We start from the raw sequence: 127,892 nt of genomic DNA on the forward strand, positions 1-127,892 counted from the left end.
ATTAGTTATAAAATTAAATATAATATATAATAAATATAATAAAATTAAAGAACTATTCTTTTTGATATATTTTAGTTTCTTAACAATATATTTTTATATTTTTTGTGTATTTTTGGGTATAAGTGTTTTTGTTGTTGTTGTATTTTTAGTGCTGTCAAATCAATGAATCATAAATACATGTATATATTTAAATATTTAAATATTTAAACTCTTTGGCAATTCCCCCTCTTTGTAGAAGCATTCTTAGCATTTTATATATTATACTACAGGGCCCTTGAATGCTTGAATCTGATTGGCTGATGAACGTTCTGAGGTGTGCAACGCATGGTGAACGTAGTTCCAGGCAGCTCTCTTGACAGCATTACAGTTCCATATCACTTCGTGTAGTAAAACTGTAATAACGGACATTACAGGACTAACAAAAACAATAACATGACAGACAATTTTCCGAAAGTAAATACACATGACATTTCTCACTAGCGAGGTAATAACAGTGCTGTTTAGAGACGCTGCTGCAGAACACTGTTGAGGGACGCACAGATAGCCTCATTCAAGCTCTCTCTCTCTCTCTCTCTCTCTCTCTCTCTCTCTCTCTTTCTCTTTCTCTGTGTTTCTCTGTCTCTCTCGCTCTCTTTCTAATAAATTAATTAATAACCCATTAATCAATGGCTCAAGCCTCCATATCCAGCTTTAATTCTAATAATTTTTCTAATAATTTAACACCCCGTAGTCAATTATTCCTTACTTGAGTTACTCCATGAAGCTCTGACTGGCTGTTGTCTTCCTCTCCTACACAAGTATTTTGTTTTACATTTCCCCCCCATTCTCTCTTTTTTTTCGTATGCAGCAGTTCAAAGTTTAGTATTTCAAAGCAGCTTCCTTTTGAAGGGAAGAGAATCTTTGAATTATGCATTGGCTGTTTAGAGCGAGCTAAAGTAGACTGGTTCCAACCAGGGGGAAACTGAGGCTTCAAAAATCAGGCGGTTAATGAAAAGAACCACGTTCTCTCTCTTACGCTCTCTCTCTCTCTGTCTCTCTCTCTCTCCCCGCTTTCGCCTTCCTCCGAGCTTAACTAGGCCGGGGGTTGCTGAATCTTTTCTCTCATCACTCGCTTTTCCAGGCAGCTCCGCAGGAGCTTGAGACTGTGTTTGTCACACTTTCCACCCATTCACTATTTGAACTGAGGGTATACGTGAGATATGTGAATCTAGCGTGCTTCCTAACCTGTGAGTGTGCATCCGCATTGAAGAAATAACTAACTTTAAGTAGCCGCACTGCTACGTAACTTGACTTGATTTTTCAGTAGAGTAACAGCAGCTCAGCTGTTTACAGCATAGTAACTCCCCCTCCCTTTCATTGCTATGTGTTACAAAACATTACATCACTGTTTTTTCAATGTTTTTATTTCTTTAATATGTTGGACATTTTAATTTGCTTTAGTGAATTGGCTTGATTCATTCATTTCATTTTTTCATCAAAACAGAAAGTTTTTTTCTGAGGAAGTCCTTGCATGGCATTGCAGTCTCTCTTTTTCTATGCTGCCATTCATTATTGTTTTTAACCCATTTTTAGCTCATAAATAAATAAATAAATCTGTGAAATCTATGATAAACATCTTAGGTTTTACGGATTGAACTTAAACGCACATTTATGTTACTTTAACTAATATAAGGTTATTATAATATAATATCATCCACAACATAGTAAATGTGTTTATAACAGATATTATTATTATAATTGATATCCACCAAAAACACAGGTCGCATTGAGAAAGCTCATCACAACTTAAGTTCATACTAATATATAAAACACCATCATAATAATAAACATGAAACTAAAATAACTAAAGTTAATAAGATGGAACAAAACCCTAGAAAAAAAAATGTTATTTCAATGAAAAACCATTAAGTGTCACCCATGGAAATTATGGGAATGACAGTTTACATTTTTCCAAAAGCTGTAAATTTGATAGTGTGTTATTGTAAAATTACATTAAATATCCCATTATTTTTATTACAGTTTTCCATACAGGGAACACTGTTAACTGATTAACCATTATTTCTGTTATATCATCAGGTAAACTGTAGTGCTGCCTTTGTAGCTTGTTGTTTTTTGTTAGTAGTACTTTGTAATTCTTGTAGAAACATGCAGCTTGTTTCCAAATAAGTAGCTTGACTGTACTACTCTTAAACTTGGTCAGCCTAGAAGCTACTCATGATTTGAAGTAGCTTTTGTGCATAATGCTTTGGTGAAGCATGTGGATGTGAATGTCTGTGAAAGTGGCGATTATTGCTCGCTCTGAGAGGGATGAGCTATAGAAGCTGGAGGAGAGATGAGGGAAGGATGGGAATGAACTCCAGCTGAGGGTGGAACAGGTCTGTGGGATGTGGCATTTTGGGGGGATAGGATTGTTTGATGGCACCTCCACCTGGTGATGGGATGGTACTACAACCAACTTTTTCTGTAAAGCTTGTACTGCCTCTTGACTAGGGTTGGTGGGGTCTTGTTAAACGGGTTTAAGTGAGTGATTTTTGTCATGTTCGGTTCGATTACTTGCATACAGTCAAAATACAATAAAATACTCTGACAGTGTGTGTTTCTGAACTACAAAACAAATGATGTTTTAGAATTGTGAGCTTGCAGTCTGAAATGAATGTGCTCAGAGAGAAAGAACTGAATGTGATGGATACTGTGAGATGATACTAAGACAATAAACAGGCAAACAATCTATGTGTTCTTGCTGTATGTCCGATTCACCTATAAATGACTTATGTGTACTGAATTATTTTAATGAATCTGCTCCCAACCCCCCCATAATCTCATGAGTTACTGGAATTGGCTTAATGACTCGCTCAATTACTGAATCGTTTAAAACAGTTAACTCAGTGAAGTGCACTGTCTTACTGGAGAAAGTTATTTTGTTCCTTATAAACATGGCGTATGTATACAGTATATCAATGAATCGACCAAAAAGATTCACAAATTCATCTCATTTGTTATAGGAACTGGCTTGATGACTCGCTCAATTACTGAATCGTTCAGAACAGTTCTTGACTCACTCACTGAACTTCACTTGCTTACTGGAGAAAGTTATGTTTAGATCTATTAATGAATTGACCAAAACGATTCACAAATTAATTTCATGAGTTTTTGGAATTGGATTAATGACTCACTCAATGAGTCACTCAGAACAGTTCTTGTTTCACTCGTTGAACTGCACTGATTTACTAGAGCAAGTTATTGTGTTCCTTCCAAGCAAGGTGTATATATTAATGAACTGATTAAAAATATTCACAAATTAATCTCACAGGTTCTTGGAATTGGCGTAATGACTTGCTCAATTACTGAATTGATCAGAATAGTTTTTGACTCACTCGTTGAACTGCACTACCTTACTGAAGCAAGTTATTTTGTTCCTTGAAAGCAAGGTGTATATTAATGAACTGATTAAAAATATTGACAAATTAATCTCACGCATTGTAGGAATTGGCTAAATGACTCGCTCAGTTACTGAATAGTTCAGAACAGTTCTTGACTCACTCACTGATCTGCACTTACTTAATTGAGCATATTTGAAGTTGAAGTATTTTAACTTGAAGGTATTTTATTCTATAAAAGCACAAAATCATTATTGGAATCATTAAAAAAAAACTAGAATTGTTAAGCAGAATTAAAATCAGAATTATTAAATGTCCTTCAGACAAAGGACCAGATTTACTAAACAGGGCAAATTAGCATTGGAGCACAATTTCATAAAAGTGCCGATGGGAGAGGAAAATTCTGTGTGTGATTTACTGACAATGCGCACATTAAAGAACACAGGCGCACCCAGATCATTTCCATAATGACCTGCACAATCTACTAAGAGCAGCACAAGTAACTGCCTGCTTTAAGACATGCTTTTTTGGGGGCGTTTGATAATGGCGCAAATACCAGTAATTTGGCGAGCCCAAACGTTAGTAAATCATGTTGCATGATTCATTTTAATACTCTACTCCGATACATTTTGCGTCTAAAAGGGAAACTCCTACAAATGCATATTCAATAAGGTCAGGTGCAAAAATAACTGTCCACGCCTTTTCAGCACAGTGCGTCTTTAGTAAATCCTGACAGTACTATTTTAACACCAAAAGATGGTTTGCACTGGTGCAAGCTGTTAGTAAATCTGGCCCAAAGTGCGTTCAGAGTCATGGCACAGCAGTTTTCCTAACTAAATGGGCCATTGAGTTCAAAAACAGGTTTAAATCTGTGCTAGCAGCACCAAGGTTGTAGGGTTGATTCTTAAGGAACATGTACTGAAAAAAAATATATAGCCTACCTTGAATGCACTTTAAGTCAATTTTAATGAACCTGTCCACCAGATTCATAAATGTAAAAAAAAAATGGGTTCTTCATATACACAACTACATGAAGTCACCCCATCACACTGATTCTGTTTAATCACCACCAGAGAAACGTAACCTTCAAAGCACACGCCAACAGTCTCTCAAACTGGGTTATGTCTTTATCATTAATAAACAGACTTCAAAAGGCTGTGAATGATAGGCTGGGGGTTGGGGAGCGGGGCACATTAATTATTCTCTGTTACTGACAGAGTAACAGAAGTGTAATGGTCTCCCTCCCCGACAAAATGACTAAGGGTCTATTTCAGCAGGGAGAAGCGTTTACATCTTGGGGTTAATGTGTGATTTAGATGGGAGAGGTGTTTTAGTATTGGGGTTAAGCCCGGCGGGGGGTCTTTTTCCTCTTTCTTTCCTCCATTTTCCCCTTTTCCATCTCCCACTATCTTCCTGAATTCTCTTTTCAGGCTCATGCTTCATTATCCACACATTATTAATCGGAGATTTTTCTTGCTGTGTTGGTTTGAGCGAAGGAAAAAAGCGCCGATCGATAATTTGCAAGAAAAAAAAATCGTTTCAGTTCTAAATGTGTTGCTCAGATCAGTCATCGCTCCTTTGCTGCGAACTTGAGACGCAGATGCTAACTACTCACCTGCGGTGGCAATCGATGACCAAGCGCGGTACGCGAGTGGAAGAAAATGGGATCGGTCTCCTTCTCCCTCTCATTTTCTCTCAGCCTGTCTCACTTTGTTTGAGGTTTCGATTCATTGGATTTCAGGGCTGTGATATGTGGAGAAATAATGGGTGAGGCAGTTCATAATGGTGACGACTCCTGAGGAACCCATGGAGATACAGATTTTTGATTGATAATGGACTAGTTCATATAAAAATGTAAAAAATGTGATTGTTTACACACCCTCAAGTCATTCCAAACCTGTTTCGCTTTTTCTTTTATGCACCACAAAAGGACAGTGTCTGAGCTCCAAACTCAAAAAAAAAAAAAATTAATTAAAAGCAGTATCAAATCATTATAACAGTCTTCTAAAGTGAGCAACAGTCCAAAATTTTAATGATATTCACTAACGATCACTCGCAAATCACATTACTACTTCTTTTCGACTAAAGTGCCCCTATTATGCAATTTTAAGGTTCCTAATATTGTTTTAGGAGTCTTCTACAATAGGTTTAAATGCATACAAGGTCAAACAATATCATCTCATTTTCCAACGATTCTCAAACGGATCATTTGAAGCAGTTCTAAGATTCAGTCTTTTTAAACCCCTCCTTTCCATGAGCCTACTTCTAGTCTGTTGTGATTGGTACAGCCTTCGTCAGAAACGATACGCCCATTGCCATAGTTCTATCGTTTGAATGCTCAGTAGAACATATAAACATCTATTATTTTTCATACTTACAGTTTGAGATTCAGTGGAGCCAGCTGGTCCAAATAAACTGGGTACTGAGCCATCTTTCAAGAGCAAGCGTTTTATGAATCCCGTGATGAACTCCCAGATATTAGAGAAGCAGTTGTCAGTAAAATGACGTGTATTAGGGCAGGTCAAATTGTTTGCGGCCAGCCAACGTAAAACATAGACAAACATTATGCAAATGTGTTACCCGTAACGTGTAGCCATCACAGAAGTGGAATTCGAATTACTAACAACTCGTTTACACTGTTCTGAATCAATGCTTTCTTTTGGGACACAATAACTTTATTTATCATGCAATTTCAGCTTTACAACTGTGTAGATTGTTTGCATTCACATACAGCTACGTTACACATTCCGTGAAAGGCAATTTTTGAAATGACATGATAGGTGCATTTTAACAGTGGTGGCTTTAGACACATGGCACCAGTTTTGACATCATAAAAGTTGCAGTATGTGATTTCTGAGAAACGCTGTTTGAAATCACAAAAACAAACTCTACCCAAAAGGATATCTTGATCACTCTGCCCCCAAATTCACAAGTATGCTATGCAACACAGGCATTTCTGCCATCATGAGTGCACACACCCCTCACTGGTGATTGCCTGTAAGTGTGTTTCGGTACTTTGTCCGATCCGCTTTCAACAGAGTTTCTCCGAAATCACTTTATGCATCTTTAATGGTAACCACTACTTTTTTTTTCTTTTTTTTTTTTCTCGCATATCTTGTGAAAAAACAATTCATGCATTCATTTTTGGGTGAACTAGCAGTTATACCATAAAACATTCCTACTGCAGGCTGTTTCAATTATAAATGATGGTATCATTTCCATATTTTCATTTCAAATGCTTAAGAAAGTTATATTTTTTAAAGTCTCTTAAAGACCATGAAATCAAAAACAGTTGCTGTTTGCTCTGCCTTGCTATACTACACAAGTCAGTTACTTATTAATATTTGGCATTTTAATTTAGCACTGACTTTCAATTTAATTATTGGCTTATTTCAGTTAAAACCAATTTGACAGAACATATCATACTGGTCATATCACTCACTGACATGTCAAATGTGAAATTAAAGCATTGTGTAAATGGGTTTAAATAATAATAAAAGTGTCGCAGGAAAGAATTTAAAGTAATGAATTGACTTTCCTGACTTTCTGGTTTATGTCAACAAGAAATACAGAATCTCCTTAATTAAATTCATGACAGAATGGCTCCCGCAGCAATTAATTAAATTGCCAGAGCTCAATAACTGAGTGGCAAACATTTTGAAATGGACAAAATGGACATGGTTACAAATATAATCAGTGCTGCTGTCATCTCACGCCATCTAGTTTCAGTAAAATCCCAGATGTAAGATCCTAGAATTACTTATCCTCCATGATAACCCTCATCTTCTCAACACTTGTAGTTTCAGGGCCACTGATCCGCCACGGCGCAGTCACTGTTTAACAGGCAAATGGCCGTGCACGTCTGGCGGGCAGAAAGGTCAGGGTTATTGAATATCTCACTTCCTGCCCTTTCCCCACGCCACTGCACAGCCAACAAGATGGAAACATTAAAGAAGATTTCAGCGCTCTGACAGGCACGGGTCACGTCACCCGAGAGCGGCTGCAAATTTTCCATTTCAAGAAATCCTCAGTGCCTTCATTTGCCTTTGAGGGTGTGAAAGCATGCAGCTCTGTGATGATGTGCGTCCCAAGGTGAGCCTGCGTCTTCAAAACCGGGAGGTGTGTTGACATGTTTGGCCAGGTGGATGGAAATGAGTGTTTGGATCAGGGATGAATTTCTTATTTTACTGTAGTGCTGCAAAATAGGGTTTTAATTATTAGCAGTCGAAGAGGCTGGATACTGATGACTTTAAGAGGAATATTATATACATAAAGTAAAGTTAAAGGGTTAGTTCATCAAAAAAAATTAAATTTTTTGAGATTTTAATTTATTTTATGTCTCGGCAAGAAGTCTCTTATGCTCACAAAGCCTGCATTTATTTGATCAAAAATACAGTAAAAATTTTGAAATATTATTATCAATTAAAATAACTGTTTTCTCTTTTAATATATTTTAAAATGTAATTTATTTCTGCAATAGCAAAGCTAAATTTGTTCCAGTCTTCAGAACTCATTGGGCTATGCTGATTTGGTGCGCAATAAATATTTCTTCTTATTATCAGTTGAAAACAGTGATACATACTTGCTTACTTATTTATTTATTAGGATGCTTTGATGAATAGTACATTTAAAAGAACGTTATTTATTTGGAATAGAAATCTTTTGTAACATTATGAACTAATTTACTGTGACTTTTGATGAATAATGCTGAATAAAAGTATTAATTTCTTTAAAACAAAACTTTTTTAAAAAAATAAGAGGCCAAGCTTTTTGAACAGCAGTACATTTAGTATAGAGCATCACAGCATACTGACATTTAGCAAATATACTAAGATTTAGCTAATGATGAGATTTGCCTATGGTTATGCCAATAGAAGTTTACCATTTTTTCAAGAAGTTTTTTTATTAATTGATTATTGTTGTTTCTTAAAAGTGTGTTTTTTATTTTTTTTTTTTACTATGAGATATATTTTTATATATTATATTTTTACATTGCCGTAGAAATTTTCTGTTCGTCCTCTTATTAACCTTTAAACTCCATATCCCATTTTAAACGCTGTAAATACCTCCGTTTAGTTCAATAAAACTGTCATCAAAAGACTTAACTAGCATTCATTTGTTGTTTTTCTGTAGATGAATGAGAATCTAATCATGCATTTTCCTTTAAAGATAGCAAAGTGAGGTCTGTGGATCTATAGATGTGTTTTATTCAAATTCAGATCAGATGAAGTGCTAGTTAGATAAGAGGATGGTCTAAAAAAGAGCGTTTGCTAATGAGACTGGTCTCATTTAGGTGGCTCTCACAGTTAGCAATTCACAACAGTGTTTGTTTCACTCTTGAGTGTCAATTAGATGGCGCGAGGAGAACTTCTGAAAAGCAGTAATTTTCTCTCCTGGATTAGCTGATAAGGAACTTTTCACAATGGCTACACTTAGCCGTTTATAGTCTAATTCAGAAATATAGTCAAACAATTGCAGCTATAAGGGTTTTTCATGTTTTTCCATCAAAGCTTTTTCATTTAAACTAATCTTCAAAGCATATTCCTGTTTATTTGTGTTATTTGAGTTGTGACACAGAGAGCTTTGGTTTGTTCGGCTTAAACAGCCAATCATAAGGTTGGTTGGGTTTCTGATAACGGTTCAGTTGTATTGCAGCTATTTTTCACCTTTAGTTTTGTTGTGGTTCTTCAGTTCTGCAATTCATCATTGGCTGTAATCCGTCATATCATGTGTATTACTTATATTTTTTCTTTGGTTCTACTGTCTTCTTGTGAGAATGCTTTGTTGTCTCCATCTCCTTGATAGGTGTTTTGACCCTTGTGTGACTCCTTTTCAGATCTCAGCAGCCTTCAAACCCCAGACAATGTGGGCGAGCTGAGCACTGACCCAAGACCAATGGTACCTGCATGTGTCTAATAAGGCCTATTGGGGGTTTGCTGCAAACCCTACAATGAACCTGAGATGTACAAATGGAAAAGTCTGAGCAGGTATCCTTGCACAACCTTGTCGGAATTAAAAATGATGCAATGATTTGTCATTTATGAGGTTACGAGGAGTTTGGAACTTCTGAATTTATACAAAAATGTATCACATAACCTTCATACATGTCAGCACAAATACAAACACACAAGAGCACACACACACACACCCTCCCACCACACAATCATGCACAAACATATCTGCACTCATACAGTTATACATGTATACATGCCTACACTTTCATATGACCTAATAAATAAATATAGACTATAAGCATTGAAATAAATGATCAAATCTGAAGACTATTTAATATTTCTGTTCAATAAAACCATTTAATTGAAATTATATCATAATTGTAATTGTAAAAAATACAAAATAAAGCAGAATCTATATATAGGCCAATAGGCAGAATTACACCCTTTGGTGTATTATGTCCACTGTAGTGGACAGATATATTTTCTGTCACAGAAAAAAATGTATAAGAAAAATATTGTTAAAATCTGGATGAAAGTATTTCTGACATCCTATTTAGCTAAAAAAAAAAAAAAAAAAAAAAAAAAAAAAAAAATCTTTGTACCTGTCTGGTTTTCTGGGAATAAAAGAATTGAAAACTTATTTCTGAGGTACTTGGGGCATCTCCTCTTTCCTCTGCCCTTTTTAAATATATTATGCAATATCTCAAAAAAAAGAGAGACAATAATTAAATGTAATTGTAGACATCACTCTGGGGGTTTGCCAAATAGTGGTTCGGACATGGTGCTACAAACTTAAATGGTTCAAACTGGCTTCCAAATATCTGTCCACTGTGGACACCATGCATGAAAGGGTTAATAAAATAATAGGTATAATACTATCTGTCTATCATTCTAATGTCCTATCTAAAGTTATTTTGTTCTATCTATCTATCTATCTATCTATCTATCTATCTATCTATCTATCTATCTATCTATCTGTCTGTCTGTCTGTCTGTCTGTCTGTCTATCTATTTGTCTAAAGTTATGCCTGCCTGCCCGCCCACCCATCCATTTATCTAAAGTTATGTCTGTCTGTCTGTCTATCTGTCTCTCTCTCTGTCTGTCTGCCTCTCCATTTATCTAATGTCTATCTATCTATCTATCTATCTATCTATCTATCTATCTATCTATCTATCTATCTATCTATCTATCTATCTATCTATCTATCTGTCTGTCTGTCTGTCTATCTATCATTCTGTTGTTCAATCTATTATATACATTTTTATTATCTGTATGATTTGTATTCAATAGTATTTGCTAATTATATTAAAATTATTTATTAATAATGTAGGATTTACACTGAATTTTGACACAGAAATAGTTTTTTTATACTCCGTATGTGTTTATACTCCGTATGGCCCAATGTCTTAGCAAGACTAAAGGTAATTTGATTTATTAAATTGGTAATCTCAAACTAGGACTGATAATTGGTATGACTAATGTTACTGATATGTTCATTCTAGTATAGAGTCATCTTTGACCTCAGTGGTAATGATGCAGAAACCCCGAATAATGCACTTGCTTGGTATCAAACACTCCCTAAAGTCTTTAGTTAGTCTTTAGCCTCGAGAACAGATAAGTTAGAAGGGTCATCGTTCTTCTGAAAACCTCCATCCATTTTCATCCCTTGCCATTTCAGGAGATGCCATCACAGACACTTACTTTAACCACCTGTGTTGCTAACCGCTGGCCCGTACTTGATAGAGGTGAAAAAAGAGAGCGAGGTCAGGAAAAACGGAAAGAGAAAATGAGAGGAAAGGAAGGATTCGCAGCAGAAAGTTATTTGGGCATTCACCTCTAAGCACTCCGGGCTCTTCTGTGTCCTTCCCATTTCTGCATTTCATATTCCACATCCACATGCCTTTCAAACACGCACAAGAGCCCCAGAATCATAAGTTAACAGTTGCCATGGCACTGAGCTCGAATTTCGGGTCTTTTCCCACAGGCACAATGATAATTCTCACAGTGAAAATGGATGAATAGCTTGTCCAGCTGCTGTTTGGATGTACTGGATGCATGATAAATCCCTAGCACAGTGGTGTAAGCTGTACGGATTGCTGTGGCATTTGAGGTGCCGCTCATCCTGGATTTGTGGTCACTACACGGAGAGTGGAAAGCACCAGACCTCTCTGCTGTGAGAAATGGATTTTCAACACCTTGCAACCACAATGTCAAATTCACGTGCTTTTGTCATCGGAAAAAATGTTATTCACTTAATATGTGTGAGCTCCTCAGGTGGTGTGAAAGCTCTCCACTCTGTTTTTGAAGTGTGTCCATAACATGAACATGAGGGACATGGAGGACCACAATGGTTTTTCTGACTTGTTGTCACTTATTTGACAGGTCCAGTAGAGAGAAGACAGAGAAGTGGGGATAAAGTAGTCAAAGTCCTTTTGAGGCAAGTTCATTCACTATATTTGTAGTTATGCAAGTACAGCTCTCAGGAAAGGCCAAAACTTTGAGTAAGCTTACATAAACTCTTATTTTTTGGAATACAGTTCCATAAAGAACTTTTTACATCCATGGAATCTTTCCATTGAACAAAATAGTCTTTATAGTGATTTTTTTTCTTTTTTCTTTTGCTACGGTTACGCCTGTCATTTAAACTACTCTGGCATTTTTTATCCTTGAAAACAGAGACTTTTGAAAATGCTGCAGACCTTGTTTTAGTTTAAAAACTCCAGGGTTGCGTTTTAGTGTAAACGTACCAAACGTAGTGTGGACGGAGATCGTTTCTGAAACGCAGTGAAAACACCAGTGCCGTTTTAAAATGAAAATGCACTAGTGTAAACGGGGCCTTAGATTATTCAAATTTTATTTTAAGAACTGTTCACTTCACTGAAAAGGTTCTTTAAGGAACCCAAAATGGTTTTTCTATGTATCACTGCAAAACCCTTTTGGAATCTTTATTTATCAAATCTGAGAATACTGTTTTTGGAAATGTAGCTTCTTTAGTTCAAAACAGGTTAAATACACAACAAAGTAAATTGATCCACATAGGACAGCCTCTGTACTTGGTCAATACTAATCTTATTAATAACTTACGTTTCTTCCCCACCACAGAAACCACCACAGGTTCATCAATGCCGTCAAAATTATTCATTTTTTTTAAGGCTGCACGATAAATCACATGTGATTGTCATGTGCAGATCGTCAGTAAAGCTGGTTCTGTGATTAGTAGTAAATCTCCATCACGTGCTTTCAGATGGAGCGGCATTTAATACACAGAGCCATAGATCACTGACAAGCTACGCAATATTGTGTTCATAGGCGATTATGAACAGGATATTGCGTAGCTTGTCAGTTAGGCCTGCTGTTTACACTACGTGTAATGGTGCGCTGTGATTGGTTGACCAGATGTATCGCATTCTGCAGAGAAGGGACTGGTGTTTGTTGTGCTTTGGAAAGATAGGGAGAAAACATGACAGAATAATGGTGGATAACAAGGCAGATATTGCATTTTGAGTACAATCAAAAACTGACTTTTCATTACCGACCAGATACAATACTGATTTTGGCAGGAACCAAATATTTGGAACCAAACTCTTCATATTTACATAAGAAACAACTACAAAAAACAAAGAAACAACTAAAAAAAAAAAGAGATTATGTAGCATTAAACACATTGCTTTGTTTGTTTGAGTGGCACAATACAGCATCTTTGGTTTATACGTTTGAGGCAGAACTGCCTGTTTGCTTGGAAATGGTTTTTATTTTTCAAAGTATATTCAAAGTATACATTTTGTCAGTTGATATGTTCACAGGGAATCAGTCCCATGACTGAACTGTTGCTAGCATCACTGTTATAGCCATAAGAATCAGAATGTATTTTGTCCTGTGCTTACATACACCCTTTTTAATCATTGGTTTTAAAGAACAGAATGTAGACAAAACTGTGTGACAGAACTCTGCCATGTTGAGAAATCATGTCACAAAAAAGCATAAACATTTACAACGCACGCAATTAGGATGAGCCTTTTATGTGAAGCAGACAGCTAATGTCTCTCTGCCTGCCCTGAGCTTCTCACATTTAACCATCTCCAGAGATCAGCTATAACTAGCGACTCATTTTCATTCTCCAGCTAAACGAAGCACTGTAACAATGTTTTTCTGTTTAAAAAATGTCGTTATCACAGCAGGTAGACGTATTTTACAGGCCAATTATTTTGGAGAGACAGAGAGGATACAATCTTACGGCTGAGCAGACATCAATTTGAGCTATGAAAATGCAGTAAATCAAAATAAAAAGAAAATGTTTGTATTTGCGTGTGGAAAGGAATGTTGTGGAGGAGCAAGAGAGATCGGGGAAGAAAAACACTGTTTTTGTGAGGACAGACTGAACATTTTCTGAAAGTTGAGAAAAGTGGAGGAATATTTCAATGCAAAGTAAAAAATCAATACAGAAAAGCTCTTGTAATTTTGCAAGCACAAATGGGAATGATTGTGACCTTGACAATGTTTCTATGAATAATTTGTTTCTCAAACATATGAGGGAATTGGTATATTGAAGTGGTAGTCCCTGAAACTCCTTCAAAAATCTCTACTTGTTAGAATATTCTTTCTGAATTGGGTGAACATTTTCACAAAGCTTACAATAAAAGCAATCACAGACCTTGAATACAATATAAATGAATAGTTAAGCTCTTTACCAAAAACGTAGGTGGGAAGTTCATGACAGACATGATGTGTAAACACTTCTTTCAGTGAACATTCTTGCGCACTTACCTTTTTGTAATAATTTTATTTTAATGGCCAAGTTATGTTCAGTCTTGTTTGCACAGATTGCTTTTGTGTGAAACTCCATTCAAACTTAGTCAAACTTAATTTACTAAAGTAAAAAAAAAAAAAAAAATTCACAGAAATCTTAGTCAAAAAATGTGGTATGGCATATGACTTCTTTTAAACAGCACTGAGAGCTGACTGGGAGAACTATGTTTATGCATATTTATGAATAAAAAGGAAACCAATTCAAAATTGTAAGTAGGTATAAGAAAAACTCTGGTTTCTGGGATTTTTTGAGCAAGCAGAATTCTCAGCAAGGTCGTGGCTCTATCCACCAAAATATTTTCAATGTTTATGGAGAGCAATGAGAATCCCTATTGAAAAGTGAAGAATGGAATAAAATTTACAATTCAAAAAAATACTGTAAGGCATGCTTTAAATCCACAGCGTGTTTGGGGATCTAACATAGCGAGGCCTTGACTGCCTGTTTCTCATAAGCTACTCATCCAGCGTAAAAGTTTTTTTTTTTTGCACATTTTTAAGCTGTCACAGTGACCATGACTGTTAAGTTACAAAACGAACACCAAAGAAAATGGAAGAAGAAAAAAGACCCATTTTGGTTTAAGCATTAAAACCAAATCTGAATGCAATCGACAATTCTTTTTCTTCACAGTTACTTTCAGGTTTTTTTTTTTTTTTTTTAATGGTTCACATCTTGTCTTTTTTGTAAATTGACAGGTCACTGTGAACTTTCGTATGAAAAAGAGCTGAAGCTTTCTACATAAAATTTCAACAGCATACAGGACTGGAACAAAATGAGGGTGAGTAAAAGACAAATTTTATTTCTATATGAATTTGTCAAGAGTTGATTTTTAAATAACTAATAGACTAGCCTTTAATATATATATACACACATTAGTTTACTCTTGTTCCAAATCCAGAACTTCAATTTTAAAATATGAAAATTATGGCGAGACACTGCAGGTGAATAGGCTAAAAAAAATTAACTAATAGTTATCACCTTACTTACCAAGTTGATTGATTACATTGATAATTGCAAACATTTTTTGTATTACAAGTTTTCTAAAATGTTATATTTAAATATGCAAATGAGGCATTATTTAATGAAATATGTGCTAATTTGCATAAATTTCTAGTACAAAAATCTAAACACAGGATGAAGTCAGTTTCAAAATTCTTGTTTAATTTTTTTTTTTTGACATATTAGAGTTAAATGTTTTTACAGAAGGAATTCTGGGTATCTCTTTTTGTCACTCCATAATTCAGAAAATACTTTGAACAGCTAAAAAACAATATATTTTCACCATTTTTTGGGGAATAAAATGTAGTATATATTCAAGAAAATTATATACGAACAAATCCCTCTGTAAAAACCTTCAGAATATAGACAGGAATAAATATGTAAGGTTTGGTGTGTGTAAGTGCCACTGAAGTGGAGATTTATGGCTCAGAGTTGGAGAAAAAACTCATTTGAGAAAACGGCCTTTAAAAATATGTATTGTAATAGAAATCTATTGACACAAATAGATAAAGTCCTATAAAAGAAACACTTAACAGTGTCTTTTGGATGTTTTCTTTCCATAAGTCTGAAAAAACACTTTATGAAAAGCCAAAAAGCCCAAAATCTGAATATTGACAGGTGCATGAAAAAACTGTTTTTGCCTGAAGTGTCTCCCCTTAAAATAAATAAAGATTAAAATAATTATCAATGCTGTCTGAGAACTTTATCATTTTTACACAAATTGTGAATACCCTTTTTTGCCATTCACAGCACAACAAATAAATTCTGTGTAATTAATTTTTTGAAAGGTAATGCACTTGTTTAAAGTGGAGACAGAGTGTCAATGAAGAGCTTGAGATGAAGTATAAGACGTGATGTGAGAAGGAAATAAAAACAAATCACTGTAAACATAACATACAGTATTAGCAGAATATTTATATTATCCATAATTTCCAATCAAGCTGATGTCTAATTTTGTAAAATGATGGAAAAAATGTGAAAATAATATTCAATGTACACTTAAAATAAAGGTTCTTTATTTGCATATTTGGTTCCATGGAGAACCTAAAACATCAACAAAAGGTTCTTTATAGTGGACAAAGGTTCATTAGATTTTTAAAAGTGTTCTTCAAACTGAGAGAAAAAAAAAAGGATGTTCACTGAAAGGTTCTTTGGGGAACTACAAAAGGTTATTCTATTCTAGTAGGCTAGTTGAAAAAATAAAAAAATAAGGCCCTGTGGACTTTTAGAAATTAAACACTCCTAAAAGGCCACATATTCTTCTCAGACATTTGATACTTCAATCTAAATGTAGAAGTATAGAAGTTCAGTAGAACTTTCCTTAACTGTTGAGCTTATTTTACCTCCACTTGACATCCCAATTATGAGTCTTCCAGATAGGTCAGCCTTGTCAGAGCAACGTGACACATTTGGCAAACCTCTAATTGCCTTCATCAGCCAGTGTGACCGGCAGTTCACGCCTCAGAACCCCGCTTGCGACTCGATCTCAGTGACTCTACACATCCGTTTCAACTTCTGACAGCATACACACTCCTCCAGCTGAACCACTGCATATGAATGCCACATAAAACAACAAATCTGTTGTGTTGAATTTGTTTGATGTGTCACAGATGCCCGTTTTCAGACGCTTGCATCATTCTGTCATTACCAGAACAGCAACTGAAAAAGAATGAGTTGAGTTGTTTACCTTTGTGGCATCGTCATCGTTGTTGTTTACATTGAGGAGGCTGGTGTTTTTGGATTGACGCTCGTCTATGAGATTCCAGATGCGTCCAATGGCGAAAATAACTCTTTTCGTGGTTTTAGTACAGAATTAAACGGGGGAAAAGTGTCTTTGACTTGTTGAGGACGGAGGAGTCGGGAACTGTGCGCGGAATATACAATAAACTGCCTCGGCCCGGTTGCTGTGGTAACTAGAGCACACCGCCACGTGAATGTGCGCTCGCGACTTTCCACAGAAGAGCGAGAGACCTTTGGGAATGTGGGAGGGCTGATGTCAGTGAATACTGAGAGTGCACATCTTAAATTATACCTGGATCTGTCTGCGCAGCATACCAATATGTGATATTTTTATAACTCCGGATTCCCAGGACTCCGGAACGAGCCGGTGAGTGAGCTCGCGCTTCACTGCACAAGCTTCGTTTGATTCGCCGTCTAATGAATTGTGACGCGATTTGATTCAAAGCAAAACACACGCACAACGTTTAGCAGATAAACCTCTTTTTAAGCCTTGAACGTCGACAGATGTTTTCTCTGGAATCTTCTTTGGATTAGTTGAACATTTCACTCATGTTTTGTTTGTCTCTCACACGCATAAAAAACAAAGGGGCCGCTGACAATGTGAATTCAACATGTTTCTCTCTCAGTAGCAGGCTGTGAATAATTAAAAACTCAATTCAGACACATAAAGCTTACTAATTCCAGCCCTGTTCACTTCAGACTCATTCACTATGCCTTTTATCTGCTGTGCAACACAAAAAACATAGACATCATAGATTTAGATAGTGGACACTACAGGGAATGATTTTCTCACAGGCTTAATAGGAATATTTTCAAAGAGAATCGCAGATAAATGTCTTTATAAGAGTTGCTAAGACAATCAGACTCTCTTTGGCTCAGTGCTAATGTATTATCTAAATCAATGCAGCAACTTTTTCTTTCTTTACACAGAGTTTTCGATAAATATTTGACAACGATCGCTTTCTTTTGTAGCTGATGAAAAACATTCCGTAAACAAGTTAAAATGAAATTGGTCCATTTTTTTCTGTGAAAACAAACAACAGCAACATTGAGCTTTAGATTGTAGAAGAACAGTCTTTCAAAGATTTTGATGCAGTCATATTTGAGGTCATTAAAATATGACAGTGGTGGGATAGACAGGGGCCCTTTATAGCTGGATAGTTGTTTGTGTATGCTGAAATCTCTGTAGCCCTGATTTCTCAGATTTCTTTGTTTTTGCAGTTAAAGGAATAATTTGTCTAAAAATGAAAATTGGCTGAAAATAAATGTAGATGAGTTGATCCTCTGAAGTGAATGGGTGCCATCAGAATTCTAAACTTAAGATATATATATATATTTTTTTTTGCAAATCTGTTTTGATGATGAAACAAACTCATTCTGCATTCTGGATAGCCTGAGGGTGTGAGTCAATATTCATGAAATGTTCATTTTTGGATTAACTATTCTATTTTAAATTACTTTTGAAGAAAACATTACTTTTGACTTGTGATTTGTAATTCACACCATTATTTTTATTTATTATTTTCTTTATTGACAAATTGCAATGGAATAGAAATTAGGAATAACACAATGTACTGTAATGTGTTATTTTTAACTATACTATTTCTCATCACTCTCAGTGTGGCAGGATTGATCCATGCAATTCAGTCCATCCATCCACACTGTTCCTGCATCTCTGGCTTCAGCCATCACCACACTAGATGATCTGGATTGAGTTCTGATGAGATAAGCTGCTAAAGCTGATTTTAGATCAGCATCATCACACAAACTGATGTAAGTAGGGGGTCTAATCCTTGATGTTTGCTTGTGTGATACTGTTCCAAAACTACCTTCATGTATAGTTCAGCCCAAACATGAACATTCATCATTTATTCACTCTTAAGTCATTCCAAACATGTATGAATTCCAAAATTTTACATTGTACGTCATCTGTAATTCATTTTTTAATCTATAATTACCCCTTAAACCTAACCATACCACCAAACCTGCCCCTAACCTTACCCATATCCCACCACAATATTCCAGAATATCATAATTGAGCAAGGAAATAAGAACAATTAACTTATTTTGCTTAAATGAACATGAATATGAATAATATATATATATATATATATATATATATATATATATATATATATATATATATATATATATATATATACTATCCTTTTTTCACCACTGATTTGATGCATTATGTACTCATGGTTTCAAAAATGTTTTACATAGACTGTTACTGGCAAACACAGACTGCTTTCCTCTATATCCCACTGAACTGAACGTCTTTCATCTGCTGGCATGAGCAAGTCAAACTTTTCTTGCATCAAAAGCATACATTTGCCACTGAGATCTCTAGTCACGTCCACTATATGTATATGGAAGTTCAAACCAAGACGGCAAAGAAAAACATACTTTTTTGATCTTCAAACACTAGTGAAGGAACTATCTGAGAAATAGAGGCTACAAAGATTTCAGTATACACAAATGACCATCCAGCCATAGAAGGCCCCTGTCTATCCCACCGCTGTCATCGCTAGATGAAGGTCATGGACAATAACAATCAAGTGTATGTCATTATTTTATTCAACAAACAAGGAGAAGATAAAGAAGTAAAGTGAAAGAGAGAAAGAGTGAGATGCATGTAAAAAGGGTCCCACCTCCTCCTTTCCCCCAACCTCTCAGACCAGCGGCCTCCCCCACCACCTTTTCTGCACTCTCATTTATTTCAATTTGTCATGCTTGCTCCCCCCTCTGCGGGAGAAGCAGTCGGCAGCAGGGAGAGATGGGGAGAGAAATTGGTATCTCCGCTCACGCCATAATGAAACACTTAGATGCGAGCAGAGCTATGCCTCCGCATTAGCAGCGGCGATGAAGGGAGATGGCTCGCGGCACACAGCCCACTCCACCTAATACCTCTCTAATCCAGGTCAAAGTGGGACACTTCTTCTCCTTAATCAGTATTGGCACCTTCTTTTGGAGGATGTATTTATGGTATGAAAGGTCCAGCTGTGGAGCCACTGCAGCTGATGCCACAAGCAGCTCTTTTTCTGACAGGGAATGGAAAAATAAATCATGGCTTTGCATTTGTATAGTGCTGGAGATCAAGGACAGGTGCTGAGATTGAAAATCCTATTGGTATTTCAGAGCTAGTGTGTTTTATTGAAGACTGAAGATATAAAATGTTTGTGAGAAAAACACTGGGGTAAATAGCCATCAGACGTTAATAACTTCATCTATTACGATTGTTTTCAGGCTTGGAACAGTTTTATACCCATCATAATAAGTGTTGTAAGTGGTGCCCTAACCTGGAATGGAAATGTTACAGGGTGTTTTGCTGGCTGTGGTTGTCAGATGGCCTATACAGCAAGTCTTTCAGAGTACTAAGTTAGATTTCTCACAAGTGGAAGTCATCATAGTTGAGTAAACCTCTATAGGTGTGAGTGGAAATTACAACAAATAGAATTGATGCATTCACATTTGCTCCAATAGTAAAACATTATCGCATTTCTATGACCGTACAAAAAAGAAAAGGGTCGGGGATATAGGATTAATTTGGTCAGAAGATAAAAAAGATGTCAACTTTTCTGTCACTCCCTCAGTTGTTGTATTAAACCACTCACACAGCAGTGCAAACTACTTTTCTGTCATTTCATTTCAGGGTAATTTATCACAAAGTATAGTGTTAAATGTACATTAGTCTAAAAATAATAGAAATGAAAAAATTTTTAACTTATATATATATATATATATATAATATATATATATTTATATATATATATATATATATATATAGGATGTTAATATCTGTTGAAATGCATCATCATAGTCTGTACAGAAAAAAGGGTCCATGATGTTTCAGTCTTTAATTCACTATTTTATTATAAAAACAAACTTATTTAAATAAAATTTAAGATGATGCTTTTATCCAAAGTTGACATTCAAATAAAGAACATTTTTTTATTGTTGTTTTATTTTATTCATGCATTTAATTTTTTGCTGTGATTATACACTTGTTAATTATGAATTGACTTGTATATTGTAAGAAATATGCCATGATAGGTTGTGAATTACAGTAAGTTACCTTAGTTACCTTACTAAGTACCTTAGATTTTACCTTAGAAATGTAATGTAATGCAGTCACTGTATTGTCTGTGGCCTTGTGTGGCCTATATTTGTAATAAAACTGTATAGCAATATAAGATTTTTATTTGTTAAGATGGATGGATGGATAATTTAATAATGAATAAAAAAGTTAATTAGCTAAAAGTATAAGCTATTTATGATTGTCACTTTCTGAAGAAAAGGTCATTTGTACATGTTAAGCTATTATCCAAATGTTAATGAAAAGAAGAAAATAAAGCTTTTAGATGTTAAACAGCATATGGGATTGACATAGATCAAACTCATCTTTGGTAGCTCCTTTTAAGACATTTTGAGTAAAACAGCTTTGTATTTAAAGACATTTGTTTTACTGAATACAGAAATTTGTGCATCAACCATACTGGCCTAAGTCTAAGAAGGCATTTTGGTCCCCTAACTATGCCTCAAATCTGTCTTTCAGATGTTTTTCATCTGTTTTGCCAGGCAGATCACATAGGAAACTAATTGCATACCTCTCCTCAACAAGCTACGTGATTTGAGGAATCATTCATGTCTGTAGCAGATTAAGTTTGATAAAGATGCATACTATGAATAGAAAATCTTTTTCACATTCTTACCAGTTCACATCAGCTGCTGTTTTGCTGGATATGACTCCCAGCTAGTTGTGTTTTTCTGAAGCTTTATCAGTATTTTTAAAGCATGATGAAACTAATGCTTTACTTTTGGCATGCATTGATTTTACTCGACCTTCAAGACTGAATTAAACCCCACTGCTCTGCAAAAAATAAAAAATGACTTTAGACTTAAAGTATTACTTAAAAAAAAAGAGCAATATGACTTCTAATAGCATGCTGTCAAGCTGAACAGAAAATTATATACAAGTTTCATGGATTTTGTCACAATAAAGGCACATGGGTGTGGTTGACTGAAAATAAAGCCTTACGTTTGGTTTGATTCATCATCCAGATATGTAATAAACTTCAGTTCCACAAAAGATTCACTGAAATAAATGGTCAGATGTGCATTAAACATTAAAGTTTTGACAAAGTTCAATTAGATTTGGGGTGAAATCAAACAATGGTCCGAACGCTTGTAAAACAGCGTTTGTGTAAATTGTTTTTTAATGAATGCCTTTTTAACAGCTTGAATCCTTTATTCTGTCATCACTGGACACACTTTATCTCTAGTCTAATAGCCACGAGTGCAAAGTGCTCAATAAAATTCCTCTGAAGCTGCCACGGCTCTGTCAGCGCTGACTGGACCTTCATTAATTCCACTCTGAAATCGATGGCTTCTCTTGTCACGGCTTTGCAATCAGTGCCATTTTTCCCTTTTTCTCCCCTCTCAGTGGTCTATATGGTCTGCAAGTTGGTGAGAGGAAGAGCAGAGAAGTGACAGAGGGGTCGGTCAGCCATAAGCAATACGGTCGTGAGTGAAGTGTGTGTCCAAAATGGGAATACACCTCATGTTACCTTCAGCTATCTGACCCCCACCATTTCTCATTACTGTCACAGTTGTTTTGTCACAGGAAAGGCTGGACAAAACAACTGTGGATGTACACTACTGTGCAAAAGTTTGAGGTCAGTAAAATAATAATAAAAATAATAATAATAGTACTTTTATTCAGCAATTATGCATTGATCAAAGGTGACAATAAAGACGTGCATTTATAATGTTACAAAAGATTTCTATTTCAATTAAATGTTATTATTTCGAACATTCTATTCAAAGAATCCTGAGAAAATGTTTTAAAATGTTACTTGAGCACCAAATCAGCATATTAGAATGATTTTTTTTTAATGTATTTTATTTATTTATTGTTATTTTTATGTGACACTGAAGATTGGCTGCTGAAAATTCAGTTTTGGCATGACAGAAATAAAATATATTAAAATAGAAATCATTTTAAATTGGAACAATAATATTACTATTTTACCTGTATTTTTGATCAAATAAATGCAAAATTGATGATCAAGAGACTTTTTTCAAAAACAATGAAAAGTGAATAAAAAAAACATTATTAAATCTTTTAAAAATGCTTGAAACTTGATAATACAGTAAGTTGTAAAAAAGTAAGATAAGTAATCAGATGTTTTCAAAAATAATGTAATTTTGCATAGTTACAGTACTTAGGCTGGCAGAATAAATTCAACTTTTAAAATATTTATGCTGAGTTTGAATTTACACCTGATGCTCAATTTTAGGAGAACCTCTGATTTAAAAGATGAACAAAATGTGAAGTTGTAAGGTGCAATGAAAGAGATGAAAAGGGTAAAAGAGAAAAAGGAGGAGGTTAAAAAGCGAGAGAGAGCCCTAAGTGTAATTTGTCAGCTGTCGTGCTCTCATTTCGGTTTGATGTCACCCCATTACAGTATTTGTCAGTGGTATTGTCTGCTCATGACAGATCCATAATTTCAAAAGAATGATCACACAGAATGCTTAATCGTTCTCTCTCCTCTGCCGTTTCTCCGTACCAAACGGACAAACTTCTGTGGCATTAGCATCTCTGTGTGTCACTGATCATTCATTAGGACGGTATTATTCCAATGCAGGGTCAATCTAACTCTCACCACAGGCTGTCAGGAGACTCGATCAATGTATAATTATATCTGACCACCGTCATAAATAACCCAGCTTGCAAGTTCAAGGTTGTGCTTAATTGTGTCATTCACATTGCTCATGCGCTATTATGCTCCTGTTGTATTAAGCTTCAAAAGCTGGTCTTGAGTGTGATGTTTAGCATGCGAGCAATGGATAGATGTATGAATGGGATTTGTAGCCTGAGGACTAAAAAATAATCTTAGAGGTAGTTTGATTAGTCACATATATTATGGATACTTATAAGTAGCTTAGAGACAGAATGACAAAGTTGTCTGTCTATCATGCAACAAAGCTATTGGGTCAACCGATAGTGTGAGCTGGGGGGCGGGAACCTTCTGAAGTATGTGACCAATGGCAGACGGCATATTTTTTTTTTGTTGTTGTTGTTTTTTTTGAATCTGTTTTTGTTTTCATATATGTGGATGTCGGAATTCTTCTTTTTTATTTTCCACATTGCATTAACTAGAATAAATCAAGCACAATAGTATAAAAATGAGTCAAAATGACATTTTTATACAGCGCATCATTGTTGCCATGGAGCCTTATGCTGACCAAGGACACAGGCTCAGGTACTTCCAAAAGCCTCTGCCACTGTAGTGCACTTCTGCAAAGAAATGAATCCTGAAATTTGGTTAGCAAAAAAGTCACTGCAATTGTGTGGTTTGTGAGGTGAATTACGCTTTTCACAAATGATTGAATGTATGATTTTCTCCAGGTTTATGATAAAACAACTGCATTGAGAGCTGAACATGACAGAGACCCACAACACCTTGTTTTTATATAAACATAAAAATCTCTGTCTACAATATACAACATAATTGATGTAATGCTAATATACCAACTTTTAAGATACAAAAATCTGCCTTGTACAATTATAATAATACACTGACAGCCACTATAAAAAAAAAAACACAAGTGGTAAAGGGAAAGCCACGTGATGAATCAAAGCTTGTCATAAGTCACTTTTACACACTCTGAGGTAAATACAGTACATATGAAAGACTGTTTCCTCCACTGAATAAAAATAAATAAATAAATAAATAAAAAAATTAATTGTGACTTTTTTTCTCACAGTTGTGGTTTTACATCTTATAATCCTGACATTATAACTTCCAATTGTGAGGGAAAAAAGTAAGAATTGTGAGATATAAAGACAGAATGCGAAGGAATGTCAGAATTGTGTGACATAAAGTTACAATTGGGAGAAGAAAAGTTAGAATTGCGTGATATAAAATTGCAATTCTGCGGAAAAAAGTGAAGTTTTTTTTTTCTTGCAAATGCAACTATTTCTCGCAATTCAGACTTTTTTCTCACAATTGCGAGTTTATATCATGCAATTCATACTTTATAACTCACAGTTCTGACTTTATATCATGCAGTTCTGAGAAAAAAAGCACAGAATTGCAAAATGTAAACTCTCAGTTGCAAGGAAAAAGTCAGAATTGCGAGATAAAGACACAATTATTTTATTTATTTTTTATTCAGTGGCAGAAACGGGCTTCCATAAATTAATATATAGAAGCTGCACACAAATACAAAACACCATCATAGTAACAAACATGACACTTAAATAATGCCATAAACATTAATTTAACACCATAGGATGTAACACAAAACCGTAATGTACTTAAATGATAAGAAATAATTATTTCAATCAATAATCTTAAAATCTGAAACACAGGGGATTCAGTTTATGGTTTTTCGCTGTAAGATGACTTATTCTTTTTCACCTCCAGAAACAGTTTTTTTTTTTCTTTTCATATTATGGAAGTAATTGGTTGTTATTATAATGTGTGTTTTTCATCATTATTCTTATTATTATCTTTTTTTGTGAGCAGAAGAAAGAAACTCATACAGCTCTGGTACAACTTGAGGGTGAGTAAAGGATGACAGAATTTTTATTTTTGGGTGAACTATCCCAAACAGGTCTTTACCGTAGCATTTTTTTTTGTTTGTTTGTTTGTTTTTTTAATTTTCACTTTTAAGATTGCAATCATGCTTTACAGTGCAGTTTATGTTTACAGTCTGACTTTTGCTGTTGCTATGACCTGTACTATAAGTTCTCTTATGGTGTCAACATGTCAGCTGGGATTACTGGAGCATACTAGAAGGTTCACATTATAATCGCCAGTGTTCCCGCTTATAGTCTTTCTTTCTTAATGAGACAATTGTGTAATTGCCTAGTGATTTCAGAGGGTAATAGATTAAACTAATCCTCTCAACAAAATATCTGTGTTTCCTTCTTGCCAAGAAACTTTCCTATTACCAGCTAAAGCCCATTAAATTGCACTGTTGGATTTACAAATGTAATCAATAGATAATTGTCTGGGGCTTCTTTCAACCGCATACTGATGGCAGACCACCCGCTGCTTTTGTATTTTCTAATCTAAAGTCATTTTTTCTCCTATATTACCACTTATGCATCTCCTGTCAAACACGGACAGGTGTGTGTTTCTGCGTGTGTGCTATACAGTCCATATTAATGAAGAAAACTTCAGTGTTGGTCCATTGCGAGCACTGATTTTTCCTGCTCATTTACTGCGCTCATTTACGGTTCATTGAAATACATTAAACACACCAGTGCTGCTGGATTGAACTGGGTCAATTCGATTTTTATTTCGCCAGTTGAAACGATGAACCCAAATTCTATTGCTTCTCTAAAATGAGGTTATTTAATTCATCTCTCGAGCCCACTGAAGATGCAGTCCTCCTCATCAGATAGATCTATCGATGGACGTCCCACCCCAGAGATTTATAATGACTGTGAAATGTGTCAGTCGTGCTGTGACCTGATCTGGTACTCCAGCACAAGGGGGGTCAGGCAGCAGCGTGGAACCGGCCGCTCTGCTTGATTGGGGGTAAAATGAAATCAGAGAGAGTTGCAGTGACACGGTTAGCCTGGCCTAACTGACTGTGATTAACTCTTTCTAACCTCAGACCTCCAGTTCTTGGACTTGACCTTTGACCTCCTGGGGCTGTAGGGGGAAAAAAAATCACAGATGGAGTCTCTTACACAAAAGATTAGCTGATCACAAATTTGACAAATCTTAAAGAGCAGGTCAAATGGGTTTTCGAAAAATATCTGTAACATGTCACTCGGTGGTAGAGCATTGTGTTAGCAGCGCAAAAGGTTGTGGGTTCAATTCCCATGGAACACATGTTAGGTAAAAAACCCTGGATGCACTGTAAGTCACTTTGGATAAAAGCGTCTGCTAAATGCAAAAATGTAATTTGCATAATCCCCGCCTGCTCGTGAAATACGAACACTCTGACCTGCCCACAAACACTAGTTAACTAAATTCCTCTAGTTAGTGTGTTTACATCATGCCGAGAAGGCGCTGTGTTCTGCGCTGTGAAAGCACGTTTCTTTTGTTTTCATTGCCGAAAGATGATGATGTGAAGAATCAGTCTTTAAAATATTTTTTTTTCCACAATACCACAGCAATACAATTCAAACCTTTTGTTGTGTGCTCATAGGACTGTTTTTTTAATCTTGCCGAGTTCAACGCATGATTCGCTAAACGCTTGTCCATGAAAGATAAGTCTGTACCCTCTTTATTTGGACCAACAAGTGTCTCGCAACCACAACATGTCAGTTTGATTTCTAAACTATATATATATATATATATATATATATATATATATATTAATATTTTAATATATATATATATATATATATATATATATATATATATATATATATATATATATATATATATTAGGGGTGGAATGGTACAAAGATGTCATGGTTCGGTACATACCTTGGTTCGGGGGGCACGGTTTGATATGATTTCGGTACAACAGGGGAAAAAAAAACTTTCTTTTCATTTGTTTTGAACAGACAGTAGTGCAAATTACTATTTGTTCCACCTAGATGTGAAAATATTAAATATTATTACATTGATGTATATATATATAAAATCTGCAGTACATACATACATACAAGGAATAAATTCTTGAAATATATTTGATTTAGTTTACAGTTAAAAAAGGGGGGAAAAAAACAGTGTGACACGTAACAAAGCCTATATATGCTGAGTTTCAGTTGATTTTTTTTTTGACAGGCTTAATTTGTTCACAGAAAGTAAACTCAAATGGCAAAAATTTAAATCCAATTTGTTTTCTTTATTTTACAAAAGCACAATGTTTTGTTTTCATTGTGAGTGTACACAAATAAAATATTAATATGAATATGTTTAAAGTTAATTCTGCTGGAATACGGAAACGCGCGCACACACACACACACTCACACACACCAAAAACACATCAGTTCTAACACTGCTAACTTGACAGCACAGTTGGTAATTTATCAAAATAAAATACAGAGAACCAAACATAAGCGCGCCCGCCTCTGTGTCACCATTGGAACGCGACTGAAGTACAAAGCCTATAATTTACTAATAATAAATAATAAAAAATAGTTTAGCATTCAGATACATTACATCGCAAATATTTACTATCTAAATAGTTACCATATTTCCTATTTTCACATTTATATATATTATAAACATTACATGCATGTTAGCATTTTATGTTTCTCAATTGTTTTTCTTTGACAGCAGTGAGACTCCCACAGCAGAGACAACCAAACTGAAGCTTTTTCTCCTGAGAAGTGAGTAATCTTACATTGCTCTTAAAGAGCTCTCATATGTTTTCTCATTAATTGTGCAAGTTCGTAATGAATAGTCTGGGATCTCAATATGAAGTCAAATATTTCTCATTAGACTCGTCTGAAACCTGTTAGAGCTACATTTTTTAAATCTTTATGGATTTGTGCTCTCATCTGTGTTTTAACTATGCATTTTTTAATTTATTTCTCCTAAGGCCTTTTAAAATAAACAACCAAGTCAAAATAATACTTATATGAAACATACTTGAACAAGTCCATTAAGTCTCTGTAAAAGACAATAACATTTTATCCTGGGTACCATTGTAAGATTGAATGTGTTTTATTTGAAAGGGTTGATTGGCGTGAATATGAATAAATGATCAGGTGTTGTTGTTTTCAAAACTCCTGACATTGTTTCACTCTTTTGACATCTCTCCTATGTGCAGCTGCTGTTTTCTAGCGCTTTTAAAGGACAGCAGAAACCCATTTTAAATGCACTCTCAACACAATCATTTAGCGCTGTGATTTGGTAGCATCTTTGAAGTGCACCGCTGTGTCCTTCAGACTGTAAATCGAAAATAATGCATCAATAACATTGTGCCTATTGTGAGGAGACTGGTGTGGTGCAAATTAGTAAAGATGTTCTATATGAGCACTTCACATACAATACTTGCACACAATTTCTCCTAAACACACAGAGACACTGTCATTTTACTGTGGGCCTGGTTGCCATGGTGATGCATTGGTTTAGAGGTCTGCATGGACACTTGCAGTTTTCAATACATTTAAGACGTAATGGCAGAGCCCGTGCTGGATACGGCAATTTGTGCCTGTGCAGCTCGGGCTTATTGTTGCACTCTTCTCTTGTTATTTTCTCTCGCCCGCTCATTTCTTTTCTCCCTTGATTCATCCTCCTTATTTACACACACACACGCAACACTATTATCCTTCCAAGTACCTTGAAAACAGTACTGGGAACGTTTTCGTATAGCGTAGGCATGTTTTCATTTTCATTTTTTCAGGGAATTGCATGGTAATGTCACTTTCCCTAAATAACAATACAGTGTGCAAAGCCAAATAATATGGTCTGAAAAAGCACACCAACACAGGTAAGGGGTTTTGAAGCATTTCTAGAAAATGGTTTTGCATGGTTTCCAGCTGGTCCACCCTGGTCATTTGTTTATCAACTGGTTCAAGCTTGTCTGTATCACTGATCACCAAATCCTATCAAGATGGGCTCGGCTGGTTTAGCTAGTTGCCAGCTGATATCCAAGTTTCCTAAGTACCATTAAAACCCTTTCAAAACCATCAAGACAGACTAGCTTGAGAAACTAGATGGCAATCTTGGCAGCTATTCAAGACTAACACACCAGACTAAGGTGGTTTGCTGGTATAGTTGGCCACCAAACCCCATCAAGTTGGATTCAGCTGGTTTAGCTAGATGCCAGCTGGTCTCCAAGCTTTCCAAGTCCTACAACCCCCTATAAAGCATCAAACCAGACCAACTTGAGCATTAGATAGCATTTTGGTGGCCATTCAAAGCCAACACACCAGCCTAAGTTGCTTTGCTGCTATATATGGCCACCAAACCAGGTCAGGTTTAGGTTGAGCTGGTTTACCTAGTTGCCAGCTGCTCTCCAAGCCTTCAAAGTCCCAAAAACCCCTCTAAACCATCGAACCAGACCAACTTGAGCATTAGAGAGCATCTAGGTGGCTATTCAAGACCAACAGACCAGAATAAGGTAGTTTGCTGGTATATTTGGCCATCAAACCTGTTCAAGTTGGTGTTCAGCTGGTTTAGCTAGTTTGCCAGCTGGTCTCCAAGTCTCCTAAGTGGCATTAAAACCCCTTCTAAACTATCAGACCAGACCAACTTGAGCACTGGATTGTAACTTGGTGGGTATTCAAAACCAACACACCAGACTAAGTTGGTTTGCTGCTATATTTGGTCACCAAACCTGGTCAAGTTTAAGTTCAACTGGTTTAGCTAGTTGCTAGTTGGTCTCCAAGTCTCCTAAGTGCTCCAAATCCTTTCTAAACCATCAAAACAGACCCAACACTACACTACAAAGTATTTTGGTGGCCATTCAAGACCAACACACCAGCCTATGGTGGTCTGCTGATGTATTTGGCCACATTTTGGTAGTTGAACAGCTGGTCAAAATCCCTCTAATCAATCAAATTTGCTTTTGTTCCTTTTTCGTAAGTCACTTTGGATTAAAAAGCGTCTTCTAATAAATGTAAATCAGTCTAACTTGAGCAGTGTAAACCAGCTTTGTGGACCAACAGACCAACTTTAAGATGTGTTTGTGGTATGGATGTACACAAAACAAGCTTGACCACAGAATATATTAGGAGCTGGTTTATGCAGCTGGTGCAATTGCTGCAGACTGACAATATCATCATAGTTTCAGCGTCCTATATTTTATTCTCCATGAATTATCAGAATTATGAGTCATATAACCATGAAAAAACCTCTTCCAGGTGTATGTCTGTACCAAGATGCACCATTAAGATGTGAACGACTTTCTTTTTGGTTCCAGGTCACTGGAATGACCGATATGAAGACTTGGATGGTTGAAAGTCACACATTCTCTTCCCGTTAATGACTTTGAGCCTCGAGGCCTCAGACAGGAGCCTGCAGACCTTCGGATTGATCCCCTCCCGTCTCCTTCAGGTTAGCCCTCCAGGAACCCTATCCAATCACATCAAATCACAGGCGCCAAGTGGTGCAGTCCCGTCCAATCACACTGATTGCTTTGGAAAGTCCTGGCCATCCCTTAAGCTAACAGTGCAATTACTGGAAGTGTCTCATAAAGGGAAAGAGGAGGTGGAGGGATGGATGGGTGAAGGTGATTAATTGAGGTGGGAGCTGTTTAAGGGAGAAGAAAGGAAGTAGGAGATAGAGGAAGTGAGAGACTAAGGTTTGAGAGGGGGCAACAATCAGACGAATCATGTGAAAAGAGTTCATTGAGGGATCAGGTGGAATAATGGATGGAGGGGTTGGAGAAAGGGGATCAATCAGCTCCACAGCTCATGTGAAAGAGACTGAAAACATGTTCAAGAGTAAACTAACCAACTGGACAACTGCTACAGCAAAAAAAAGAGTGGCTTTTATGCATTTCTTAGAGAGTAAATTGGAATAAAACATGGTTAATGGATACTTGAATAATGTGTTCAGGCAATTTGACATAACTTAGTAAAAGTACTGTATGTTGTGATGCTTTAAGGTCCACATGAAAAACAATGCAGACAGATGATGTATTATTTTTTATATGATTGTTTTTATTATTATAATTTCTTATTATTAGTATTAAGAACAACAACATCAATAATAATTAATAATTTTATTATTTTATTATTTTTATTATTATTATTATTATTATAGTATTGTATGCAAAGCACTTTTAGCTCCATTTTATGAAAGATGAAATTTAATACTGATATTAATATTAATTAAATTTTAAATATTAACCTTAATTTTCACCTTTCATGCATAAATTAGAGCTGATTGTGCTTATGTTTCATTGTGCTGTGTTGTAAATATAAGACGTTTGGTTGTAAAATAATTAAAAATAATACATTTTTATTTAAATATCTTTGCATAGAAGGCCTGATGTCATAAACATTTACCAGAATTTGTTTTTGAAAGAAAACATGAGTCTGTAAATATGTTATTGGCTTGCTTGATACACTGATGTTTTCACTGAGACTGCATGTGCAAAATATAAACACATAAAGATAACTCTGATCCAAATATCAAAATAGATTCAAAGATTTACACATTCACCATGTGAGCACACAAAGTGCTTCACATTCTCTGCCAAGTCTGGTATATTCAGCTTCACGAGAGCACAGGAATAGTACAAAATCACTACACATGACTGTGATTAAACAGAATCTGCTGCAGACTAAAAAAAAAAAAAAAAAAACACAAACAAAATGAAATAAGATTTGTACATAGTTTGCCTATTACTGAAGCGGAATGTCATTGCAGCAGAAAGTGCTGCTGATATTTTCCTGCGTTTTCTCAGGGTAGTTTGTGAAATGCTGTAAGACTGTGACATCCACTGAGTAAATTGCATGGCGGGACGCTGCTGCTCCCCGTGTGCCACTGAATATGCTGCTGTTGTCGTTTTCAATAGCCATCACAATAAAGAGAATTCCTTTAAGATTTTTCCTTCCAAATGTCATGGCCATCTTCAAAGGCCTTGAAGGGCAGCTGTATTTTAAAAGCAATATTGGCAGTAAACACACGCTTACTCTATCTGCCTCTATCATCAGCGTGTGTAGGGGTGATAATCGTAATGGGGAAATGGCACCTGAAACGTTTGAACTTTACTTTCCTCATCCATATGGGCCTGCTTTGCCCTGTCATTGTCCTCCCTCAGCTTTCTTCAGCTGCCACCGCACATCCTCACTTCCCGGCCATCAACGCAACCTTATCATCCAAAGCCATTTCCTGTTCGCCTGAATGCATAGCCAAACTTAGCCAAATGCATCCAGGAGAATAGAAGTGGCTCAGGGAGAGTTCAACGCTATAAGGTCTTTGAAGTTTATTTTTTTTTTCGAGAAAGAAATGAGGCACAACTGCCTGCAGGTAAATGCTAGCATGTAAAGCAGCCTGGGGCTCATTGTTATTTAAGGGTTTCTCTAGCAATGATTTTCTTGTATGGTTGGTTTTAAACATCTACAGTAGTTGAGAACTGCCTTAATTTACTACAGACAGGCAGATAACACTTTGGAATAAGGTCGTTTGTTAACACTAGTTAACTGTCAAAGGGGTCATATGATGTGATTTTAAGTTTTCCTTTCTCTTTGGAGTGTTACAAGCTGTTCATGAATAGATAGGATCCCTAAAGTTGCAAAGACTAAAGTCTCAAACCAAAAGAGATATTCTTTATAAAAGTTAAGACTCATCCACGCCCTCCTGAAACACCTCGTTTAAACATGCCCCCACATGTCTACGTCACTGTGTGGGAAGATTTGCATAAGGCCACCCAAATCTTCACTTAAAGAAAGAAGGTGTAACTTTGATTCTTGCTGTAGTATTGTTGCTGCCGCCACCGCCATGTCATAGAGAGTCTGTTGTTTCATTGTGAACGTGAAAATACGTTTGGCCTTCCAAAAGAGGACACAACTAGAAATCAGTGGTTAAGTTGTATTTACAACACTGTTCAAGAACAGTTCAACTCAAATATTCATGTGTGTGCAACACATTTTATGGTGGACTGTTCCCTGAACCTGGGAAAGTAGCCTGCAATGCCGGCTGTTCTGACTCACAGCCTGTAAGTACTTTTTCATATTTAAAGAATTTGCCACTGATAATTCAAACGTGAGTTTTGAGCAGTGTATAGTAGCACTTGTTGTTTGTCCTTTCTCCGAACACAAATGCAGACATGGTTTTATGTTTATGCGATGCGCAATGCAAACCATAAAAAGACAGTATAATTCATTATAATCATTAAATATGTCCCCGCTGGATGCAACAAATGGCTTGTTTGTAATGGGTTTTGTTTTTTTCTCGTTGCGCTGGGACACGGCATCACAGTGGGGACATAACAGTAAGGGACATAACATTTACCTCGTCACACGCTTGAGGTATTCAGCCAATCACAACGCGCTGGATAGCTGGCCAATCAGAGCACACCTCACTTTTCAGAACGATGAACTTTGTAAAAATCGACTCATTTCAGAAAGGCAGGGCATAGAGGAGAAACAATAATGTACAATATGTGGAAAATAATGTTGTTGTTTTTTTAACCTTAAACCATAAACCATAACCTTAAACTATAAACACATTGCACCAAATACACAAAATAATGTTCTTTTAGCAACTTCATATGACCCCTTTAAGTAATTTTAATTAACAATGAGCACTATAGTATCTTTAAGATAAGTTAATAAAAAAATCATAATTTCCATGTTAGCTGAGGTCCAGTAAATAATATTAACAGATACAAAGTTTGATTAGTAATAATGTGTAATTTTACTAAACTTTATTTCATTATGTTTGTCCTTGGATTTGATTCAGGAATGAATCAAATATATTGTTTATATATATTTTTGGCTCTGAAAATATGTAAATGTGCATGCCCAGTAACCGCAGCTTTTATCCCTTTTAGCCTTAACCACAAATTAGACAGGAGATAAGATTAACTTTGCTGGACTTAAACTTAAAATGGTGTGTTCAGCGGTTGAAATAAAATACTTTCAGATGTTTATTTATGTTCATTTCGTGCTTTAAGTAAATATGAAAAGACGATTGGTTCACGTGTTTGAACTGAGGCAATACAGAGATCTGTCACGAGTGACGACACATCAAAGAGCCACAAAGTGGTATTTATTGTTTGATTTTTTTTTTTTTTTTTTATTTATTGTTTTTAAAAGCTGAGAGTCCTGAGATCTTGTTTCATACCAGAAGTAACCTACTCTGTCTTGTCTGTCTCTGTGTTGTGTGTTTAATTAATTTGTATGGTGTTTAAATTTAGCTACAGTATAATATGCCTATTCCATTGTGACTACTTATTCAATATCGTGCGACAACATGCCCCATTTAATAACGGCAGACATGTTTGATTTTTTTATATGCTTATTAATTAAAATAAACTCAACCTGAGAAATATTCACTAGTGTGACGACTATCCACATTCTCTCCTGTAGCATACAAATGCATTTTTAATGTCATTTTCTACACCAGTGTTATGAAAAGTATCACTTTTCATCTGCCACTAACTTTCACGTTTTGCAACAAATTAACTTTTTTCTGTAAAACAGCACAGCTTTCTGTACATGCCATAGAGAGTTGCCATGGTAACTAAATAAATTAAGCAGCGCTCAAAGCAGGTGTTTTTATAGCTGTCATAGTCACTTTTTCTTACTGTACAACCTAATGAAACAGAGATGAAAAGAAGAAAGAAGGTTGCAGCATATCAAGGAGGCGTTTGGTTTAAGCACATGCTTTTTATAGTCCTCAAATAAGTGTTGAAGAGAGAGTTTGAGTGGTTTTTATCAGCGTTTTAGCAAACACTCAACGTAACTTGACATGTTGCATTTTAAATGCACACTCAATGTTACAAAGACCTGGAGAGTTTGTCCAAAAATAAATGTTCTGTCAGTATTCATTCACTGTCATGTCATTCTAAACCTGCATCCCATGTATGAATGTTTTTCAGATTTTTCCTTTCGTGAAAGAAAGTTCAGTGGGTTTGGATCTACATGAATGTGAGTAAATGATAATTTGATGTTTCTTCTTATATGAACCGTTTCTTTAAATATTTGCAATGTTACACTAAACCAACCCTAATCTTTGTATAGAACCTGACAAAAAAATAATTTAATGAGAATGAAAAACAAACTAACAAAAAGACAAGAGTCTTTTTGCACAAAAAAGACTTTTGTGCATTGCACAAAAGATGGGTCATTTGTAACTACAGAGAGAAATCGGTGATATTTAAAATAAAGCGTCCTCGCCGTTTCTAAACGCTGTCCCCCTCAGTCATTACCATTGTCAACATAATTATCATTGTTATCACCATCACCATGATTATTCTCATCATCTCTCTTTTAGCTAATTGACTCTGAGCCATTCTTGCCACTCAGACAACTCAGCAGACGGGCGAGGAGAGTCAACATCTGCGTACTGAGGTTGACTCGTCTGTCAGCGTAATAACCGCATCTTAACAACTGCGCACCATTATTGGAGAGAAATGACGGTTGCTGGAGGCCTCAAGGCCTTTTGTGAGATTTAGTTCTCTGGTTGGGTCAAAGGATTGGGTGATAATGGCCAACCTTTAAAAGAAATAGAGGAAAGAAGAACATATTGGCAGTTTGAATGTCAACAATTTGTATACGGAGTGAGATAGATTGCCACATGATGGGATCAAATGCAATTAAGGCAATTAACTTAATTCAGGGCTAACAGAATTAGCTTTTCTTATTCTAAAGAGTAATTAGCACATGTTGCTGAGAAGAAATCGGCTGAGGTAAACAAACTGTGAGATACTGAATGTAGAATTTGAGGTTAAGCAACAGACCAGCAGAAACATTTATGAATGAATCTCACAGAACAATGTCCAGGTCACATTTCACATCAAAATCTAAAGAAAAAAATGAAAAAGTAATATATATATATATATATATACATACACATATGTATATATGTATATATATATATATATATATATATACATACACATATGTATATATGTATGTATATATATATATATATATATATATATATATATATATATATATATATATATATATATATATATGTATATATATATATATATATATATATATATATATATATATATATATACATATATATATATATATATATATATATATATATATGCATAAACAAGTGTGTTTTTTTAGAACCGCTGTACCTGAATTGTGTCATTATGTTCAAAACAATAAAGCATATTTTCAACCCAATTAGCATAATTACAGACATTTTTAGTTATATAATTCATTTATATATATATTTTTTTAAATTCAATACATATTTTTTATTAGCATCACATTTCATTAATTAGAAAATTAAATATTTTAAGTGATAACCATTTTGCATTATTGTGAAAAAAGAATAATGATACGTATATAATTATTTAAAAAGAAAAATATATACCTACAGTTTTTGTTGCAATTTTTGTGTTTAATGTCTATATATGCATATTGTCTAAATCCTGCAATTTTTTTTATATTCTAATTTTATTTTATCTTTTTATTCTTTATTTTTACTTAAAAATAAGTAAATTTTTATTATCATTTTTTATTTTTTATATTTTTACATTTATTTTATATATTATATATTTTAATTTTTCTTTTGTCATTTTATTAGTGGTTTTAATGTTTTAATGTGGTTTTAATTTATATTACTATTACTAGTCATTTTATCACTATTTAATATAACTATTACTAATGTTTCACTTATTTTTGTTACATTTTTTATACATTTATATCTATAAAACGGTTAGTTCCATTCCTCGATTCTGATTGGTCAGCAGCTGTGTTTTATTCACGATACAGCACAGCTATGACCGCTTCACCGTTTTGTAAAAGCAATAAGGTACGAGAATGCCGTGCTGTATCGTGAATAAATCACGACAGAAGGGCGACTGCACACGACATTCGGACACGACTGTCACATTTCTCCCTCTATTGGCAGTCACACAGAACTTTCAAACTGGTCGTGCAGCAACCGTTACCGTAAAATGGAAATTTTTTATGAATATAATTAATGTGTAAATGCATCGTCACAAATCAAATGACCCCCCCAAAATAAAAACAGTAGGTTTTATGGGACTAATCAATGTAAATAATGATAAATTTAAAGTGTACAAAATATTGGTAATTCTGACCTTGCACCGATAGTTTTGATTAGAATACATCACATCCGGTCGGGCAGTCGCATATGGTCTAGCTGCAGAAGTTCAAATATTTGAACGTATCCGAAGCTTAAATCGGATTTGAAATTTCTGCATGCGCATATGATCCGCATTACTTTCCATTGGAAATGAATGACTTCCGGTCTGTCGCTTGTCGTTTGTCAGAGACGGTGGAAAGGCGGCTTTAGGCAGGATGCGAAGCGGAGTGCCTGCAACCCCTTCAGCCGTGATTTGCTTACATATTATATTTTTCAGCTCATTTCAAATAACAAAAATGTCATATTGAAAGACTGTAATGAACCATTATGTTTCACAGTAATGGACCAATTGACCTTATTGTAAAGTGTTATCCAAAATCTTATTTGTCCTACATGTACTGTAAATCTTATTTAATATTATTTCAGTATTTCATTTTTCCTTTAGAATTTGGAGTGAAATATGACCCAGACACATTGCTGACAGGTTTTGTGAGATTCACCCTGGAGCAAATGTGTGGAGGAAATAAATCTACACAGACCTCAAGTGGTTCAGGAAAGACCTTTTCCATCAACATGTGGATGGTCATCTGCGGTGCACCATGAACCTTCTGACTCTGAGCTTCTCCTTGTCACGGTGAGATTAAACATGTTTGTAAGTCCAGCGGCTGTATGTGCGCTGAGGGTTATGACATCATATACTGTATGCCCTCTGCTGCAACGAGCAGCATTAATAACTGAGCCAGTGCTGGGATCTAGCGTCTGATTCTGCCCTGCTCTGCAGATCCTTTACGCTGGAGTCTGGTGTCACTGATAATAGGCCCCTCTGGGAGCCCTGTACAGTAGCAGGGCCTGCAAACTGTCTGTATATGAAAGGAGCTCCCACTCACGGCCTACTTCTGAAAAGCTGTCGGCGATGGGAGGGAGAGGAGCAGCGGATAAGGAGGAGGAGGACAGAATTAGAATGGGGAAGTTCAAACTCATTGACGCAAGACAAAAGTGGAGTAATTGAGTTCAAGGTGAGGAAGTACAGCCTTCAACTTTGCAAGCGAGAGCTTCACTGTGTGGTGATTAGATGTTTGGTAGGTTTGTCAGTATTTGAGAGAAATGTTTGCAAAAGCCTCCCACACAGTAGCCCTGCTGAAAAGACTAGCATGTCCAAATTCCTGCTGGTTTTTGCTGGTTTAACAGGTTGACAAAGGTAGACTTGCTTGCTAATCTAGTTACAGTAAGAAGCCTTAGTGACCTGCAATGCTGGTGTCTTTCAGCAATGATTTCAAGAAAAAACTAATTGTGCTACACTGAATAAAATAGCACAGTTTCAGATATCATTTATTATGTATCAGTTAAAATATTTTTTAAAATATTTTGAATAATATGAATCTGTCTGCATTATTGTGAAAATATAATATTTTATAATTTTAATAGTATAATATTAAATAAGTTATTCATCAGTTAGTCATTATTATTAATTATCATATTTATTTGTTGAACATTATAATAATATCCTTACAATGCAAAAAAAAAAAAAAAAAAAAAATATATATATATATATATATATATATATATATATATATATATATATATATATATATATATTATTATTTTTTTTTTTAATACATAATTGAGGCAAAAAAAATCTTCACATTTTTAAATATTGGAATTTTATAAGATAAGATAATACTATTTCAGTTTTTCTGCTTTAAAATGTCACATTTTATTTGGTGTTTTACTTGCCATTTCTTTGTTATTAATTGTGATATTAGCAATTTGTGAGTGAAAATTGTTTCTGCACCATTTAAGATAAAACTATGATTTATAATTGAAATATTTGCAGTGTTATTTATATACTATTATAGTTTTTATTTAATACATATATATTTTTATTATTATTTGCAGTATAGTAGAAGGTCTCTGTAAGTTTCATTCTGCAATTTTCATGTGTATTGCAATTGCATCCAAGTACTCATTGGAAAAATCTTACTTTTCTCTCAGAGTCATCAGGTGTTTGCAGAGAGATGATTCACCTTGTTGGTTCAGGTGGGTGTTTGAACAGGGCATAGGGCTCTAGAGGACACGCTGGATATTCTCGGGTTCATTAACACTGTAGCAGGTATCGAGCTGAACAAACCCAAGGAAACTAATGAAAGGGAAATCTCTCTAGGCTACATGCAGTAGGCTAGAGGTCATGTGGATGCATGTAGACCTTGTGGAAAACTGTGCATAGAAGATCCTGGACTGGAAATACTGTGTAAACTACATTTGGCCTTTAAGGATAGGTCACTCAGAAATGAAAATTCTGTTACTCACATGTACGTTGCTCCATATGACTTACTGTCTTCCGTGCAACACACAAGGTTGTTTTTGAATAATATACTTCTTGTTTGTTTTAATATAATAAAAAGTAAATAAGGACTGGGGCTGTCGAGCTCCAAAGTCTTCATACCATCAGCTAAATCTTTAAAAGACTTGAAATGTAGTATATTTTGGATATGACTTATAGCATTTATTATCACAATAATATTTTGTTTTTATAATCATATTTTGTTAAATAATATTACAGCTTGGTTTGATTGGTAACACTTTATTTTAGTGGTCAATTCTCACTATTAACTATCTGGTTATTAGCATTCACATTACTGGCATATTGGCTGTTTATTAGTACTAATAATGCACACATTAATACTTTATTCTGCATGACCATATTTTAAATCGCTTAATCCTACCTCATACATAAACTTAACAACTACCTTACTAACAAATAACACGCAGCAAATTAGGAGTTTATTGAGGCAAAAGTCTAATAAACTAATATGTACTAATTTTATGTACTAATAAACAGGCAATATGCTAGTAATATAAATGCAACTAGATATCTATACTGGGGTTACTGTTTTTGTTTATATTTATCGATACTACTAGTATTTTTATTTTTCCATATATTGTTAATTCCTATTTCTATTAGCATTTTAGCTGTAGCAGTAATAGAGCTGTTATTGTTATAATAAATTATTTAGAGCTTTGTACAAGTTTGGGTGGCTTTTACAGGTGTAGAGTCATAGTTACTCATGAAAAAAAGCTAAAAATGCACTATAAAGTAAGTAAGAAGTCTGATTGTATTTAGATATTTAAATTTATAAAGCAATTTCCTGATATAAATAGTAACAGTCAGCTATCCCTGTAAAAAAAAGGAGATTTATGTTTTATAAATACAAATTTTATTTATTTGTTTGTTCTTCCACCGTGTGATGTAGATGAAAGATCCCCAATATGGAACTGAGAAATAGATATGTATATATAAATAGATTATCAGGTTATGTCTTTACAGCACATTCTTACAAGATACTAATTCACACTGTCAGTTGCCTAACCTCTTTAAGCTGCATGTTAAAATTGTTCTCCACTGAGTTTACTTCTCTCTAGATTTTGCCAGAATTGAAACATCACTCTTAAAATCTCTCTGTAGTGTGTACTCACCCTGTATTTAAGAGTACAGTTGGGAGACTTACACAGTGAATAGTGATTGTCCTGTAATGCTAGGTTTGTCAGGAAATCAGCAGGGAGCCTGGCCACAGCGGTCGCACTCCTCCCTGGCACTACTGCCAAGACCGGCTGTTTCCTTTTGTTTGAAAGAAAGAAGCAAATTGATTTTTTTTTCTATTCTACACAAACCTAGCAATGAAAGAGATGTGAGAATGAAAATAAGTGCTTCTTTTACACCTAATAATGTTCAGAAAGAAAGATGCATTCATGCACAGTACATCATGGGGGCTTTCAGTTGGCGAGGAAATCTATGCTCACAGTGAACGTCGCCCAATTTCTAACAAACACTGAATAATTCATGCTAGAACTCGCTCTGTCTTCACAGCAGAACAGACACCATGGTCCAAATTTCCCTTTGAAGCTAGCGAGCGTCCACTTCCCCACAGTGACCTCCATGCATTGGTGTTTTTTTTTTTTGTTTTTTTTTTCTTCTCAGAAACCGGTTGTCTGACTGTATAACCCAAATAAAAGAAGAGCTAAGACTTTCCGCAGTCTTTCGCAGTGGAGACGGAGTGGTCATTAACAGTCAATGAGAGAAAACCCTGGAGCTTTGTAAAGGAACAGCTTGATGATTCAATCTGTCCAAGCTCTGACTACAAACTCATCCAATTAGCCAGACAGGAGACAGCTTTGACCCCAAAGTTGCCTGACTTTCCAGGGTGAAAACATCTCTTTGGCAGACATTTCACCCAGGCAAGCCTACCATTGAAGCGTTCAGGTCTGGCTGGCCTTGGAGCAAAAGTGAAGAGGGCCAATTACAAAACCTTTTGGTTCTCCACAAATTCGCCTTTGAGTTTAGCAGCAGAACGGGTGCTGAGGTCTTGAGAGCCTCGACTCAAAGCTGTGGCACTTTAATCTAAAAGTTTAGTATTCACAATAGGAAGTGGTTTACCCTTATTATTATTATCATTTACTCACTCTCATATCATTCTAACCTTGTACTTCTGTAAAACAGAAAACAACATCCTAGGCTTCTATTTTTCACAAAACGAATGTGGATTTTGGATACTGTAAATCTGTTGTGCTAAACATTAAATAAATTTTGGTCGGTTCTTTTCAGACAAAACTGATTTACTTTGAAACACTTTACACCAGCATATTGCGAGTAAATTTAATAAATAATTACAAAGAAGTGACAAGTAACACTGAATTTTTGTTAATTTTTTTAAGCAGACTGAAATTTTATTTTATTGTAAAACATACTACACTAAGATTTGTTTTATTTACTACCTTTTTTATGTGTTTTTTTTTTAATTTTTTAAATGTGTGTGTATATATATATATATATATATATATATATATATATATATATATATATATATGTTGTACTTTTTTTTTTTTTCGTTTGGAACTTGGTAGTATCAATCCCCATACATTCTTCATGTATGGAAAATAGCAGCTTAGAGATGCCACCTGAGATCTCCTTTTGTGTTTAACGGTGGAAAGAAAGTATCAGTGTGTCTTCATTACTTATAATAATCCTGATTTACAACCCCTTATTTCTGAGTAACATGAAGAGATTTGTGAAAAATCATTGTTGCATTTAAGAATGACACTAGATGAAAAATGACCAATGAAAATTGGTCACGTCCATTGAAAAGGAAATTCATTTGATGGTTTTTGATTAAATATTACATAGAACACATTTTGTCACTAGAGCAACATGCACCAATCAACAGTCCACAATAAGACCAGTAAGAAAACTAAAAGGGCTTCTTTCAGTTTCATGTTTGCTCTAACAAATACTGTTGTTTCATGAAAAAGAGACAGCTGAAGTGGGAGAGACATTTAGCCTTAAGATGCACCTCATTTTGCAATGTAGCTTTAGTTTAAATTTGTCTGTAACTTATTTGGCGAATCCCTCTTTCAATTACAGTACGTAGGAGGTAGAAGCTTAAAGACTGATGATGTAGAAAGGCTGATGTTGATACACAGATGTCGGGGATGCCGCACTAATTCACAGCTAACTGATGTGGGTGAGAGGTGTAGTTAGACTCAAAAGAGTTTTGGGAGTATCCGTTTGTCCTTTAGGGCCGATCGTTTTCTTTTGCTTGTTCTTTGTTCTTCACATCTCAACACACAGCCCTCGCGCACGCACACACACACAGACTCCAAGAATCGCTGCGGGTCAGAACTGAATTAGCACCACGAGCCAATTAGCCTCCTCCTACACACTCTCCTTTACAGATGCTTCTTAAAGCAACACAGAGGCTTCTAATTAAACTCTGAAGAGTGGCTTGTGTTAGCCTGCATATGTGTATAAAGTGTGTGTGCACGCGAGTGGGCGTTGGAGCATAGCAAGCTAGCATGCCGAAGGAGCAAAATCCTGCTCTTCTGCACTCTAAAAAAAGATATGGACTCAAAAACATGCATCTTTCAATTGAAGGTCACGTTGGTTTAAATAATTGCAGTGCCCACACATCACCTCAACACCTCACACCTCAACATCAGCCTAACTGATCTGGCAATTATTCCTAATAACGCTCGAAAATACTTCAAATTAAAGCGTATTAAGTTTCATGTTCTTGTCTTGTGGAAACTTAATTTCTTCTCAGTGTAAGTGTAGAAGGAACCTCTGAGAACTGAGCAAATACCATTTGAAGACACTGAGAAACAGCTTCATCTAGCTTCAACCATGTTTATGTGACAGATGTCATTTTGAATGACGTTTTCTGCTTTTTGTCACCATTCTGTGACGTCTTTAAATGTTCAGGGACTTTTGACGTGATGATAGTTGTCAAAATTATAAATATTTCATCATAATTTTTTTTTTTTTAGTTCTGTATCATGCTCTGCGAACTCATAAGCAGTGATATATATATCAATAATCAATATATCGATCAATTAATCAAAACATTTTAAAAGGTTGGTGCTCATTGGATAAGTTCTGCTCATAAGGTGCTCAAGGATAAGTAAAATCTATATCTATATGATATTTACTCATCTTTGAGTGCCTTGGCCTTGCATTATTTTTATTAGAAAAATAAAAGATACCATGGCCACAATTTAAGAATACATTCCTTCAACTTATTAATTTATTTCTTCATTTTATTCAAATGTTGTACTACAAGGTTCCCTTGTTTTCATTTGTGTAAATCATGGTCACAGTTTAACTAAAACAGGGGAATGAATTAAGAAATCATATGAACGAATTAGTACAACATGGCCACAAATGAACTAAAATGAGGAAACTAATTATTAAATTGTGGGAACAAATTCTTATGGGGACAGTCATATGCTGGACTCATTACAATTACAATGGTTGTGTCTACAGTTTATATATAATAAATCCAACTTTTAAATGGCTTTCATACAGTATACTCACATAAAGCAATACATACTGTATGTGAAATCTTGGCTGTGTGATTGTTTATACCACTGCAAATGTAAAGTACTGTATATTATCATATGGCTCTAAAGTTACATAACTGAATAAATATAGTACTCATGTAAATCAATATAGTAGTCCTATATGGCAAATCTCAGTCGCATAATATGAACTATCGCCCAGCTCTAATCTGCTTAATGCAGATAGATGGGGTAGTTCTTTGGCCACCAGTCATTTGGTACCAGGTATCGAGTGTGACTGGCTTCTCATTGGAATGCCTTTGAAGTTTGATGGGGAGACCAGAGAGTTGATCTGTTTAGCATCTTCTTAATAGTGGGGGGAACCATTGACAATTTGGCACCCATAAAAATGTAGAATATGGGGCCATGTCTGTAATTTGTATGCAAGTGTCAAAAGGCTAAAAGGGTCTCTAAGACATAAATCCTAAATGATCATCAATGATTCTAAGCAGATGCTAAAATTGATTTAACTTTTCTTACTAAATGGCATCTGTAAATTATTAGCTTAAATGTATTTTGTATTGTATGTGTAGATGTATGTATATTTGAGTCAGTAAAGCATAGGTATAAGTTATAATTATAAATATGAGCTTCAATAGTATTAACAGAAAACAGTTAGCTTAGCAGTTAGCAAGTAAATGCTTAGCCAAACAGGTAAGTTTGTCCTGAGACTGCTGGTTGGAAACTGTTGAGATGTAATTACAGTTCTACGGTTCTTTTCAAAGACATGTTGAGGACAAAATGTAGTTTTGTTTGAAACTTTTACCCCAGTGACTGTTCATGTACATGACAATATCAGATATCCTCAGAGTGCAGTAAAATGAAAAGAATATTATACACACACCTTTATTATTATTATTATTATTATTGTGGACCTCCAGCACTGGTTTTGAGAGCTCTTTCAGAGGGACTACCCAAGCCATCTGTGCTTTTGTGTGTGTGTGTGTGTGTGTGTGTGTGTGTGTGTGTGTGTGTGTGTGTGTGTGTGTGTGTGTGTGCGCCACACAGACTTTGCTTATTTACCATTCTGTCCATGCACTCCCAACACACACTCCATCTTTCACTCTCACACCTCTTTTCACTCTTACATTTGAGCATCACCATGCTGCTAGCATCTGAGTGATGGCTTCATTCTTCCAGCTCTTCTCTCTCTCCTCTCTCTCCTCTCTCTCCTCTCTGCACACAAATTACACAGAAAAAAAAAAAGTGCGAGAGTGATGTGTTGCGAGACTAAATATCATTTTCACTGCACTCTTAAAATGCTTGATAAAAGAGCATGGATTATAATGTTGACAGTGCTTTGTGAAGTGTACTCAGACAACATCAGTTAAGACTTCAGTATACTATGTAGTGACTGAGCAAAATCACTTAAAACAGCAAGTGAACATGACAGGAAGCCTAATGCTATTGGTGACTGTTCAACAGGTACTGTACAACAGGACTAAAGCCCCTCGAGGGTAAAATAGGCTTTTCATTTTATTTGGTCCCCCAAAACACTAAATGGCAACAAACAGCGTTTTTGAACACCATTTAGTCACTACACACTGCTGAATGGTCTTGATTAGGTCAGTGTGTGCTGACAACAGGTTGATTTTAAGACAAAAGTCTTATTTGATGAAGTGGTTATATGAATAAATATGTACTACATTATCTATAATATACACATACAATGTAAAATATCATCAAATTGACATTGGTGTCACACATTTTACATTTACATATAATTGATTATTTATTGGTGTAATTAATTAGTAATAAATAATATTTATATTTCATGTGTGTAATAAAAATAATTATAATGATGATTATTATGATCAAAATATAAATTATTGGTTGTCCTTAATATAATAATAAAACAGTATTTACATGAATAAGTGTATAATAATAATAACAACAACAGTTTATTATTATTATACATATAAAAATATAAATAGGCTACATGAATATTATAAGTATTGTATGAGCAACAAAATATTTGATGTTTATTGTTGTACTATTATCAAAAATATAAATTGATTGTATTTAATATAATAAAACTAAACTAATAAATATTAAATATAATAATAAAAAAAACTTTTTCACCTATTTATCCTTTAGAGTTTCAGAAACATACAACATAAAAACATCCAGAAACATTCAAAAAATCTTAATATTTCAAGCTGTGCTCAGATTTCTCAAGCTATGCAGTCGAAGGTAAGAGATTTCAACATCAATATTTTCATTTCACTTCCAAGAATTATGCTCTGCACATTCATTTTATAGTTCCTTACTCTTAATATTTGTTATTTACTGTCTCATTTCCATGATTTTTTTTTTTCTAGAAGAAAATCTGAGGCAAAGTTGATCTTTGAATTCGTACAATTGAGAATGAAGTCTCTAAAGACTCTAAAAAGAGCAACATCTAAGAATGAGTAACTAATGATTTCAGCTCTAAAAATGTGGTCATTCAAGCAGAATATTCTTCTCCACCCTCCTTTATACATACACTCAGTCCATGTTGAAGTCATCCTAACAACTGATGAACATGGTAAGAGCCTGTCTTCAGTTTACACTAAACACCGCTCCATGTACTGAAATGTGGCGCAGGGAGGAATTCCTGGAAATCATCCAAGCACAAAAGCCTGGATGAGCTCCAGACGTTCCCCCTCAGTGTGTGTTCGACAAGCAGCAGTCAGCGTGTCTCTGAGGGACTCTGATTTATCCTGTCTAATCCACACACCCCTGCTTTATGGGCTCACCAGGCCACCATACATTCACAGGAAGTGCTCTCTTCTGCTGGGCTTGCCTCCCTGCATACTGAGTGTCTAGAATAGCAAAAGCTATTTGAATATATTTTAAATTGGTTCTTTGGTTTGAACTGCAAGGATTAGAATGATAATTAGCAGCACTTTCCTTTGGGTAGTGAGTAAATCTGTCTTTAAAGAGATTCTGAAGAAAATGTAAGGATGCTTGGCAGTGCAAAACTGGCTGCTGTTTTGCTAAATTGGTGTGATGCTTCCCAGGACATTGATATGCAGTTGCTAGAGTGTTATTGTTCGTTGCTAGGTGATTTCTAGGCTGTTATGGTTGGTTGCTTGTTTGTCCAAGTTGGTTTTGGAAATGGTATCATGGTGATTATTTATTTATTTACATGATCATGGTTATATCATATACAGTACTGTGCAAAAGTTTTAGGCCACTAGTATTTTCACCAGTTAAAAATGGTTTTAAGTCAGTTATTTCCATCTTTTGCTGTAGTGGGTCAGTAGGAAATATCAGTTTACATTTCCAAACATTAATTTTGCCATTAATTGTAATAATCTAGTGAGATTTCCGTCTGACAACAGCCAGTGCTCCACACAGAGATCTGATCTCATTATCATCAGTCTGTCTGGAATGACATGAAGAAGAAACAGAACAAACTGAGACAGACTAAATCCAGAAGAACTGTGAGAAACGTCTCCAAGATGCTTTAAAGAAACCTTCCTGCAAAGCTGCAGTACTGTTAAAAGATTTAAGCACTTGTGTAAAAATGCTGTAAAATGAGGATGCTGTTGAAAATAATGTAATAATGCAATTAAGTTATATTAACTAAATTAAATCAACATTTGGTGTGACAATCCTTTGCGTTTAAACATCCTTTGCGTTTAAAGCAGTTTATACCCAAGGTACACTTGCACATAGTTTTTCAGGGAGCTTTGCAAGAAGGTTTCTTGAAGCATCTTGGAGACGTGGCCACAGTTCTTTTGGATTTTGTCTGTCTCAGAGATTTTTGTATGTATGTATGTATGAAATTTAATTACCAAAATGTTTTAAATTGTCAAAAAAATTACAATTAATTTCAGCATGTAGCATGTTGTTTTATTTATATATACCATGATAACTTTTTGGTTCTTTAAAATGGGGAATGTTTCTTTGTTTATTTATTTAACTTATTATTTATTTACATTTAACATATCATACAATTTTTTATTATTTCTCCTTTGTTTTTATTTGTTGTTGTCTTTTTTCAGTGTTATTTATTTATTTACATTTAACATACATTACCTTTTATTTTTTCTTGATTTTATTGTTGTTGTTGTTTGGTTATTTATTTATTTATTTATTTATTTATTTACTTCAATTAACATACCATAGCAGTTTATTTATTTATGTTTATATTACATTTAGTCATTTAACAGATGCTTTTATCCAAATCGACTTGCAAATTATTAAATTATTTATAAACATTTAACATACCATAGTATTATTTTTTCTTGATTTATTAATATTATTATTACTAATATTTTTATTATTATTATTATTTTTATTTTTATTTTATAATGGTATTTTTAATATAGTATAATGGTATTAATTTGTAAATACCAAGATAAGTGAATATAGTACTTTAACAATGTAATGATTTGGGTCAGTTCAAAAGCACCAAGCAACCACATCACAACCTTCCAATACAATACACCTTAGCAACCATTCATAACACCTTCACACAATGGAGTTTTAAATGGTCAAGCATACATTTTTCTTCAGAAAATGTAACATCTAATTACAGTATAGTATATACGCTATTGCCATGAAAAACAAACTATTACCTGCCTTTTTTTTTTCTTCACATTTTTGAACTGTTTAACATTTTTGGTTATCAACTGACAAAATTGAATAAATAGATTTTGTTTATCTCTGAGAAAAGCAACATCAATTTTCTAGCTCAGAGAAGCAGGGCTCTTGTCATGCACACACACATAATCAAAGTAAAGAAACGAAGCAGCCGCAGTGAAAGAAAGATAATTACTTAAAACAAAGAGTGATCACGCAGCGTGTGTGGAGGCATGGCATCCTGTGCGTGTTCTGCCGGCGTGAGCATTGAGAAAAGAAGCATCTCGCATGTGAGTTCCTCTCTGCCTGTGTGTTGGGCTGAATGAGGCACCGCAAACATAGACGCATGCACGTATCACCATAGCAGTCTGTGTGTGTGTGTGTGTGTGTGTGTATCCGCGCATTCATCATCCATGCCTTTCTTGCCATCTGTAACTCCTTCTTGCCGTGCCAAATCCACTCAAAGGGACCAGGAGATGACAAGAAAGACAAGCCCACACACATTGCACTTGCACATGGTCACTGCGGTGGCCATCTTGAGTCTTTGTGGGCTCCAGGCGCACTATCAGAGACGTGCTATTTTCAAGGTTTTATCTGCCCGTTTGGCATTTAGGTCGCTACTGTTCCTCCAATATTGAAGTCTGTCTCAGCGTGGACGTAACCTTGGAAAACGCTACCCTGGACGAGTCACGGCAGAGTTTTCTAATGCTACTTATAATTCTGATCTGGTTTTGGGTGTGCTGTACTCCCTCTCTTTGTCTCTCTATCAGGAGGAAGCTGGTCTTATTTGGGTGATGCTGCAGGGATGTCCAGAATATTAACACAAACCTTAGAAGCTGTCAGCCATTAATATGCCAAGCACAGACCTCCCAATTAGTGGAAAACATGGCTTTCTTGCGCTAAGGAGTAGACAGGTTGGCTCAACACCAGTGCAGCTCTGAGTGGAGTTAGACAGGGGTGAGCTTCTCTTGTGAAAAAATGATGTTTAGGGAGCTTCAAAGCAGTGGCGTATGAAGCTATCAAACGCACAAAAAATACACTACAACTTTATTGGAGCGGCTGGCGTTGAAGATGAAAGGTAGGATAAATAGATTTCTTTATCATGGGAGATGAAGCGTCCAGGCAGATCACTTCAGTGCTGAGATGCCCTGCTTGACATAATGTGCAAAAATGACTTGATTAAAAGGCACAATTAATAGACGCATCCACCTTGAGGTCTGTGTGTCGATTTTTACCCTCTGTCACAGCCTTATAAAATGAATAAATCATCCAAATTGACAAAATTGTAGAATTTGACTATCTGTCAGTCTCCTATCTATCTATCTATCTATCTATCTATCTATCTATCTATCTATCTATCTATCTATCTATCTATCTATCTATCTATCTATCTATCTATCTATGTGTCTGTCTGTCTGTCTGTCTGTTATCTATCTATCTATCTATCTATCTATCTATCTATCTATCTATCTATCTATCTATGTGTCTGTCTGTTATCTATCTATCTATCTATCTATCTATCTATCTATCTATCTATGTGTCTGTCTGTCTGTCTGTCTGTTATCTATCTATCTATCTATCTATCTATCTATCTATCTATCTTATCTATCTGTCTATCTATCTATGTGTCTGTCTGTCTGTCTGTTATCTATCTATCTATCTATCTATCTATGTGTCTGTCTGTCTGTCTGTTATCTATCTATCTATCTATCTATCTATCTATCTATCTATCTATCTATCTATCTGTCTGTCTGTCTGTCTGTCTGTTTGTCTGTCTGTCGGTCAGTCTGTCTGTTGGTTCGTCTGGTTTTCTTTTTATATGTCTGTCTGTCATTCTACCCATCTATCTCATTTATCTATCATTCTTTCTGTCTGTCTGTCATTGTCTGTCACCACATCCATCTGTCGTTTTATCCTTTTGTCTGTCTCTCTGACTTTATTTTGTCTGTATCTGTCCCATCTGTCATTCTATCGTCTATCTCTGTCTGTCTGTCCATCTGGCTTTCTTTTTATATGTCTTTCTGTTGTTCTATCCATCTGTCATCCTATCTATCTATCTATCTATCTATCTATCTATCTATCTATCTATCTATCTATCTATCTATCTATCTATCTATCTATCTATCTATCTATCTATCTATCTATCTATCTATCTATTTATCTATCTATCTATATGTCTGTCTGTCATTTTATCCATCCGTCCATCTGTCTGTCATTCTGTCTGTTGTTCTATCCATATATCCATTTATATTGTCTCAATCAATATCAATCTATCTATCTATCTATCTATCTATCTATCTATCTATCTATCTATCTATCTATCTATCTATCTATCTATCTATCTATATGTCTATCTCATTTTATCTGTCTGTTCTTCCATCCGTCTGTCTGTCTGTTTTCAAAATTTTGAAATGCTTTGTCAACATTCCAGATTTGTCTTGATAAACACTGCAATTCTAATTAAATTAATTTGAGTTCATTTTATCGTGGCTTCCTTGCATTCAAATTCTGCATTCTGTTTGCTACCTCGATTCATATTCAGGAATCGAACTGTGATTTAAATAGCATTCTAAATGCAATTCTGTATGGCACACAAACCTGATCAAATGTGAAACGATATGATTAGTGCACTATATTATAAGTCGTTTATAGTCATATTCTATAATATTTTATAAGAGAACATTTAATTACAGTAAATTAAATTCACATAAATGATTCACTGATAATCTCACTCAGAACTCATTTGTAATTGTATTAAGAAAAAAAAGTGCCTCAACACATCGCACCAGGTTTGACTGGACTGGTTCTCACACATGCACCTTTCAAATACTCTATGATTTGAGAGATGGAATGACATGAGGTTAGTTAATAACAAACTGTACTGTTCTTCAAGGTGGAAAAACATCATGATTAAAAGGCACAATTAATAGACACATCCACCTCGAGGTCTGTGTGTCAAGTGGACCTTTCACCTGCGGTCAAGGCCGTTGTAAATTAAATCCAGAACTTGCAGAGAGCAAGGCAGAAAGGCTGTCTGGCAGTGAACCTCAGATACAATGTTATTTGGCTGGTTCCCTTTTTATTTTGCCAACAGAGAGGATTTTAGAGCATTACTGCAGTGGCAACCCCTCACAGTTTCTTAGTGAGAAGCCAAGAGTCTCCTGTGTAAACATTTCTCCTCACCTGCTTCCGAGAATCATTATGTGCCCCCCACTGATGTACTGTAGACCGCGTCTCAGTCCTCGCAGAAACTCGAGTGCTTGTTTGAAATTGATCAATTTGGCTGAAGTGCTGCCTCAGATTAATTCCTGGCCTCTTTAGGTGCACAATATCACAGTGTTATGATACTCTGTGGTATATCCACTTAAACAGAGAGGGGGTCATTTTGTGTTTAATTTTTTTAGTTATAGTTATAGTTAAAATGAAATTTTATTTTCTTCATGTTTTCTCAGTTGATCAAAAAATGGTAAATTTTGAATATACTGGTTGTATTTATGATGCAGTTTCCAAGAGTGGGGACTTGAGGTTTTATACAAATGACTCGAAAGCAGTTTGCATTACTTGTGTACTATATTTCAAATCTTCTGAAGCAATATGGTAGGTTTATCTGATGAACAAACCAAACCTGAACTCATTATTTACTGCTAATGTTCGCTTTTAATGAGCTGTTAACTGCTGTGACTGAATTTGACATTGAATCAGTTCAACACTGAGTCGTTTAGTAAAGCATGAGTGAATCAACTAAAGAATCAGATCAGTCAGAGGTGAACAGATCATTCAGAATGAGGTTTTGTGAATCAGAGCACATAATTTATTGAAAAAATGTTATGAAACTTACAAGAACTTTTCAAGGATGTACATTTTGTCACACAAAGCTGTTTCATTGCTTCAAAAAACTTGTATATAAAGCAGGTAAGTCAAATGGACTACTATGCTGCTTTTTTAAGCTTTGAAAACTCCATTATTTGTAGTTGCAAAGAAAAATCCTTTTGTGTTTGACACAAGGAAGAGAATTGTATGGGTTTGGAACAATGTGACCTGAGAGTGAAATATTTCTTTAAGGAACCAGTATAACAGCTGAGCTCAAGTGCTTAGTAAATTTGAGAAGAAAAAAAAATCTTTTCAACCAACTTTTCGACATTTTAAAATGCTTGTTTTTAACACAGAAGGTAGGTGTATCGTGGCTCTTCACTTGGTGGCTAATGGCAACAGCAACATTTGTTTAATAGAGACATAAAATCTGGACCTCAGGTCTTATTTTCACCATACCTCTGAAAACCTCACTTGCGTTTCTATGGTAACCAAGGCTAAACCACTCATTGTTATCATATTCTTGCGTGTTGGTGTTGTTTCAAGTATACAAGATTTTTATTTATTATTTATTTTTTATTTTTTTTGTCAAAAGCTGTTCATAATAATAACCCACAAACTCTGGAATGCTGCAAGAATCAGTAAGACAGATTTGCAAAAAAACATAATTCAATATTTTTTTAGGCAGACAGTAGAGTTGGGGAACTACTGTATCACATCACTTTGTAGGCGGATCGGCTGTTAGCATGACACCGGTTCCCTCAACAAAAAACCAATAGGATTTTCCCATAGGCTTTTGGTGTTCAACCATAGTTCATGAAACTTACACATTTTGTCCATCAAGATAATCTTCAGAATATAACTTTGATGAATTCTAAGCCTAAATAAAAGCGGCAGAACTTAAAATCTAAACTTAGGCTATAAACGAACTACAGCACCACGGTCGCTCGCCTTTAGCGTCACCACCACCATGCTTCCCACAACTTTTCAAATAAACTGGAATAAATACAAACTAGAGCCAAACTAAAACTGAAATGAGACATTAATTATAAATAGTATAGTGAATAAATGAAAAAATCATAACTAAAGGATGAAAGCACGTATTTCTGTACATTTCAAAATTTAATGCATTAAAAGTCAATAAATCCTTGATTTCTATGAATATTTTAATTAAAAACATGTCTCCACAAACTTCAATAAAATTCTAGTGCATTTAATCTATTAAATAACATCAGAGTGAGTGAGTTTTTGGATATGGTAAGATTAAATTTATTTTAGTGAATAAAGTACCACGTTTCAGCTTTGTTAGGGTGGGTAAGTTACACAAAATATTATTTTTTCCTTGCTTCTAGAAAATCTGCAATCTATATCCTCCATAACAGCTTCATGTGGCCATAAATATTTAAATTTAACGTGGCTTTAAGCACTACCCTGTTGAAAAAACCAGCATATGCTGGTTAGGTATGTTTTGATGCTGGGATGCTTGTTGGAGCTGGTCCTTCGCTGGTTTACGCTGGTCCTTTGCTGGTTTGAGCTGGTCCTTTGCTGGTTTATGCTGGTCATGTGCTGGCAAAGGACCAGCAAAAACCAGCATCCCAGCGTCAAAACATACCTAACCAGCATATGCTGTTTTTTCAGCAGGGAAAAACAAAAACCATTCACCCTGACTTAGCCATTAAATCTAGTGTTTACGTGGAATAATCATAATATGAGTTTACCTTACGAACCCAGAGTCTCCACATCAGTAGGAAACTTGTGTTGCATTTCAGGGCAAAACAAAAAAACATTATCGACCAACAATATAAAATGTGGGAAACTATTAATTGGTTATTCTACAATTAATTGTATTACAAATTATACTAAGACTGGAAAATACTGTAAATTGATAAACTGTTCAGCGTGATGATGTTTAATGTCTCCTCCAGCACATATAGTCCCATTTAGCAACTTGTTAGCAACTGTCATTTTTAAGAAACAGTTTTTAAAAAAATCACGAGTGGGGTGTAACTGATGTGTTTTATGTCATAGAATAAAACGTGAAAGTATCTTGAGCCTGTGTGAGCCACGGACCTTATTTTAGGGATTTAACCAAAATCCCATTCAAAAAACCTATTGACTCTGGGACGATGGAACCGGAAGTGCTGAAATGCTAACTCGCTTCCAGGTTTTTGCCTACAAAGTGACATCATAGTTCCACCACTCTATTTTATTTTGAACAAAGAGTCTACCAGAATTAGACAGAGGTCTCTTAGAAAATATATCGCAGTATCAGGGTAAATGACATAATTCAGTGGTATTACCATGTTTAAGGCATATTAGTCTCCTCTGGTCCTAATATGTGATTAAGCAAAATTATATACTAACTTGACAGCCAGTGATTAACAGGAATTTTTGTTGTATGAAAAAAAAAAAAAAAAATAGCCAGTTATATATATATAATATATATATATATATATATTATATATATATATATATATATATATATTATATTATATATATATATATATATGATATGATCATAAAGTGTGTTATTCAAGTAACTTTTTGTTTTAATAATTTAATATTTAATATTATACAATATTAAGTTATGCATGTAATATTATTCAACATTACATTATAATGTCATATTTAATAATGTGTTAATATTTAATATACAATATTTTATTTTTTACAATATTGTATAAACATACAAAATATATAAAAATAATATGCATTTTGTTTTAAAAACTGTATTATTTATTCATTTTTTTTTTTGTTGTTGTTGCTGCAACTGAAAAAAAATGGCTTTATTATATTTTTATAATACTGTAAATCTTTTTGTCTTCCATGAATGAACAAACAAATGAGTTGTAAAGGTAAGTATAGGACAAAATAATTGCGTTTAAATGCTGTGTGAAAGATCACATTATGTAAGTACATATTATATTTATTATATATTTGAATGTAAACTTATATTTAATCTGAATTATAATGTAAATGATGTCTTCCAGAGCATTCAACAGTACCTACAGTAATTATAAAACTTGATTTTGTGTGTGTGTGTGTGTGTGTGTGAGTGAGTGTATTTATCATTTTGAAGTTTAAAAAAACACTTGGCTGTGAAATCTGAATGGGCATGCCACCTCAAGGCATAAGACTTTACATATTTAGATGAAGGCAATCAAAAAGTATCTACGCTTCTTGTATCCCAAGGAGAACGAGAACAAACGAGTGTATTAAGTATAAAGTATTTATTGCTGCTTGTGTAGATGCCGCACCAGCCTTCATCAGCGGTGTAACTCTCAGTAAAGTTGACTTTTTGGGGTTAGTGCTGCAGGAATCCCTCTGTGACTCCCTGTAAAGGCAAGCCGATGAAGAGAAACATCACACAGCTCTACAGCAGAGAGAAGATCCAGCCAGCTCTGTCTGCTCCAGTGCACAGTCCAGCACTCATGTTTTCAAGATGTTGTTCTTATTTTCAGTCAACACGAAATAAAAGTCAAAAGTTTCATGCGCAATAACTGCAGTATCAACTTAGTTTTGGAGATTTTAAAGTTTTAAGTCGACAAATTGACCTTGTTTGTAGGGATAATGCGTGTTACATAGCGTAGTTCAGGAAATATTGCTTTCATTTTTTTTTTTTTATCTGAATTGTATAAAGCTTCAGTTATTCAAATAGTTTATTTTATTGAAAAATTGTTAGTTATATTTTTATATATTTTATATATTATGCTTTTATATTATTTTTTAAATTATTTCATTTTTATAATATACAATTCATGGAATTTTATTTAACTTAAAAAGATATATTTTTAATTATATATTTATAAACTACTTGTCAAGAATGTTAATAAATATGTGTTTTTAATGTTTCTTCATGCTCATTAAGACTGAACATCTTTAATCAAAAATACAGTAAAAAAGAGTAATATTGTGTTATAATTTTTATAACTTTTCTTACTAGAAACATTTGTTATTAGCAAATATATATATATATTATATATCTAGATATATATATATATATATATATATATATATATATATATATATATAATATTAAAATATAAAACTATAATTATATTTTACAATATTACTGTTTTTACTATATTTTTTGGCTAAGAAATTCAGTTTTGGTAAGCATAAGAGACTTTTATCAAAAACAAAAAATTATACCAAACTTTTGGCATAATATAATATAAAATTGTCTCTCTCTTTTTTTTTTTCTCTCGCTTAAAAAATTTAATTAATTAGGCCAATGGTAGCTGTAACATCTGCAAAATAATTGTAACATGTCGATTAGACTACGAGTTTAACTAGACGATGACAAACAGAGATATTTTACAGTGGTGTACAGTTTTCCAGACCCCCTACAGTTCATCACTTTGACACAAGAAGACAAGCGTGGCAGTGGGGCTGAAAAAACGTGCCTCTCTCTGAATACGTCTGGAGGATGTATAGGCACACTTTGCTGAAAATATATTAAGGAGACGCTTGCCCTATCTTCTCCCTACCCTCAAGGAGGGCCGTAGGTAACAAATCAAACAGGAATCCGAGCCCCAAAACATTCCCTCCTGGAAGCATCGTCTTTATGTATAGGCATCTTCCTGCTTATCTCTGCCCAAACACCTGCCATGTTGGTTCCTACTTATCTAGTGATTACAGCTGTAGCCATTTTGCAATGATTCACCGCAAAATTATTTAGAAAATAAATAAACATCCCAAACGTTCAGAGACTAGAGCCCCTTGCTGGATTGAATTCTCTTTTTAGGTTTAGCGAGGGGTGCGGGGGGAACGTGCTTTATATTAATAGCTCTTTCTCCTTTACACGCATGTTCTCGAAGTAATTACCCTGGCATCGGTAACAGCTCTTCAAGGTGACACAGGTCCTACAGAGGGATAGACACACATCTCTTAGATCTCTTTAATGGGGTGCCTGGCTGATTTGGGGCAGAGATGCTTTTTTCCCCTTTGAACTTTTAACTATTGATGTTTCATATATTTCTGAACTGCTGGAGTTATTGATCGGCTGGAAAGTTCTGCTCTAGAGGACTTGATGCAGAGCTGCTTTACTGAAACATACAGTAATTACAGCTACTATAGGAGCTCATTCGACAGATCAAGTTAGAAAGCATTCAGACTTTCGCTCCCACTCGATTGCATTCAGTTTCAAAGATCATCATATTTCTCCTTGAAACACACCAGAGTGGATCTTAACAAAATAATAGTCTTATTTATCAGTGAAGCACAAATATATTCAAAGATAGTGAAACTGCGTTCAGCTACAATTTCACAAATCCAACTGTATTAAATAGCAAATTGAAAATGCACAATTAACATTGAATGTGCAGTCCAATTATTATTAATTTATGTTACATCATGTTACAAGTTGCTACATTGCTTGTATGCAATAGGTTAATTAATTACTTGGCAAACAATATAATAATAAAAAATATAATAATAATAATAACTATTATTATTATAAATACATTATTGTTGTTGTTGTACATAAATATTATTATTGTTTTATTTTATTAAAGACAATCGGTCATTTTGGCAAACAATATTATAATAATAATAGTTATTATTATTAGTGCACACAAATATTAATAAAATAACAATAAAATAATTATCAATGTATTAATAATGTATTGTTGTTAATATAAGCCAATAAAATTGTTATTTTTGTGTATATTATTATTATCATCACTATTGTACATAAATATAATTAGTGTTATTATATTAAAGACAATCGATCATTTATTTTTAATAATAATAATAATAATTTATTATTTAGTAGTAGTAGCAGTATACACATATTATATTATTATATTATTATATTAAGCACGGTCATATTTATTTTTATAATAGTAATTGTTATTATTCACATATAAATATATTAATACTATATATTTATTATTACTAGGCTACTACTATTTATTGAACTCTATTTTACTGTTGCTGCCTTAATGCAGTAAGCTGCTTGCCATGTGTTTCAGTGATTCATACACCCCTTTCCAGTGGTTAAATCAATCTACATGTGACGTGAAATGAGAAAAGTTCATATTTATAGGCTTTTAGAACCAATTATGGCAAGTTTTGACTTTATACAGGTGATATTATAAAACCATGAACATCCTGAGTAAGGAAGGATATGTTTAGCTGAAGGACCAGAACAGAGACATCGTTCAAGGATCTTGTCCATAATAAGTAACCTATTAAATTTCAATGGCTGTGTCAGCTATTACCGTTCCTCATGTAATATTTATCTAAGTGTCGACTGAGCTGACTTGAGAAGTGCTGGTATTGTGCTGAATGAAAATATGAAGCGCTACCTCCGATTTAGTAAGAGAGACAGGTGAAACAGGAAGTAGTCGTGATTGCATTCACATGGGATGACTCCAGGGCTGTTTGTATAACACATACACCTCAGTGCAATGAAGATCTCCGTGTTCTTGGCATATTTCCACATTGGTGGAGAAGATCCACCTCAGGTCTGTCTGTCTCCACTGGATTCCCAGCTCAGATTTTCCCGAAGTTAACACTGCCCCCTGATGTTCATACAGTATTACACCTCTACCCCACTCCCTATGAATGCAAACCTTTACCAAAAAATCTGATGCTCTGAAAAAAAGAAGAAAAAAAAAACACCCAAAGAGCACAGACACACATTTTAGCCAGAGATAAGATTGCATTTCGGTGTAGCATGCAATGAATAAGCATTTCTTCTTAGGATTTTGCTGGATCAGCTGCGCTCAGATTTGTGCCGCGGGAGCCTTTGGTTATCAATTACTTAACAGTGGCGGGAAAGTTTTCCCAAAACATTCCCTCTTGATTGCCACATCATAATCAAACCTGCAGCTTCCACAAAGGGACCAATTAAAAGCCTCTTCCTTGATGCATTAAGTCACCCAGCGATGAGCGAATCAACATATAATCTCGGAAATTTCCGCTCGAGCGATTTGCGTCGGTCAGCGAAGTGCCTTCGACTGAGGAAATCTTTTGAAACTCTAATCTTGTCAGGACCGAGAGCGGGAAAGGTGTTTAGTGTTTACAGTTAGAGAGACCAATCCATTTTTCTATGGAGCGAGATAAGCACGATGAGGAATGCAACATGTCGTTTAAAAGTACATAGAGGGCTTAAACCGACATATTGATGTATTACAGGAGGATAAGACAGCAGCTGCTAGCTCTTTGCAAGCTACCGCTACAATTCATTTAATGCTAAACACTTTAATTGATGAGTAGGAGTTTCTATTTCAAAGCCTGCCAGAAAATCTTCACTCGTTAGGAGAATTAAAACATGTTCAGAGTCGACTCAACAGGTGTCTGAGAAGAAATATTCAAGGTTTACTTCCATGTACTTTTGAAACGCTGCAGTAGTTTCGTGTTTTACCGCGGTGTTTTGCTTGAGTTTGTGCGGATGGTTCTAATGAGTGTAAAACCGTAGCCGCCATCTGTTTGTTTTGTGTGTGAAATTCTTATCATCTGGTGGTATCTGTGTGGCTCCCTAGTTAAAACATCACAGGGTAACTGTTAAGGATGTCACATTTGTTCCGGAGAAATGTTTGTGATTTTCAGCCAGAGCCAAAGCTTTTAGAGACCACCACTGTGAGAAAGCACTCACATATCTCTTCATTTGACATCTAATTTGGGCTCAATTATCTCGCTCAAGCAAATGAAACCTAGACCTCTTTTTTTTCGTTTCTTAGGCATCATGGGTAACGAGCAGGACCAAGGGTGCAGGCGAGGACCACATCCAAATATGAAACTCATAAAACAACAACAGCAATTACTGTTTGCATCTTTTAAATTGGTCTCATCAGTTCCTATCTCTCCTGCATGTGTGTGTGCATAATTACTAATTCTTATATTTTTCTCATGCGTTTGTCATAGTTGATTGTGTGTCATTGCCAGAGCTCAAATTAGATTCAAAATCAATTAATGTTGTCCTGAAACTTTGGAAATTGAGGAAAAAACAGACATCAAAGTCAAATGTTAGATGAATTTTCTCGAATAGAAGCAGAAGTTAAATCGATGCCTAGCATGAAAGCTTGAAGAATTAACACTTTGATTTAATTATATCTTCATCTTTTATATTAATGTTTCATTTCGGAGAAGGTAAATTATTTCTCTAATGAATCTTTAGAGAAGGTTGCAAAAGTATTCAACTTTGGTGACTTGTCTTGCATTGTTTTTGCTCTAGATATGAATGACTAATAAGAAAAAAAAAACTGAAGAAGAGACCAGAGTGTCATATAGAGACTTGAGGGGACTTGCAGTTTTGACTTGAACTAGTAGCAACACCCTAGCAACCTCCTAGAAAACTTCAGCAGCCACTTAACAAAGCCCTAGCAATCACTCTAGACCTTAGTAAAGGCATTATCATGTCTCAGTAACAGCACCCAACACCTATTGTGACGATACATTTTGTACACACAGATTATCTTTATTTATATATTATATATATATATATATATCATATATAATTATATATATATATATATATATATATATATATATATATGAGTATGTATGTATTGTATGTTTTTTTTTTTTTTGTTTTTTTTGGAATATCATTACTTACTGACACATCTAAGAAAGAGGGATAATTAATTTGATTTGATCTTGTCTTTGTGTTTTCCACGACTCTGCTTAATAACCCAGATGCCTGAACAGTAACCACAGCACAAACCGGCCTTACACATCTGCAGCGAATTCACAAGATGGAGGCAGCACTCTTCTGATTCATTTGTAAAATTATGTATTCATGGGTTTCTCTTCTGAAATGGCATTTTCCAAACAGAAAGCAGCACCCTGTCAGCCTTGAGTGCTTTATGGAATTGTTTAATTGGTTTGCGCTTTCGTTCAATTGATTGCAGGATTTCAGGGAGAGTGTTGTGATGCAGGCTAAAAGCTCCAGGACAGTGTGGAGAGATGAATTGTGGGACATAAAAGAAAAGGTCAGCGGTTCTGGTGTAAAGGGCACCGCTCACAGTGTATTAGAATGGAATAATTGACAGATATGCTTGTTAACTTGTTTTTTTTGTAAGAACACTGATTGTTGATTGAAGAATTGATTGGCATGTGTTTAGTGTACTGCATTCTTTTTCTTCTTTTGTTTAGTGTTCGGACCATTTAAATATGAGTCTAAACAACATAAACTAGACTTTCTCATGTTCTGGAGAAACTGTGAGTGGCGCCTGCATTTGTAAAACTCAAATTGCAATTAAGATTTGAATTAGGGGTTAGTAGAATTCAAATGAATTGAAATTCAAAGAACTGCATATAACTATTTTTTAGAGAAAAGCAAAGTTTATTGAGACAAAACTTTAAAGGACGGATGGATGGACGGACGATAGATAGTGTGTGATAGATGTGTGTGTGTGTGTGTGTGTGTGTGTGTGTGTGTGTGTGTGTGTGTGTGTGAGAGAGAGAGAGAGAGATAATTAGGGTGTTCTGGGTGGCTAATGGGCTCAAGTCAAAAGTCCCAAGGCTCTATGAAAAAGCAATAGTAAGTTGAAAAAAGCAAAAGTACTTCAGCATTTCCTAGAACAATCTCTTCTCATTAGTGTAGGTGATGTGTGTGTGTGGAGGCTGCCATTATGAGTGAATGTCCAAACTCCAGCAAAAATCCATTAATTGTTTGCTCAAAGAACGCATGTTAGGATTTACATGAAAACCCCAGCCAAATCCTTAAGAAAGAGCAGATAGTGAGCTTTCATCTACATCCTCTTGATTCTAATTTAGCACCTTGGCTGTGACTGGATCCTCTTAGATAATTTGCTTTTGGTTTTTCTCTTTAATGGTTTCGTGCAGGATGTTTGGATAGGTACAGAGGAACGACACACAACTAAGAGCTACCAACCGCGGTCTTCATCAAACTCTTTTGTATGCACAGGAAATTCAAATTTTAAAAATGTTTCCTCATTATTTAAACATTCGCATCTGTTTTCACAATGGGTGGCACTTAAAGATAATGAAGTCTAATAAGCCTTTAATGCTGGTTTTAATGTATTCACAAAGAGTACACAAAAGAACAGATGGTGGGTTCTAAATCCACATCTCGCCCCAAAACCTTTGGTGTTGTGTATGAGGCTGTTCGCGTGTGCGTGTGGGTAATATCTGTATTTAAAATACCCAGCATGCAGCTGCAGCGTCCTTTATCCCTGCTGATGGAATGTTCTGGCTTGCCCTGATGAATGCATTTGGTTGATTCATTAGGAGGAATTGTGTTTTGTTTAATAAATATATGTATGTGTTAGTTAGAAGATGATGTGTTATGGGAGCAGCAGAGAAGAAGATTTTCATTGAGTATTGACTTGAATTTCAGTCTATTTCGGCATGGACCAGCATTTTCAAACTGGGGTCTGGGGCCACAAAAGGGGTTATAGGGGGCCAATGTAAACTTTAGAGGGGAATAAAAATAGAAAGCAAGTATTTATAGTGAAAAGCATGATGTAAATAAATTAGAATTTATTACCATTTATTACAAAATAGTTTGGGGGGGGCTGGGGGGGGGGGCGGGGGGCGCCCGGGGGGGGGTTCTAATTATTTGTAACGTACATTATGTTTATTATTGTCTATATATAAACTATATATTATATATATTAATAGTATATATATTATAGATATATAATATATACATAAAGACAAAAAGAAATATATACAAACAATACATTTATTTATATTATTATGTATATTTATACAAACAATACATTTATTTGTATAGTTAAATAATGCTTAGATATGGAATATCAAATAATGTATGTAATTCTAATAATTATATAACAGTACTAATTTCAAATAATATATACATTGTATTACTGTATTTTAAAATAAATTGTAATGATATATGTAGATATAGTTTAATTTTATCACTTTAATTAGTGTATTTTGTTTTATTATTTAATTTGGTATAATGTGCAATATAAGAGATTATATATATATATAATAATATATTTATATATATAGTATTATATATATATGATCTATATTAGGGCTTTCAAATGATTATCCGCTTATCACATCCAAAATCGAGAAAAGTTGTTAGCTAATATATGTATGTGTACAGGGTATAATTTATTTATGTATAATATAAATACCCTCACATAAATTATATCTGTAGAAAAATTTACATGTATATCATTTATATATTTATATTCTTACATTTTATATTATATATAAATATATTTATATATAAACATAACTATTCTTCTTAATATATACAGCTGATTCCAGCTTCCCGCCCGCATGGAGGTGAGTAGCATGAGAAAGGGAGCTCCTCCTCGAATAAATAATTGAAATTGCTCAATGACAGCCAGTCATGTAAAACTTTATCATTTTGTTAAGGAGACTTTGCTGGCGGTAGTATTTTGACATGAAACCGACTCGTGCAAAATTTAACATCGACTATCAGCGTATACGAAGACGTAAAGCGGCAAAGAAAATGGACAACAGATGAAACACGACTCTCGAAAACTACTCTCACTGAGAGACCTTAGAACGAACTGCATGCACACCGAGAAGTGTTATTAAGGACATTAAGTCACAATTGAAAACCTACATCTGGAAGTGCGAAAAGAATCGAGAAGAGTGAAAGAAGACATGCGCGCGCCTGCGAGAGGAAATCTTTCCTAGCGGGTCCGCCTTACAGCAAACGCAGGCCGAATCGCGAGTGATGTGCACGGAGATGGTGAAGCGCTGAGTGACACGATGGACAGGTTGCAGCACTAGAACAGTCCCACGAGTCATGACCGCAAGAACACAAGATTATGCACGAAAATGTATGGATTTGGAGAATCGAAGTTCGAGAACAGAATTTACATTTCGTGGGGGTTCCATAAGGAGTGGAGGCGGGAAACCCGATTCTGTTTCATTAAAGACTTGCTGGTGGAGTTATTCGAGCCGATGACTTGGGGGATTCGCAGTATTAGTGTAGACGCGTGCGCACAGGACGCTCCAGCGCCAAAACCGGGAAGCCGGAGAAGAGGCCCGCGAGCAGTAATAATGCTCGTTTTCGACTATATCTTACAAGGGAAAAAATTCTGAAACTGTCCATATAAAGGCCGTCTTTCATACAACGGTGCACCGGTACACATCTTCCCGATGTAAGTCCAGAGGTGGCAAACTGCGCGCGCATTCAATCCATGAAGGCCAAGCTGCGAGCCGCCGGGATAAACTACAGTTTGTTCTACCCACGCCAACTGGCAATCACCATGGACTGAATCAGGTACACGTTCGAACCCCCTCGAGAAGCCGAAAATCATCGAGAATAAAATTCAGCCTGATAGCCGAACTTAAGTTACTACTATTTGTATAGGCGGAGGTTGCCGCATCTGTTATCAGTTACAGTCACGAGCAAGACTCTTATCATTTAAAACACATCTCTGAACTCTTATAGTGCTAAGTAAATATATCGATCAAGTTCACCAGAAAAGAACTGTAACGCTAACCACTGACTATGTTACAGTGAAAAAAACATAAGAGTGTAAATATTGCTATAGAGTTCATTTTTTTTTCTTTATTGTTTCTAGAAGGAGCTAAGTGGTAATCGATATGTTGCTAACCTTTTTTGTGGAATGATGTAAAAAGGGATTCTAAACTTGCTCGTTTTTTTTTTTGTAGAACTCTCAATCAAGAAAAAGTGAATGGAGCTATTGTGCAAACTGTTCATGTGTTCGAAGTTAAGGAAAAACGAATTGGCAGCTTTTTTTTTCTTTTTTTTTGTTTTTTTTTTTTTTTTTTTTTCTTATTTTTCTCTTTTTTGTCGCCTTTCTCCTCGTCCCGTTTCCCCCCTTCTTATATACACATCACTACATTTTTCTCTCATAATATAAATAAATCTTACATTTGCCTTTCCAAATCAAGGAGGGGTTCCAAGGAGATCATCATATCTGAGAGTCCTTGCATAAAATTTGAAAACATGTGATATGAATTACTTTTATTGTGTTTTAGTCCTTTTCGAGCTTGACATGTGGTCATTGTGAACCATGAACTGAAAAATAAATGCATGCACTTTCTTCTCCAGTAAATAAAAAGGTCATGTGGGTTTGGACCAATACGAGGGTATATTTTAGTTCTACCATTCCTGTAAGAATTAGACTTCTCAGATCCATCTATAGAGTCTAAATCAATATAGAAGCAGACAAGGCAAGAGAGAGGCCTTATGGAAATGCATTCATTTGCTCCCAGAGACATGGTTTCCTACCTAGTGAGTGATTTTGGAGCGCCCACTGTCTGCTGATGGCTGTCTCAGTCCAGTGAGCTCTGCAAACACACAGCAGTCTCCTGCAGTCAGTAATATTTAAGAGCCGCAGCCCCAGTAAGATGTGGTTATTAAGCCGTTCTCCCTCTGCCTCATGAAACAGCAATAAGTGCCCTTATCAGGCAGTCTGTTTCTTTTCTTGTGTCTAGAATCGAGGTGTTTACAGGTTATTCGCTGTGAATCTTAACAAGGACTCTTCATTAAAGGGCCCGATTCTACATTTAGACTATCTAGTACAATAAAAGGTTTCATTTGAGAGAGATTGCTTTAGGCTTTAGGCTTTGTGCAGGCATTACGAACTTGAATTTGTTATTTTCTTTACTTGGCCTCATGTATATAATTGCTAGATGGGTAAAAGCAAGCTCTAAACCAGATTAAGTTCAGATTGTGTGTTGATCCGCTGCATGTTGTGCCAAATAATGCCTTTGAAACGTAAAAAACTTGTTCTTCTTTTCATTTATCTTTTTACCATGCTTTTGTTAAAATAATATATTTTACCCTTATCGTAGAACCAGTCTTTAAATCTTAAAATATGTAAATTTACCATATATACATATATATATATATATATATATTAATCTCAATCAAAATGCAGTTGGGTTATTTTGATTAAGTAAAAATATCCCCCCCCCCCCTAAAAAAAAAAAAAAAAAAAACGCTACCACAATAAAACACAATAAAAACATGATAACATAATAAAAAACATGATTTTTGAAAAAAAAAAAAAAAAAATTGAGTTATCTGTTTTTGCAAATAAACTTATAAACTTAAACACCTACTATATTTACAGTATTGCCCATCATCATGTATTTTGTTGCTTAGATGTTGTCTGCTTCATCTGAAAGGTTTATTTCTTGTTAGGTGCTTTTCAGAATATAATTTATTTTGCATTAGAACATGTGGTTCAGCTTAATGGAAAGTGTGTAATCTATGGTTAAGATGAAAGCTTTTTGTGCACGTGGGTGGAAGATAAACCAGCGCTGAATGGAGTTTTGTTAGCATGTATGAAGATGAGTTTCATCAAGCCCAACATCATCGGTCCTCTCAGATATATCGCTTTGAAAAATAATAATGAATATTAGGGGTTTCTCACAAGGTGGTGTTGTAAACTGCTGTGTTGTAAAAGGCTGCTATATCCTGGTGCGGGCCACTTGTCATTGAAAACGTCCTCTCGGCTGACAAGCTGTCATTTACAATGCTTCGGAGATGACAAAACACGATAGCAATTTCACTCGGCCCCCCTTCCTGTATCCAAACACGCGCGCATATTCAAAGCGAAGGAAAAAACACATTCTAATTAACATTCCCACTGACCCGAGAATAAACATTTATTTTCCCATCTTCTGCACACTTCGAAGATTTTCTGACACTGTCCTTTGATAGCTTCCGTGACTAACATTTTCCTCTCCCAAATTGTACTTCCTGCCTGTAATTTATGCATCAGATTCATGTATAATTAATTTTATATTTACTACTGTCTGATTATGAAAGTATCCAATCAAATTCCACTGTTATTGAGGTGTGTCAGCTGCCCTCGTTAAAAATTTATAGTTTTTTTGTTGTTGTTGTTGTTGAACTATAAAAAATGTAATAACATTTTTGGCCTATGCAACAACCACATGATTGTTTTTCTATTTTGGGCTTCTGTATAAACTTTTTAGTGTGTTTCATCAAATACTCAGTTTTCACTTTCCAATCAATTCCTGATGGATAAAATCAGGTCTGCATTGCATGGTTGGTTGTTCTAATTGCAACCTGATCAAAATGCTGAAAATGAGTCACCCTCAGGCCATCCAAGATGTAGATGAGTTTGTTTTCTGCATCGCAACTGATTTGGAGAAATTTAGAATTACATCACTTGCTCCTCATCGGATCCTCTGCATTGAATGGGTGCCGTCAGAATGAGAGTCCAAACAGCTGATAAAACACCACAATAATCCACAAGTAATCCACACCACTCAATTCCATCAATTAATATCTTGTGAAGTGAAAATCTGCATGTTTTGTAAGAACCAAATCCATCAATAAGGTGTTTTAACTCTAAATCATCACTTCTGGCCTAAATGCCAGTCCATAATACCACCACTAAAATGTATAGGTTTTTTTTTTCTTTCTTTTTTTAACAATACAAAATGTAACAACATTTTGGCCTATGCATAAACCACAACAAACAATGATTCAATTTCTATTTTGGCCACCTAAATAACATTTTTAGTTAGTGTGTTTTATTGATTACCCAATTTTCATATTTTGATTGAATCTTCATGGGTAAAATCGGGTCCGATATCCTGTTTCACTCAGAAATGCATTATGAAAGTAAAATGAATATGAATGGGGATTCAATCTGAGAAGCACTGCATGGTCGGTTGTTCTAATTGCACCCTGATCAAGTATTCCTGTGTGTGTCTGCATACTCGTTAAAGAATAAAGTGATTAATCTGGGGAAAACTGGGGTCGGGATCCTTACATGACCATAAAACAATCATTCTGACTACTGAAGCCGGGATGAATGAATGCAAATCCATCATAGGCAGGCTGTTTGTGTATGGAAATCCAGGAGGAAGCGTAATTACAGGCTTTATAGCCAAGGAAAGCACTAAAGCATTAAGAGGTGGGATAACAGCCTGAAACCAACAGCGGCCAATGTGGGTCCCGGCAAGCTAAATAAGACTTTAAGGGGTCAAGAAGAGAAAGCCTGTCAGGGAAATAATAGGTCATTCTGTTTTTGCTGACTGTTGCACTGTGAAATAAAAGTTTTAGAAACAAGAAGCACAATCAGGAGGATTTGCACTGAGCCACAACTTTGCGGTTTGGCGGAGCATGTTCAAGACGAAAGCTAGTTTGTTTTAGTCATGACTGAGGGGTAAATATGAATATTGACTGTACAAATTAATCAAGTACTGACCACACGTTTTTACAACCTTGGTCTAACCTTGGGTTATGGTCATTCTAAATCTGCTTTTAATCCTGGGTAAAGGTACTTTAGAAGCGGATTTAGCATAGCTTTTTCCCGGGGTTATGACACCCCAACAAACATCAAACAACAAACATCCAGTCACGTGATTCATGTTTACATGCTTTGGGAAACACGGCGAGTTGTATAAATAGTCATTGCAGCGTTCGAGGAGAAATGTGTTAAATGTTGATGGAAAACATGTCAATTGGAGCGAAAGAGAGATTGTTTTATTCTTATCTTTATAGTTTGAAAACACCATTCAGGAAAAATCTGTATAGACGGCAATAATATGAGGATGCACCATTTTTAACTATAACGATAAAGGCACAGAGAAGGGATATCGTTGAAATCACTTTAAGAACTTTTTTTTTTTTCAGCTGATGAACGATAAAAATATTTACAGCCAATCAGAATACATCCTGCTATAACAAGTTCGGCAGACATGCGTGCGCTTAGAATAAACAGATGATATCGTTCACTGGTGTGGACGCTAATATCGTTATCTTTATAATTATCATTCTTGGTGTGAATGGGCCTTAACTCTGTAAAAATATTTACAGCCAACCAATAACTCTGTGTTTAGGAATATACAGTGTGAAATTAATACCCAGAATTAATTTTTTAACCCCAGGTGAGTTAAAGAAGATCAGGATTCCATTTGCCCCTAGTTTAGAATGACCCATGGTTAACTATTTCAAGTGTGAAAAGCCATTTAGTTTGCTGTTGATGTAGAATAGCACTAAAGTTGACAGAAAACGCTCCCATATTTAGTTGAAGCATGAGCCTAGTGCTGCTTTGTGGCACCATGGGAATAAAATACTTTGACTACTAAACATCAACACGCCTTTATTTTTAAGAGTGTTAACAAAGCACCCTTTTTTTCTCAGGAAGTGAAGCAACTACAGTATATGAGATCACATCCATTTAATTTTGCTTAAATTCAGTTGAATGCACATTGTGTTATAATTAGGATTTACGAACTAATAAGAAGGAACCTCCCAGGAGGATTTTGAAGACCATCATTATCAAATGCAAAAGTCTTCCTGCTGTATGAGCAGTTTCTGAAATGTCTGTGTTTTATCTTCTCACTCACAGGATTGGACTGTCGATGTTCAGCACCATGGACAGCTCCTGCTCTGTATCACCTGATCAGATGGCGTGGGTAACACAAACTAAAACCCAAAATTTACCAAAAAGTTTACTCACCTTCATGGAATTCAAACCTATCTTTCTTTTAGCGGTGGAACAAAAAAAAAAAAAAGAAAGTCAAAATGCTGCTTTAGATTTTATTGACTTTCATTGTATGGTCAAAAAACAGAACATTCTTCAGAGTATTTAATTTTATGTTCCACTGAAGAAAGAAAGTTATACAGATTTGGAACAACATGAAAGTAAATGACAGAATTTTTATTTTTGGACAAACTATCCTTTATTTTACTGCATTACTTGTCAGCTCAAATAAGTACAAAGTGTCAAAATGAGCAGATACGTTTTAGTTAAGAGCGTTTATCCTGATAATTAGCATAGCTTTGGATTCTATAAATAAATGTTTTCTCTGTGCTTTGTGCTTTTTCAACCATGAGAAACCAGCAGTGGCATGTAGTTTTAAGCCTTATATTTTTTGAAGAAAAAAAAGTAATGAAACAAATGCATACAGTAAGAGCTTCAAACTGAAGTATAGTTTTTATATACATATAAAATACTATTTTTTAATTTTTATTTTGTAATTTTACTTTAAAAATCACTTTTTTGAACATCTGACAGTTATATGAACTAATATAACAAGCTATAAAACACTACTAACATTATAAAGCAAAATTAAGCGTATTTAAGCTACATTTTGTCATATTACAAATTTTGGTGACATGATTTTAAACCTCAGAGAAAATTGAAAAAAATAAATAAAATACACATATAATAATTCATTTGACCTCCAGAGGTTAACAATTTTCTTTCACAGACCCTGTTTTGTACCTTATTCATGAAAAGTACCCAATACCTACAGTACCAGGCCTTTGACCTGTCCCAGCTTTTATCATGGTTGCCTGGTCACCCCAAATGAGGGTAAGCACACAATGCACAGATGAAAGGTGACAGGTGAGGGCGTAAGTGTGTAGACACGGTAGCATTATTCACGAGAGGGAAAAACTGATCAAATTAAAGCAGTCTTGTGTCACAACCTTGCAATTAATATAACTATTCTAGGTGTGTTTCTAATGGAGCATTATAAACATAACTCTGACCCAATAGGCCACTGCAATTTGTCAATCACTAATTCCCTTTTTTGTTAAAGCCAAAAAGCTGCAGTGTGTCCATATTTTTTAATATTCCTCAAAAATCCATTGTTTGATTTAATGCGTCATGGATCTTTGCCCAAATTAACATCACACAGCTGGTTGGTCTGCTCTGCTGCATAAGTACTAGCCTTGTATTCTTTCCTTTCAAATTCTGTTCTTTGGCTTTTTATTTAACTGCACTCTTGTATTTCTCTAGATAGCAAATAATGATTCTCATATGCTGCTCCTTTACAAAACGTGTTCTTTCAGCCACTGTAAGGTAAGAGAGCAATCATACTTTATCTAGGACTGTTTTCTAACTAACAGTGCTTTACGTGATTTAAGCAATAAGGTGCATAAGGCTGCACTATACTGCAAATAGAGTCTGTTTTGTAATTGTTTTTGTGTTTATAATAGCCAGAATCACTCAGTTTCCCTTAACAATGTGATTCAAACTGTCATTTTTCCATATACCCAGGCAATTCCACCCTAAAGCATTAAAAAACAAGTCATTTTCACTCTTTAAATATATATCTACCGCCCCTCTTTGCTCTTCAGGTGCGAATGGCTTCTGTCTTCAAACTCACTGGGTTTTAAAATCGATTCAGATATTTTTAACAGGCTCCAGACGTGCCCGTCCCATCTTCATTTCCGTATCTGCGTGATGCATTTAGTCTGAGAGCACGCAAATCATTTTCATTCCCCACAAAAAGCAGCGGGTGTCTTGCAGTTATTTAGCAAGATTACATGGTGTATGGATCTCGTTCAAAAACGTTTTATTTACTCGTTCGCTGTGGATGGATGAGCTCGACTGAAGGGAGATGAGCAAGAAAAATGGGGAGAATGTTACAACAGAACAAGCAAAGTTTTTTGAGATTTGCATATTTTTGGGTGCTGGAATCAAAAATGTGAAGGCTTCAGTGCTTCCATCGCTTGATTTTTCATGCTATGATATGTGGCATGAACTGATTTCAGGTGATTTCAAGCCTTGATAAATGGGGTATCTATATATATATATATATATATATATATATATATATATATATATATATATATATATATATATATATATATATACACACACACACACACACACACACAAACACATTTTAGGCTTAATATTAAGAAATAGTCTAATTACTACTTGTGCACAATGCACGTTACTTAATGTTAAGCATAAAATGGGTTTTAATGTCAGTATTGATGAAAATTGTATGATTTTGAGTAATATCGTCCTAAATGCTAGATATTTGAAGTGTACTTAAAGTGTAATTGTTGATGATAATTTTTTGATCGATAAAAAGGACCTCGGCACTACTTCCACACAATTAAAGTGCATTAAGCACAAAATTAGTTGTTCCAATTCAGCATATGTCAATTTATTTGTAGTGTACTTAGCATGAAATAAATGAATTTCAAATACATTTTAGTATTTTTCACTAGGGATATTATCCAAGATAGCCTCTACATTATATTTAGTGATACATGTTCACACACACATTAACAATAATCATATGCTGAGTGTTTGGAAGTTATCAGGCCAGTATCACAGCAGTCCATAGACTTATATCAGTATCACATGCTAAACCATTCGCTCCCTATGTGCATGGTAATCTGTAATGTTTAAAAGTGTGTTCAAGAGGCGAGGGAGGAACAGGGCTGGGATCATAATTGGTGAGAAACTGAAAATGTCAGTTCCGCTAGCTTAGAAATCTCAGTCTACCGTTTACAAGCTGAGCTTTTTAATTCCCTCTGGCCAGAATGCCAATTTTCTGCTATAGTAGTGCTATGTCCCAGGAATTGCTTATGTTAATAAAGCCGGTGAAATAACCGCACAATTAAGCAATTTTAGTGCTTAGATTTTAATTTGGAAATGCTGCCATTTCTCTGCTTAGTCATCCATGGCATGTAAAAAAAAAAATACAGACATACACATTTTCCATGTCTCATCTTTTTTTATTCATACATACAGGTGAAGGGTAGGTTTGTGTTTGATTGCACAGATTACTAAAATCATGCTGCTCTTTCTTGATTTTAGTGTGACCGGTGGCCTTCAGTGCTGGAGAATTATTTGAGCAAAACAAATACTTCACATAATTTTAACAAGAAACATTCCAAAATAATTTCTTTCTGTGCCTTAAAGTTCACACTAAAAATGACAATTCTGTCATTATTTATGTTGTTTCCAAACTCTCTATATTATTTTTCACAAAAGGAGAGTTTTGGCATGAACCAGTTGTGATTTAATGTCAAGGACAGCATATGGACTGTTTATATGGTGCTTTTTGGAGTTTCACAAGAAAAAGGAATTATTTTATCCAAGTGAATCTGTTGATTTGTTTACTTGTATTCATTTATTGATGTGTCCAGTGACCTTTTCTGCAGGTAACACGGTTACATCAGTAGGTGCTGAAACAGAGTGTCTTCTTGTGTGTTAACTTATGAGCAAGTCATTTGAATCATTCACTCAACTGATCTGTTCAAAATCAAGTCATTCACAACCAAAATGACTCATTCTCGCTTTGTTGTGAACGAAATATAATAGCGATACACAAGATAAACAAGAATGATTTCATTTGCTTAAATGGTTCATCCAAAAACAAAGATTCATCAACACAACATCTATTTTTGTGTTCCAAGGAGAGAGAACGAAGACCACAGGTTTGAACGAGAGTAAATAATGACAGATTAAGGAGGACAAAATACTGTTGGTTGGGGTTGGGACACAATGAAATAAAGATACAAATAACAGATTCAACAGAAAATAAGTCTATGTTATCTAAATGTCCTCTCCAATAAAAGGACCAATCACAGGCCTGAATGAAGGACACAAATAATCAAGGCTATCCATAGATGCACTTTGGTTATTTGGGAGGATTTTCAAGCTTCTTTAGCTTGTTAAAGTCGGTGTGTGCTCAGTGTGAGCACAGCAACAAAACAGTAATTATCATTTGAAAAAGAGTCAGCCCACAGCAAATCCCTGTCAAAAGCTTTGTGCAGTACCTGGGACTGGAGCCCCAGATCAAAGGCATTTGATAGACTTCTGCTCTGTCATCATGGAACTTTCGTAATCTTCTTATGATAATTCACAGAAGGGGGAAAAAAGAGGAATTTCAAATGGCCTTAGCACATTCAGTCAGGGTTTGTTTTATTATAGAATGAGGATGTAAATAAATAATGTAATGCGACGTCGCTCAAACCGCAAAGCTCTCGAGAACTACACAAGGTCCCTTCACTTTCAGTATCAGCTGCTGACTGTAATCCTCCGTAACCACCTTGGCGTAGGAGCGATTTAGAAAATCTTTGACCTGCTCTGATGTGCCATGCATGTGTTCAATTATACACCACCCTACAATTTTTCATGTTGAAGTCCTCTTTTAGTTTTGACATCCACCATTTTGCAGTTCTCAGTATACGTCTGACCGATTCAGATACAGCTGCTAAAGAACCGTGTTTGACTGAAAAGTGAGGTAATTTGCCAATGAAAAGCCGGTAAATAAGGGCACTCTGGGCATCTCTCCATATAAGATGAGAGGTGATTTGGAAATTAAAAACCTCAATGATTTCCAAAGTCTACGAGTGTGTGTTTATCCTCCATCAAATGATAATCTGACAAACCAATCACGATAAGAGGAGCGACACTCAAGTTTGAATGACACGAAACACTCAACATTTACGCTCAGCGTGGGGCAATTTGGTCTTTCTGCGCTTCTCAGACTTGCTTACAACATCGGAATATTGATCAGCTCCTCCTGGTTACTATGCTGAAGCCACATTTATTAGACTCTGGTATTTTTAAACTAATGTTTGAAGTGTTGTAGCCTACTTTAGTCCTGTGTGCCTAGATTTTAGGCCACTGCTGCAAAGTCAAAATCGAGTGTTTGGTGTCACCATTAAATGTAATCTTTGCATCCATATGGTTATAATACGGTTTGTGAGAACATTTAACCTCTCGCTGAAGGAAATATCCAACGAGAAAAAAGCTCTGAGGCATGATTAAGGTGCTTCAGTTTTGATGCACGAAGCACTACTGCCCTCTAATGGACCAAGTAGGTACAACGTATATGTTAAACGCATGTGTAGTGCACGTATTAGCTGAACGTTTTCAGAAATATGCGGCTATTCACAAGACAAAATGCATTGTTTGTAACTTAAATTACAGCTGGACAGGTAAATGTGCTTGGGAATCTTTTTACATTCACCACAAACCATCTGTACAATTGTAAAACGTTTTATTTACTCGATCTGTTCAGTGGGACCACGTGGATAGAAGACACAATCAAAGAGAAGTAATACAGCCCAAAAAAAGAAAAACAAATAAGTAAATATGTCACTCTCTAAATTCAATATTGTGATTAAACTCTAAACTTGGACTAGGCTGGAGTTTAGTTTGGCTGAAATGTTTTGGTACATTAATCTGAAGCCAGATGTGATTCATGAAGTCTTTTTCATGACCTCAAGTCTGTTTCATGATCCTCCTGATGTCCAGATTGACTTCTGATGTTCCCCTAATTGGTGACTGATGTTCCCCTAATTGAATTCATACTACATCCTTAAAAATAAAGGTTTTCCAAGTATAGTTTTCACAGCAATGCCATATAAGAACCACTTTTGGGTTCCCCTATGAATCTTTCAGTGAACAGTTCTAAAAAGAACCATTTTTCTTACAGAAAAAAATGGACATAAGGACATAATCTGTTTAAGAACCTTTTGTGAAATGTAAAGATTTCATGGATGTTAACAGTTGATGCTGATGATGAATAAGCTCAAGCACAAAATCATGGCTAAAAAATACATGGTCTTTTTGATGGACAGTTAAAGTTGTCAGTTCTACGTCACAAACAGCCTGTCACCAACTTGATCCTTCACCTCTCTCAGTCTTTTTATCGAACTATCTGTGTCTGATACCTGAATTCCCTCGCAAGGCTCTTCATGTGCGATTAGCGGCCACCGGCGTGTGACCGTCAGAAGAGCTGTGCTCTGCCCTGCTGATTAGTGTGACTACAGTAATCTCTCTGTGAAGACTTACATTGAAGAAGTTACGTCAACTGCATCTAGAGACTAGAATATTATAGAGTCTTGGGGTTGGGCTCTTTTGACTGTTTTTGGATCAGCAAGTAAACACATTGCAACATGCTAAAAAAAACATTCAGAACCTTTTTAGCTATCACACGGCAACACCCAAAACATTGTGGTGATGGGGAGTTTTGTATGGGCAAGCACCACTCACTTATATATGGTAAACAAATATCATATAAACAAAATGGGCCTAAAATGACAGCATAAAACAGAATAATAAATAGCCACATTTCCACATTGCCATGTGAGAATGTAAAAATTTCTATATAATATTATTTCCTTTTTTTTTCAGAACATTTCAACTGTTGTGCTCAGAAGAGAAGCTGTGCCGTATGTGAGAGACACCCAGCAGAGAACAGAAGAACAGCTAGAGCACCTCTTAAAAAGTCACACTTTCATGTTCTCTTTGAGAGACTTTAAAAGGACATACCTGACAAACATTTGCTATTTTAATGTTGCTGTAGGGTTAGGTAAGTTGTGGGCAAGTTTTCAGATAAGGGAAAAAAAATGTATTACGTTAACACTTGCAAGTCTTAATTACATTTTACAATGTTATGAGGTGTTTTTAATTATATAACAAGTGTCAGCATTATTCAGCTGTTTTTTATTCCTCTTTTTGCTTAAACTATATTGTAGTACAGTTTAGAATAAGTACATATGTGAAATTCTTTGTACTAACTATAAGATGTAATAGCTTCTACTGAAGCACAGTAAAGCATAAGACATTCCAAATACTAAATCACTTTTCACTGAATTGTTACGCTGATCATATCATTTGTATCATAAACTGATGTTTTAGTTAGAAAAATGCAAGTTTGAAGCATTCTCACTAGTAGTCTCAGATTTGACCCCAACTTATGTGACAGCGGTGTTAAAAAAAGCTCTCAGTGCATAACCTGGTTTGAGGATCTTTCATGCCTTGTGTCTTTGGGATGACCTGCTGTTTTTGGTCCTATCAGAGTTCTTACATCTCTTCGGCGTCTCTCTGGCAGCAGAGGACAGAGGAGAAGATCAAGACGCCTTTGATGTGTTGCCCACTGCAGGCGATACCGGGATATGGAATATGATTTCTGAAAAATGTAACATCTAGATTAAAAAGTAACATCTGGTTGAAATTCACAACAGGGAGTGGTATGATTTATGAGCTGAATTATTTTGAAGTGAAGTAAATAGATTGTTCATTATATTATTTTCTTAAGCAAACTAAGCTTTCTTTGACACTTTGATACATTTGCTTGGTTTTGTGTATCAGGGATAAAAAAAAAAATCAAAAAGAATTTCACAGTTTAGGTTTCCATTCCTCTTTAAAATTCTGGTTCCTTAAAGGTTCCAATAATTATTATTTTTAGGGCTTTAATAGTGAAATATTTGGGAAAAGTCTAACTTCTAGCTGTATGTTTTTACAGAGTATAAAGAACCAGCTCAAAAGTGTGATTTGTTCAAAAGTCAAATGTTTTTTTAATTCACTAAAAAGAATGTCCGGGAGTCGAACTACTGGATCCTTTGTTTGATTCACTACAAAGAACCATCTCAAGACAGTCATTCAATCTGGAGTCAGGCTGCCCTGTGTTTTTGTTTCACTAAAAAGAATCGTCTCAAAAGAGGGATTCATTCAGGAGTCAAACTACTGTTTGCGCTGTGTGTTTTTGATTTGCTAAAAACAACATCTAACTACTGGGGTGCCTCAGGGCTCAGTTCTTGAACCATTTCTCTTCTCTTGCATCACTAGGTTCTGTCATTCAGAAACATGGCTTTTCATACCATTGCTGTGCTGATGACACTCAACTCTACCTCTCATTCCATCCTGATGATCCGACGGTAGCTGCTCGCATCTCAGCTTGTCTAACAGACATTTCTTGCTGGATGAAGGACCATCACCTTCAACTCAACCTTGCCAATACAGAACTGCTTGTGGTTCCAGCAAACCCATCGTTTCATCACAATTTCACCATCAAGTTAGACACATCAACCATAACTCCTTCAAAAACAGACAGAAACCTTGGAGTTATAATTGATGATCAGCTAACTTTCTCCGAACACATTGCTAAAATTACCATAAAACCCTGGGGTAATATGAACACCAGTGTGAAGGGATGTGCTAATGATGTGAGTGAGTGCAGGTGCAACTGTAGGAGAAATGGCTTAAATGAGATGGGATTGAATAGGATCAAGCGGACAAGTAATAGGATGATTAGAAAGGATGTATTTGGAGACTTCTGCCTCAGAGAGTGAAGAGAAGGATGTAAAAGGGTATATGTTTGCTGGTTAGATGTACTTGACAGATTGTTACGTGGAAAATTGTGCACTGATGGTTTTAATTTTATTAATGAAGAACATGGCAAAGTTGTCAGCTGTTAGAGTTGATGAAGGAGGGGGAAGAGTAGGACAAAGGATCTAGGTAATTAAAAAAGTAATTAATCCTTATTCTAAAGGATTTATAATAAGGTCTTGGAGAATAAGACATTAATATGTTTTTTTTTTTTTTTTTTTTAAGTAATAATAAACAACCGATATCCCAGTAATATTCATGCTAATAACCAACTAGTTATTTTAAGAATTGGACGCTAAAGTGTTTCCAATATTCTTATTAACTCACCAAAGTATTTAAAGTGAGAAGAGTATATAAAAAGCATGTATTTTAAGGTTAGACTTTTTTTTTTATGTTAAATCCAGTATTGTATTGTATGTTCTACAGTTTATACACAGTATTAAGTCCAATTACATAAGAAATAACTGTAATTAAGTTACAGAAAAAAATAAGAGTAATCCCTTACTTTACCTTTTCAAGGGAAATGTAATTAAATTGCAGTAACTAATTACTTAGTAACTAATTACACCCAAAACTGTTGTTCAAATTAATCTCAGAACTCAATGTCCCGGGGCTGTGTGTAAAATCACAGAAGGAAACTCACAATTGAGGAATACTATAAATTGAATTTATATTTCTAAAGAATTTAATGAGGTGTGCTTAATTTGCATATAACAATGATCTCAATGTTTGTTTGTTTGTTTTTTTGTTTGTTTGTTTTTTAAAGTGTTAAAAATCTTTCCGTATCCTCGGAAAAATTTCCTCCTCTCATATTCCTGGTTACACAGTAGCGCAGGGATCTCCAGCCCTGCTCCTGGATAGCTACCATCCTGTAGACTTCAGTTGCAACCCTGCTCCAACACACCTATCTGTTATTATAGTAGCCCTGAACACCTTGATTACCTTGATTAGCTGGTTCAGGTGTGTTTGACTGGGGTTGGAGCTGAAATCTGCAGGACAGTAGCTCTCCAGGAGCAGGGTTGGAGACCCCTGCAGAAACGCGTGTCTGTAGTGCCACCTGCTGGCTGAACCTACACTCTGCGTCTGTTTACCTGACAAATTTGGCCTAAACTTGCTTCCTTTCGTTCTTCTCATCTTCTGTTCGAGCCATCATAATCACAGTTCACGATCACAGATAAGACCTTATGAACTCAAAATGTTTATCTTTGCTAAACTGTAGAACTGACAACCTGAATTCAAAATGATCACACAAATGGTTGATCCTAGCATGACATTTATTCTAGATGTGCAAGATTATAGATACTGTCCTATCTTAGCTTTAATTTACTGTAACATATGACCATATAAAAATCTGATTGATCTGGACATTTCAGCCTGTGTGTACAAAACACTAAGAGGATAAAATGCCTTTTGAAATCCTTATGTCAGTATTGATTGCTTTTAGGAACTGCAGTTCCGTCCTGATGATCAAAAATTCTCTCATATACCATCTCTCACCTATCAGTCTCTACTCCCCCCCCCGGTCTTCTCTTCCTCTGAACCATCTGGCACCTCTCATTTCTTCATGCCTGACCAGTCTGTCACCTTCTCATATGAAAAGAAGGTTTCCTAATGCATCTGAATAATGGGATGTATATATGAGGAATTTTAACTTATGGATGAAACGTTAAAGCTTATGAATCAAGAGCAATGTTTAAAGCAAGACCAGGGGTAGGCTGAGAGGCAGAACACCAACACTGAGGCATACCTTGAGTTTGTTTTCACAGTCCAGTGCCACTGTGATGAACAGAACTTAATTAAAGTACACATCAGCTTTGGAATTGTGTCAAAGCTCTTGGGGTCCTCTCATCTACTTTTTTTTTCCTGAAGTGGACCAGGGCTTGAAAAAATGTGCATGTAAAATAATGTATTTATTATTTACTAAAATGTATTTATTATTTTAAATACTTTATTTATAATTTATGTAATTATTATTAAATATTAATTTATTTTAATTATAGTAATTCAGTTTTAATTAATAAATAAAGACTTTTATTCAGCCACGATGCATGAAATTAATCAAAAGTGACAGAAAAGACGTTTATAATTGTACAAAATACTTATATTTTTAAAAAGCTTTCTTTTCATCAAAGAATTAAAGGAGTAATGACTGTTGAAAATTCAGCTTTGCAATTACAGGAATAAATTACATTTTTAAATATAATAAAATAGAGCAGTTATTTTTACATTAAATATTTTTAATGCCTTTACTATATTTTTGCTTAAAAAATAGCCTTGACAAGCTAAGTGATTTCTTAAAAAATACATAAAAACATTTTTAAAAAAAATGTACTAACGCCAAACTTTTGAACAGTAGTGTATGGTTTAATCTACTTCCCCACAAACTTGCTTAACTAATATTAAATGTTATAAATTTCATAAACTCATGTTTACTTAATAGTTGGCATTTTCTTGTACACTTGAATCAGACATTGTGTAGTTGGGCCTGAGGGGGTAATAAGACTCTTTATGCAGAAGAGCTCAGTGCACTTGCTGGAATAAATGAATTTATCATTTTTAAATAAATCAAGTAAAATTGCAACTCTGTGAATGTATTAACAGGAATGAGGTCTCATCTGACTCTTTTTTTTTTTTTTTTTCATTACGATTTCACTGACTGGTTAAGTGATGAATTATGGATCAATGGTGTCAGTCCCATTCTGTAAATGCTTCACAAGGCAAATGTGTTTAAAATTTCAGATGGAAAATCACTAATGGAAAAGATGTATAAAGGAGAGAAAACTGTGTAATATTTTGACTTTGTAGTTCACATTTATTTATTTATTTTATTTTACTTCATATGAACCAGTTAATTGTGTATTATTTTTTGTCCTTTACAAGCGGAGAGAATCTTTAGGAGGTGGAGTAGCTGTTGTTTGCACCCATATTTTGTGTTAATTGCATTTCCATTTTGATTTAATTTGTTAAAATAATATATAGTATAGAAATGCGTGATTTGTAATGTAACACCTCTCAGATCGCAATACAAAAAGCTCACCATCTGACCTGTCCATCTCCTTATCCAGCAATTCAGAGCAAATTGATATGTTTTGTTACATTATTGACCTTGAATTTGGTTTGTAAGATAAATGACTTTATCATTAGAGAATATTATGTTAAAATTACAATGATATCTGTTTATCTGGTCAGATAACCTTGAAGTCATTGACCCATCTTGCTGCTTTTAATATTTAAAAAAAAAAAAAAACAGAGAGCTAAATGACAGACTTTCATAAGCCCCCGGGCAGAGGTCAGCAGAGGTCAGGTGGTCATGAAATGTCTTGTTTCAACACCATCGTGCGATGCACGTCCTGAATAAAAATGGTTCAGTGTTCAGGTTTTTTTGAGAGCAGCTCTGGCTGATCTCAGTGGAAGCACGGTCATGCTGACTCACAGAGACACTGAGCAGTCTGCCAAAACAAGTACGACAAAGGCCAGAGAAAACATAACATTAAAGAGCTATAGTTCTAATGCAGAGGGAGGCTGGACCGGTTATTTGCTCAGTGATATCTTCAAAGATGTGACTTTAACAAAAAAAAAAAAAAAAAAAAAAAAAAAGTTTCATCTAAAAAATGTAAACATATGAATTAATTATTTTGGTTTACTGATGTTTTAAACTTAAAAGTTGCATGAAGTCTTTTTGTGTATGTTATGACTAGTTTTTGATTAATTCAATAAAATTCAATCAATAATTAAAGGAAAAGTGTCTAATAATTGAGGGTTGCAGAGATATGCTTGTAAAAAATAAATTTATGTAATGTGCACTTGTAGTGTACTTCAAAAAGTATATGTTTTAACTATTTGCAGAAAATATAATATTCATGAAACAAAAATACACTTTCTGATCATGTCAAATCAAATGTTCTACAAGTTCATTTTAAACACTATGTTTGAACAAATCTTTTGTTGTGCATTAGAAAATACACATTTTAATGTGTTGACTTGCATCCTAAAGCACATGTAAAGTACTTGTTATATGATATTACATTTAAAGTAAATACATTTTAAATGTACTATATTGCAACTTTCAATGTCAATAGAAAGTTTTACATTTCAATAGAATACATTAAAACATATTTTACCATAAATGCTTGTCAGTACATTTGGCAGTACTCTTTACTCATATTTCAAAGACAGCATAGATAACTATGAAATAAGTATATATAAAAAATAAAGAATACTTCAGTTTAACTAATTGCATTTACTATAAGTTTAAACTATAATATATTTTCATTTAATCACAAGTAACATGCAATTAAGTGACATAGCAATGCCAAGATAAGAGGTTATGAACTGATAAAGAGTATACCTGGAATGCAGTGTAAGTTACTCTGCATAAAAAGCATCTGTCAAATGCATAAATGTAGAGTACATCTATGTTAAATGTCGAAATGTGTCTATAGGCCTATCCACAAAGTATGATGATAAACTCAGAGCAACAGATGCTACAGCAGTGGATCACTCAATCCCACAGCACACTGACCATCCTGACAGGAAAGATACGGCCAGGCTACATATCAAACATTTTTCACTTCAAACACCCCTATGAAGTGTCTTAATGTCACTCAATAAAAGCAATAAAAGTAACTGAATCCTGTGACCTTTAACAAACACACACACACACACACACACACACACACACACACACACACACACACACACACACACCTGGTTCTTTTTCGCTTTCAGACACTGATTGATCTCCAAGGATCTGCTCAGGGAGATAAAATGAGGACAAATATGATTTACAATCTTTATTTAAACCCATAAAAAGGAACCACAACCTCTCTTCTGGTTCTTTTGCATCTAACCAGTACTAATGTAAATCAGCTTGACCTTCTGGACTGCAGGAAATGTTTTGAGCATTAAGCAAGTGCCTTGGTCTGAATCCAAATATCTGTAAAGTGTTGATGTGCTTTCAGTGCACCTCTGTGGCCAAGCAAAAAACATTAGATGCATATGTTTCATGTAGCACACTTATTGATGCATTAGTCATTGGCCATCTGTTCATATAGTAGCTGACCTGTTTAATTCCTATCCATGTGGCCTTTCAATACATACATGTATGTATGTCTGGAACTATCATTGAAACTATGTAATATGGCATCTCCGTGTATCTCCATATCCAGCATCTCAGAGCAGGTCATTTTAGAGAGTAATCTGTTTTCACAAGTAACTTTTATATGTCAGCTATTATATATCATTGTCCTTGAATTTGGCTGAATATAAGTCTTTTATAAATAGTGAAACTGCATTTCCTCTGGGTCTGGGTCATTTTGACTCGAATCAACCTGAACCAGATCAGTTGTTATTGGACTGAAACAACATGATCAGTTCCTTTAGGGCTTATCACTATGAATTCCATTGTTTAAAACCTGCCTCCCATTTACACTGAATCTTGATCTAATACAGGAAACTTGTAGCAGCCTAGCAGTTCTGCATCCACTGTTTATTTACTTAACAGTAAATTATATTATATGCAGGCATGCTTTTCTTTGTGAGATGAACAGAAGGTGTGGCTGGATGACAGTGAAAACTTATAATAGAAACAATTCTATGCTGACTGTACAGTTTTCAGTAATTGTGAGCTGTGCTTAGGCTGTGCAAGGCCAATTCACCACAACCTCAAGAGAATTCACACTCACCGCTCTGCTGTAGACCTCAGATGAACTTAAAAACATTACATCCTTCAGTTTAGAGCAAGCATGCACAAGTGTTAAAATACAATTTTACATTGACTCAAGAAGATTAGCTACAATTTGTATAGTCCCTCCCATAGTTATTAGTTCAAAATTAATCCACAAGTTTGAATTAGCCTTCATTAATAAAGTAAACATAAAGTATATTATGTAAATGCATTAATAGACTTAAAATGCAACACTCAAATTTATACAACGTGTCTCTTTATTTATGAAAGAGAACCAGATGCCTGGTTCAGAGATGAGTGAAACAGTCAGTCAGAATGTTCCTGTATTTTCCACCAGATGTCACTAAACATGCAATATTTATACATAAATTACTTCTGACACATATAGTATTGTATAGTATTATAGAATTAGACACGTTCATAAAAGTGTGTATGTTTATCACACGGAAAAAAATTAAATTTTAAAAAGAATTAAGATGAAAAAATTGCTTGGATGAGATATTACTTATTTAAAGACACGAAAGCGAATTATTAATGTGCTTTAAGTCTAAGTCTCTTTACTTTTATTCAGTAACGTTAGAAAACGCTCGAGTTTTACGTTCGCACTCTAGAGGGGTTCCAGTTGTTGCGTCACATCCAGGGGCCCCTGGGCACTCAGCAAGACGCTGGTGGCCGTGACGTCATGCACAAAAGTTTGATACAATGCCCTCCATGTTTAGGGGAAGTTGAGTGTTCAACTGACAACAGTAGCGTGTGACGTAGCGAAGACATGTAGGTGATCAATGGATTTTTTGCTTAATTGACGCGACCGCTTGGAAAGCGAAGGCTCGCTGAAACAGAGTTGAACCTATTAAGTTTTTCTGGGTGAATGGTTCGTGTAACACCCAACTATAAAGGGGTGTGTTAACGGGTAGACAAGCGGGCTGCTTTGGGTAAAGCGTGTATCGGAATTAGTTTACACCGAGTTGTTTTTTGGACTCTTTTTGTGTTTCTTTGTAAAATGAGGAACCCGTTGGACAGACGCTTTTAGGATTGTTCTTTGGCGGCTACAGCCCTTCTCGGACCTCCTTCGCCGGGCGAGAGTCAGGCACCGTCCGTTAGAGGAGTATCAGAATGATAAAGCCCAAAGTAGGTCGGATGTTTCTGGCGACATGCGTCGGATCGTTTTTCATTCTTATATTATACTTCCAGAACAATTCAAGATCAGGTGAGTCTTACTAATAAAGTAGCGATGTTTGATTCGTGAAGGATCTGTTCTTTTGAGTCGGATCTTTTGAATGAACTGGATCATTTTCGCAAATTGGACCGAATCTACGGTTCTGGAATAATCACTCTCACTGAACCATCAACCCGTTTGATTCGTATGATCAGATGTCAACTGTTTTAGTCATTAGCTTGTATAACAGTTTTGTCAATACACTATAATAGTTTCGTTTTAGATAGCCTATGTAGAAATGTTTTTACTGGAGACATTAAGTACTATTCACTGTAAATGTATTTCAACCGTTCAGCATTAAATGTTGTATCAGTGTTAAAACAAGAACCGATCTTATTTCAGCCATATTTCAACATTGAAGGTCGGTCATATGTCTGCTGGGTATGTTTTTATTTCTGGGTCCAGTCAACGAATGAACTGGATACATTAATTACAATAAAATTAATAGAAAAGCTTAGGTTAATAAAATTATCATATTTATGTAGCCTACATGTAGGTTTTTTAGAGTACTGAATATGCAACATCCAACCTGATCAAATGAGAAAACGTAACTGTGACAAGGAGCCAATTATGTATGTGATTCCTGCAAAAATATACAAATTTATCACTAATTTGCTAAAATGTAAAATAGTTACAAATTGCCATAAGATTGTGTTGGCCACATCCATGTATCTACTTAAATGAAGTTTGGGCTGTGAGCTCAGAGCATATTCGGCTGTAAACTTATTGGTGTACAGCTAATTCTTTTAATCGATGGAAAAAGGAAGTTAGATAACATGTTTCACCCGCCAAATGTAGGTTACAAATCAGTCTTCTTGCAACAGGTCATGACCACATCCTAAATTCGGTCTTGGATTGATGACATTTAACTTTTTAAACCTTAACTGTTGGCAATGATGATGCAAGTGCATTTTAACCCATAGCTCCTCCCAGGTCTGGACATCCTAAATGTTTTGGGTCATTGCCATCAAGGAATGGTCATGCTATTTTGCTTTTGTCTGTTAGAGTAAATAAATATCACTGTACATTAAATCTCGGTTGATAGCCAAAAGGTTGTTGGTTTTAATCCCAAACAGGCTGATCCATTAATTATCCTATTAGCTAAGATTTCCCATTTTTCACTGGTTAACAATTACTGTTCTAATCTGTGTTGAAAGACTTAAAGTGACCTCTAACCCTGTGAGACCTTTGGCCTTGTTTGCACCTGGTTTTTAGATACATTTTAAGTGGTCTGATCACATTATGAGCTGAGACACAGCACCGATTACACCTGGTTTTAGCATGCATTTTTAAATGCATCTCCTGTGACCACTTGTGTTCAGATTTCCTCACATCTTATTTTGGCACACTTGCCAGTCAGGAGGATGAATATGATGACTCAAGCCATTATGCTGTTTATGAGCGAGCAGGAAATGGAAGTAAATGGAAAGGATATTAATGGTAACAGCAATTTCAATCATAATCTGTGTGTGGCACAACATAGCTTAGTTGAAATCGATTGTTTTGGTGTGCTTGCTCAAAAGCATGTCCCATAACGCTCACATTTTAGGTATACACTACAAGAGATCAAATGCCTATTTCACTACCTCTGGAAGTGAAAATGGACAAGCTCAAAACAATCATGCCTGTATTTAACATTGTCCACTTGTGGTCAATGAAAAGCATCTTGATACCAGATGTAAACCATGCCTGAAGCAATGACTGTCAGATTAAAATCCCCTGAAAAACCCAGTGGGCAGATATTAGTCAAGACATGATCAAGATGCTTTAACATAATTTTAAATTCAGTTAGGACGGCAATTTCTTCCAGTGGTAATTGAGTGAAAATAGAAAATTAATCCCACACTGAGATTGTTTTATGTTCAATTTACCTCAAATCAGTGTCATTTCAAGTTTCTGACCTCAGTTTGATTTGCATATTTGATCTGTTTTTTGACGTCAAACCAACGTCTTTTCTACGTCAATTGCCAATGGCAATGATTTAGTGCATTGTCATCACTTCCAACTGACGAGCTTAGGTAGTTAAAGTTTAGATAACACAGACATGCATGCCACATTAAAGCAGTTCCTCTGACATACTAAAAAGGACATCAAACTCTTTAGAGTGCACACGTGTAGACTTCAGCCTGTTTAGAACAGCGAACAAAAAATGGCTTTTGAAACAAAGCAGACAGAGAGAAAAACTGCCCCTGGAATGTTTGGAAAGCCCCCACTGGGAGACTCTGGGGCATTCCAAAACCTTTTAAACCTTTCCCTTGATGCCTCGGAGAGGAACGGATCACCTTGAAGAAGGATAGCGTGAGATTAGAGAAGAAGGGGGAATTAAAGGTCAGTGGCTTTGACTTTCCTCAGCGTTTTGGGAAAGGCCTCATATGACCATGTGAGATTTTTCAACCAAAGATTAATTCGATTCATGACAGTTTACGGAGGTTAACCTCTGCTGTGACTGTAATTTACGAGTATGGAAACCACTTGGATAAGATCAGAAGCAACATGGGGTAGTGAAGTATGCTACCACAAAAGATATGTAGATTATGGTTAGTTTCCTGTGAATTATAGATAAGAAACTTTTGAACAAATAAAGATAACCTGGTAGTAACAGCAAATGTTTATTTCTTGAGTCTTTTGGTGAAAATTATATTATACAGCTAAGATAGCAAACCTGGCGTCAATGTAGGAAGACCCCCCCCCCCCCACCAAATTAAATGAATAATCCACTAGATTTGGCCCCATTGAACTGTTCTTGCCTAGGCTTGTTAAAAAGGAGTATAACAGCTTTATGGTACATGCTGCTCAATAATAGTTCACAATCTGACCTTCTGCCAGAGGCAAATAGCTCATCTATGGTAAAAGAACATCATGTGATCCTTCATTTGTCTTTCCTTAACAGGTGTTTGTAGATCACAACACTACTCTCGGTGGGCCTCATTCACAAATAACTGCATACAAATTAGGTGCTTAAAGAAAATTTTCACTGGATTTGCATGTTTATACACATACAATTGTTTTTGTCATCGTTCACCCTTCACTTGTTCCAAACTTGTACAAGTTTCTTTCTTCTGGAGATATTTTGAAGAATGTGGGTAACCAAACATTTGGCGCCCTTGACTTCCATAGCATTTTTTTTTCTCCCATAGCATAGAAACGACTACAGTCAACTGTTTGGTTATCAGTATTCTTCAAAATAACTTATTTTATGTTCAACTGAAGAAAGAAACTCATATAGGTTTAGAACAACTAGATTATGAGTAAATGATGACAAAATGTTCATTTTCAGGTGAAATATTTCTTTAATCTCATCCTAATGTTGATGAATCAAGGCAAGTCATTCTAAACTGGGAAGCCTTTATATGTAGTCTTGAACGTGATTAAACTGATTGTAGGCTTACATTTTCATACTGTAGATTATTTGCTTAACGCTTTTATTTTTGGCTCATAGACAGTTGTTTGCCGTGCCACACCCCTTCAATGGTCACACGGTCACACTTGACAGGAAGTTTGGCTATGCTGTATTCCACTGTGTCCTCTTTGTTCTAAAAAGTGGTTCCAATAAAAAGAGCTGATACAAGTGATCTTAAAAGCAGTGCTCTCTAGGTGTCTTGGCCTAAAACTTGCAGCAGCTATCAGTAATTACCTTAAAATGGCTTTTGTGTTTATGTATGTTTCTTCACAAAACCACATGATAACCATCCTCATGTGTTGGCACATTTATCCTGTGATCAAGTTCGCAACAGGAAAGTTGTTTAATTATCAATTATCGAATTTCCCCTCATTCTTCTACTGATATGCTTTTTACCTGAAGCCAACATCAAGAAAAATTGTCTAGCCAAAAGGCAACCAGTGAGGTACAGCTAATGAAAGTTTAGTGGTTTGTCCATGAGAAACATATGCTTCCCTTTCTGTGCAGTAAGTGACTGTGAGTCAGAGCACAGATCGAATACTCAGCTGGACTGTGGGTGAGCTTTTATTAAAAGACCTTTTAACATTTCCAGTAAGTGAGGGTCATTTCTTTGACCTTGGCTCCATCACACCCAATGTGAGCAATTTGAAAGTAAGACAATGTCTCTATCCTTTTAAAGTCCCAAAGTGGACTTCTTGTTCTCATCTGATAATACTGTGTCTGCTGAATGTGTAGCAGTTTCATTGCTTATCTGACCACCATCAGTTTCTCCTGTTCGTGTTTACAGAGGCAGCGTTGCTGTCTTCGCCTGCACACTTCATACTTCTTTTCGCTTGTTTACTTTGACATAGACAGTCTGATTAATCTCAGTTGAGCATTTTACTCAGCTCCCTCACAATTCGTTCTGGTAAAACTGCATATTTAAGGGTATTTTTAAAGTAGTTTTAGGTATTCTTGATGTTGATTTTCACAATTGCTTATAGCAGCAATGAGATGGGAAATAGTCAACTAGTTGTCCAACTAGTAAACTAATTATAGAGGGATACAGTGTTCATTTCTTCACGGATAATTTGTTCCGAAGCATTTACACCGCATGGCTGTAAAACATGAGCTCACCCTTTACCATCAAGCAAACGTCCGATGCGCATATGTGACCCTGTTGGAAAAGTTTATGAAGTTCATTATTCCAGAGGCCTAGAAGCAAAACTCTCTTTTATCCTTGAAAATTGAGGCACATTATGAAGTGATTGAAGGTCAGATTGTATTTTGGATTTTTACTTTTTCCAGTAATGCAGCCTAAATTGTTTCCCAAATTGTTTATGTGACTTTTACACATTTTAAGCTCTAGTTGTAGAAAATTAAAGTGGTTATGCTCGCACAGGTTGGAGTCAGCCTTATCGATTTTGGGATAAACCACCTAGGACACTACAATCTGAGAATTTAGACATAAAAACCTGCATTTAACAACCAATTTAAATGGATAGTTTAGCCAAAACTGAAAAGTATGACATCTTTTACTCATCCTCATGTTGTTTCTAAACCTGTATGACTTGGTTTCTTCAGCAAAAACACAAAAGAAGAAATTTTGAAGAATGGTTTTTGGACTCTGCTGGCTACGGGCAAAAATACTTTTTAAAAAAATATCTATTTTGTGTTCTGCAGAAGAAAGAAAGTCATTCAGGTTTGAAATGACATAAGGATGAGTAAATGATGACAGAAGTTTAATTTTTCAATGATCTGTCCCTTTAATGTTTGATTTGAAAAGCATGGTTTTGATGCTGTCTTGTACAGATAAATAAACTTGCAACAGTTTAAAAACCACTTTCTGACAGGATCCTTCAGGCACATGTGTTTGGTATAGCGTCATCAGCCATCGTTGGTTTGTCTAAGCATTACATTACCCATAAAATGACATAACTCTGGGAGTCGTTCTGCTCTACGGGGCCAAGTTTCCCAGTAGACCTGTTTTATATTTTATGAGGAACTGCGCACAAGATGCTTTTGATTTAACATGCTGCTGGGGCATTGGTCAGCATCCCGCCAGCCCTCCTGATCCTTTGCTCTTCCTTTCAGACAGCTGAGACTGGAGATGGATTTTAAGCTGTCAGAGATTTGGATAGAATAAACAAATCACGCAAAGGACATGAACAGATTGTTTGATTGCCAAACACTGGCAATCGTTTGGATAGAAGGCAGTTTCTTGATGTAGAACAGCTTGAGAGACGCAAGTTTGTTGTATCTTCTCTTTTGTTCTCTTAATTTGTTCATGCTTCAGGACTGGGAAAGAGAGAAGGACATAATAAATAAGGGGAAATTTCCAGCCTTAAACGGAATTTTGGGATTTGGAATGAACAGTTATGGCTCTATGTTAGTCAGGGATAGAGTGACACCCTCACACTGAGGCTCTGAAGAGAAAGATAGAAGCACAGTCTTTCTTCACCTTTTCATATCATATGCATCTCTTTCCCTCTTCTCAATTTCATCTATAGTTATCGGGTAAAGCTCATGCTATGAATGGAATACTGTACAGCAGGATGCACTGTGCCACTTTGAGTGGACATAATTCTATCCAAATCTCTGATTAAGCACATTTCATACTTGATAATGGATTTTGCTTTATGCCATATTAAGGCACACATTGGAGTTCTACTTAGTGTGCTTGGGGCAGAAAGGAAAATGATTGCTTTAGTTAGAAAACTATTCCCCACTGCCCTAAGAACACTTTATGGCAAATAAAACTCCTTTTTACATAAACAGGTCTCAGTAGGTATTCATTAGAATTTCAGCCTAAGCATTTTAATAATTTTGCACTGTAATTTGATCAAATCAGTAATTCTCAATCATGTTCGTTCTTATTTCATAGCTTAACATTTCATTACTGCCTCAATTTTGAAGCTCCTAGAATTATGGGGTGCTTATATATAGAACATCCACCATAATTTAACATTCAAGGTTTCACAGAAATGAAAATAAATGCTATGTTCTACATTATATATTAATCCTCATAATTTAAAAGTTTGGTCTCAGTATGATTTTTTTAATGAACTTTTATTAAGCAAGGATGCATTAAATTGATCTAGTGACTGTAAAAATTTTTACATTGTTGCAAAAAATTCAGGTTCAAATAAATGCTTCATCAAAGATCCTGAAATGTATATAACAATAATGTTAAGCAGAACAAATGTTTTCAATACTTTAATAATAAGTAAGGTTTCTTGAGCAGCAAATCTGAAAATTAGGATGATTTCTGAATAATCATTGTGATACTGAAGACCGGAGTAATGGCTGCTGAAAATTCAATCTTGTCGTTACAGAAATAAATTAAAATAAATATATAGTTAAGATATATATATAAAATAGAAATAGAAATCAGTGAAAGTAAAAAAAAAACATTTTTACTTTACATTGTAAAAAAGAAAAATACAATATTACTGTTATTACTGTATTTTTGATCAAATAAATGCAGTACTGATGAGCATAAGAGACAAAAAAATCTTAATGACCCCAAACTTTTTGAATGGTCATGAAAAAATTGCCACCGTTGAGCTACAATGTTATACAAAACTCTACAAGGTACAAAAGAGGATGCTGACAAACTAGAAGTTACGGTAAGTCAGTTCATACGTTTCTGTGGTATCATAGCCTGAATCTTAATCGTGTTTTTCAAGTAGCAGTTTCTGGGAAAACATGCATGAGTCAAGACTTGTGGCAAATGGTTTTAATGAACATTTTGCATGAATAAGAACAACATGTGAAACGTTCTGATTTCATCACCAGACTAGTTTCACTTCTAATTCTGATAGGTTTCATGACACGTATATGATGCTTCCTGACATCACAGCATCCAGGAAGCACGAGCTCTTATGTTTCCACTGTTGTGTCAACCAGAGTAACATGATCCTCAAGGTCATTTGAATGTGTTTTAATGTACCGCAGTCTAATTATATTTAGACTATAGGGGTGAGAGCACCAGCTGTGAAGACAATTGAGAAGATAAATCATTCGATTTCGGGACTAAAACAAAAACTTAAGTCACCACACAGAACAAAAAACTCTCTCCACACGAGGTCGAGCAGAATTAGATTAGTAAGGGAGCAGTTGCAGTACCGCAGGAGGGCTTCCTGCCCATTACCTAGCGAACTTTTGATAAAAGCCTGCTGATTTGTGTGTTGTCCTCTATAAACCCTCACAGGCCAACATAAATGGCCACAAGCCTGTGTAGCATTCCAGCAAACAACCTTTGTTGTCGCCGCCTGGCCTCGGTTGACTTGTGGAACCTCACTCATAGTGCATACTAACAAGGTTAAAAAGAGACCTCATTGTTGCCCACCTTTGGAAGCTGTTTAGTGCTTTTTGTCTAGCAAGTAGCTTAGGGTTGTTTTGAAGAACTCATTTAGTATTTCTGTGTTGTTTCTAGTCATTTTTTAATTTCAATTTTGTCTTTTTCTTCTAGCAATTCTCTGTAAGTTACTATGTTCCTGTTAAAAAAAAAAAAAAAAAAAGTCAAAAGAGGAAGTTAGCTTGCACGTCATTCTGTGGTTGTGAATCAGACAGTTCCTTACAACCTCTTGCATACACTTCCTTTTAAAAAATTATTCTCATCTGTTGATTATGATTAGGAGTATATTGTGAAAAGACATAATTTTGCGATGGCAGCTCTGATATGTTTGTTCTTGGCACAGACATCAGATTATGGTGTTTGGTAACACTAAATATTTCCTTTTTTATGACTTTGTACACTAACATTTGTCAACTGAATTGTCTGTTGTGAGGAAACCTACTTCACTGGGTCATAAATATGAGTTTTTACAACAAACAGGAGCATATTTTACATCAAATATTTCACATTGAAGCGTATGTGAGCAGCACAGCTCAAGACTTTTTTTTCATTCACTGAGCTGGTCTAATGTATTGGCTGAAAGGCAGACATTGTTGAGTGGGTGCTAATCATCTGGCGAATTAAGCAATCATGAATATTAATTAAGTTTTATGACTAGATGCTCCCGGAAGGTTACCAAGCAACATCTTCATGTCTGAATTAATTAATATTCACATGCCTTAATTTTGCAGCTTATTTATTATACAGGGCTGATAAGTGAACTAGCCGTTCAGATTCTACTAGTTGTTTAGAGTACTTGTTATCATGCTCTGGCTGTTTTTGAAAACTTAGGTATGCACATTCTTAGTATAGACTTCATTGTGCAAAAGCACTGTCACTCTTTACTGTAACTGTAATACAGTAATAAGCTCAAAAAACAAAAGAAAAATAAGCACATTTAGACTTAATTTTCACTGGAGAAGTTATTAATTTACATATTGTGGTGGCTTATTTATAGTTTTATATTCATTTCATTTATGCATCTGTCCAGTTGAATAATGAGTGTATGTAAAGGCTGGGAAAGCCATCAGCGCCTGGTTTCATAGCACAAATTTTGGTCTGTATATGTACTCAACCCCCTCCCCGTTTCCTTCTTTCTGCTCCTTCCATGTTATTTCATGTTCTTCTTCCCTTCCATTTTCCATTTGATCCTCTTATAATCCATATTTTTCTACTAGGTTTTTTGACACTTTCCACAGATATGGTACAAATTGACGGAAGTTTGAGGGGTTTTTTTACATTAGATATTGTTTATAAATTATCTGATTTTAGCATCATTTTTAAATTTAATTGATGTTTTTTTGTTTTTTATTTATATAAAAAGACAAAAAGGTTCCCCCAAATCTTAAACGCTTCTAGTTTATCCTTCTGAGTTTGATGATCAGCATTTTTGAGGGTAAAGCACCTCCTTTCACTGACCATTTACTGAAAAAGAACATTTTGGGTTTTTATTTTTAGAAGCTATTAACGGAAAGTGCCTTTTCTCTTTTTGCCATGATTGCTTACTCCTCCACTCTCTCAGTGTCCAGACTTGCTAGCTTGCGCTCCCTTTCTAAGCATTTAAGGGATCCCTTTGACTTAGCTGGCACATGTGCAAAACCAATCACTTATGTTAGCAGCAAGGGCCCCAACACAGACTGAAGGAGTGTGTGTGTGTGTGTGTGTGTGTGTGTGTGTGTGTGTGTGTGTGTGTGTGTGTGTGTGTGTCTGTGTCTGTGTGTGTGTGTGAAAGAGAGAGAGAGTGGGTGAGAAGGGGGGTAATGGGGGAAGTGGCTTAGACTGAAGAGAACAGACTGTTCCTATAGAGAATGCAAATGTAAACGAAGAAATTTATGGCCAATCAGCTAGGTGCAGGAGTCTGAGAAGGCAGTAATTGTGGACCAGCCTGAACCCTGCTGGTCCCCATATGCTGAGAATTAACAGCTCTAATCTTTTATAGCTCAATAACGTGATCATTCAGACAAAGTGCTTTGATCTCTGCTCTCTACACACAAGGTCAAGAGTTTTTTTCCCCCCAAAGAAGCTCTTTCAGAGGAAAATTCGAGTGGTGATTGAACATGCAGAACTTGCTGTCACAATGCTGGGATGTTGTGAGTGGTTGCCAAGGCAGTGCTATGTGGTTTCTAGGGTGTTCTGGGTGGTTTCTTTAGCCCACATCAAAAGACCCCAACTTTGAGTCTCTATGATATTCTGGTCAATATAAGTTTCTTTAATATAAGCCAGGGATAGGCAACGTCATTCCTGGAGTGCCGCTGTCCTGCAGAGTTTAGCTCTAACCCTAATCAAACACACCTGAACAAGCTAATCAAGGTCTTCAGGATTACTAAGACTACAGACAAGTGAGGCTATTTTTCATGGTTGGAGCTAAACTCTGCAGGACATCGGCACTCCAGGACCGACGTTGCCTACCCCTGATATAAGCTAATGCACTCTATGTACGGTTAAAAAGATGTTAAGCATAAATTACTAGTACAGCTCTCAATGCAAGATGCACACCGAAGTTTAAAGCTTAAGGGTTAGAGGCTTGTTCTTACATGCAATGACCATATGTAATAGCAATAAAATTAACCAATGTTTAAGAAACAAATGTTTAATAAATGTCTAAATGTTTTGCTTTTGGAGCCATTATCTTTCTGTTGCCATTTCTCATCTTTTGCATTTGTTGTGTGCTTGTAGCTTCTGAACAGATTTCGGGCCAGAACAGTCTCTCAGTTAAATCGGGAAGAAGTCCTTTGCAGACGTTACAAGAAAATGACCAGGTATGTATTTCAGCAATGAAATTGGTGGTGGTGGGGTTCTGATTAACTGAGGACAGAGTGCTTTTTTCAGGCCCCTGGTGTTCAAGGGACAGATTTTAACAGCAGTGAAAGTGGAACTACTAAACCTCACATTCCTGGAGTGGCTCAATTCAATTACCCCCAACACCTTATTTTTACACAATCAGAATCTCATAAAGACAGACGCAAACCATCTGACAAAATGAAATTATGTGCATCACAACTGTGCCAGGGTAATACTTAACATAATTCAAAATAAAATGTTTTAGACTGCTCATGTTTTTCCAGATTTGTATGACTGACTTTCTTCTGTTGGAAAGAGGATAATCATGGCTTCTCTTTTCATGTAATAAAAGTAAAAGATAACTGGGTCTGTCAAAATAGGCAAACATAGTATATTAAGAGTAATCCACTTAACTTTAAAGCCATACAATAGTCTTGGAGATTTACAGAATCTGTTCACTGTTTAATGGAAGCAAACAGCAGGATGCTCTTCTGTTTTACAGACAAAAGTGAGTTGTATGGGTTTAGCATGACATGATGTGAATATGTTGCCAGTTTTTTCATTTTTGGGTTGAACTATCCCTTTAAAGGTCTGAGTATAATGTCTAGGTAAAATCTTTCCAGTTTAAACACTACCAGCTCATCAAATTCTATTATATTCTCGCTGTTATTAAACCCATCTGTGGCTCATCCCCCAGGCAAAACCGTTGCCATCCCATAACCATTATGTGCTTCATGGTTTCACAAGAACTTCCCTCAAACCGCAACTGTCATATCACATAAAGTCACCCAAATACATGTCTTCGCATGTAGTGCAATCTGTGGTTCCCATAACTGCACTGTTAAGAAATCCTACATTCGGTTTCAGAAAAAAAGTCTTCAGTTTTAAAGCAATATTTAACTCAAAAATGAAATTCTGTTCTGAACCCATGTGACTTTTTTTCATTTCATTTCCTCTTATACCATTCCTTCCTGTCTTCCAGCTGGAGCAGTCTGCAGTGCATGCCACTCTGCAGGGTCGAAGGGGACTCTTGGAGGAAACCTGTCACTCCCACACCCACAAAAGACGCGTACTCGGCCCGGAGGACCTTCGCCACCTCATAGTGGACGATAAACACAAGTTATTGTATTGCTATGTCCCCAAAGTGGCATGTACAAACTGGAAACGTGTGATGATGGTGCTAACAGGAGAAGGGCGCTATCGCGAACCACTGGCTATTCCGGCCAATGAGGCTCACGTTGCAGGCAACCTGCGTTCGCTCTCGGAGTACACCACGGCTGAGATCAACAAGCGCCTACGCACATATCTGAAGTTCGTCTTTGTGCGCGAACCCTTCGAAAGACTTGTCTCGGCATATCGCAACAAGTTTACCCGTAGCTACAACACGGCCTTCCATAAACGCTACGGGACCAAAATCATCCGGAGGCATCGTGCGGACCCCCAGGCTGAAGCACTGAAAAAAGGCAACGATGTCTCCTTTGAGGAATTTGTGTATTATTTAGTAGACCCCCAGACTCAGAAAGAGGAACCGTTCAATGAGCACTGGGAAAGGGTTCACTCGCTTTGCCACCCTTGCTTGATCCATTATGACGTAGTGGGCAAGTACGAGACTCTTGCCCAAGATTCGCGCTACATCCTGAAGTTAGCAGGTGCCGAAGGAGAGGTCAAATTCCCGGCCACGTCCAAAAGTACCAGGACCACAGGTGACCTGGCCGCCAAGTTCTTTGACAACATCAGTCCGTTTTACCAGAAGAAACTCTTCAACCTTTACCGAATGGACTTCTTGCTTTTTAACTACTCTGTGCCGGCATACTTGAAGTTGAGATGAGGTTTCAGCAAGTTTCAACTGATCCATGAAGAGTCTTGTGGGCACTGATGCTTAAACTTTCACTCTTTTGTCTGGATTCGAGTGAATTACCTGAGGGAACCTGTAGAGGATGCGCCTTGGATATGGCATCGCCTTCGCTCCCTTTAGGCGAAATTCAGAATTGTGAACCAATTAGTGCTGGCTGGGGTGTTTCATCCCATCCTGAAAGTTCACAAAATACTGTCTATAATTCATTTGGCTTTGGTAACTTGCGACCAAGCTCCAAGTATGTGCCTTTGTCCTTCTGGATGTTGATAAGTGAAGCAGGATTCTTCATCAACAGACAAATGCTATGAATGTTTCATCTCCTTTAATCTTCACCACCCAAAAGGATATTTATGGTATTATTTACGTAGCATATTTATTGTGGATTTTGCTCTTGAACTGGAACCAGCAAAGCCTTGATGTTAATCTCGAAGAGATTCCTTGAAGCTGATCTCAAAGCCTCCTTTTTAACATTCCCTGGATATGATTTCAGACCTTAACCTTACGCCCAATCACAAAGGTAGTTCCCAAGTCACAAACTGTCAGCTGTTTCAAGCAGACAGATGGTAACATGTTGGAAGGAGACAAGAGTAAGGGATGAATTTAGACTTCTGCATTCACAAACTGGACAAGGCTGTCTAACTTGGCCGGTTTAGCTACTCTGGAAAGAAATGGTGTTCTCAGAGTCACCCCTTTATTTAGCATGCAACGGGTTGGGTAAACAGTGCATAACTGTGGTTGGGGAAAGGTAGACGCTCATCAGTGCAACTCTTGTTAAGCAATGGATGCAGGGCATTGCAGGTCAAACATCAGCATGATCCTGGGAGGAAACACTCATCTTGTGAATTTATAATAAGGGTTGAAGTGCAATAAAGGTTTTTAGAGAGGTACCAGTATGTGTTTAGAGGATTATCCATCCCTTAGAACTCTTAAAGTGAGAGAAAATCAATCCCTGACAGTACAGTTTAACGTCTTATTAGTTTTCACGACTGTTCTTTTGGGTCATTAGCACTTGGTTGAAATGACCCTGAATAATTTAGGTATTTCTTGTCTGCGAAAAAGGCTAATGAATCATTTTTATGGTTGAAATGATGATGAAATCTTTGGAGAAAGGGTGAGAAGAAGGAGTCTGACTAATATCTGGCTGAAAGGCAGACATGTCCTGGTGCACAGTGGGTACCTTGTGTGCCACATTGCATAACAAACCTTCCAAGATTGCTCTTGGAAATGTTTTGTTGGAAAATATTTTCTATTTAGCTAGTTAGGCTCTTTTTCAATTTTGAGCTGGAATATTACAGCCTTTTGTAAGGACAAAGGGAGTCATCTATAAGTCTAGGGTTTATAATACATTTCAATGGGCAATATATTTGATAATTTGAAGAGGAACGTCATGTCTTGGTTTGGAGGTTACAGGAGTCCCAGTGCTTTTATCCTGTCATAATGTCATTATACGGATGTCAAATTATGAATGTGTTGTTAGAGGATTCATATGAGAAATGTGAGTGTGGGAATTTAAAGCCTTTCACTGTATGAGCTGAGCTGTTGAGAGTGTGGCAACAGTATGTGCCATTTGTGATGTAACTAACAGTTTGCACCTGTTTTGAAAGCTTGTGGGCATACATGTGCTGCAAAACTGTGAATGTCAATGTGCACTAGAGCATATGGAATCTTGCTTTGAAGGGTAAATAAATTTTTCGATTTTTTTTTTTCTGTGGACAACAGGGAATACATCAATCAACCGTGATTATTTCATGTGCTTTCCTTTTTGTCTTTTTGTTAACATTTAATTATAAAGGCAAACTGCCTCTGGTACGACATTGAAACTTTGCTCTCTGGAAAAAGTTTTTTTTTTTTTTTTTTTACTTTTAGGGACCACAACACTCAACTGATTAACAAATCATATGATTAAGGTTAATTATAATTCAGAGTGAATATATTAAAAATGTGTTGAATAAAACTGCCACATGAACAATATAACTGTCAATCCATTCAAGTGAACAAACAATTACATTCATCATAAGATTTTGCCTTTTTCCAAAGTGTGGTATTCTGAGAAAAAAAAAAGAAAAAAAAATTTGGGTGCAAAAAACATTACAAACTGAGAGGTACGTTAGACCCTCTGTATATGAGACAGTATCCAGTAAAAATATCTAGCAGCAATTATGACCTTGTATGTAGTTACTAAAACAGCAAAGGAATGATCTTCAAAGTTCTGAGACTTTCCTATTTTCTTTGAAATCAATCCCAAATCATATATTCAAAAACAATATTTGACCCAAAAAAAAAAAAAAAAATCAAACAAACATCGCAGAATTCTTCAAGGTCTTAAATCTTGTAAACTTCAAATTCAATACATGGCACATACAAATTTGTAACTTGCCCCTGAAGTTATACTTTAAAGGTGATGTATGTAGGATTGACACTGAGTGGTTGAACTAGGTATTGCAGTCCAAATTCAAAATATTGGAGAGGGTTTTTTTCACCCGGCCCCCTCTCCTCAGACTTGACACAGGCAGGTTGCCAGATTGACGACACCAACAGGAACGAGCGCACCTGACGATGAATGAAATACGCTGTGTTTTTTAGACCAACTGGCAACCCGGGGTGCCAAAATACAATTGGGTAAACTGACAGTGGGTGGGTTTCACAAACCAAAACAGAGAATGACATTCTGGGCTGGAACGCACATTTTCAATGAAGACTAATTGACTGTAGCATTGTTTTTCAGATAAACAAGTATGTTAACTTAGCATGTTTCTTAAATATCTACAAACATATTATGGTATTTTGTATGCTTTATTAGAGTCAAAAACTTACATACAGCACCTTTAATATACAGTAATCAGGTGACTAGTGTATATGAAAGCAGCATCACTGAGGCGACAGGACAACACACCAAAAGTATAATCATATAACAGGCTGTCAGGTAATAAGTCCATACCTGCCGATGTTTTTCATATTTCTAGTCAACCTATCCTGTAAGCACAAAAACAATGTGGCTGATATTCTGTCTGTAGCTTCCCACAGACAAGTTCACATCTCTAAAACCACTGCAGCCAACCTGGGCAGCTAAGGTCCCGTGAACTGGGAGCTGGAGGTGGAAGTGGGGGAGGAGGAGGAGGTCTAGTGTTTCACAAGCCAAGCTACTCCATTAACATGACCAAACGGAAACACAAGGCCAGGAAACCCGTGCCCAACAGGTCTCCCAGTGCAGTCAGGTATGGGATGGAGAAGTTATCCGGGTCCAGACCTTTCCTCCACATCAAACGCACAATCAGGTCTGCTGTATAAATTAGGATTCCAACCTGTGAGGAAAAACAAGAATAAACATTCAATTATTTCCCATATTATGACAACAGACTGATTTTTCTTTTTAAATGAAACTAATATTAATCTTTTATTAATGAATACTTTAATAAGCCTCAGCAAGGAGGCACAGAATTTATCAAAAGGGATAATATAAGGACATTTATATATACTGTAAAAAAAAAAAAATCATATATGCTGTTCTTCTGAACTTTATACAAGAACAACAACAAAAAAGCTGCACTTTTTTAACACTGATATTCAAATTAGCATATAAAATTGATTAATTGAAGGATCATGTGACTAAAGACAGGAGCAATGATGCTGAAATTTCAACTTTTCATCACAGGAATAAGTTACATTTTACAATATATTAAAACAGTAAAGAGTTAAAAACTGAAACATATATTACTCTATTACTGTACATATTGTATTACTATACATATAGTAGTGAAACTGACCAATATCTTTACTTCCTTTTGGGGTCCTTTATTAGTATTTTACTTCCAAGAGATTTAAGACTTTAAGTAAAATTCAGGATTAGTCACATTTAAAAACACACCCTATTTTATAATGTTAATAAATTGTATTTTTAGAAACATCATTCAATTAGGAAGTTGGGAGGAGGATGAATAGTCACGCCAATTTCCATATTTGACCTGAAACAATAAAAGCTCTATTTTCATGTTTTTTAGCCAGATGATGAAAATCTAAGAGAGAAAAAATTCATATACATTGCCTGTTTCATATCACTGTAAACAACTAATAAAGAGACAGTGTTCATCTAAACTTTTTACTGGGCAAAAAGTAATTGATGCCATTTTTTGTGGTCAATCAGTAATTCATTTTGCAATTCTGTTTGCCAGCACTAGTGATGCAGAATTTCAACACTTAAGCTTTGAGCACTAAGGCTCACCTGAAGCAGAGCAGCACCCAAGTAGCAGCAGATAAATGCTGGCGTGATGGCAGTGTGGCCTCCTTGGAGCATATTAATGGCAAAAAGAAACAACAGATGACCTGGAACCACCAGGAGGAACAGCACCCGCGCTGACTTAGAGTTCACACCTGCGGAGAAAAATGTGGTTCTTTACTAGACTACTTCAAAAGCCCATCTCCAAGCGGTCTCTAAATAAGGTTCAAGCCTCTCCTTCAGTGTAAATCTACAGTATTTTTGTTGTGAAACCATAGTCTAACAAGTCTAACACTTAACCCCTCCTCAAAAAACAGCACGGTTTGAGATATCATTCATATATGAAGCACAAATGGTGCAGATGATTAATTTGCCGAAGTGCAAATATCAGGGTTCATGCTTTGTTCAGCAACAGCAAAGCTTGACTTATCAAACATGACTAATTACCCACTTTATCTCAAGTATCTGAAGGAGTGAATTCATCTGAGGAGCACAAATAGTTTGAAATTGACCTCACCTGAGGAGAAGAATGTGGCACAGGGGTTGGGCCAGTGCTGTCTCATCTTATAGGGCAGGACTCCAGGTATGCTCCACAAATGAAGATAGGTGGAGATCCGACTGGCCTGGATGGCCACCAGATTCCCCCCCACACCTGAAGAGTTCAAAAAGGAAAGAATGTGAAAGCTTTCCAATCATTACACCATTACAATTCTCATATTCTCCTCATTTCAGTCGCAAATGAAACGTGTGTTGGAACGCAGCATGCGGCTAGGGGAGTATGTACACTGACATTTGTCAAATATTCATTGTAAGCATACTTTCAGAGTATTTTGTTCACAATTAATAGCTTTTCCATGTTTTCGCTCGATGTAAAACTGGCAACAATGCTCTATGGGGAATATTACAGCAGGAGGGCATATCAAACTAGGTAATGAAGTATCAAATTAGTCTTCCTGAATCACAGCCGTCTTGTGTTCCTCATTAAGGGCAGTTCGTCTCAGGATTGAGCTGGAAAAATAGGGTGCCAGATCCAGATAAACAACAAGAGAAGACGTCAGAGAAGTCTTTGGCTGAGAAATCCCGGCTACTACTGGATTAGGCCACTTTTACTACTTCGACATGCTCTATTCCCATTGGGAAGTGTGTAGTATCCGCCAATATAGTGTTGAGTCATCGTTGGAGAGGGACGGGACGGGTAGAGCACATGTGCAGCTGGGTAGGAACCAGCGAGGGGAAATCTAAACCAGAGCACTAGAGTTGACAAACCACCACAAGTGATATTTTACGTAAAAACAAACAAACTCTGCCTCAGCTGGGGTTTTTAAGTCTATTAGTAACTCCCATCAAAATACTTGACTTCTTTCATGTACTATAAAATGTCGCGAGCCAAGAGCCAGTGCTATGATTTATTGAGACGATTTTGGAATGAGACTTTTATTTTGGCAGTGCTGTCCGGTCGCCTGCCTGAATCCACAAATCGAGTTCCAAACGCAGAAAGAGATGTGATCAATTTTATCATAATGAGAAGCTGAAGAGGGAAAGGGGCCTTACTTTGTATGTGAAAGGTGTCTGTGCTCAAAGTGTGATTTGTCATTGACATGTACTCACCGTTTATGACCGGTGTAAAGACCGCCATGCCCTCAAAGTTTGGATCGCTCACAGTCTTATCAAGAATAAGGCCTCCGAACTTAAATTGGAAAGAGTTTCATAAATTTTAAATGCTTAGATTAGTTAACCCACAAATGATATTTCTGTCATTTGTCACTCTGCCATAGTAAACATAAAAAAAAAAAGATAAAGTGTTTTGAATTTACATCATTTAATCATGCACATCTTTGTTTGTTTTGTTTTTATAGTTAATTTATTTTTTATATATATATATATATATATATATATATATATATATAGACCTACTTAATTGGGTCACTATTATTTTATATGGTTCCCTGAAAGGATTCTTTTATTGAATATAATATTTCTGTTGTTATATTACTGAATTACAAAGTTGGACTAGTTAGCTGTGTAGTAAAGTTTCTATAAGCTAGGAATAGGACATATTATCATGCTAATATGCTAGTTTGCGTAACGTCAACAGCAAAAATCTTTTCAACATTAATTAGTTCTACTGTATATATTGTCATTTTACATTATTTCATATTTTATATTTTCAGATCACAAAATATAATGTGACTGAGTAAACTGAACAATCTATTTTTTTTTTTTCTGTGAGCTTTAAGTACAAAAATGATGTGAAAATTAAATTAAAGATTCTCGTACTTTTAGGCCAACTAATTTTCATTAGTTGTCCAATTATTTATGATAGTGACTACGCTTTAATCTGAGCAATTTCTAGCTAATAATGTTTAATCATTTTGGAGTCAATTTCTTGATATTTATATATTGTCTGTGGGAACCCTGCGTCCTCTATTACAGGCACAATTAATTTGTTATTAATGAATATATAACCATTTTAATGTTATTCCAACTCCTAGAAGACTGTGTCTCTGCATGCATGTTTGTACCTGCTGATGGACATGGCCACTATAACAGGCTGCCAGCCGGACTTCAGAACCTCTTTAATCTGTGGACTCCGTCTAGCGATGAGCACCCAGAGAGGAATGAGCAGCAGGAAGAAGACACACACCAACGGGGACAAGTACCACACGTCTGGACACACACAAACATAGTAGATGACACATGCAAGACATAGTAAATAGTTACATATTTCAGATAATGTGCTATGATTTGTGCAAATTCAGATTTTAAGGACTCCAGAGAATAAAACTATATAGTACATACATGTGCAATGTTTCATAATAGAAAAATGATTACCACTCTTTAATGTCATCTTTAACCATGTAAACCATGTCACCTTAAAGTGCACATCTATGTATTTTTAGTGAATGTCTACTGCCCTCTTCTGGTAGATTTTAAACAGTTCATGCGCATTAAGTAAGGAATATTCAGAGAGGCTCTAAAAGAAAAAGTTATTTATTTGTAATTGATTTAATTGTAATTTACTTAATTTTTTTAGAATTCATTTAATTAAGTAATATAAATGTCATTTAATATACTTTATTATACAATATAACTAAATTATTTAATAATCACTTAATATATATACTGTAAAAGCAAGTTGAATAAGTGATTAAAAAAAATTTTAATTGCACAATAGTTTCTAAAGTTTTTTTTTTTTTTTTTTTTTTTACCAATGCTTTAATCTAGTGATTGTCAATAATTAAGGCTGTTAATAAATATCAGCCTTTTTAACATTATGTGATGTACAGTTATTAGGTTTTAAACTAGCAGTTATTAATATATGAATAACTAAAAGGCCCCACACCTCTGTACTGGAACAGTGTGGTGCTGACTCCAGCCAGCAGAGAAAGAGTGATGAGATCTCCCAGACTGGCTGCTATTGGTGTGGCCACATTATCAGGGTTGATGCCCACCTTCCTGGAGCCAATGATCACACCAATCATCACCAGACCTGGATGCGGATGAAAGCAGCAGACTCAGTAACTGACAGGATCATGTTAGACTGTAATATTCAAACAAATGTAAGATTCAAAGAAAAAGCCTAAAAGATTGTGTTGTGGTTCTCCTTTTTGGAATGCAAATGCTTTTATTAAGCAGCATGAATCAGCCTATTAGAAAGATATCTAAAGGATCATATGACACAGAAGACTGGAGTAATGACTGCTATTCTTTTGGCTATTCTTTTTTGTTGGACAATTTTAATGGAAATATGATAGGAATTCATGTTTATATGTACTGGAATGGCATTGTAGCTTGCACAGGATATGCAAAGCAACACTGTGCATAATACATTTCTGAGTAAAGCATAAAATATTGAAATATGATTTCAGTGTTCATATTTTTTTAATATGTGGAAACTGTGATGCATTACTTCAGGATTCTTTGCTGAATAGAAAGAAGAACACAGATTTTTACTCACATTTCACTGCTGGTTATACATTCTCTATATAATCATATATGTGACGAATAAAAATCTTGAATCTTGTATCCATGTAAATGTTATAAAGGTCTTTAATGTCACCTTTGACCAAATTAATAAATTCTTGCTGAGTAAGTTTTATATATATATATATATATATATATATATATATATATATATATAGATATATATATATATATATATATATATATATAATATATATATATATATATATATATATATATATATATATATTTATGATATGTAATTTTTTTCCATTTATGCAGTCTTGGTTGCTTGTTACTAATATCATTTTAGAAGCGAATAAATATCTAAATATTTCTAGCTAATGCGAAAATTATATTTATGTTACATAACATAAACTAGTGAATCATAAACAATAAGACCAGTGATATTTATTAAGAAAGCACATTTTGATTTCATGCTATTCTGAAGTAATAAGGAAGAGTTTACCTAAGGACAGAGCTGCCATAAATGCAGTGGTAACACTGCTAGCACACAGGACGGCTGCCTGGTCCAGCTCTACACCCCCTCTGGACAGAGCACCAAGACCTACGGCCGCAAGAGCTGCTAGGAAGCCCACCACAGTGGCCTGAACCTGAGGAAGAGAGCAGAGCAGCTCCACAATCACAGCTGCTCATCAGAGCCTAAGATCATATGCCTTCATTCATAATTAAACTGATTAAAAATGTATTTTCATAATGAGTACTCATTGGTATTCAAGACTGAGGACTCCTGCAGAATGAAGTCTCATAGAGTAATTGTTCATATCCTTTTATACTTATTTAACATTTAATGAATGTTTGTTCGGTTAATTCATGTTTGTATTGTCTAATTTATCTCTGACAGGAACTAAAGCCGGTTTCTGGTGGATTAGGTAAAATATCAGTAATATAAAACATCTGTGTGTTTCTGATTCAGCCACCTGAATGAGAGCAAGATTACAGGTCACCATCAGCCACTGCTGTTTGGGGTCATCCATCTGTCCGGTGTTAGCCTGAGTGAGACAGGAAACAAAACAGCAGTGAAGCAGATAACCGCTTGAAGCATTTTAATTTAATCACAAGACACACTTGATCATTTCAAGACTATTAAACACTATACAGATAGATAGATTATTTATAAGTAATATATACTGTACATACAATTAAGTATTTTTACATACAGCAGTAGAGAGACGAGATGCTAGAGTCATCTCCAGGTTTCCTTTGAGCCCGACCAGAGCAGGTACCAGGATGAACACCTCTGTGATCACTTTAAACACATCCCAATGCTGAAACACACATACAGATGGTATTTAGACAAACAGTCTGAAACTGTTAACAGCAGGCACCCCATGATACAGACGTTGACTGTTAAAACACTATCTATGAACGCAAAAGAGAAATGTGTAATTAAGCAATTTAAAACAACAAAAACAGATTTTCATGGCATTTTAAAACCACAGTATATGGCACAAACACACTCAGGTTTTAAAATATTCTTAAAAACTGTCATTTGGAAATTTATTGGAATATTGTCAAAATACTGACTATGAAATTCAAGGTAGTATTTACTAAGATAAATGTAATTATGCAGATTTGAAATATATTTTAAACAGGATTATTTTATTACAGTAGTACAGCATTTTTTGATTAGATTAATGACACACTGAGAAAAAGAATATGCTTATATATATATATATATATATATATATATATATATATATATATATATATATATATATATAAGCATAGAATACATTATAGACAAAATAGACATTATTTTGTGTATTTGGTGTAATGAAATGTGTTTATGCGGTATAAGGTAAAAAAAAAAAATAATAATCCACATACTGTACATTACTGTTTCTCTTCTATGCCCCGCCTTCTGAAACGCATCGATTTTTACAAGGCTTATTTCTCTGAAAAGCGAGGTGTGCTGTGATTGGCCAGCTATCCAGTGCGTTGTGATAGGCCGAATGCCTCAAGTGTGTGACGGAAATGTTACGCCTCTTAACATAATGTGATGCCTTGTCTGGCCGGAGCGAGGAGACATAAAAATAAAATCCATTATAAATGTAATATAAACATGATTTTCGCTTTCACAGTGTAACACACAGTGTCTATACGACATGGCGGCGGTGGCAACAACAATACTACAACGAGAATAAAAGGTACGCCTTTTTTCTTTGCATGAACATCTTGGCTGCGTTATGCAAATCTTCCCACATACTGATGTAGATATGTGGGGGCGTGTTAGAACGAGCCGTTTCAGGGGCCGTGGACGAGTGTTAACTTTAATAAAGAATATCTCTTTGGATTTGAGACTTTAGTCTTTGCAACTTTACAGATCTTTGTTATTCACCAAGAGCTTGTAACACTCCAAAGAGAAAGGAAAATTTGAAATCGCATCATATGACCTCTTTAATATTTTCTATAAATTAAATCAATTTCTTCAGATTTATTTTAATATTTAAATGCATTTTTCCCTTTTTATTGGCAGCCATTTAATATATACCGTGGAGTATGCTAGTATTTTGTTATGAATATAGCAAAAGAATTTCAAACTCAAACTGACAAGCAATTTTTTTAATGCATTCACTGAAGCAATCCATCCAAAAGAACCTGCTCAATGAATAAGAATAACCACTATTAATTTGGAGTGCAAACCACAATGATTTACATGTGAAAAAATTGCACTCAAAATTGACACTGCATAACTCAAAGACAGACATAACAACATTGGTGCAATAATATAAAAATAAACGGTAAAACATTAATTCTCATAACTGATTTGAGCTGTGTTGCATGCTGGGAACTGCAGCTCCACACCTACAGAACAGCGCATTGGCTTTCACATCCATCACAGCTAATGTGACTATCATGGTCAATATTTTAAAACTGAGTGCCGTCTTAATGTACAGGCCATAAACTGAGATGCTCTCAATCGAATGAAAGAGTTCAGATTAATTCAAACTAGGTGTCAGTTTCAGCTTTTTTTCTGATACTTCCAGTCAAAACACAGACTAGTCATCAGCAAAGTCATAAACATCCTCTCATAATGGGCAAACTGACAAAAGTGTCAGTGACTCACTGAATATGAATGGCTTCTTGTGCTGTGCGAGTGTGCATTTAAATTTAGTATGTGTCAGTATAACAGTTGAGAGCTCCTCTCTTCGCAAACCCACTCATGAAGTTAAAAATAGCCATAATGTTTAAATGAACAGATAAGAGACCGGTGCCAGCCAGCCAGGGGCGGGTATTTTTACCACAGGCACAGTCCAGGCTGGTGTCACGTCACAGGCCCGTCCTGGGATCTAGCCCACTTCTGCTCTAGAAACAAGCTTTCATTCTCTCGCTCGGTCTATCTCAGCCGCCCCCGTGAGAAAATTCAATTAATAGACACAAAACACAGTCCATGCCAGCCGTGTCTATCTAGAGGACAGGAACACAAGCAACCGTTACTGGAAGCTAGCATGTGATTGTAAAGTGTGCTGATATCTTATGAAACAATTGTATAGTGCACAAAAAATGAGTATGCTAATTGCTAACTGAAATATCCAAATATTTTGTGCTAGAATGCAATAGCGTTAGATCTACAGTATTCTACAGTTTAGCTTAAAGGGTTAGTTCACTCAAAAATGAAAATTAGGCTGTGTTTTACTCACCCCCGAGGCATCTTAGGTGTATATGACATTCATCTTTCAGACAAATCCAGTTGGAGTTATATTAAAAATATAATATAAAAGTCTTTGATCTTTCAAGCTCTATCGTTGCAGTCAGCAGGTGTTGCATTGCTTCAGTCCAAAAGATTTTAAATAAAAAGCGGCCATCCATTAAAAAAAATAAATAAAGTTACTCACATGGCTCCGGGGGGTGAACAAAGGCCTTCTGTAGTGAATCGATGTGTTTTTGTAAAAAAAATATCCATATTCAAAACGTAATATCACTTGAATTAGGGCTGAACAAGCAACGCTACGCTTTTTTTATGGATGAGCACTTTTTATTTAAAATCTTTTGGACTGAAGCAATGCAACACCCGCTGACTGAAATGATAGAGCTTGAAAGATCAAAGCCCATTTTTAATATAACTCCGACTGGAATAGTCTGAAAGAAGAAAGTCATAAACACCTAGGATGCCTCGGGGGTGAGTAAAACGCAGCCTAATTTTAATTTTTGGGTGAACTAACCCTTTAAGGTGTAATAATGGCACATACTGTACAGTATAAGCATCGTTATATACAGTAATTTTAGTTAAAGTTTCAGTAATTTTGTATTGGTTTTTGCCATTTTTATATGTATATGTGTCTGTGTGCATGTGTATTTCTATTCATCCTTATTTTATTTTAATTCATTTGATCATTTTTCAATTTGTTATTTTGTATTTATTTTTAACATCTAATTTAATTTAAGTTTTTTATCATTTAATACTTTATTTTGTTCCTTCTTTATTTCAATTAACAAAAAAATATTTCTGAGTTAAAAATAGCACTGCCTTGTAAGTGGTTTAAAATTTCACATTTGAACTTTTTATATAAAAATACTTTTTATAAAAAATAAAAAATATATATTTTAATAAATGAATTGATCAATTAATTTTATGGAATAATTTTCTTTTTCGTTATCAAGCTGCTGTTGCTGTCATGTTATGAAAGCATTAAACCATTCTTATTCTTTCTATTATTAACCTGGCTTTTGTCTTTAACATTTGATACTGATATGCTCTAACATTTACCCACAAAAAAACAAAATAAACCTAAAAAATGCTAATATCATATTTTTAGGCATGTGTATCATGACATTTCTGAAGTAAGGTGAGCATACCATGGTATATGATTATAATAGTATCATGGCCTTACTAAAATACTGCAGTGCAATAAAAATCATGGCACTACCATGGCACATGTCCAAAAAAATAAAACTTTTTTGTGTATCAAAGTACCATGCTATTACAATCTGATCCCATCACTGAACCATGGTACTGCCAATGGTTATCAATACTGATTGGAAAACAGCATTATTTACAGATTCAATAACAGATACAACCAAGAAATAACCCAAACCTAGATTAAATCGCTCATACTTGGACAATGTCCATGACGATACCGGCCGCCACCATCCCCAGTCCGCCCAGCAGATAAGGCAGTAGGACCTGCGCAGCGATGATGTACGAGCTCTCCGGCAAGAAACCATGAGCCGAACGAGTGAGCTTGCATGTGAAACCTCTGAGCTTCTTCCCCTGATAACAGAGCTCCAGCTCTAACTGAGTGACCACCATCTCTGTTACCCCATTCCCCAACGGCGAGGGCCACGGCTGAGATCGACGAGGGTTCCTAGAAGCTTTTAACACCCTCCTAGATGGCTGAATGTTCCTTTCATAATGTCTTAAAAACTAAAAAAGAAGTTTAAGTAAAAAAGGGTTGGGAAGAAAAATAATAATATGTTGACTCAGAAAACAGGATGTTCTTATTATTAAACGATGAGGCAATTTAGTATCTTCAGAAAGTCCCACGATAGCAAAGTCCCAAAAAGTTGGCTGAAGCACGCAGTATATATTTCAATTTTTCATTTATCAATGCCACATGGGTTTTTGACAAAAATCCAACAGGAGCCTTCACATTCAAAAAAGCCTCAGCTGAGTTGGTTCTCTGAATCCCAAAATCCACTTCTTGAAAAACTTTGAGACTTGCCTTATGCCTGATGAAATGAAGTATCTAGTTGTTCTCCACTGCTGTCCCTTGAAGACTGCTACGATAATTCCCAAGCTGCCTCTTTTTTCACTCGCAGGTCGCTGGAACGTCTGTGTACACGAACACTACGTTCTCCAGAGCGCAGCTCCTCTCCCCCACAGAGGTCGTGACTCACATGACAAACGGTCCTGTCCGTATCAACGCCGATTTAAACTTATATTTGTCTTTGTGATTGGTCTTGGTGTTACAGGTCGTGAAAGTGAAAGAAATGCTTGGTGTTTATTTATATTCGTTCCTGTAGGCCCCCTCCTCACCGGTGCATCAGGCCCTCGAACAGTCACTCGTCTAACCCTTCTTACTTCCCATCAACCGTTTCATCTGCTCAGAGTCTTGCATCTGTCCCCTGTCCTGCTCTCTGCTAACGTCTCCTCTGGCGTATACTGAACCTGTCTTATCAGCTGTGAATGGGCTGAGTGCTTGGCAGACGGACGAGAGGGGGGAAAGGAAAAGAGGAGAGGATTGAACAAGTGTGCGTACGAGAGACAAAGAGACAGATTGAGAACCCATGGGGTTGTAAAAGCAGCGTTGTTCGATTACTCACCACTCTACTGCTTGCCAGTACGTAGAGGACACGTTGGAAAGAGGGGCATGATTCAGCTAAAAAAAAAAAAATAACCTGCTCGGTCGTGAACACGACGCAGTGACGCAGCAAATCCAGACCCACATCACCAACACACATCTCTGATTTCATTCATTTTACACCGTCAGGAAACAGCATCTCTTAAGACTATGATATGACAACTGTCTATAACAACAAATTTTAGGCACAGGATGTAATATTGTTTCTGTTTCTGCCACAAAAAAAAAAGGTAATTGTGACTTTTTATCTCACAACTCTGAATTTATATCTCGCTATTTTGAGTTAGAATCCCACAATTCTGAGTTCACAACACAATTCTGACTTTATTTCTCAAAATTTTGAGTTTATATCTTGCAATTATGAATTAATATCTCACAATTCTGACTTTTTTCTAGCAATTCCAAGTTTACATCTTGCAATTTTGACTTTGATTTCTCACAATTTGAGTTCATATCTTCCAATTATTAATCAACATCTCACAAATCTGACTTTATTTCGGACTAATTTTGAGTTTACATCTCACAATTGTGATTTTATTTCTCACTATTCTGAGTTTATATCTCGCAATTTTAAATCAACATGTCGCAATTCTGAATTTTTAACTTAAAAATTTAGGTTTCTATTTTGCAATTCTGACTTATTTCTAGTAATTCTGGGTTTATATCTCAACTTTTTATTATTATTTTTTTTCTTGGAATTCCAAGATTAAATCTTGCAATTCTGACTTGAGTCTCTTGGTTTTTCTTGGTGGACATAAGGATCTTATGTCTGTATCACGAACATGTGCAATATAATACTGCACATAATATGTGTTTTTCATTTTGTAGTTACTGGAGTTTTCCAGCTTAAAGAAGGGACTCAAATCACCACGTTTATGGTACTTTGATAACGTTGTCCTATTATGTTTGTTTATTTTGTCCATTTTTGGAGCTTGACTGTCCTAAAAAACTATTCAAAAACCGTTCATTCATAGCCCGGTCATTTTGTTTAACATCTCAATCTGTGTTCCACAAAACAGGTTTGTAATGACTTCAAAATGACATCCTTTTTGGGTGAACACCTGCATTAATGCTTAATGATTGGAGTGTTTTTCCAGCCCCTTACCTTCCGGGTGACTTTTAATCATCACATTAATTTCCCTCACACTCTGCTTCCTGTAAGTGAGGACCATAAATATCAGCACTTGACACGCTGGATAATTAAAGTGGGCACATTAGCTGCTAAAGCATCTACCTCAAGCTGTTGGAAAGTCATGTCAGGTTATAAAGTGTTACAGAAAGTTGCAGAAAGTGCTTCAAAAGTCTCTTACCTGCACACTGTCCAGCACCATGCCTGCCATCACCATCCCCATCCCAGCCAGCAGGTAGGGGAACAGCACCTGAAGGCAGATAGAAACGGCTGACTCCTCCTCTATCTTAGCCTGGGCTGTTTTAGTCCTGTCCTCCACAGGCTTTTTGGGTGGTATGGTGGGAGGGGGTAACAGCAGGTCATTCTGCCCATCTAGACTACCAGAGCGATCCATACCACCCTGCCCCCTCCCTTTCCCCTTTTTGGGCTTCTTGCGGCCACCTCCTTTCCTCTGCCGAACTTCATCTCCTGCCATGGTGGAGTCTCCGGTCCGCTCCCTCTGAGCAACAGAAAAGCAATTAAAGACAGCTCTTCAACATCGATGCAGGTACATCCAAAAATGGGGTTAATTCATGCCAAAACATATGGCTGCATTTCATAAGTCTAAGACCAGATGCTTTTTTTTATTTTTATTTTTTTATGATAAATAATTTAAGTGACAAGCTGCACAACAAATGTAAATATTTGGTGATGTTCTAGGTTTCTAGGATATCACACAATTTGTTTTGCATTATTTTTGTTCTGAAAAACATTTAATAAAATGATCAAATATGTGGCTACAATAAGATTTTACATAATATAAAAATATATAATAGTATAAAATAAATGCTTATATCTTAAATGTGAAAAACCAACACTTGTACTACCAGGTTTGCTTCTTCTAAATCCTACAATTTCCTATTTATTTACCAAGATTGTTATAACTCACTAAAACTAAAACCGAAACGGAAAGCCATTAAAAAAACAAATCACACATTTTCATTACTTTAAGCAAACATTAACCCAAATAAAGCTACAACATTTCTCATTTTATTTTGAAATGAGAATGAAAAAAAAAAGAAATGAAAATGATAATAAAAAAAAAAAAAAATAGAAAAACTGATTCAAACCATCAGTGATACTAAAATGTCATTGTTTATTGCATAATTCATTTACATTCCCAATTCCAGACTTTCCAGACTTTTAATGTGGGAGCAGTCTTTTGAACCCCAATCTACAAATAAAGCAACATGTATTTTTCCACGCAACATTCATTGTAAGAGATTTATCTGTAAGTGGTTTTTTGAACACTAAGCATGTGTAAACAGTGAAGCTGCACTAGTATTACTGCATCCCTGTTAATGTATTAATGCATGATAATAAGTACACAGATTTTGGCATTAGTAGTCAGCTCTTTCAAGCTACATTTAAATAGAAATATAATGATACAAATTTACAAATATAATGATCTAAAATGCATCAGCAATCCGATCTGAAAGGTTTCACTTCGATCTCTCATCACACCGATGATATTCATGTTTTGGTCCATAAGCAGTGATGACACGTTGCCATAGCAATATCAAGTCGCATATTCCCATAGATATCACTGACAAATCTCACAACAAACCGTTCCCCTAGCAAATACATGTATGTCACACGTTTGTGCATCGAAACGGAATGTTATTGATGAGAAGGAAAACAGTGATGGGTTACACGCGGATTATGATGGCTTGTGCTCCACATCAGCAATAGAAAGTCACGTAAAGAACAGCCTACCGTCTCAAATTAGCCCTTCTTTCTTGTATATATTCATCACATTATATGAAATTTCGCTGTCGATAACGACATTAATCACTGTAAACGCTTAAGCGCGTTGAATCACTACTCGAAATGTTTAACTTCCTAGATGGGAAACGAATTCACCAATAGTACTGCGGAGAAAGCTTAGCTCATTAATATTTATTAGTCACGTGAGGGCACGCGCCTGGTAGGTTAGGAACGCTGATCTTTAATAGATCTAATGAGCTAAAGCAACGTCTTCATCCTTAGATTAATATTCATGAGCAGATTCGTGATTTGGTGCAGTAATTCGACAGAAGACGGACTATGATGATATCAATGTATGTATACAAGAATATATTACATTTGAAAATAATAAATTAACACAACCTGCTGTTTTAAAACTTTAACATAGTACTATCGACTTACGTTTTAATGTTTACAAATTAGTTCCAGGTGATTTTTTTCACAGACGTTTTCTGTGAAACGTCTACTATTTTAAAGCGGCTTTAAGCTACGCATGCGTGCTTCTGTCTTCAGTAAATCGCGAATATTTTTATTCAGTGCCTATAGAATCTTTTAACTCGCTGATGCTGACAGACCTTTTATCCAAAGCATATTTGCATTTTTTTTATTTAGGCTACATTGTATCAGTTGATTCATTTAGTGAAAATTTCTGTCGATTACATAGTTATGCCAGCAGGTAGCAACAATCCAGTACTTTCTTTTGTAATGGTGAGTCATTCGAATAATTTAACCGATTAATTCAGAACCAACACGACACTTGTTTAAGGATAATAAGCGTCTTCCCAAATTAAATACGGCAATAAATAATTTTTCATGTTTCAGTATTGTTCTTAAAATTATTGATTATGTATAGCCAGCATCTGTCATATTTATATGTTCATAATTCGTCTGCAGTCTGTGAGTCTGACTTGCATAGCAGAGAACGAATCGTTCAGAAGATCAGAACTCAGTCAGTTAGTCTGAATCAGGGGCGGAGCTGCAGGTGGACCTGGCAGCTGCCACCCAGTCAGATTTTTTTAAATTTATTTTTTGTTTATATATATATATATATATATATATATATATATATATATATATATATATATATATATATATATATATATATTGAATTACTTTTTTTTGTAATACAATTTTAACATTTAAATTCTTATTTATTTTGTTTTGTTTAGGTATAACTCTACAATAAAATGACAATAGTAATATGCTAATTAGTATCTTCAGTTACGTATAGCGTCTGTAAAATTAGTATGTTATTCGTACTATTCATATATTATTCGTACTTACTCTGTCAGCTCCCTTGAATGTTTATAATAAAAACAGCCATCCAATTTCCAATCCAATCCAAATTCTGTTAATTTGGATTGGATTAGAAATTGGATTATGATGAAAAACCCAAACGACTGTGACTTGTTTTGAACAGACATCAGTCAGAAAGATAAGGCTATGGGTCAGAACCATAGACTGTATAAAAACATGGACATAGTGTCCGTGACATCACCTAGGTTTCTGAAGAGCATTTTTAAAGCCTAAAGTGGGCAGAGCCGGCCGTCGGCATCTTGGCAGCGCTTCACCATGCGTCACTCCCAGATAATCGAAAATAGGCAAAGAGGTGGGAACTGGTTGCTGAAACCACACCCACCTATCTCAACAGAGGTGACAGCAGCAGCAATACACCTGTCACTCAAGTGGCCATGCCCTTAATTATGCAGAACTTTAAGGCTTAATATAATTTAAACAGATGAGTTATAAAAAAAAATTCACCTCCTTCGTTGCCGTGAAGGGCAAAATTAGCTATATAGACCAAAAACACTTTTTTATAGTTATTTATATTAAACCATATATTAGTATATGGTTCACACAGAAAGTGTTTTGGTCGCGAGACCGTTCAGTGGAAGTTTTTTTTTTTTTTTTTTTTTTTTAAACGCAACGTTTTTAGAAGGTGAATTTCTTTGAACTTGAGCGCTGTTAATGGAGTATGGGTATTTTGCCTTTTCAGTTCAATTTTATATAAAATATCTATTTTTTATACTGTATTTGTATACTTATGAATAATTAGTTGTGTTTGTGTTTTAGAATGATGTATTATGTGTGAGAAGCTGTTGTAGGAAGGAAGTCACATGCTTCAAAAGGAAGTGACTTGAACAAGAAATATTAATGATTCATTCAAACCCGAATGATTCATTCACTTAAATGATTCGATCAAAAACGAAACTGCTTGCCAGCAGTCAATTCAAACTCAAATCTACTTTAAATTAGGTGGTGTTTTAAGTTATACATTTCATTTATTCTTTTTATACATATTGTTTTATTTAATGCATAATGAAACCTTGTAACGATTACTTATTTTATAACGAAACTCGATTTTAAGGAATGAGAGAATAAACATGCTGTGTACTTTTATAATAACGTTACTGCTCTACCTTGCATTTGTCCACATTGCAGGTGTCCACACATGCATCTATCTTCCAAAGGTCATCAAAAGTTGCATAACAGGCAGACAACTTATACTTGAATGTATGAATGGTCCATTTTATGGGAAGCTGATAACACAAATCAATCTCAAATCCAGCTATGGTGTAAGTACAGCACAGATTTGTCCTTGTAAATCTAACACACAAACGTCTTACCTATCAGAATGTCGCAAAGCAAAGGAAAGTCGTAAGTGACAAGCATAAATCTTAGAGGGCACCGAGAATAACAACGTGAAGTGTGATTGGAGGAGTCACAGATGGGAGGGGGGGCCTTGGAGAGTGTCTTAAATTTCATCCTGTTGGCAGTTTAGAACAACCCCCTCCTGTCTGACCTCATCTGCCACTGAGGAGATGGTGTTGACAGGGAAACCCACTGCTCCTTTCCCTTCAAAGAGCCAGTTAACCGCTTTCCATACACGGATCACAGTCACTTCACTGCCACCAAATTTGAAATGACAGTGTTTGCATGCACAGGTTTTGAAAAGCTCATTTGGTGAAATAATTATGCAAACAACTTTAAAGCACAGCATATGATGTTCAGTAAGTCAGTTTACACTATATTTACACTGCGGTACTTCTGTTGCTTTCAAACATTTTCTCAAAGGGCTATTACATAACCACATTTTCAAATTTCTTTTTTTGTTTATATATTTCATATCGTATTATGTAATGTCATTCTCAGGTGAACTGTCACCAATTTTTATTTTATTTCTTTATTTTTATTTTTTTTGCAGGAACAATAGAAAGAAGCCAGACTGTAGCAAAATCAAAATCGACATAGATCAAAAATCCTATACTGTGTTTGGATGTCAATTCTAGCTCACTGAATACTGCACAGTCCTTCAAAAACAGTAAGTAAAACAGTTTCAAAACATAGTATGCTACATAATTGTCACATGATTTACATTACGTGCGTGTAATGCATCTGGGAAGTATGGGTATTTTGCCTTTTCAGTTCAATTTTATATAAAATATCTATTCTTTATACTGTATTTGTATACTTATGAATAATTATAAAATAATTTCACCTTTTTAACATCTCTTTTTCACACAATATTTGGCCTGATTGACAGTAAGGTCAATCAGGTCAAATATTTCATCACACTGTAAATGGAATGTCAAGTCAAACACATTGCATTGTGGGATACACAATATTACACTACAGTATAGATCAAGTACAGGACTGTAGGTGGGGGGAGTGAATAACCAGTACTCTCTCCACCTTCAATACCACGACTGATGTGAAACCCTTCCCTTGAGCAAGACACCGAACCCCCCACTGCTCCCCGGGTGCCGGAGCAATATGGCTGCCCACTGCTGTGTTCACTACTGTGTGTGTGCACTTGGATGGGTTAAATGCAGAGCACAAATTCCGAGTATGTGTCACCATACTTGGCCACTCTTCACTTCACTTTATTTTCATACTGAAAATGGGCAGTCTGTGCACAGTATATGCTGTAGAAATAGTAAGTATATGCATTTTTACTATTACAAATATTCTGTAAATATTTGAGAATGGCCAAAATATGCTTCTGCTTCCTGTGTGATGTTGCAGTCATCCACTAGGTGGAAGTAAAATACAGCAGAACATGTGCCTCTGTTGCTGAATGGAAATAAGCCAGATGAAGGTTATTGAGGAGAAACTGTGTTTTAGTAATTATGTGCAAACAGTATGTGGAAATTGAAATGAGTCAGGGCAAAGCAGCTGAATTGCAGGGTTTGTATGTTAATCAAGATATAGAGCAAAATAACGTGTGGGTGGATGAATTACAAATAACAAGAGCTCCCACAATGCCTCTTACGGCCCTCTAACGTTAAATACCAGACTAAAACACAGTAAAACTGAAACACACACACATATACGCTGTAATTATGGGTATGCTGTTGCCTGACAGGAATGGTGGAAACTTGTCAGAGGTGCTAAATATAGCTGCTGTCCCTTTCCAACGAGACACAGTGGACACCTGTCACACACACACAAACACTTACCCACAATGCTTAACTTTCATTTTACACCACCTCCCACACTCTTCCTTTGGCTTCAGACGTCCCAGCTGTTCTCCCCTTCATCTCAAACTTCAAAGCAAAATAGAAGGAGCAAAAATGAAAGAATGTTATGGCGGGGAAAATGCACCGATCCTGTATCTATCAGTCTGTTTGACAACCAGCAAAGGGAAAAGCACATTCTGTCGGTATATAATGCAACATTGCTTAGCGACAAAAGGGAGCATATTGCAAACATGCTGTATATGCGCTACCATTTCAAACCCGTAAGTGCCCATCAAAGTCATTAATTCAAAAGTTGACAAGTGGCGTCTTCCCACTTCTAAAGCAGGAAAAGATGGCTAATTGCTTCCTCAGAGCAGATCACCTCAAACATACCCCATAAAACTGTCACATCAAAAGAAATCACAGTAACAAGTAAACAGGGCCAGTTTCCACAAAAATTACAAGGCAGTGAAGCTTTTAGTAAACCCATAACTACATATGTTTAATCTCTAGCGTTCTTCACTAACATAAAGAGACTCCAACAGAGGGAATCAACAAGAGTTCCAAGAAACACATAACCCCCAACCTTTCCTGAAATGCAGTAGCTTTGCACATGTTAAAAAGGTCTTAGCAGGCAACAGATAAATCAAAACTTATTAGATGGTTAAATAGCTTAAACTGAAATGGGATTAGTGTCAACACATTCCGAAGAGCTTTAGTAACACCTGAGCAGTGCTCATGTAAAACACTCAAAACATTTCTCGCAGTCTCGATGCGCATTCAATAAGAATAATCTAAAGCAAATTGGATCATTTACTGAAGCAGAAGCTACACCATAATTGTGAACACTACATGTTTCCTTCACCTTGAACTCAGGGCTAATAACAGCTTCTCAAATGACCTCTCGGATCTGCGTTCATTGCGTGGTGATCATATGGCTCTGATTCCAGACCTCTGAGGTCATGTTCTGGATGTGAAGGTCAGAAGCGTGGCTGACAGCTTTCTACTTTGAGCTGTTAAAGAAGATAGGCAAACTTTCAACACGCACTTGCTTGTAACTGTGGCATCAACATTGGTTCCCAAATGAGCAATGGCACTGTTGTACCAAACGTGATGTCTCATGTTACTGAGCCCTTACGTGCCTGAAAACGTGGTGAGAAAGTGAGAAAATGCCTGCCATGGCACATGCTGAATGAAGGATAAGTTTTTGGCACACAAGTCTTACTGTAGAAGCTGTCAAACAGCCTGCCAAAATCAGTGCATTTGTTATTATTTTGTCTTAGAATAGAATATGATCTTTGGTTATTACCAGATGAACAGCCTATAGGATGTTCCAACAGAATGATGGCATGATTTAATTATAGGGACAATTCCCATGGAGAAACCTGAGGTTAAGTGCCTCCTCAAGGGCACAGTGGTGATGGCTTTTGGCTCCTCCTTGCAGAAGAGGAACCACAGAGGTCTGTAATACACAGAAAAAGTTATCCGACAGCATTCCCATTCATCTCAATTGCAGTCGCTTGGCTTCTGTAGCACATAACCCCCTTGAAGTATACGACCTAGAGGATGCCATCTTTGCTTGATGGGCACTCGGTTTCAGAAACATGTGACTGATTACTTGTCAAAAGCAAAAAAAAAAAGAGTTAATTTCATGCTTTTAAGAGCCCTGCAAATATAACTGCTCCCTTGGAGAACATATAATATCATGAAATATTTGTGTTGGGAAAAAGCAGTTACTTTACAAGGCCATCAACAGAGAAACAACATAATGATGTAGTTATGACATCCACCTAACATATAGTATGGAGATAATGTTGTATTTTTGACACATTCACATTTCAGTGACTAGACACTGAAATTTTCAGAGGCCTTTTTTGTTCAAGAATTTTATGAGAGGTACACTTTTCCCATTCATTTTTCTCATTTAATCCACAAACATTTCTTTGATGTAGTTCTTTAGCATAAATGATTTTGTGAACCATCAGTAAATGCTGAAAATTCAAAACAGAGAAAAACTCTGAAATCAATCACAACATGTTTTGAGGAAAACACATTTTTGCAGAATCAAAATAAAAAGTCAAGAATTTTATGGAAGATTTGAAATAAATCACAACATGTTTTGAGGAGAAAGAATTTTTGTAGAATAAAAATATGAAGTTGATGTACTCAAATCAGAAAGATTGGTACAGTATGCATATAATATAATAATGTAATATAATCCACAAAAATATTATTTAGCGTGCAACTGTTTGCGAAAGAAAAAGGAAATTTTTCTTGACTTTTTTGGGGCGACAAAATATAAAAATTCAGCAGTGTTTTTAAAATGATTTGTGAACGACTCAGTAATATTTTTTCTTTTTTTTCTTTTTTCTTATTTGTATATACTTATTAATGATGCTGAAAATTCAGCTTATAATGCCATCATCTAAGAATCAAGTATCAACATGCTTCCATGTCCAAAAATAAAAAACTAGATAAAAAATGTTTGTCAAGGCAAACTTTAGCTTGGCTTGAGTTTATTAAAAGGAAACCAATATTAGAAATTGCAATAATGTTTTCACTACCCTAAAATAAATACATCCTTGATGAGCAGAGACCTCACATTAATAAAACAAGTATAAGCTGAAGTATTCAAACTGAGTAGAATAGAATAGAACTTTAGCTTGGCTTGAGAAAGCCTACCCTGAAAGTATAAGCAGTTGTAAAAGGTAGAAGTTTGAAAATGTACATAGATAGATTCACAACATGATTTAACAAGTTGTTAGCATGTTTCTTGCACGATTAGCATGTTGCTAACATTTTTTAGCCTGATTATCATGATACTAGTATGTTGCTAGCATATTTCTAGTATGATTGATTATAATTTTTATAGCATTTTTTTGACATGTTTCTAATGTGTAGCCTGATTATCATGATACTAGTATGTTGCTAGCATATTTCTAGTATGATTACCATATTGATAGCATGTTGTTGACATGTTTCTAATGTGATTAGCATGTTGTTAACATGTTAACATGTTGATTGCATGTTTTTAGTATAATAAGCATGTTGTTAGCATGTTAACATGTGGACAGTGTATATACAAATAAGAGACCTGAGAATGTATAGAAACTGACTTGATTATATCATTTGCAATGCTTCATGGGGGTTTGACGTTAGATTTTTCTCTTAATAGGAAATTTATGGGTTGTGTTATTCACCTAAAATTTGGCTATTAAATATGATTTAATAGGGGGGCAGGGGGGGGTTGAGGAGTAAAGTGCCCTTTCGGTCTGGTCCGGACAGCTATTTGTGCCTGTATTTCTATATCCCCGTCTGTGCATGCCACTGCTCTATGAAGAATATGCACGGGAATATGAATATAAAAATATTTCCAGAACCCAACCCTGGAATGTTATAGTTACAGCCCTGCATTGCAGCCGCTACAACAAAACACCACCACCTTACTGGCTATCTGTTAAACTGTGTGTATGGAGTGCATACATATGCATGGATTCACAGTTTCCAGGATAGGAACACATGCAGAGGAATTGTCGACTTTGTGCACTCCAGCTCTTTGCAGACAGTGTACAGAGTTCATTATAATATAAGAATCATCCTGACTATGCTGATTGTGAAGTTAGCCGCAGGATAAATGCGGTGTAACTGCTTTCCACCCCTACTCCCACATTTCTTCGCTTTCCCACAGCGCCGCTTACTCTTGCTTAGCGTGCTCAGATCGGCCGCAGCTGTTCGAGTAGGTCTCCACCCTCTCCTGCAGAGCTCCATTACATAACATTACAGAGAGATTGATGAGCTCTCAGATTTCTTCACACTGCCAAGTGTCCATTTTCTCTCTCTCTCTGTCCTCAGTCCAGTCTTCTGCGTAAACATTCCCATCTCCTGTCGCTTTCTTACCTCAATCTATTCTCCTTTAGAATAGGACAACGAGGAGGCAAAGCAAATCCTGCAGAAATAGGAATGATAAGACAGTCTGCTGGTGGGGCACAAGTGCAAATCTGAGTCATCCACTTTTATGAGCTTAATCTCATTCATGTCATAACAAGAAACAAGTTGATGAAATTACATGTATTGCACTTGCAGCACTCTTAGCAAACAGAAAGGTCTCCTGAGGAGACTTTTTTTCAAGCAATGTTACATTTCTTGTATTGCTGCTTATTCACTACTGGGTTTTCTGCAACAGCCCGGAATGTTACTCAATTCTGATATGTGGCCAGACCATTAAACATCTGTTATCAGCTTTTTTCCACTCTTATCAGATCAAATGTTTGAATTGTGCAGCAGAAGGAAAAAAACTGAACAGACTTTGCAAGGGGGGGGGGGGGACTTCTGTAATAGGTTTCATGGGGATAGTGAGCCGTTCTTTCTTTGACATTACATCATTGAACAGGAGACTCACAGAACAAGATTTAGTGCTTTTTGGGGACTGTTATGGCACTCAAAGGTGTAGAAAGACATGCTAACTCTTAATCAAACTTTCAGAAGATTGTCATAATTCACCCTGAGAGGTGACAGCTGCTAATTAATATTCAGTAGGTTGTGCGAAGGCAGCAATACTATTGCTTTAGCTCATAATTAGAGGTAAGGATTTGAATCTTAAATCAAACTACATTTCATTTGAGCACATAACTCATCCTGCACTGTTTGTATTATATGCACATGAGCAGTAGTTCAATAACCCAGATAATTATTATATACATATTTAGGACATCAGGACAACAGATCATAAAATGGCCAAAAAAAAGTTTCTCATACTGCCTTAGAGTTAAAAAAAAAAAAAAGTAGTTGTGACAGAAAGTGAAAAATAATAAACAGTACTTGTAATCTGTAATCAGATTACAAAAATAAAGTACTTAAAAGTATATTATATTTTAAAATAGTCAAACTAAAGTTATTATTTATTAATTAAGTGACTGCATATTTTAACATTGGCTGTAAAATATTAAAAAATTATTAATTATCTGATGTCAACTAGTGGTCAGGTAAGTAACATTTTTTTAGTGATTTAAGTGATGTAAATAGCTTTTTTATTATAAAATTATTTGTATATTTTAAATTTTTATTATATATTATTATTATTTTCATCAATACACAACCCCCCTTAGTTACTTCATTGTTTTGCGGTCCTTCTTGTTGTTGATAAAACTGGATATCGTAGATAGATAGATAGATAGATAGATAGATAGATAGATAGATAGATAGATAGATAGATAGATAGATAGATAGATAGATAGATAGATACTACATTTTAGTTATGTCATTTGTAATCAATTAAGGACATCAATAGTGAGCACTAAAAATAATCATTTGTGAGATATAAAGTCACAGTGTGTAATAAAAAAGTTACAGGTATCTTTTACTTTATTTACTAATGTATTTATGTATTTTACTTGGGGGCATACTCATTGTGTTGGGAGTACTGGGTAGTATCTTTATGGTTTTAAAAAGAAATCCTCTTACACTAGATGATCTCCACAATTATTTTCAGATATAGTGATGATGGCACACAAGGAAAAGCTTACTCCGAGCCTCACTCTTAAACTTCCTGCTTGAGGTTATAGAACAACACCGCAAAACCTGGGGAAAAAAAAAAAAGAAACTCATCTGGAACATCTTTGAGTTGCAAAACAGCTCTGAGGACTGAGACTCATCCTGCACTTCATTTATAGCTGAATCTTTGAAGTCACTTTGTTTTAAATATCTAAAAATGCTTGGCTGTTCAATATTTCTGTTGATCTGTCAAGAACAATCATCACAATATCATCTGTATTTTCATTAAGCCAAAGCAGATAAAATCATAAGAACCTCTTCCATCTGCAAATGGTTCTTAAAGTGTGTCATTTTTTCTCCTTCAGCAGCAGCAAACAGAATTGAAAAAACAAAAGGTTTTCAAACACTCCCTCATCTTTCCTTGTTGATAAACAGGTCACGCCATTTTGTCCATCCCAGTTGTGCCACCCGAATAAACACTTTTAATTGGTGCTACTCATTTGGTGCTGAAATGACACACTTCACATACAAACTTGACATTCTCATAATTTGCCAAAAATGTCATGTAGTGTTAATGAGGTCCACTAGAGAAAGATGTGCAGATTCCAGTTCACTAGAAATGCATAGTTGTCATTATTTTAATGTTGGCCTCAGCACAGCTTTTAACAGCTCAGACCAGCTTTGTCATCTACCTGTTTCCATATTAGTACAGTATTGATTTAATCTTATTCATTTGTTGCTTTCATGCATTAGTGGCAGTTGCAACAGTTACATTCCCTTTTGAATGTCTTCAAAGTCACCATGGTTGCAGGAAAACCTGTTCTTCATTTGATAAACAAACAGGCCCAGACTAGCCAAAAAGTATCCGACCATATCATCCAATCAGTGGTGAAAAATCAAAGATTACACAGAGAGATTTGAGGGCCAGATTAAAAGCAAACAATCTAGATAACACAACAGAAAATGTGTTACTTACTTTTTCAACATATCTTTGCTTACAGCTAATGCTAGTCAAAATCATGACAATATCTTGAATGCAACTTCATCTGCACAACAAACTGTGCTTGCATTTTATTGCACGTACACAATTGTAATACAATTTATTTTAAAATTAAATTTTAACAATAATAATAATAAATATTTTATGTATTATATATTTTGTTTGAAGTTCATATGCACAAAGTGCAAAAAACAATAGCTTTAAAGAGACAATTAGCTGTAAGTATTATGTTGAAATCATAGTTACTGTATATATATGTTAATAAATAAAATAATAACATAAAATGTAATATTAATATATACATGTAATGCAACATCAATAACACTTTTTATTCTACAAAACAGACCTCAAGAACTCTATACAGCCAAAAATCATTCTTGATAGGAAAAAAAGGTTCCTTGCTGAACTCGATAACCTGTAAAAAGCCATTGATGAACCTTTATTTTTAAGAATGTACAGCCAATTGTGTTTAGAGTCATTCATAGAAGAAGCAGGCAAATGGCAGAGCGCCTCTATCTTCTGGTTGTGATTTGCTACAGTCATTATGACATTAAAGCAGGCTGGAGGGTTGGCCACGGCCTTTCTTCGAACAGGAACATCAGCGTTCTCACACTCTTAAAAATGGAGGGGAAACACAGAGAGGGATATTCAGCACACGGAAGGGTAACATTAACCATGATATGCAAGATGATGTTGGCCTCTAGAACAGTATTTCTGTCTCCATCCAACAGCTATTACATAAGTTACTCTGTAAGTGTGCTGCTGTACCTTCTTGTGAGCGCTGTTCGTGTGAACATTACTGTATTGTTCTGCAAATGCTCTTGGGATCAAATCAATTGACTCTTAGTCCTTGACCTTCATCCATTATGGCTGTATTTGTTCCGAATCCATAGGATCAACGGCCAGCAATCAGACTTATTTGAATCAGCCCCACTATAGCTCCAAACCATCAGTGTTGGACAACAAAATTACATACAATCTGTTGTAGTTTCAGTCCAAAAGCAGCTAATGCTGGCTCTCCTCATACATACACATCTGGGCTCCATCATGCTTCTCTTCTTGCCATGTGGGAGTGTTTAATTTCTCTCTCTTTCTCTGAAAGCAAAAGTAGTAAGAAGGTCTCACTAGATCAACTGGTTCCAACCATACAGTAAGATGATCTCGCTGTGACCGATGCAGCCACAGACTATAGACAATGTGGCTAATTCGCATGAAGTTTTTCCCCAAAATTTTCAGGTTAGGGTAGACCTTCATGTTTCCTTTTTTTATGATCTATGTTGAATGGAATTCACAAAAAAAAAAAAAAAAAATCTATTTAACTGGACATATGAGTTTACAATTTACAACAAACTTAATTTACATAAACAGACAGGGAAGCCTTTTTTCCACCTTAAAGTAAAATAAATAAATAGGGTAATTGTGTAGGTAGTAAGGTAAATATAATTCATTTATATCTCAGTATATAAGTTATAAAGTCACACTGTGAGATATAAAGTCTCAACTATGACTGTTGCAGCTGCAAGTTAAAATAATCCCATCAAAAGATATTGTGACATTGTGTG

The 127,892-nt window shown here is 35.6% G+C and overlaps 2 protein-coding genes and 2 long non-coding RNA genes across 11 annotated transcripts; 3 read left to right on the plus strand and 1 right to left on the minus strand.

Moving 5' to 3' along the window:
• The first annotated feature begins 17,108 nt into the window (after window positions 1–17,108).
• LOC109083764 lies at window positions 17,109–77,498 on the plus strand. Of its 8 annotated transcripts, none has more exons than XR_006158201.1 (8): window positions 17,109–17,241; window positions 18,494–18,647; window positions 28,133–28,185; window positions 30,726–30,859; window positions 35,358–35,406; window positions 70,120–70,182; window positions 70,985–71,088; window positions 76,672–77,498. It is a non-coding gene; the product is annotated as an uncharacterized LOC109083764 (long non-coding RNA). The 8 variants fall into 8 exon arrangements; XR_006158199.1 differs by lacking the exons at window positions 70,120–70,182; window positions 70,985–71,088; window positions 76,672–77,498 and adding exons at window positions 38,001–38,189; window positions 38,337–38,571; window positions 39,548–42,133; XR_006158202.1 differs by lacking the exon at window positions 70,985–71,088 and having other exon boundaries at window positions 70,120–70,186.
• A 7,526-nt stretch (window positions 77,499–85,024) lies between these two features.
• Window positions 85,025–100,237, plus strand: LOC109048446 (carbohydrate sulfotransferase 11-like). The gene is made up of 3 exons (XM_042750080.1): window positions 85,025–85,541; window positions 96,005–96,087; window positions 97,092–100,237. Exons 1-3 carry the CDS (start codon window positions 85,448–85,450, stop codon window positions 97,935–97,937), a joined length of 1,023 nt encoding a protein of 340 aa, XP_042606014.1. The 5' UTR covers window positions 85,025–85,447; the 3' UTR covers window positions 97,938–100,237.
• A 432-nt stretch (window positions 100,238–100,669) lies between these two features.
• On the minus strand, window positions 100,670–112,035 carry LOC109058593 (solute carrier family 41 member 1-like). Its single transcript, XM_042750740.1, has 11 exons — window positions 111,221–112,035; window positions 107,322–107,429; window positions 107,082–107,153; window positions 106,610–106,754; window positions 105,521–105,667; window positions 104,700–104,844; window position 104,508; window positions 103,786–103,864; window positions 102,695–102,829; window positions 102,184–102,332; window positions 100,670–101,266 (listed from the first exon to the last, which is right to left on the minus strand). The coding sequence occupies exons 1-11, from the start codon at window positions 111,413–111,415 to the stop codon at window positions 101,105–101,107; spliced, it is 1,338 nt and encodes a 445-aa protein (XP_042606674.1). The 5' UTR covers window positions 111,416–112,035; the 3' UTR covers window positions 100,670–101,104.
• Window positions 112,036–115,597: 3,562 nt separating this feature from the next.
• LOC109058594 lies at window positions 115,598–118,698 on the plus strand. The gene is made up of 3 exons (XR_002012467.2): window positions 115,598–115,694; window positions 117,823–117,956; window positions 118,586–118,698. It is a non-coding gene; the product is annotated as an uncharacterized LOC109058594 (long non-coding RNA).
• Window positions 118,699–127,892: the final 9,194 nt, after the last annotated feature.

This window comes from Cyprinus carpio, chromosome B23, assembly GCF_018340385.1.
Source record: "Cyprinus carpio isolate SPL01 chromosome B23, ASM1834038v1, whole genome shotgun sequence".
NCBI classification, from domain to species: domain Eukaryota; kingdom Metazoa; phylum Chordata; class Actinopteri; order Cypriniformes; family Cyprinidae; genus Cyprinus; species Cyprinus carpio.

What these genes read in the sequence shown, in the direction of transcription:
- LOC109058593 (XM_042750740.1), bottom strand. Translation starts at nt 111,415, where the DNA reads ATGGTGGTCACTCAGTTAGAGCTGGAGCTCTGTTATCAGGGGAAGAAG. An exon ending in TGCCACATTCTTCTCCTCAG is followed by an intron (nt 102,333 to 102,694) that starts GTGAGGTCAATT and finishes TTTTCTCCGCAG; the next exon opens with GTGTGAACTCTAAGTCAGCG. An exon ending in TGGGTGCTGCTCTGCTTCAG is followed by an intron (nt 101,267 to 102,183) that starts GTGAGCCTTAGT and finishes TTTTCCTCACAG; the next exon opens with GTTGGAATCCTAATTTATAC.
- LOC109048446 (XM_042750080.1), top strand. Translation starts at nt 85,448, where the DNA reads ATGATAAAGCCCAAAGTAGGTCGGATGTTTCTGGCGACATGCGTCGGA. An exon ending in CCAGAACAATTCAAGATCAG is followed by an intron (nt 85,542 to 96,004) that starts GTGAGTCTTACT and finishes GTGTGCTTGTAG; the next exon opens with CTTCTGAACAGATTTCGGGC. An exon ending in CGTTACAAGAAAATGACCAG is followed by an intron (nt 96,088 to 97,091) that starts GTATGTATTTCA and finishes CCTGTCTTCCAG; the next exon opens with CTGGAGCAGTCTGCAGTGCA.